This window comes from Lolium perenne, chromosome 2 (genome assembly GCF_019359855.2).
Source record: "Lolium perenne isolate Kyuss_39 chromosome 2, Kyuss_2.0, whole genome shotgun sequence".
Classification (NCBI taxonomy): Eukaryota; Viridiplantae; Streptophyta; class Magnoliopsida; order Poales; family Poaceae; genus Lolium; species Lolium perenne.
The window spans coordinates 321638181-321782049 of record NC_067245.2 but is presented as its reverse complement, the minus strand read 5'-3'; the positions used below and the strand labels follow the sequence as shown (position 1 = coordinate 321782049).

At 44.6% G+C, this 143869-nt stretch overlaps 8 protein-coding genes and 1 long non-coding RNA gene across 14 annotated transcripts; 3 read left to right on the top strand and 6 right to left on the bottom strand.

Moving 5' to 3' along the window:
* Window positions 1–10604: 10604 nt before the first annotated feature.
* On the bottom strand, window positions 10605–11742 carry LOC127330743 (uncharacterized). The gene has a single exon (XM_051356855.2). The coding sequence runs from the start codon at window positions 11636–11638 to the stop codon at window positions 10955–10957; it is 684 nt and encodes a 227-aa protein (XP_051212815.1). The 5' UTR covers window positions 11639–11742; the 3' UTR covers window positions 10605–10954.
* Window positions 11743–13531: 1789 nt separating this feature from the next.
* On the bottom strand, window positions 13532–14145 carry LOC139835367 (uncharacterized). The gene is made up of 2 exons (XR_011751170.1): window positions 13907–14145; window positions 13532–13815 (listed from the first exon to the last, which is right to left on the bottom strand). It is a non-coding gene; the product is annotated as an uncharacterized lncRNA (long non-coding RNA).
* Window positions 14146–34279: 20134 nt separating this feature from the next.
* LOC127336612 (protein trichome birefringence-like 13) lies at window positions 34280–40479 on the top strand. The gene is made up of 7 exons (XM_051363435.1): window positions 34280–34611; window positions 35730–36335; window positions 36545–36722; window positions 37770–37910; window positions 38477–38597; window positions 38977–39111; window positions 39740–40479. Exons 2-7 carry the CDS (start codon window positions 35954–35956, stop codon window positions 40004–40006), a joined length of 1224 nt encoding a protein of 407 aa, XP_051219395.1. The 5' UTR covers window positions 34280–34611; window positions 35730–35953; the 3' UTR covers window positions 40007–40479.
* A 16375-nt stretch (window positions 40480–56854) lies between these two features.
* Window positions 56855–58894, bottom strand: LOC139835366 (uncharacterized). The gene has a single exon (XM_071825216.1). The coding sequence runs from the start codon at window positions 58389–58391 to the stop codon at window positions 57069–57071; it is 1323 nt and encodes a 440-aa protein (XP_071681317.1). The 5' UTR covers window positions 58392–58894; the 3' UTR covers window positions 56855–57068.
* A 15730-nt stretch (window positions 58895–74624) lies between these two features.
* Window positions 74625–75994, bottom strand: LOC127336613 (probable CCR4-associated factor 1 homolog 11). Its single transcript, XM_051363437.2, has one exon. The coding sequence runs from the start codon at window positions 75865–75867 to the stop codon at window positions 74776–74778; it is 1092 nt and encodes a 363-aa protein (XP_051219397.1). The 5' UTR covers window positions 75868–75994; the 3' UTR covers window positions 74625–74775.
* A 9491-nt stretch (window positions 75995–85485) lies between these two features.
* Window positions 85486–93614, top strand: LOC127336614 (uncharacterized). Of its 2 annotated transcripts, none has more exons than XM_051363439.2 (12): window positions 85486–86355; window positions 87379–87506; window positions 87752–87892; window positions 88239–88325; window positions 88481–88634; window positions 88759–88818; window positions 89324–89752; window positions 89834–90129; window positions 90373–90502; window positions 90740–91316; window positions 91569–91773; window positions 92896–93614. In XM_051363439.2, exons 1-10 carry the CDS (start codon window positions 85573–85575, stop codon window positions 91235–91237), a joined length of 2706 nt encoding a protein of 901 aa, XP_051219399.1. In that variant the 5' UTR covers window positions 85486–85572; the 3' UTR covers window positions 91238–91316; window positions 91569–91773; window positions 92896–93614. The 2 variants fall into 2 exon arrangements, with proteins under 2 accessions (XP_051219399.1, XP_051219398.1); XM_051363438.2 differs by having other exon boundaries at window positions 91569–91788.
* A 2926-nt stretch (window positions 93615–96540) lies between these two features.
* Window positions 96541–115309, bottom strand: LOC139835904 (uncharacterized mitochondrial protein AtMg00810-like). The gene is made up of 3 exons (XM_071825801.1): window positions 115189–115309; window positions 96701–96975; window positions 96541–96549 (listed from the first exon to the last, which is right to left on the bottom strand). Exons 1-3 carry the CDS (start codon window positions 115307–115309, stop codon window positions 96541–96543), a joined length of 405 nt encoding a protein of 134 aa, XP_071681902.1.
* Window positions 115310–120640: 5331 nt separating this feature from the next.
* On the bottom strand, window positions 120641–129125 carry LOC127336615 (probable serine/threonine-protein kinase BSK3). Its single transcript, XM_051363441.1, has 12 exons — window positions 128917–129125; window positions 128696–128809; window positions 128118–128338; window positions 126688–126823; window positions 126078–126211; window positions 125881–125986; window positions 125125–125210; window positions 124486–124674; window positions 123891–124055; window positions 122647–122760; window positions 121547–121834; window positions 120641–121085 (listed from the first exon to the last, which is right to left on the bottom strand). Exons 2-11 carry the CDS (start codon window positions 128781–128783, stop codon window positions 121589–121591), a joined length of 1485 nt encoding a protein of 494 aa, XP_051219401.1. The 5' UTR covers window positions 128784–128809; window positions 128917–129125; the 3' UTR covers window positions 120641–121085; window positions 121547–121588.
* Window positions 129126–129309: 184 nt separating this feature from the next.
* LOC127336616 (protein ALP1-like) lies at window positions 129310–133184 on the top strand. Of its 5 annotated transcripts, none has more exons than XM_051363444.2 (5): window positions 129312–129608; window positions 129727–129838; window positions 130291–130809; window positions 130891–131116; window positions 131198–131792. In XM_051363444.2, the coding sequence occupies exons 3-5, from the start codon at window positions 130291–130293 to the stop codon at window positions 131644–131646; spliced, it is 1194 nt and encodes a 397-aa protein (XP_051219404.1). In that variant the 5' UTR covers window positions 129312–129608; window positions 129727–129838; the 3' UTR covers window positions 131647–131792. The 5 variants fall into 5 exon arrangements, with proteins under 5 accessions (XP_071682923.1, XP_051219410.1, XP_051219404.1 ...); XM_051363443.2 differs by having other exon boundaries at window positions 129312–129646; XM_051363442.2 differs by having other exon boundaries at window positions 129312–129838.
* The last annotated feature ends 10685 nt before the right edge of the window (window positions 133185–143869 follow it).

Below are 143869 nucleotides of genomic sequence, written 5' to 3'. Positions count from 1 at the left end.
AAATATTTATATAAAATAAAAATGTTTAGTACAAATATCACCCTTGTGTATAAAATTAAAATAAATAAATTGATACCACATGCTTTGCGGAGAACATTACAGATGATTTTTATTGTATGCAAAAAATTATTACTTATAAGCTACAAAATTGCGATTAGAATATGTAACAGTGATGGAAACATATCCATATTTGATTATAAATACTTGTAAGAGCAAGGAAGATAAACATTGATAATTACTTCTGACTAACACCGAAACTTGCATAACATTGACCATTACACCAAATTCCTATAAACTAAGACAATATTGTTTTTTCAATGTGGTTTTTTACCCAAATCTTTGTCATCATTTAGGTTATGAATGAAATTTCCCCCGTTGAAAATTGATTTAGATATGAAAGAACCATGGCAATGACTTTCCGCTTGAGTTTTTTTCTCAAGTCCTTCTTCTCCTCGACGCTGAGCTCCATTGTCTCTAACGCAATGTCTAAACGAAGGATGGCATCAAGTGCCATGTGAAGCGGAACTTCTGAGCCAGGAAAACATTTCTTGCTCCATTGCCGAAGTCTTTGACTAACACATTTCAACTTCTGCTACACTTGGCACTATTTGGTATGGTACTTGCACGTGATTGCAGGTTGGCGCGCCGAACTATATGCACTTTGTTCTATTTAGACGTCTAGAATCTGCTGATACCCCTTCGTGGGTTGACTTAACATGTGTGTTTGGTTCATGGACAAACATGTACGGGATGGGATGGGATAAAATATGTTTAATTAACGATTAATAGAAAAGGATAAATATACCATTAACACACCGGTTAATATGTAATTAACGGGTCCTTTTCCCTTTGTGGTGGAGGCCGGACCTAGCGGGCGGCCGCGTACCCGTGCCTAGCAAGGTCACTACCCGCACATATTTAGCGAGGCCGTTTCTGTCGACTGGGTGTGGCGCAGACGTAGCAAGCTCGTTGCTCGCCACGCCATGGAGGCCGCCGCCGCCGAGCTAGGGAGCCACGTTGAAAATCAAGCCCGCCGCTTACCGCGCCCTGGAGGCCGCCGATGTCGAGCTGGGGAGCCACGCGGAAAAGCAAGCCCACCGCTCGCCGTGACATGGTGGCCGCCGCTGAGCTGGGGAGCCACACATACGACGGTGGCAGGTGTCGGAGTCGCGTCGACGACCATGGATTCTCAGGCGGCTAGTGAGATTAGTCATGAAATTCACGGATCATATGGTCCAGCCTTTCTCAGAAATATTCAGCTTTTAGGATGGGATCATCCATATTTTCTGGTCACGAACCAAACGCACGTTTAGCACTGAACGTCGTTCGCCGGGGGGGGACACTGGAGCACAGCCCATATGCAGACCAACCGAGCATTAGAAAGGGAAAAAAGAATGAATTAGTGCGGAGGCCTAAATGTTCCGAACTATAAAGTGTTTCTAAAAAAAAAACACATAAACATCAAGGCTTTTCTGATTCAAGCAAGCCCAAGTATCAGCCTCGAGCCCAAGTTACTAAGCAGCAATGCTGGGTCAAATTGTAGCATTCACACCTCTTGCCGAAAAAAGGAGATGCTACCAAGCTGAACCCTATTCAGTCTACATACTTAATACTTTGATGGCCTCTGTGCTGTTTTTTTCTCACATCTCCCAGCCAGAAGCAGGACATGTCCAATACTCCAAATTACAAGATGTTATTAATTTGTTCACCATCACTAACGCCACTGTATACTGCTGCTGCATACTATGAAGGAGGAGCATATCAGCTAACTTTCCGTATAGAGGGAATTGGGTCGACTTGGTTTCGCGTCTCGCCGCGCACTGCTGAAACTACACTCGACAAGTCATGGGTGATGGGTCATAGATCTTGTTGCTGAAATTAATGCTTAGGTTGGTCCCTAACATGTGTCCGTTGCCTAGCCACTTTCAGAACATGCAGAGATGATACAAAGATACCCATCAGCGGGTGAAATTTAGAACAGCAACCACTGAACGCGTAACAATACATAAGATCTTGTTTGCAGCAGATTTGGCCAATCAAAATGTTTCGACATCAGCCCGCCGATATCGGTACTTCCGTGCTATGTATTTTGTTCCTTTCAAATCACAAACGAAAGTTTGTCACAGGTTTATCTGGTGTGTATAACTTACTAACTTAGGATTTTTGAAATGGTTCCTTCCCGCGGGATTATCAATCGCTGGAAGTTTGTGTGACCTGAAGAGTTAAGTACTGAAGTAGCTACAGGTCATAGTGTCATAGCTTTTCAGAGTAAACTTTTCTTGCCTCGGAGTTCTGACCTGCAGAGTGCACGACGGCTTGTAACTGAATCAAAAGCCTGCATGTCCCGGCTATTTCCATGTTAGCAAACACCTTCACCCTGTTAGACAAGCGAACTCTGCTCATCTTGTCAGATATAGTGGTGACACGTTTTTAGCTCGCATATCCATAAATAAACTTACTATTAAATATTGCCCTGAGCAGAGCAAATAGTGCTTGATGTATCATTAGCAACTCCTTTGTTTAGTCCCTAGATCAGACGCTTGTCGTTCACCAGTAATACACCAAGAAATAATGGCATAAAAACATCAAGAAGAGCAGCGTTGTTTCCCTCAAATCATGCACAACGCGCTTGCTGAAGATCACACAGCATTTGAGCACCGCATGGTGATGATGCACGATCGAGGTGGGGGACTTGGCACACAATACCAAATCTATATATTTGGAAAGAAAAATAGGAGTACAGTTTTTTCTCCCAGTCACTTTGTCCTAGTACCTAAACTTTAGAACATACGGATTTGAAATTTGACAGCCAGTGGGTCTCGTTTCTCTCATCTGCGTACGTCCAAGCGACGTGACGCAGCTTGGCCGCAAACGCAATCGCCATCGCTGCACCTTCAAGGAGAAGTCCATTCGGCTGCCTACTTGCACTGGTGCAGGCTGAAGCGAAAGGTCTCGCACGGCCAATCAATCCAGATCTTCATGCCACTGTTATTTGGATTAGGCGCAGAGCGACTGTATGTTGATACCGTGAGGATAGGACATGGAGTAGTTGGTAGCCGAAGGAAGCACTGTTGGGCTAGGCTGTGGACCGTGGATCCAGGTTCAGGCCAGCACCACCCAAATAGTACCATTGATTGCTGCAGATGCAAACAAACTTGTTGTGCCGTACTGATGGAATTGTGTCTACATGTTTTCGCGTCTTGTAGTGCACACTGATGGGCGAGATATCGTTTTGCATTCTAGACAAGTTATATATGGGTGATTGGTCGGAGATCTTGCGGAAATAAAATGTGCCACCCTGCTGCTGATTTTGGTTGGCGCCTACTCTAATTTGCATATGTAGTTACAAATCTCTGCACACATCGCCACGCCACGCACCTTGATTGTCGGACACCAACGGATTCAACTTTATTGCAGCGTTGTGACATGTTAGTATTGTTGTTCATTCATCATTTCAAGCATTTGCCAGAACCCATAAATTCATCGAGCGCTGTACTTGGACATTTTTTTCAAATGGTCTGCCTTTCCCGCGGTTTCTGGTTCAGTTAAGCTAGCTGCAGCGAAGTACAAATAGTCGGTTTCTCAAGTTCAACTTTGGTGCTCCGTCAGAGCTCTGATCAACCAGATAGAACTGTTAGCAGCTGCGCATCTTACATCACGAGAGCAGTGGTACGTAGGGCATTATGCTCTCGTGAATTACGTGACTGAAATACTGGAATCAAACATTGTACACAACACTGTATTACGCTAGTGGTGAACTGATGCAAGTACTCCAACAGTACTGTATTACAGTACGTTCAGGCTTTCAGCAGGTACTTTCACTCCCCACTGGACATACGGTGACAGTTGCAGAGATTAATCATCGAGCCCGACCTCATGAGTCCACGGAGCGCCCCGAAGGATTCGAGGCATGCCTCCACTGCACGTCCGCACAATCTTCTTGAACATCTTCATCACCCTGTCAGGTATAGCCTTTTGGGTCTCGGGCTATGCGTCGACACTGTCTATGATGGACAGGAGATTTTTGAACCGTCACAAATGCACCATCTTTTTTTTGTAGGGTGCTTTGGTTGTTCTTCAGCATGTGCCATGATCGTTTTGTTTTCCAATTTTCGTTGTCTTCTCCAATCTGTCAGTTCAAATCTGAGGTGCATGATTTTTGTTGTGGAAAATTTTGTCCGCGGGATATTCTGTTGATAAGAGGCGTCGTGCCCTTTTTTGGACCGGGAAGGATTCTTGTTCTGGTGCTCGTTGTCTAATCGCTTGGGATAAAATTTTGTTGTCTAAATAGGAGGGTGGCTTCGGCATCAAGGATCTGCACCGGCAGAACAGGTGCTTGCTCCTAAACTTTGTACACAAACTCCACCAATCTAACTCTCTGCCTTGGAAGACTTGGTATTTCTCTCACACAGGTCGCGATTTCGGGGACCCCTCCTCCTCCCCCTCCTTCCTGGAGAGGATTGTCGAGGAGTGCCTCCCACTCTACCGCTCTATCACCAGGGCAACGGTGGTGGACGGCCGCTCCACCTCCTTCTGGCTGGACAAGTGGCTTCCTGGGGAGCCACTCGTGGCGCGCTTCCCCGCCCTCTTCTGCCACATCACTCGTCGCCATGCCTCTGTGGCTTTGTGGTATCGCAGGGCCTGGACCTCCAGGACCGCCTTACCAGGGCTGCCGAGGCCGAGCTCCTTGCTGTCCGGCACTTCATCGACACCACTGCGCTCCAGGAGGGGGAGGACCGCCGCACTATCGATTCTCCCTCGACATCCCGCTTCTCCTCCTGTGAGGCCTACCGCGCCCTCACACCGGCGCGACCCGTCGACACGGCGGCCTGCTTGACCTGGTCCCTTCGAACCCCCACCAAGGTCAAGATTTTTGCGTACCTTCTCGACATCGACCGCCTGAGCACTCGGGCGGACCTCTTCCGTAAGGGGTGCACCCCCTCTTCTGCGTGTGCCGCATGCGGCACCCCCGAGACTGGGCGCCATCTGTTCTTCGACTGCCCCGGAGCTGCCGAGCTCTGGGCCAGGCTGGATGTCCCAATCCCAGTCGGTGTCTTCTCCATCTGGGATCTTCCGGGGCCAACCCAGGCTCCCCCGTGCATGTGGCAGTTCGGGCTTGCGACCATCATTTGGTCCATTTGGAAGTCCCAGAATGACCTCGTTTTTAACGGGGTGACCAACTCTACCGCCTCGACCCTCCGGAGAGCCTGCGATGACTTATCTCTCTGGAGAAGGAGGCTCCGCCCAGTCGACCGCGAGCCGCTTGACCGGCTCCGGTCCCACTTCTTGCGAGAGCTGTGACAGAATAAATCTCTCCCCCTGTTTCTCCCTCATGTGTACATGGACTGACTTCTTGGCCGCTTTCGAGAATGAATAACAACCGGTGGGGTTTTTCCCCGTCCACCTAAAAAAAAAATCTCAAAATACATGTTCCCTTCTTACATGTGTCCATGTTGGACCGAGGACCTTTCCCATGTTCATGTTTTTTTGTTTTTTTGCTCCTTCCGTTACTACAGATGTCTGATGTAACTGGTATCTTCTTAATAATTCTTTTGTCGACAAAAGGTAATTTTGGACATTGTGACTTGTGAAAAACAATGTGGCCCTAGCCCCTTCCACTTCTAAGAAAAATTAAAAATTCAACAGAAGGGTCGGCAATGGAACAACTAAATGCCTCGTCCAGCCATGGTTATTTGACGTGTTAACGTTTATTCGTTATATTATATTATAGTTATGAATAAAAAATCACTAATTAAACAATAATTTTCACGGTACACCGCTGATTAGACAATATACATGTTTTTGACAATAATCTCCACATAGTTAGGTAAAGCTACAAGCTAAACCCATTTGATGTAGAATCCTCTACACTAAGATAATTAAGGAACAATGTTTAAATAGACACATATGTCAACATGCTATAGTACATCTACCATGCAAAGTTATTCCATAGGAGATGTATTTTCTCTTTTCGGAAATACTTTTGTATCTACAGTCATCATCCGTTTTATTTTGAGATTCCGTCAAAAGGGAGGGGAGAGAGAGAGAGAGAGAGAGAGAGAGAGAGAGAGAGAGAGAGAGAGAGAGAGAGAGAGAGAGAGAGAGAGAGAGAGCTACATTTCCATCAACCACGGCGAGTGGGAATCTCAAGGAATAAATCGACGGTGACGAGAACACCCACACCTATGTGTGTTTGTACAAAATCCATTCTCTTCTCTTTTACTTTGCTTTTGTTTGGTAAAAATAAAATTTAACAAAACTTTGTATCACGTATATTTTAAGATAAACTAACAGTGTATAGACAATAAATGAGTTTCAGTATTTGTCATATGTACATGTATAATTGTACAATGAAGTAATGCGCATTGATATTTAACTACACCACAACACAATTAGTTTATTAAGTAAAATACAGTGGATACCAAATTAAACCTGTGTCGAATTCTATATCCATGAAAAGTGACGCACATTAGTTACAGATTATTTTAGAAACTAAAAAGAGTTTAGTATAAATATTTCTCCTGTCCATTTAACTAATATGGATATCATTTCATGGTCTGCTTGGTAAGGTAAGAGCAAAGTGGTGCTACTGTCTCAGTTTGCATATACATTATCTGCAACATCCTAACTATTTATTAAATTAGAAAGTTAACATGTATGTCATGTGTATTAGATGATTTGTGCATCATTGGAATTCTCATAAATTTAATTTAGCATTTCATAAGACCTAAACCTTACCTAAATATATATATATAATTTACATACGAAGTCCTATTGCATAAACTGGATTTTCCAAAAAAAATATTTGGAGATGGACATGGTTTTCCTATGTTCGACATTGTACATACTATATTTTGTGAATTTCTAATCATTTTGGAAATGACATGCTTTTCCTATGTTTTACATTGAACATACTATTTTTGTGAATTGTTCAATAAAGTCAGATCATTGCAGAAAATGGATCCATTGGGTGGTGTGGCCTGGTCTCTGGTGGCGCACCTTCCACGCCTTTGGAAGATCTACGAGGAAAAGCTCCATTCGGTTGAGGCTGACAATGGCAGTGCCCGCATGCATCGTTACCTTGTTGAAAACATCGTCGCTGCAAATCTCTAGCCCCACAAAAATGTTTCGAGGAACCATAGTTCTAGGTCTCCCGGTTCAAAAGACGATGACATTTTCAGTGTTATTCTCCCTACAGGGGAATCGTTTAAGAACTAGTTTTGGATGTAAGGGTTTAGTCATCAAGTGATGTTTCATCTATCACGTCTTCGTTTAAGAACTAGTTTTGGATGTAAGGGTTTAGTCATCAAGTGATGTTTCATCTATCACGTCGACGATGACAAGTCCTGGTAGCATGGTGTAGTGGGGTTTCGGTAACGAGCGTGCCAACATAGACTCACGTAGGGTAGAGGAGACGTCTGGTGCCGTATGGCATCGATGACAGACCTGGCAACGGTTGTGCAGATCTCTGCTCCGGAGTTGGCTCAACAGCTCGACGGAGGTGATGACTTTTAAAGAGAGGACACGAGGTGGGCATGCTTGTCTAAAGAAGCGTTCCTGTTTTTCCATAGGATGACTCTGCCCCCAGTACCCACCTGGTATGTGTTTTTTTATGTTTTTAGGGCATACGGCCTTGATGCCATTTTCTTCGGCTAATATCGAGTTTGTAGGCAGTGTGGTGGCTTCGGATCGTTCTGATGTAAGCTCAAGCTGTATGCATCTCGTCGACATAGAGACCGGGCTCTCTACCTTCTTTTCTGCAGGAAAAATAAGTGTAATAAGTAGGCTAATCAAATATTGCCCCGAGCGGAATAATAGCAATACTGACGAATCATTACCTACTCTTTTGTTTAGTCCCTACGATGAGTCAATTGTCGTCCACCACCAATTAATACACCAGGAAATGCCACAGAAGAAAGAGCACCACGAAAGAGCGGAGCGTTGTTTCCTTGAAATCCCAGGAATATGCTTGCGGAAGATCACACACCGTTTGAAAAATCTCCTTATGTGTATCACAGATTCGGAAGTGCATGATTGTGCCTGCATCCCATCGAATAGCGCCAACGCACGGTAGTTTCAGCTGTCAAGGATGATGCACGAGGTGGGGGACACCCTACGATGCAATGCTTGCTCAGTTCATTTGTAAACGTATCTCTGTACTTGCTCTTTCAGAAACTATTATATGGTGAGCTTGTTGGAAATAATTCCCTATATATACCTGCCATGTCTCAAGATAAACTGGTCAAGATGCTTTCTTCACCCTACCTCGCAGGGGAATTATTTTTGGAGACAATGTCTGACCAAGAGATCACCTCAAATGATACAATTAAGCATGCTTAATTCATCAATGCCCAACAATAACTATCTTTATCAGATATGGCGTCAGTACATACATGTCTAAATTCAGAGGCAAGGAGGTGTACCACGTGCATGACTCCATCTGAAAAGCGGCAACCTAGCTAGCTTTTTTTTAACGGTGCCTTGATGTATTGATTAAGAAGACTGTTTTGACAAGATTGTTTGAAATGTAAATGTAAACAAAATATTACTCTCGCGGCATCATATTATCCAAACGCTTAGCACCCGCAGCCACCCAGAACTTAGCTTTGGGAATCAGAACTCTGCAGGTGTGTTACACGCTCGTAGTCTGAGAAGGTGTAGGTTACGAGAAATGGCACGACCAAAAGGCTAAGGAAATAGAGATCTTTAGTAAATGTTGCTCTCCTATTCTTCCTTCTACTTCTACATCTATTGGGAGCGACTCAAAATTCCTTTTGCCGCCATCTTGCTGTTTTCTTCTCTGCATTTTCTGTCGACCAAGAAAAGTAAGAGCACCGTTCACTCGCATGGTTTCAGACCAATGTTTAAAATAACGTGCTAAATAAAATAGCGGCAGCTTCCTTCAAACGATATGGACGCTGTATCGTGCTATTAGCGTGTATATTTTAAATAGCGTACTCAGAGTAATACGAATTATAACCTAAAAATAAATAATTTTACTAGAACGAACGGATATATAGTACAAAAATGACTAAATCATACATACATAACCACATATAAAAATAGATCTCAAATATTTTAGAAGGCTAACATTAGCATTTCACAAGGCAACACCGTGGTATAAATTATTTATTAAAAATTATTAGCATTAACGATATTATCTTCTGATTTAGAAGTGGAACCAACAGCATTTCATCACCACGAAAAAGTGAAAGCAACTTGCTTGGAAAAAATAGCGCCCTAACACTGAAGTTTTAGCGCGATGTAGCATGCTATTTCGCAAATAGCGCCACAACGAGCAAAATTACTAAAATTTAACGTGTGCCCTCTAGATATGCTATAGCGCGCTATTAGCGGAGAAATAGCGTGCTATCTTAGACCTTGCCTCCAGACTACCCAGCTCTTTATTTGGTTCTCCCTCTATCGTTCATGGTACGACATGCAGGTAAAAATCCAAGCTCTGTTCATCACCTCTCTACGAGCAGCCGAGCATGTCCAACAGTCCAAGTGACACAATGTTGCTTGGCCGCCATCGCCATCGCTGCTCCATGAAGGAGAAGCACACCACGACACACCCTACACTAGTGCTGAAAAGAAAGGTCTCGCTCGCTCGGCTATTCGATCCAGATCTTCATGCCACTTCACCTATGGGGATTGCCATTCCACCAGGTTAGAGTTGGCAAGCATCACTAGTTGAAGCCATTGTATTGTATGGATGCGCCATGAAGCCAAGGAAGCACATCAACTAACACTAGTGATGGAAGTGAAGGTCTCGCTCACTCGGTTGGCTAATCGATCAAGATCTCCCTGCCGCTGTTGGCCTGTGGATTCAGGTTCAGGCCACCACCGCCCAAACAGTGCTCAGTACTGACACAGACAAACTCGCGGTGCCTTATTTCGCCGTACGATAAGCCTCTTGCCATGCACAGAGGCCGGCTACATTATATCTTTTGTATGATCGACAAGTCACGGGGTGATTGGTCATAGATCTTGCACAAATCAAACGTGCCACTTTGTTTCTCCAGATTTTATTTGGTAGCTTGGTACCCTCATTTTCATGTGCAGCTGTTACAAAACTCGAGTCAGGTGGCATCGCCATCGCCTCCTCCTTCTTGAGTGCCAACGTCGTGTCGTTGATACATAGCTTCGTCCCTTGGTGTTCAGTTTCTTCAGAATTACGTGCAGATAATTACCTGCAGTTCATGGCCATCTAAGGTAAACAAAACATTTCTGGTATATCTCGTCTGAAAGAAGAAATTGATACTACAACTAGTGACAGACCGTTCGGGCTTTCAGCTGGTACTGTCACTTGGTCAGTATAGTATTAATATGGTTCACACTTGCAGAGACAATGTTGCCTAGCCGACTACATATTCCTAAGGACTCGAAGCCTGCCTGCACGTCCAGGCGATCTCCATGTTCACGAACAGCTTCATCACCCTGTCAGGAAATGACTATGCTCACTTGGTCAGGTATAGTACCAGTGCCTTTTCTATCTGCCATCTTCAGGAAACTGAGTGATTGCAATTTCCAGTCTCGAACTTAGAAAACCCTGTCTTCTCACTGGATTATCACAAAGTAATAAAAATGCAATGTAGTTGACATATTTGGATCACTGCTTGACGGTGGAAAAACAATGGCCAACTAGTAGCCACATGTTCAGGATAGTACATGGTAGCAGTAGCACTAGCTAACTAGAAATGTACAATCATTGATTGATTTAACAGTCAACTTCTACATAACTTAATCGATCAATTAAGCTAGATCATGCTGTATCTACATATGGCTCAGTCACCAACTTTCTCTCACAAGTCTCAGCAAACACAGCACACCTCTCGATCATTCAGACTTGAATTCCTGGAAGATGCTGCGAATGAATGCCTTGGCACAAAGTTTTCATAAGAATTGCATGCACGCACACACGGTAGGATGTTGTAGATGAAGATGATTGGTGCTAGCACTTGTCATTCTGCTTGCCGGAGGTGAGAGCGACTAGCAGGTCGACGAAGGCGCCGACGATGAATCCGTGGGTCTTCTTGCCATTGGCGCGGAGGTACCACCCCAGCATCTCCTCCAACCACGCCCAGTCGTCCCCGCCTCCGCCGCCGTGGCTCAGCACCATCTCCTCCATCGACCGCCGGAAGTCGCCGTACGGGTCAGCCGAGTCGATGGCCACCGCTCTCGCCCCGCCGAACTCCACCTCCCCGCACCCCTCAGCGCTCGGCTTCGTAAGGATGGAGCTCGTCGCCTCAGGCTCGAAGAAGAGGCGGCTGGACGACCGTATCCCCCGGATGATCACCTCGTCCACCTCGCATGCCGGCTCCGGCGCCGTGGTGGAAGCAGAAGACACGGTGGCGGAGAGGAAGGAGTGCTCGACCGCAGCCGAGTCGTCGCGGTAGGCAGGGTTCATTATCACCCTCGTGTTGTAGTCCTGGCGCGTCGATGGTACCTCCGCGCTGTGGCTGCCCATGTCGTCCCTTCCGAACGACATGGTCCTGGCCTGCGTGCAGGAAGGCCATTGCCACGAAGTGGCCGTGCCGGACGATGCGCAGGACATGGAAGGTGGCGACGACAGGCCTGGGGCGGCGTCCACGTTGGCGGTGAAGAAGAGGGAGGCGACGGTGAGCCTCTTCATCATGGATACTGCTGCTAGTCACTTCTTGGGACGTGTCTGGATGTGTAGAAGATGATGGCCAACTGAAGCGGAGGGAGAGATGGCCGGATGGGTGGTGCGTTTTTAAAAGGAGAGGCGTGCGTGTGGGCGTGACGCGCGGTGGCTGTTGTTTTTTTTTTTTTGAAACCCGGTGGCTGTTGTTGTTGTTGTGTGCGTTGGGAGTCTCCTTCTGTCGAGCCATATATAGATGGCAACGTGGAATTATTCTTACCAAAGATAATCTTGTCAAGCGGAATTGGCATGGAAGTTCTAGGTATGTTTTTTGTCACCAAGATGAAACTATTAAACACCTTTTTTTCCAGTGCCATTTTGCGAGATCTATTTGGTCAGTCATCCAAGTCGCATCTACCCTGTATCCCCCGACTAGTGTAGCCAATGTCTTTGGCAACTGGCTTCACGGTATCGATTCAAGGTTTAAGTTGCTTCTTATGGTGGGGGCGCTAGCAGTTATCTGGGCACTCTGGCTAAGTAGAAATGACAAGATTTTTAACGATGAAAATTGTTCTTTGTTGCAGGTCATCTACAGATGTACAGGTATTCTCCGTTTGTGGTTACCTCTTCAGCGGATGGAGAACCGAGACCTATTTACGGAGGTCTGTACACGGTTGGAGGCTACGGCGAGGGATACTTTTTCCCTACATGGGTGGCAGCATAGTCTACGGATTGCAGCACCACCCACACCATAGGCGTTATATGATTCATCGTTCCGATATGTATTCCACCTAGTTTTATATATTTTGAATCCAGACATTTTGAACGGCTATGTGCATCCTGGTTATGCAGAGGCTGGATGTAATTGCTTTCCCAAAAGTAATAAAGCATCCTTTATCGAAAAAAAGATGGCAACGTGGACGGTGGACGATTATCCTATCCACAGGTTGGCTGAAATATTGTTGCATGGTTGCTGAGAAGCATGTGCTCCCTCTGTTTTTTAACCAGAAGATTGCATTTTCTTTAGTCTTGAATAAACATATGCAATTAACATCTTACCAATCAAAGTAATGCGAGCATTGTCACCTAGTAAAAATTGAATGCATAAAAGAAAAAAGTGAAATAAAAGAAGTTTTACCATCCTACTTAGATGAGCAGGGGAAACATCCATTGGTCAAATACATAAACTGGGATGAAGATGCCAAAATTAAAGGTCAACTTACACCTGGAAATAGGTGGGTATCACGTACATCGCAATAGCATCTTCCTAGTCATTTCTTTGTTGAAAGCATTGTTTGAGGATCGGATATTCTCTAGAGTGAAAATCCAGTCTCTGGCCATGCTGGTTAGGCCGGACGACAATGGTGTTTGTGCACTGTTATGTTTCTGGAGATGTCTTTTAGGATAATCTTTTATGAAGTCTACGTGTCGTCACCATTGGTGGTGCTCTTACTGCCGCGAGTCTCTGATTGCTTTGGGTGGAGTCTTTGTTTTATTTTTAGCTGTATGCATCTTTGATGTCTAGACCTGCTCTAGACATTATGTTATTGCAGAGGTTGGGTGTAGCTGGTATTATCTTGGTATTCACTAGTGGAAAACAGGCCTTTTGATCCGGGTGGTTAGGGCCTTTTGTCGCGGGCGGCCAGCCGCGACAAGCAAGGCGCGATAAAAGGGTGGCCTTTTATCCCGGGTCACTTACGACCCGCGACATAAGGTCCACCACGTGGCAGCCGCGGGGCGCGCAGGCACGAGCCCTTTTGTCGCGGCGGTATTACCACCCGCGACAAAAGGCCCTCTACGTGGCGCGCGCACAACGCTTCTGCTTTAGGGTTTGAGGGTGCAGCACCCCTCCCCCGCCACCGACCGACACTTTGTTATTTCATTTTTTTCGTCCGAAAATAAAAGTTGCATATATTTGTACGCTACTAGAAGTTGTACACATTCATTCATTATATATATATAGATCGATCAAACAAAGATTGGAAGCAGAAGTCGATTCCCCTTACACATATTCGTAGGTTCCCTACATATATACATGGAGCTCACGATCGACAAACGGTACTAACGACCGTCTATTTGGAGGTAGAACAACTATCTGGACTAAACAAGCCTTTGTTGTTTATTACTTCTCTAACCAAAAGTCCCGCCAGTTCCTCCGCGATTCCTAGTGCGTGTTCCTTTGGTTGGAGTCTGTCCCGCATGAAGTCGACCTATATACGAAAATGAGATGAGTATGACTATATCAGTCTTGATAACGAAATATTGATGATAATAAATAAAGTTGTGAATGTTATTGCTTACGTCGAATTTATTTCTGTTCTGCTTCTCAGTGGTTAACATGCGAATGGACTCGCAAACGTAGTATCCACATAGATTCGTCCCTTGTGGCTGCTGGGGGCACGGTACAGGATTAAATGTTAGCTTCTTTGCAAAGGTAATCTCCTTATGAACATTCTTCAAAGCTTGCCAAGCCCTGCCATGCAAAAGAATGATTGAATGAGTGGATAATTAATTGATATCTCACGAAAGATAAAGCGCGGCGATGAAGGAAATTACACTTGGAGCAACTTCTGCAAGTCCCTGGAACCCGTCCGTGCCTCTACTCAGTGGGTCTTTTACTTCAACTATTCCCTTATCGTGTTGAATGTCTAGTAGAATCCAAAGTGGAAGCTGCACATGTTATGCATATACGTCAGAATTACACTTAACATCGAGTAAGAAAAATTGAATGTGCATATATAAAAGATCATTAAGACTCTCACTCGTAGTTGTAAGGAAACAATATTGAATCACGTAAATATTGCTGCCCCAAAAACCTTAGTAGGTTTCCCCCGTTTCTTCGCGTTTATGCTTCACCGTTTCAACATGTATTTTATCTGGGTCAACAAACCCAACATTGATAATATTATTACTTTTGCACTCACTGATCTTGATCTGCAAAAGAGAACCCATAAGATATAATGAGTATATATATGCAATGAAAACGAACATGAACTGAATGAAAATGAACTTATATGTAGTTAACAACTTACAAGCAATAGCAACTCATGAGAGATTTGTCGAGGGCTTCTAGATTGAATAACTGCCGAGTTCATTCATCTCAATAAGGATCTCCTCCTTTCGGTAGTAATATTCCCATGGTATACTCGCCACGATGTACATTTTTCTCCTTGCATGCATCAAGGTACCACCGATGCAAATTCCGCATATGTGTTGGTAGTTTATGCAGCTGCTCTCTGCTGACCAAGTCGGCCCCGTAGACAAATTTAGGAGCTATATCAGCAGTGGGTAGTGCAGCATCTGCTGCAAGTAGCAATTCCTCCACGGAAACTTTACAGGCAGCCGCTAGGCTAGCAGCTTCTTCCATATCGAAACCACCATGTTCCTGGTATACCTTGGGAACATTAAACACTTTGAGTGCTGGGATCGATTGTTTGGGCTGAGCACCGAGGAGGGAACTTCCTTTCTCTTTTTGCCTTTTGTCGTTTGCTTGGCCTTGAGGGGTGCACTTGTTGAACTTGACCTTTTCTCATCTGCACTTCTAGCTGATGATTTGCTCGTGCCAGCAATGTCCTTCTCCTTAGCCTTTTCATCCTTCTTTTGGTCAATTACCTTCGCAAGAGTGCGTGTATAGTCATCCTTCTTCTCGTGTAACTCATACTGCGATGGTGTGTTCAGAAAACTAGTAGCATATTCTATTTGCTTCTCTGTGTATGGCTCTGGCGCTGGAGGTTTTGGCTTATGGAAATGATCATAGTTGTGTTTCGCAACAGCGGCCGCATTTTCCTCGACAGTAAGATCCCAAGGACGGGGGGGAGGAACCTTTGGTACTTTTGGGAGGGGCGACCTCTTGGGGACAGGACTCTTGAAACGCTTCCGGCTGGGTGCATTCCGAGTCTTAGTGGGCGGAGGCGGCGGCGCTGGAGATGGAGATGGACTACCGATGTCGTGGTCGACGTCGTACCCACGGGGTGATGGTGGCGACATGTGATCAGTAGGAGGAGGTGATGGTGGCCTGCGATCACCTGGAGGAGGTGATGGTGACCTCTTTGGGGACGACCGGTACTAGGTGCTACCCAGCCTGGCAGCCTGATGTTCTTCTTTTCCCAGAGAATGATTTCTCCCAGCACCTCTCTGAGTGTAAGCCCCCCATCACCTCCAGGGATATGGAGCTCCAATGTCTCCCACTGCGGGACAACTGAATCCACCCCGACACGAGCATAGCCAGCTGGAATCGGATTGCCATGCCATGTTGCCGGCTCACCTTCAGGTCCAAATGCCGGTAAGACATAGCCGACCGCCACCTTAACAGAAACCTTCCTGAACACCTCATGGAGATCACAAGGTGTTGTCTCCTTGATTCCATCCAAGGGGTCGCCAGGACCGGCATCTATCATCATCCGTGTAGGAGGGGCCTCCGAGTCGGCCACGCTGCTGTCTCGTCGCTGAGATATTTCAGCGGTATTATCTGGCGGGCGCTGTCCTTTTAGTTCATTTATCTCCCGCTGCTGCTGCTGAAGCTCCCGCTGCTGCTGGTCAAGTCGGCGTTGGAACTCGGCCATCCGGTCATTCTGCACCTCCGCCTCCCGGGGTGTTAGACATACGATGGAAGCCATGGGAGAGAGTGATGAGGTTTGCAGATATGAGAGTCCAAGCCTACATATATATAGTGGAAAAATGGCGGGAATGCGGGAAGAAAATAGGCGGGAACGAAGTGGCGCGCGAAACTTTCATCCCGGGTGGAGGCTCAAACCGCGACAAAAGACTGGGGGAGGCTTATCTAGGAGGGCCTTTTGTCACGGTTGGTGGCTGCAACCGCGACTAAAGATGTCGGCAGGATAATAAGGATGTGTCGGTAACCTTTTGTCACGGTTGGTGGCTGCAACCGCGACTAAAGCTGTCGGCAGGATAAGGATGTGTCGGTAACCTTTTGTCACGGTTGGTGGCTGCAACCGCGACTAAAGGTGTCGGCAGGATAAGGACGCGTGGGTGGACGCACTGCTCGATGAGATAAAGCATGTAGCGCACGACGGCCTGTCGAAGGAATAAGACAAAGTAGAAGCGGTGCCGTGCCTATAAAAGGAGCATCGATACGCCTTGCCAAGCAGATCAACAAGCCAAGCACAGTTTAATCTTCATTATTACATAAATGTAGAGATTGTCTTGGGAACTATATATGAAGAATACATTATTACATCGCCATCTAGTGTTGTGATCTTCTACGCCGTAGCCATGGAGAATCTTCATCATTTAGCAAGATGCTTGGGTCAATTTTCACCGTGAAGGGCGGAATTTCTTTAAACTTATTATAATCTTCTGACATGTCTGTCTTGTCATCCACTCCCACGATGTTTCTTTTCCCCGAAAGAACTATGTGGCGCTTTGGCTCCTCAATTGATGTATTCTTTTGTTGATTTCTTTTTCTTGATTTGCTAGACATGTCCTTCACGTAGAAAACTTGAGCCACCTCGCTGGCTAGGACAAAAGGCTCGTCCAGGTACGCAAGATTGTTGGGATCCACTGTTATCATACCGTACTTATCGTCAATATGTATAGCGCTGAGCTTCACCCATTTGCACCGAAACAAAGGGACCTTAAAAGTGGGACCATAGTCAAGTTCCCATATCTCCTCTATGTATCCATAATATGTGGTGGTCTGCCCATTCTCGTCTGTTGCATCGAAGCGGACACCGCTGTTTTGGTTGGTGCTCTTTTTATCTTGGTCGATCGTGTAAAATGTATTCCCATTTATCTCGTACCCTTGGAATGTACATATGTTTGAAGATGGTAACCTGGCCAACAAGTACAGCTGCTCCACCGCAGATGGGTCATTAATGAGATGTCTTTGCAACCAACTGCCGAAGGTATTCATGTGTTGACGTGTAATCAAGGACTCGGGCTGGCCGGGTTTATTTCTCGTAAAACATTCTTATGTTTCTCGATGTACGGAGCCACCAAGCTGGAATTGTATAGAACTGTGTAGTGCGCTTGATTGAAAGAAATCTTGTCCCTCCACACCGTTGCTTTCCTTCCTAGTGTGCCTTTTCCAAGTCAGCCTCCCCTCATACCGAGATTCAGGAACACCAATCGGCTTAAGGTCGGGAAGAAAGTCAACACAAAACTCAATGACCTCCTCAGTTCCGTAGCCCTTTGAGATACTTCCTTCCGGCCTAGCTCGGTTATGAACATATTTCTTTAAGACTCCCATGAACCTCTCGAAGGGGAACATATTGTGTAGAAATACAGGACCGAGAATTCTAATCTCTTCAACTAGGTGAACGAGGAGGTGCGTCATAATATTGAAGAAGGATGGTGGGAACAACAACTCGAAGCCGACAAGACATTGGACCACATCTTCCTGTAATTCGACAAAGTTTCTGGATCCATTACCTTCTCGAGAAATTGCGTTCAGAATGCACATATCTTCACAATGGCTAGTCGAACATTTTCTCGGTAGAAGTCCCCTCAATGCAATCGGAAGCAATTGTGTCATAAGCACGTGACAGTCATGGGACTTCGTGTTGGAATTTTTCTCCTTCATATTTACTATCCCCTTTATATTCGACGAGAAACCAGACGGAACCTTGATACTGAATAGGGCTTCAAAAAAGATCTCCTTCTCTTGTTTGGTAAGAGCATAGCTGGCAGGCCCTACAAACTGCCCTGGATGATTGCCGTTTCGTCCTTTATGAAGTTCCTGGTCCTCCCGTGCTTCTGTGGGATCTGTTGTCTTTCCATACACGCCCGTAAAACCTAGAATATTCACACAAAGATTCTTGGTCAGGTGCATCACGTCGATTGCAGAGCGGACTTCCAGGACTTTCCACTATTCTAGCTCACCGAACATCGAGTTCTTCTTCCACATGGGCGCGTGTCCGTCATCGTCTTTCGGAACAGGTCGACTGCCTGGACCCTTTCCAAAGATAACATTTAAATCCTTGACCATGTCAAATATATCAGCACCACTACGGGGGACAGGCTTCGGACGGCGGTCTGCCTCGCCATCGAAATGCTTGCCTTTTTCCTTAAGGGATGCTTGCGCGGAAGGAAACGACGATTGAACGGGTACACAACTTTTCTGCTTTTTCCCAAATATTTACTTTCAGTCTCATCTAAACAGTGTGTGCATGCATTGTATCCTTTGTTCGTCTGTCCTGAAATGTTACTGAGAGCAGGCCAATCATTGATGGTTACGAATAGCAACGCTCGTAGGTCAAATTCTTGCTCCGTGTGCTCATCCCACACACGTACACCTGGTTTGGCCCACAACTCCAAAAGTTCATCGACTAATGGCCTTAGGTACACATCAATGTCGTTGCCCGGTTGCTTTGGGCCTGGGATAAGCACCTTGGCATCATAATGAACTTTCGCTTCATGCACAACCAAGGAGGAAGGTTGTAGATACATAGAGTCACGGGCCAGGTCTTGTGATCGCAGCTCTGCTCCCCAAAAGGATTCATGCCATCTCGTACTTAGACCAAAGTATAAGTTCCTTGCCTCACCTGCAAAATCCGGAAACTCTCTCCCGATGTTTCTCCACTGCCGACCATCAGCGGGGTGCCTCAACATCGCGTCTTTCTTACGTTCTTCCATGTGCCATCGCAACAACTTGGCATGCTCTTTGTTTCTGAACAAGCGTTTCAACCGTGGTATTATTGGAGCATACCACATCACCTTCGCAGAACCCTCTTCCCTGGGTGGCTCGCCCTCAACATCACCAGGGTCATCTTTTCTGATCTTATACCGCAATGCACCACATATCGGGCATTTATTCAAATTCTCGTACTTCTCACCGCGGTAGAGGATACGATCATTAATGCATGCATGTATCTTCTCGCACATCTAATCCTAGAGGGCAGACAAGCTTCTTTGCTTCATATGTCTTGACGGGCAATTCATTATTTCTTGGAAACAGCTTCTTTAATATTATCATCAATTTCTCAAATCCCGAGTCAGTCACACCGACCTCTGCCTTCCATTTCAGCAATTCCAATATGCTACCCAGCTTTCTATGCCCATCTTCACAACCTGGGTACAACAATTTGTGGTGGTCCTCTAACATCTTGTCGAACTGCAACCTCTCCTTATCCGTGTCACGATCTCTTCTTGCATCGAAATGGCCCGACGAAGATCATCATCAACAGGATCATCTGATGCCTGTTCTTCACCTCCTTCTTCTTCATTGTCGTCCATTGCGGTATCAAAGCATTCAGAGAACATAGATCGATAGTACTTCTCATCATTATCTTCTTCCTCATCGCCGTCTTCCATCATAACCCCTTCTTCTCCGTGCTTGGTCCAAACATTATAACTGGACATGAACCCAAACCGAAGCAGGTGGCTCTTAATATCTCTTGAGCAAGAGTAATCCTTCTCGTTCTTACATTTTAGACATGGACAGCACATAAAACCTTGCTTCGACTTGTTGGCCTCGGCCACAAGCAGGAAAGAATTCACGCCCTCTCTGAAAACGGGAGCACATCGGTTACCGTACATCCATGGATGACTCATCTGCATCATAAGTACAATTATATATGTATCAGATGCAATCACCTTGCTAAAATTAATATTGTACGGACTATGCATATATATATAGTCGAGAAAATAGTTGCTAACCTTTTTGGATCAAAAAGAGGAGAAATCTTATCAAATAAAACCAAGTGGCATCCCTCTCACAAGCATTCCATCAAACACCTCTTGTGCACATGTAGAAAAAATGAGCTAGCATACACCTCCACCTTCACCACCAAGGAAAAAATGAGGTGGGGGGGTGGCTGGCTGCTTCTATATATATAGGGCGGGGACATTTTGTCGCGGGCCGTATTACGACCCGCGACAAAAGGGGTGGCCACGTCGCTCCTACCCCTTTTGTCGCGGGTCGTAATACGGCCCGCGACAAAAGGCCGCGACAAAAGCCTCCGCGCGCTCCACATGGTTTCGGGGCGACGTGGCCAGGCCATTTGTCGCGGGTGCAGGCGCGCCTGCGACAAAAGGCTCCCACGGAAGCCCTGTTTTCCACTAGTGATTAATAAATTTTCTTTATCGAAAAAAAGGTGGACATCATCTAAACTAGGACCGACGGACTCGTGTAAAACAATGTGGCCCATTACTCACTCATCGTTTCTAAGAACACTCAAACAGTGAAATTATGGGTCTCCGGTGGAATGACTGAATGCAACCATCTGGTGACTATGATATATTGACATGTTGCTGATTGTTCACTGTGTTATCTTTTTAACAATAATAAAAAAGACTTATTACTTCAACAATGTGTTCCACGCAACACCGTCAATAGATGGCATCCAGGTGTTTGACAATAGCACCGTGATGGTACTAATTAAACTTACATATGCCATAGAATCCTCTAATAAGATATTTAAGGACGCTAAAATATGGTCGCATAAGTAAATATGCTATAATACATCTACCTTGCAAAGTTTGTTCCTTAGAAGATCTATTTGTTTTTTCTACTTTGATGCAACTTACTAACAAAATCAATCATATTTAACAAGTTTTATTGTTTCTAAATTAAATTTTAAGATAAACTAACTCAAATCGGCCATAAATATGCTCTAGTGTTGTTGCTCTTATGTATATTCATAATGTTGTAACCAATCACTATTATTAATATTTAGTTGTACAATACATGATTAGTTTACTGAGTACAATATAAAACATTTGTGTAAAATCTTGTCAAAGTCCATGTCAATGGAAAACAAAAAAATACTGATTATAAATAGTGAAAAATAAAAATGTTTGGTATAAACACCTCTCATGTCTAAGGACTAATACTACAATGTATGACTTGATGAGTATCGAACGCAACGATGATACAAATACTTGTTTGTCACAAATAACAAACTTCGGGTTGACACTGTGGTTTTATTTTTGTTTTGGGTTGTTTGTTTTAGGTTGGTCAAAAAAACATTGACAAGTTTAATTCAGTCCAAGGTTTTTTAGTTTGAAGCAATTGCAAAACATAGATATTTTAGTTGATGCGTGACAAGATCATTCTTGCAAGTTTAGAACACATAAGAATTAGTCTAACAGATGCTTCACGGCACAAAAAGATAATAAGAAGTCGCTCGGAGACAAATTCATCTTACTTGATCTATACCCCAATAAGGTGAAGATGCCCAACTTCTGTTTGGTATCCTAATTATGCCACAAGGATGAATAGGATGCAGTATGTGGCTGTACCTCTATTCACATTTATGCTCGACTGCGACTATTTTTTTATATCTTGACAGCTTCCACCAATGTGGTCGGTCCTATTCACTATGCTTGCTTCAAAACCGACTCTTTTAGTAGCAACATGATCAAGTTATAGTACGTGACACTTTGAGTAAACCAACAATTTAGATTTATGTTATTTCTTTCAAGAAAATGGATGCTTTCTTGCGCTAGTCTCTTCATTGAGTAGATACATAAAACCAGATCTTATCACACATTATCTATCCAACAAAAACTAAGCCTAATAAAAAGTTGGTATGTTACAAGAAATGTCATAAACCAATATCAAGCTTGTGTGATGCACACAACTCAGGCACCAAAGAGACTATGTGATGCACGCAACCCAAATCGTGTCATAAATTTCTTGATAAGTCACCCTAGCTTGTTGCGGAAGTTCCATCAACTCATGTAGTTGTGTATGTTGTCAATTAGCTTATGGTAGTAGCTAGTTGACTTAGAAGAATAATTCACGTGAAAAGGATACAACTTTTGTCTTAATCATGAAAACTAGATCATTTCAAGAGATATGAATTGACCAAATAATAGTTCCACTCCTAAGGAGACTTTGCAAAACACATAATGTGATGGTATATGCTCCATGGTGGGTAACATTAAAAGCCTACCAAATAGCATGCCATGTTACATGAGCCATTGGGCAATAGAAAACAAAAGTTGCAACATGATTCACCGGATCGATTAGATTAAGACTTATTTTACTACACACTTGATATGACATGTATTGGCATTTGGCAACACAAGTGTACATTTTTTTGATCATGGGATTCTTCCCTTTCTCATTTGATAAGTGATAATTGAATTTGTTTCCTCTGATTCCAGCATCCAAGATGGTACACCTAAAATAATAGAAATATGGATTTTTTTTCGAGAGATACTAATATGGATTTGGGGCAGTGGCCATAGGTTGAATTAGCAAGACGAATTCAAAGAAACGCCTCGCCTCTAGGCGTTCAGATCCAGCAACTGGCTGTCGAATTTCGTTAGCGTGTCTAGACAACTCTGGTCTATATTTGCTCTCGCATACTTAAGGGGTTCACGATCATCCGTCGGTGGAATATCCTTTCCTTGTGTAAAGTTTGATAACCTCACATATTTATTATTGATTGTTGGGTACAATGTTTAAATATAGGTACACGCCTAGCTGGCTAAGGTATCTCAAACCAACTCAAAGACAAACCCTAATCGACTGAAACTTGTAGTGCAATATAAATCTTGCACCCCCCGCAGTATCAACGGTGGGTTCGACAACATTGAGACTGCAATGAATATCAGTAAATAGAGTTGTAGCGAGTCCCTTTGTGACGATGTCGGACGGCACACGAAGAATGCAAACCTGACCAAGAGCAGCCTTCTCAGGAACAAAAAAAATATCAATCTCAATGTGTTTAGTCCTCTGATGCTGACCTGGATTGCTGGACATGTAGACCGCTGAAATATTATCACAATAAACAAACAGTTTCCGCAACAGAATGTGCAACAGCACGATACTGAGCTTCAGCCCATGAAAGTGAGACTATAAGCTGTCGTTTCAAAGACCATGAAACCAAATTATTACCTAAGTAAACACAGTATCCTGATGTGGACCGACGGGTCTCAGGACAACCCGGCGAGTCTACATCGAAATATATTGTCAAAGATGTAGAAGAAAAGGAATTGATATGTAGACCTCAAGGGTGCCTTTTAGATAGCGAAGAATGGGTTTAACATGATTATAATGAGGGACACGAGGTTCATGCATTTATAAACAAGCATGTTGGATAACAGATCAAGTGTAAGATATTGAAGGGAACCAATAAGGTCACCATAGAGAGTAGGGTCGGAAAAAGATTCACCTGTTGAGAAAAGTTTGAAGTTGGTGTCAATAGGGGTGCCAGGTTAGCAATCAATCATACCGACACGAGATAGAAGATCAAGAATATATTGACGTTGAGAAAGAAAGAGACACGAGAGTCCCGAGTAACATCAATGTCAAAAAAGATCGCATATCCTAGGATCGTATATGTGATACCAATGTAAAGTTTGATAATATCACATATTGATTATTGATAAGGGGGTATATAGGTACAAGCCTAGCAGGCCAAGGTATCTCAAACTGACTCAAACATAAACCCAAACCGACTCAAACTTGTACTACAATATAAATTTAGCAGATTGTGATGGTGAGGCTGACCACTGCGATGAGCGTGGATAACAAACCATCCTTTGAGGGACCACCCTAGCCCTAATCATTCTTCCCCTTCTCGAGCACCGGGGAGAACCCATTGATCTGGATCACTAAATCGGACAACGGCAACACCACGGTGTCATCCCCTCCTTGGTGTTGACCGCTACTCAGAGCATGATGAGCCCCCAGGGTGTGATATACACCGCCCTATCTAGTCAACTCTTCCTCAGGTCCCGTCGGGTAGTAACGTTCACTCGCCGCTCCTCGAGGTGGTTATATGCAGGTTGTACGTTAATCCTGGCCATTCTCGAGTGATGCTGCCAAGGTGTCGATGAGACCAAATAGTACTTGATGTATATATCATTAGCAACTCTCTGCTCTTTTGTTTAGTCCCTATGACAGGGTGGTGCATGGACCACCCTAGATTTTCTATACATAGCCTATATATATCATAGAAAAAGTTAAAAAAGAATTATTAAATGAAAAATTATACTGTTGGACCACCCTAACATTTTGTGCTAAATCCGCTAATGCCTATGACAGCCTATTGTTATCTACTAACAATACACCAATAAATAGGAAAAATAATAAAACAAGAAAGTGCAGCGTTGTTTCCATCAAATTATGCACAACACGCTTGCGAAGAAGATCACACCTCATTAAAAAAATTCCCATTGTGGAGTAGTATCAGAGATTCGGAAGTCCATGATTGTTTCTGCACCGCATGGTGGTTTCGGCTGTCAACTATGATGCACGAGGTGGGGGACATGGCACAGAATGTGAGTTTCCTCAGCATTTTCCTATGTGTACCTCTGTACTTGTCCCTTCAGGTTGCAAAGAATAATGCTCTACATATCTGACATGTCTCAAGATAATCAGCTCTAGATGTTTTCTTATCTGTCAACTTGTTTCCTGTAGACAACGTCTGACCAAAAGGTCACCTCAACCGATACAATTAAGCATGATCAATGGACCAGTGTCCAATTATTGTGTTAATCAGGTAGCGCCTGGATGCATGAATACATCTTCAGATGTAAAAAAAAAAAAACCATGATATATATCTGAAAAAGACGACAGCTTAGATGAGGAAGTAGCACTCTCCAAGTGTACATCCTTTGAGTAGGTCTCGATCGCATATAAACGGCTAGACACAAAGCCAAAGCAACAGCGAGCACGAATAAATGATGCTCTCGATTTTTCGCTTCAACTTCTACATCTCTTGGTGGCGACCCCAAAAATTCCTTTTGCATCAACCTTTTTACTTAAACTCATGTGTCGTAGAATCCCCTAATAAGATATTTAAGGATGTTGGTCACATATGTAAATATGCTACAATACATCTACCTTGCAAAGTTTATTCCTTAATTAGAATATCTTTTGTTTTTTTACTTCGCTTAAAACTTGGTAAGAAACACAATTAACAAACGTTGTGTTACCTCTCAATTAATTTTTAAGATAAACTAAATCAAACTATCTATAAATATGTTAAAGTTTTGCTCAGTTGTATATTTATAGTGTTGTAACCGAGCATTGATATTTAATATTTAGTTTCTCAGTAGATAATTAGTTTATTAAGTAAAATATAAATCATATAAGTTAATAATTTCCAAAGTCCATGTAATTGTAAAACAACAAATATTGATTACATACACTGCAAAATAAAAAAAGTTTGGTATTAATATCTCCGGTCCAAGAAAAAATATTCTAGAAAAATATTGTCATTGCTTTTATGACTCGATGCGTCTCTAACACAAGTATGAGGTATATTTGTGAGGTATATTTGTTCGTCAAACATAACAAACATTGTAAGTTTACGTTGTGTTTTCGGGGTTTTTCTCTGTTGGTTTGTGTTAGGTTGGTCAAAAACAATTTTGACTAGTTTGATTCGGCCCAAAGCTTTTTATTATAAAATAATTGCAAAAAATCATCGATCCTTTGGAGGATGCAGGCGAGAGAAAATCATCATTGGTAGACCGAAAAACATAAGAATTAGTCTTCTTGTTACATTAGCCCTCGGAAATCAAATTATGTGTTAATGAAAAGTCTCCTTGTTTTCTTAACCTAGTGGGAATAGTAATACTAGTATTAGTTTGGTTATATCATCATGCTACATGAGCCATGGAACAATAAAATATCAAATGTATAGTCCGAATCACGCTTGTTTTTTCGTGTCTCGCCTCTCAGCGGTAGTGGGTCTAGATGGCTCTAGTCTACCTTTGCGCTAATGGAGTTTGGGGGTTCGTTGTCATCTGTCGGTGTGAAATACTCACGTTGCGGTGGCGAGAGTGACCTCCACGATGTCCACGGATGTCACCGCATCCTTGGAGGCACCACCATGGCCCTTAATTATGCTTCCCCTTCTCAAGCACCAAGGAGAAACTGTGGATCTGGCCCAGCAGGGGTCCACAAGGAGCATTGGACACCGCCCTTCCAGTCAACGCTTCCCTAGGTCCGGCCAGGTCCTAACGTCTACTTGACACCAGTCTAGGTCTTGGTGCTTATGTGCAAGTTTTACGTTGATCCGGGCCATCCCCGACTCGGAATCATTCAGCCAAGGTGTCAAACGAGACCAAATAGTACTTGATATATCATTACCAAGTTTATGCTCCTTTGTTTGGTCCATATGTCAGACTATTGTTACCAATAATATACCAATACACAGGAAAACAATAAACCAAGAAAGTATAGTGTTGTTCCATCAAATCCTGCACAAGACGCTTGCGAAGAAGGTCACACAATATTTGAAAATTCCCATCGTGTGAGTAGTATATATGATGCACGAGGTGGGGGGACATTCCTTGGTATTTTCTATGTGTACCTCTGTACTTGTCCCTTGAGAAATTAGATGACGAGGTTGCAAATAATTAATCTTTATATATCTTCCAAATCAGCTCTAGGTGCTTTCTTCTCCGTGGCAACTTGTTTTCTGGAGACAACGTGTGACCAAGAGATCACCTCAACGGCTCAACCGATACAATTAAGCATGATCTATTGACCAATGTCCAATTATATTATGTTAATCAGGTAGGGCCGGCCTGGATGCATGTATAGCTCTTCACATGTAAAAAAACAAACCATGATATATATCTGAAAAAGACACTTAAATGAGGAAGTAGCACTCTCTAAGTGTACATCCTTTGAGAGGGTCTCGATCGCATATAAACGGCCAGACATAAAGCCAAAGCAACGGCGATCACGAATAAATGTTGCTCTCGATTTTTCGCTTCTACTTCTGCATCTTTTGGAGGCGACCCCAAAATTCCTTTTGCATCAGCTTTTTTTGTCGACAAAAAGTAAAGTGCACTGTTCACATGGTTTCGGACTGCCCACCTCTCTAATTGATTGTTACCTCATTGATCACTCACTCATGTCTTCATGTCAGGTACGGCATGCAGCTGCAAGCAAGGAGGCAAAAGGATCAGCTCTGAACCGAGAAACCTGTGACACTTTTAATGGCACTCTATCTACACTGCACATCTGTCTGAGTTGGCGTGGCTCGCTGGTGGTATGAAGTATCCCTGAAGAAACTGGATCTTCTAGGATCACGTTCCACAGGAGAGGCTTCCCGAAATTCAGGTTCAGCATGGGCGCTCATTTTCTGTATGCATATCAGGCAGACACAGCACACACCGTTTCTTCAGAGTTCAGACTGTAGGAAGAGAGACTGAGATATGTACGTTGCTTCATGGCGTGAACAAGCAGCAAGATCTGAACCTCAGGATCTTCTTGTCACAACAAGAAAACAGATCTGCAAAATGATTGATCTAGCTTGCTGGTGGAGCTTCGTCCGTGCATGCACGATCACGAACTCTGTTTCAGTTTCAGTTAGCCTGATGCAATCTTCAGATATCAATAGCTGGCATGTTCAGACGTGCCGAGAATGCACTGGTTGTTGCTGAGCTCTGTGTGTGGCCGGACTAGCTTTGGTAGGCAGTGGCGAGGCCGATGCCATCGACTACTTGCAAAGCACGCTACTGTTGGGTTCTGCAGAGAAGATGACTGTGGCCGAAAGCCTGTGTCTATACTATACATATATGCGACTATTTGCAAATAGTATTACTGCCTGTTAGATCTTTCAATATAAAGCACTTCTGAGATATCATAGGGCATCTTTCCATTTCAGCATATATCAGCACATCTCAGGCACATGCCTCACGGTTTTCTTCACGAAAGTGGCCACCATTAGACTTAATACGGCTGCGGATCATGTCGTTCAACCATCACAGACCGCTTTTATGCAAGGAAGGAATATCCTTGATGGAGTGGCAGTGTTGCACGAGACGGTACATGAGATGCATTCTAAGAAATTAAATGGGATCATTTTAAAATTAGATTTCGAAAAGACATATGATAAGGTCAAGTGGTCTTTTCTGCAACAGACACTTAGGATAAAAGGTTTTTCTCCAGAGTGGCGCGCTCTAATTTATGATTTTGTGTATGGAGTTAGTGTGGCAATCCGGGTTAATGATAACACCGGCCACTATTTCCAAACACGAAAAGGGTTACGCCAAGGGGATCCGTTATCACCGATGTTGTTTAACATTATAGCGGATATGTTGGCGATACTCATAGAGCGGGCTAGTCTGATGGTCAGATTGAAGGTGTGATCCCACATTTGGTTGATGGGGGTTTATCTATCCTTCAATATACCGACGATACAATTCTTTTTATGGATCATGATCTCGAAAAAGCTCGCAATCTGAAATTAATTTTGGCGGCTTTTGAGCAGTTGTCGGGATTGAAAATCAATTTCCATAAAAGTGAATTGTTCTGCTTCGGTGATGCCCAAAACGATATGACTCTATATACAGAGTTGTTTGGTTGTGGGCAAGGCCAATTTCCTATTCGCTATTTGGGTATTCCGATTCATTATCGGAGACTTACAATTGCTGAAAGGAAAATTGTGGAAGAAAGATTACAAAAACGCCTTAGTAGTTGGAAGGGTAAATTATTGTCCCTCGGAGGAAGATTGGTTCTCATTAATTCAATACTGACAAATATGGTACTGTATATGCTATCATTCTTCCTGCTGCCAAAAGGAATTCTGCATAAACTCGATTATTATCGATCCAGATTCTTTTGGCAAGGGGACCGCGAGAAAAAGAAATATCGACTGGTTAAATGGAGTGTAGTTTGTAGTCCCAAAGATCAAGGCGGACTGGGAGTTCATGACCTGGAGTTCAAGAACTCAGCTCTGCTGGGTAAATGGCTTTTTAAGCTTCTTACTGAGGATGGGATTTGGCAAACTATTCTTCGTAGAAAGTATATTGGCTAGAAGGCGTTATCCCAAGTGGTTTGGAAACCTGGGGATTCTCACTTCTGGGCTGGTCTCATGGCAACAAAGAATGTATTCTTTCGCCATGGTACTTTCTCTATTAAGAATGGAGAATAGATACGATTCTGGGAAGATGTTTGGTTAGACAATGCTTCCTTGAGTGATCAATATCCTGCCTTGTATAGTATTGTTCGTCGCAAAGGTGATACCATTGCCACAGTAATGGCTACCTCACCTCCAAATGTGACGTTCATACGGGTTTTACTTGGACAAAGGCTTTTGGCATGGAATGCTTTAATTCAACGGTTGGGAGATATTCAACTATCACCTGAACCGGATGAATTTAGATGGAATCTTCATGTAGATGACACTTTCTCAGTCAAATCTTTATACAATGCGATTCTTCATTCTGATATACCGGTTTATAATAATAAGAAAATCTGGAAGATGAATATACCACTAAAAATAAAAAAAATTGGATGGTATCTTCGTCGCGGAGTTATTCTTACCAAAGATAATCTTGTCAAGCGGAATTGGCATGGAAGTGCTAGGTGTGTTTGTTGTCACCAAGACGAAACTATTAAACACCTTTTTTCAGTGCCATTTTGCAAGATCTATTTGGTCAGTCATCCAAGTCGCATCTACCCTATATCCCCCGACTAGTGTAGCCAATGTCTTTGGTAACTGGCTTCACGGTATCGATTCAAGGTTTAAGTTGCTTCTTAGGGTGGGGGCGCTAGCAGTTATCTGGGCATTCTGGCTAAGTAGAAATGACAAGATTTTTAACGATAAAAATTGTTCTTTGTTGCAGGTCATCTACAGATGTACAGATATTCTCCGTTCGTGGTTACCTCTTCAGCGGATGGAGAACCGAGACCTATTTACGGAGGTCTGTACACGGTTAGAGGCTACGGCGAGTGATACTTTTTCCCTACATGAGTGGCAGCATAGTCTACGGATTGCAGCACCACCCACACCATAGGCGTTATATGATTCATCGTTCCGATATGTACTCCGCCTAGTTTTATATTTTTTGTTTCCAGACATTTTGAACGGCTGTGTGCATCCTGGTTATGCAGAGGCTGGATGTAATTGCTTTCCCAAAAGTAATAAAGCATCCTTTATCGAAAAAAACATGCCTCACGTTTTCGTATATGAGCATCTATCGGTTTTTAATTTTGTACAAAGTATAGCATGTTTGTCGATCTGCTGAAGTTGGAGTAGCCGAGTAACTGATTGCTGCGTGGGAATCACAAAATCACAATACAATGCTGTACAATTTCAAAGTAACTTGATTGAAAGCAAGGGAGGACAGTGATGCATTTCAAACTTCAGAATCTGGCATTCAAAATTTCGAGGCAAAGGCAGGAAAAGGCAAGGCAGCCTTTGCAAGGGGCGATAGGTTGATGGGCCTCTCTGCTAACCGATCCACTGTTGACTATTGTGGAACAAGCAGTCCTTTGTTTCTCATCACTCGTCAGTGGCAATAGTAATAGGCCTACACACTGTAATCACCGGTCAGTTTGTATCTCCTGGTTGGCTGCAGGCTTTGTAGAGGCTAGAGGACCAGTAAGTACCACCACCACTATGCCGGTGGATCAAATGAAATCAGGGGACCTTTCCTGTTTGCTAACCAAATAAATTACAACTTTTTGAAAAAGGGGCAAGGCAAGCCAGATGATGAGACGCAATAATGCGGAGCATGTCCCTCCTCCCTCCACAGTGTGGTGCTGTTCCTTGTCGGCTCTCCACTGCCAGGACAGCTACAAAAACACCAATGATATATGAAGCCAGCCAGGGAGAAGAAGATGGCGAGAGAAAACAAATGAGGAGCAGCTAATCAAATCTTGCTTCTGGATATGTCAAATGGAGAGGAGGAACAGGGGCATCAAATCTTGCTTCTCAATTGAGAATGGGCATGCGCTGCTGACCACTGTTTTTTTAGGGAGAGACTGACCTCTACCTGTATGTTTGCTTTATTTATTTTTTGAGCAGAACCTGTATGTTTGCTGTATTGGTATTAGATGGATATGGGCTTGTGAACCTCATGGGCTTCATCCCACAGCCCAGAGTGGACTGGATTGGCTTTGTAGTGCTTAAAAACGCCGTGCCAGGTTTCCACGAAGGAAAAGAATGGGAAAACCTATTTATCGCTTATTAGGGATAGGTTATACCCGTCGCACGCAAGCAACAATGGTAGGCCGCGGCTCAGTAGCGAGCGGAAGGCAGTATAGGTCTATGCGTTTGTGGTTTTTTTTCGATTTTTCCAGTTCTTCGTGTTTTTTCTGTTTTTTCGTTTTTTGCTTTTCTAAATTTGAGAATTTCGAATTTGAGCAAGTTTCAGTTCGAGCAATTTTAGAATTCGAGAAATTTTTGAATTTGAGCAAATCTTGGTTTTGAGCAAATTTCGAATTCGAGAATTTCGAATTTGAGGCAAATTTCAAATTTGAGCTTTTCGTAGGATTTTCCAAAGCATGCTAATGGAAAAAACGACTAGAAAAAGTCAAACGACGGGACAATAGGATATCTGTACAACTGTACGATTACTAGCAATGCTTTGCATGGGCAAGGCCCAAATCGAGGGAACCTTTGTGCGGGGCTCCTAAAAGAATTAGAGCATCTCCACTCGTGCCCCCGTCGAGGCCCCCGGCGAGCGTTTTTTCCATCCGGACGGCGTAATTCGACCCAGTCGCGCCCCCGGTTCCTCGTTTTCGTCCGGATTTGGCCCTTCATCCATCCGGCGAGCCCACGCCACCCCCGGCCCCCCGGGGAGCGCTCGGGGACTCCGGACGAAACGAAAGCGTGCGAAACGTTCCCGCGCGTCTGGTGGCCCCAACTTATCGGCGAGAGACACCGATCGTCGTCCTCATCGCATCGTCTTCCGCGCGCTGTAAAAGCCTGCCGCCGGTCAGCATTCGCCGGACTCGTAGCTTCCACGCGGCGAGTTAATGCCGTCGCCTCCGGCCACCGTCAAGAAGGAGTGGCCGTCTCCGGCCACCGTGAAGAAGGAGCCGGCGTCCCCACCGCCGACCAGAGGGCGCAACAGCGGCGCGCTCGTCATCCGCGACCAGCCCTCCTCGCCGCAACGCGGGCGGAAGAGGAAGACGGCGAAGAATGAGGCCGCCGCGGCCGCCGCCAACCAGCTCGCCGAGGAGGAGGCGAAGCGCGCGGAGGACGCCGCGGTGGCGGAGGCGATCGCCAGGTCGCTGAAGGACCTGGTGCCCGCCGACAACAGCCTCCCCATCGACGCCGCGCTGGAGTGGTCCAGGCGCGATCGGGAGCGCCAGGAGGCGGAGCAAGCGGCGGATGTTGGATCTCGGCCGCCGCGCGACAACTCGCCGCCGCGCCGCCGCACCGCCGTCCTCGCGAACGCCGCGCCCGAGGAGGTGATCAAGCTCGAGGAGAGCAGCGACGACGATATCTACCGGCCGTCGCCTCCACGTGCCGGCGACGCTGGCCAGGGCACGAGCCGCTGGTACGAGGCGCCGCCGCCCCAGGACGACGCCGGCTCCAGCGACGACGACGACGGCGGCGACTACACGACCTTCTACCGCCATTTCGGCATGTAGGAGCCCGCTTTTAGTTTTAGTATTAGTTTGCCAATCGCCGAATTCAAATATATGTACGAATTCGGCCTATTTATGTACGAACTCGCCTCTATATGTTAAATATCATTAAATTTCGCTTATGTTTGAACGAATTCGCCTATTTTGTCTGAATTCGTCGTATTACGTTACATCCATCCTGGGCTCGCGGCTGGGAAAATGGGCCTCCCCACGCCAAATCTTCCTCCAATCCGAACGAAAATTTCGCCGGATTTGGGCGTGGGGAGCCCAAACGAGTGGGGATGCTCTTAGTATCAGCCGGAGGCACGCGCCGATAGCAACCTCCGAGTGCGTGGCCTTATGTATTAAAAGATTATAGGAACATATTTTCATGTAATAAGTTCAACTTTATGCAAAACTTTAGCGGTGCCTATGCTCAACTATAACTAGAAATTTGTGTAGTATTTTCTATGCGCTATGGTTTTAACATCTCGGTATAAGTCATTTAAGTCGGGGAAACATTTCAGTTAAATAATGAATACACGTTAACTTATTTATTTAACATGTATACTTTGTAAAATAGCTTTTAAACCAGGAATGTATACCTGGGCATTGTTCGGGCCGGGCTTCGAGCAGGGCCTAACAAAGCTCGACGCAAAAACCCCAGGCCCAGGCCCGGCCTTGATATTTCGGCCCAAGCCCGGCCCATCGCATCAACTACCCATCGGGTCTCGGGCCGGGCCTCTTCCTTATTTGACATATTACTCAAGCCCAAGTCCGGCCCGGCCCGACCATCGGGCCTAAATCTTTGGCCCAGGCCCGGCCCAAGCCCGGGAATTTCGGGCCGGGCTTCCCATGGCTAGGTATACATAAATGTTATTAAAAACATGTCGCGCTTACCGACGTGGGAGCAGCAGTGGAAGACTGGAAGGAGGTGTCATCGTCGGGATCAGAGGGACGACACACGACGAAGAAGGTAGGGGAGTGCGGCGATCGACTGGAGAGGGAGGAGCAGCGCGCCATGCGAGCAGCAGGAAGAGGCTCGGCGTCAAGGACCATGCGGGGGTTGAGGCTGGCGGCGAGTGGAACGTCGGTGACGGGGTTAGCAGTGCAGTCGACAGGAGAACCCATTTGCACTTTTTTTTATTTGGAGGTGGGGAGTTGATGAGGGAGCTCATGGTAGAGGAACTAGTTGTCTAGGGGGCTTTATAAAAAAAAAACTGAATGGCTGAATGCTGAAACCCTTTTAGTTCTGACACCAGTTCGTGCCACGTCGGCAAATACGCTGCTCTCCGGCCGCCAGACCCCAGCTTCCCGAACTCGCACCGAAACGGTACATTGATATGGCCCTATTCTTTGCTCTAATTACGGGCGACTGCCACCGAAGAGGGCAACGCGGAAGGAAACAATTTTTCCCCCATCCCCGGAGTCCCGCACAAGGCACAACCCCACCACCATTCTTTTCTCGTCTCGTCTGGCTCGCCCCACACCGCCGCCACCTACTGTGACTTCTCCGGCCGCCGCCTCCAAATCCCTCCCCGCGCCGCTTAAGTTCCGTTCCATGGAGGCGGGATAGGTCGCGACCAACCCTTTCTTGTCGGCCTGGATCGAGCCGCGTCGAGCTCGCTGACCGCGGCTTGGTCCGCTGCGGCCGTCCACCGGCGTTCCGTCGCCGGCCGACCTGCTTCTCCTGCCGCTGCCTACCTCAACCTCCGTATGCTCAAGGGCCATCCCCTCCTGCTGCTGCTAGGACTGCACGGACGGCAGCAAGGTGCGTTTCTCTCTCTGCCATTTTGCCTCTTCTCTCTCTGATTTGTTGATTAGTACCACTTGCTGCATGCAAACGTGATGAAAAATTAACTAGAGACTGCACCATGATTTTTGTAAGCATACACGTACTGCTAGTATCACTCTGTACATTTGACTCGTGTGTCCAACTTCAATCATATATGCCCAGCATGCAAACTCGTGTGTTAATATATGAATTGCATTGCTTTGTGTATATGCCTACCACCCCACATTGTTCAATCATATATACAATCGATAGATGGACACAGAGAAACCTGTCAAATCTCAAAAAATCTGGGAAAGCTGTTTGGATGCATTTGTGGCTCAAGTTTTTCTTGATATGTGTATTGAGGAAGTGCTAGCACGAAATCGTCATCAAGGTTACCTGAACCTTACTGGATATAAGAGTTTGATAATGAAGTTCAATGACCGCACTAATAGAAATTATGTGCGCAAGCAATTCACTTAAAATTGCTGATTTAATGCGGATCTGCCTTATGAATTGCGATGTTCACTTACCAATGTCCTGTGTTGAAAATAAGAACATCATGGAAGCTTGTTGCATCGGCCCATGTTTGATCGGGAATATCAACATCAGCCCTGTAGCCTTGCTTGTAGGCAAGAGATTCTAGAGGATCTCCGTTTGGACTAGCCGACTACCTGTGGAACCATCAATATGGCTTTGATGAATGATGACCTGCAGAATCATGCATGAATAAACGAACTACCAACCACCCTCTAAGGCACGACAAAAGGTCAGGGAAACAGTAGTGTCTGACAGAGTACACAAACAAAGGGAATTTGAAGAAAGACAATGAACCAACAAGAGAACAGTTTATATTTTCAGCTGCAACAACAAATCTTCGTTAGCCAGCACCCCTTAGTATTGCATATCTACATATAAGATCTGTTGATTTTTTTTGATTATAAGATCTGTTGGTTATCTGCTCAATTTACTCCTGGGATGCAGAGAATTAGAAATTCCTGAACTACAATGTCTATCACGAGATTTAGGCCATCTACCTTCCGAATTTTCTTTCAGCAGAAATATTTGTTGTCCTGGAGCATACAGTTTTAATACAAGGTGACAATCTTTTGCAGGATAACAGGTTGAGAGCAGAGTTTGCATTTGTCCGATGGAAGGAGTCCAGAAGAACTCTATGCTGAGTTAAGCAATCTCTGTATTGGGCCTTGCTGAGTGCTCAGGCCGAAGCAACATTAGGTGGCCTGACTCACTCCAAACTGTTCTAGGCCCCTCGGCTTATACTAATCTTTTTTTAAGCCCAAGCAAAACTCGATTCCGTTCGCCCTCGCCGGGTCTCCCCATGCCGCCGGCGAGGAGCCCGTCCGCTGGCCTGCGGCAGCGCAAAGCCTTCGTCCCTCTCCTTCTTCTCCTCCCTATGATTCTTATAATCCTATTCCTGATCTCCCCACTCCGCTCCATCCCCGCGGGCAGCAACGCTGCCCTTAGGCCCCAGCGGACCTGCGACTACGCCGCCGGCGGGTGGGTGCCCGACGCCTCCGCTGGCTCCCAGCTTAGGTACGACCACACGTGCAAGGAGATCTTCAAGGGTTGGAACTGTGTTGCCAACGGTAAGCGCAACGGCCGCGCCCTCCTCCGCTGGCGATGGAAGCCCGTGGGGTGCGAGTTACTCCCCAGGCTCGACCCGCAGCAGTTCCTGGAGCGCCACAGGAACACCAACATTGGTTTGTACTCGTTCCCATTTTGCTACATTCACTGCTAGTATTGAAAAGTATCATTATTTGCATGATTCTGCTGCATTCTTATGATCATAATGATATAATAGGAAAACTAGCTTGGTGGTTCAGATTGTTTATTTGGGCAAACGTATCGTATTCAGAGACCCCTTGAATTTGCCATCTTACAATGATGTATGTTCAGTATTTTCTTGTAGGATTTGTGGGTGATTCGTTGAATAGGAACATGTTTGCCTCATTGGTCTGCATGCTTAGAGGAGTGAGCGGAGAGGTTCGCAAGTGGCGTCCAGCAGGGGCAGACCGAGGTTTCACATTCCTACGCTATAATCTCACCCTCTCATACCACAGAACTAATCTTTTGGTACGCTATGGTAGGTGAGTAGTGTCATTTGCATCAGTACCAAAATATATAGTTCTGTAAAATTGCACCTAGCTTCTATTGTTATGGGTTATATGAATCAACTATGTGCAACATGGGTCTTTTACTGTACAATTTACTAGTTCTGCTGAGTAGCAGTATTAATATTTATCCTGTACAATTTACTAGTTCTGCTGAGTAGCAATATTAATATTTATCCACCGTTGATTGGAGAGATATTTTGGACAATGCACTGGGAAATAAATCATGATACGGATTTGATTTGATTTGGTTTATTATTACTTACATGCAATAATCTTGCCATACATTAAGATTTGGTATTCTAATGATATTTACCATGCATGTGATTCGATTGGAGCCTAGGACCAATTTTTTACTCCACTTTATCTCATCACCAACCGCACATTTCTTTTAACCAAGCTTTGGATCGACTGTGATATTTTTTTTGATAAAGTTTAGCTATGATTTGGACACTCCCTTTAAATTTTTCTTCATTCCAGTTCTTGAGAGAAATAACAAAATTAGATTTGTGCCCCACGTATTATTTTTATTTTCTCTGTAAACCCTAAAGAGTCAATCCAAATCTGCGGGCAACTTGCACAGATTATTTGTATAAAGAAATAAATTAAATAAATTATTATAATAAAGGTTAAGAAAAGAAACTAGTATATGGAAGTTTCCTATATTTGATGCACCTGTTTTTGCACCTGCCGAATTTGCTCTTAGGTGAAAAAAAATACTACTCTTCTAGTCAACAAGTACTGGCCAATCCAATATTTCCCTGTAAAAATCCTCGGATTCTAGGTTTAACTTGGGAGTATTGAAAGGCTTCCAGTAGATCTTTCTTGCTACGTGATTCCCAAAACAAACATTTCTCTTGTTGGTTCATTGTCTTTCTTTAAATTCCCTTTGTTTGTGTACTCTGTTAGACACTACTGTTTCCCTTACCTTTTGTTGTGCCTTAGAGGGTGATTGGTAGTTCATTTATTCATGCATGATTCTGCTGGTCATCATTCATCAAAGCCATAGTGCTGGTTGCATAGGTGGTCGGCTAGTCCAGACGGAGGTCCTCTAGAATCTCTTGGCTACAAGCAAGGCTACAGGGTTGATGTTGATATTCCCGATCAAACATGGGCAGATGCAACAAGCTTCCATGATGTTCTTATTTTCAACACAGGACATTGGTAAGTGAACATCGCAATTCATAAGGCAGATATGCATTAAATCAACAATTTTATGTAGTTTGCCTATCCGTCAATGCTGAGCCTGGATCCTATGAATTACACCCTCCGAGTAATAATAATGATCAATTAATATCTCAATTGTTATTTACTCTCCACATGCTGTTGTTTTGTTATGTGCCTTCTTCCTCAGCCTCAGCGCATGAAACTAAGTACCATTCAAAATTAGTGTGGCTTTACCTAGGCACTTATTACGTCAGACAAAATTGTTTGCTTTGATTGATTTCTTACGTGATCTGGCTGGTGCTATTAAAATACTTTGGTTAACCTTTAACAAGTAGCAATGGAAAAGTTCTGTGGTCTGCCTATTTTTTTCACTGTGCTAATATACATGTTATCTTCAGGCTGCCTTGCTAACTATCCCATGTGCCTAAGCTAGACGCACTTGTTGACCACTCTAGGTCATAATAAGGGCCACAGTTGTCCCCCTTTGTTTTTTCCTGAAACTAATTTTGTTTTGTGGGCATCATATTTCGTATTACTGAGCTATCCCCCTTTGCTTTATACAGGTGGTGGGCCCCTTCAAAGTTTGATCCAATACAATCACCGATGGTATTCTTCGAGAGAGGGATGCCGATTATACCTCCTTTATTGCCACCTGAAGGACTGGATTTGGCTCTCAAACACGTGGTATGATTGAAGTTCTGTTTCTAAGTTTTTCTGGAAAGTTCCAATTTACTATTCCTTGCTTGCTAATGCTGAACCAGTAAGATTTTAGCCATGCTTGAACCTTCAACCTTGTATTGTGTTTCACTGAATCCTAAAGTTTTTCTCTTACTCTGGAATGGTTCAGCATTTCTATCAAACAAGCATCTTAATAAGCGGGTTGATATATTTCAAACAGCTATTAGTTTCGGCTGCATTTGATTTTAAATTTTTTTAGCCTCTGATGGCTTTAATAAATGTGAAGTGTGAACTCTAGCAAAGAAGAAATAATCGCCTTACTATTTTCTATCATCTTGATATTCAACTTATTATTCTCATGCTATGAATAAACCATTTTCATCAGGTAACATTCGTGAACAAAGCAATAAGGCCCAATGGAATTAAATTCTTCCGCACTCAATCTCCTAGACATTTTGAAGGTGGTGACTGGAATGAAGGTGGATCTTGTCAGCGTGAACAACCGTTGTCCTCAGAAGAGGTAACTACAGTGCATTAGATACCTTTGTAGCTGTTTTTCAACATCTCTTGAATGCTTCATTTTTATTTCTCTTTTTATTTGAATCAGGCATACTATCATTACATGCACATCTACTGATTTAGTAATTTCAAGTTTTTGTAGGTAGTCTTACTCCTGTGAATCACAAAACTGTTAAATATGAACTCACAACTGTACTCCATCTGACCTAGTTTAGTAGGCGTCCATGTATTTCAAGGTTTAACTTTGACCATCGATTATGACATTGAATTACAGTTGAAATGGAATTTTTTGTGGCACATATCCCAGATTATAGGGATATGGAATGAAAGAAAGGCTCTAGCAATGGGATACTATGAATGCTCCAGCCTTCTTTGCCGAAAACATATGCATGTCTATACGTTAGGTTACTTTTAAGGCCAATAAGCTAATTAGCTATAATTTGAATGGCCTAGTTGGCTGTACAGACGTACCTCCTACATGTGTAGGGTAAACAAACATGTATGTATTTTAGTTTCTGTAGTATTATGTATTTCCTTCTGTCTGAATACTTAATTTGGGGCTTTAGAGGCTTGATGGTTCTTCCTGTATTGGAGTGTTGACATTGATAACTTTACCCTAACTTTTTCAGGTCAAAGAATTTTTTTCTGTGGACAACAATAGCACAAACACGGAAGTACGCTTGGTGAACCAGCACTTGATGAAGGCTCTTGAGCAATCTACCTTTAGAGTTTTGAATGTCACTCACATGAGTGAATTCAGGGCTGATGCTCATCCATCAACAACCGGAGGAAAGAAGCATGATGATTGCATGCATTGGTGCTTGCCAGGTCCAACTGATACATGGAACGATTTGCTAGCAGCAAATCTTGCAGCAACTGAGAGAGAGCTGGCATGAAAAAACTGAAGCTCTCGAGAGAATTTCCACGAAATATTTCCCCGCGGTATGAATATGATGGCACATTCTTTGAGATTACCCTGAACACTGAGCTTGTTCATATAGGCGAGCATTGTTTTTTTTTCTCCACTGTAACTTTGACCATGTAGATTTTTGACACATTTCATATAGGAGTACTTACTGATATGTACTTCTAAAGCCTAGAGTAGTTTAGCTGGACTTGTTTGTCTGAATATTCAGGTTTGCAGTTGCAAACCTAATCAAACAGAGTGAAGCTTTCTCCTGGACAGATTTCTCTTAGAAGAAGTCGTTTGGAAGCCAGACTTTCCTTTCATTTGTAGCATTTTGAAATGAATAAATGAATACATGTATTCATTTCATTTATATTATAATTCTAGAAATGGACACTTGTTTGGTTGCCATAGGAATTGTAAATGACAGTAGAATTCAATATTGAATTTGTAAATGGCTTCCATTGAGAAACGTGAATGATAGGTTTCAGCTCAGAATCGTGTTTACACATGGCGTCATTTTGCTGGATTTCCTAAATAAAATGATGGCTAATTCTGTGGCAACCAAACAACCCACCTATGAAATTCCAAAGTAAATTCCAGGATTTCAGGAATCTAGACCCAAATAATGGATCTCAAACGACCTCTTCCTTCTTTTCGCTTTCACGCTGACACCAAAACACATGTCTGCATTATTTTCTGCAACTGCATTTGTAGAATCAAATAGGAATCTGTTTTACGAAAACTGCAAACGGAGGCTGAGCTACATGTAGCTCTTTATTTTTCTTAATGAAAATTGTAGTTTTAAGTTTCAAAAAGATCTGAAAAAAATTCTAGATGTAGCTAACGTAACAACCAATTAGTGGCACTTTGAAAAATGCCCCTATATAACAACCAATTAGTGGCACTTTGAAAAAAAAATCCCTTATATACCAACAGATGAAATATACACAGGAGTATATGCACACAATCCAATTTACCATAAATGTTGGGAGGGATCATCAAGTTCTGTCACTATTCAACAATTTTGTTACAGCACAGCAAATTCTACAATTTATTACAGCACAGCAAGTTCTGTCACTGTGTAAGCAGCAAGGTCTGTCACTTCGTAAACACCAAGTCCGTTACAACACAGCTAGCTCTGTTACAGAACAAATGTTCTCTCAATTTCAGTTACAGTAAGTTCCGTGGACACCACTTACCTGTAACTGAACCACAACATTTTAACAGGGGAGCACTGGAATATATAGATTTTCAGCCTAATTGTTTCTCTGCAAAATAATCAATGAAATGCATCAATGATCTGACGCCATAATTTCAACATAAAAATGAAGCATCACATGCTAAAAGGGGAGAGCAATGACAAGCGTTCAGAATAAATACTCACAAGGATGGTAGATCAGCATCAACAATGGATTTGCTTAGAACCCTCTCATGTTCTTGGATATTCTGTGTCATTTCACTAGTCGGCGCTTCCTTTCCTTTCAGTTTCAGTTTGGCAGTGCTCGGGTAGTAAGACCAGTCTACAAAGAGCTGATATTTTAGTATTTTAACACTAGCACAATTTATGATGCACTAGGTAGAAGTTCAGTAAATATCCTTGGCACAACACCAGTAACAAGATACACACCATACTCTGGCAGAAGGCCTAAGATAGACTGGTGTTGTTATCCATGAGTTGCATGATTTCATCATATGAAACTATGTGTGAAAGTACTACTCCCTCCGTTCCCTATTAATACTGTTTGATTTGACAACTATTATATGTGTAGCAGAAGGTACATACTATATCAATGATCACCAGAAATTAGGTGAGTTTTTGTTAAATTAGTAAATTGCCATGACCATATCACCAGTAGCTTCAAGCAATCACTGAATAATTGGAACGGCAGCTAGGTTAACACAAACATGAAGCTCGGCACAGGCTAATGTGACTGGCCGTCTGCACAGGCTATCTTGGCCGTTCTCATTTTTTGAAATGTTTGATAGTTTAATATCTAAGCATGCTTAATATCTAGTTGAATTACTTATTAATAGTCAAACTTCTTCACTCGGTCACCCATCCTCAAACTGCTCACATTCCAGCACGCTTAATTTTTTCGTTCCATCCTGATGAGCTTCCTGCACAAAAGTTATACTTTGCTAACAATAGTACCCTATCAATCATATTAACCCTTGGGCCATAACATCACACTTCTTTAATATTTGAATTCCAAAAAAACTATTTGACTAAACAAAAATCAATAAGTAATTCACCGAAATAATAATAAACTAAATTTGATTTTTTTTCAAAAACAAATCACCAAAATCTAAACCTGAAAAAACTCTTATTTCCTTTTTTAATTTTGAGACATCTAAATGGCCGTAGGGTGTTGAAATCGGATGTAAAAAATTCCGTAGATACATTTTCTTAACCTTTTAAATGGTACCATGGTAAGCCAGGGGCGGATCAAAGATTTTAGCATAGAATGGGGGGGGGGGGGGGGGGGAGAGCTAGGACGGTAATGTGAAAAAGTATGTACTCCCTCCGATCCAAAATATATACTCCCTCCAAATTAGTTTACTCTATGTAGATACATCCATATATAAATAAAATAGAATTAATTAATTTGGATCGGAGCTAGTATTGTATTTGTACTTTTGGTTTTACCTTACTGTGGATTTAGTACTACCAATATTTTAGCCAGGAATATGCATATAGATGGAAATATAATGAAACCTAGCTCCTCTCTCAATTAGATTTACACTTACAACACAAATGTGGTACATACTTATTTTCTCTTTGTTCTTGAAGGCATAGCAAACTTTAAAAAAATACACCATCCTTTCAATCAATCTTGGGAAAATGTTGGACTTGTGCTAATGGCCGCGCACTAATTGCGATTAATGATGGAAGTTAGCCGCGGTACTACTAGTTCGACACGTTTCTGTTTGTTTCTTGATACATTTTGGAGTATAGATCTAATTTTTTTCTATTTTCCTATACCCCTGTTTTTGTCTGTTTCTTAATGCATTTCAATGTATAGTTCTAATTTTTTTGGAATGCTGCGGTCACACGCACGCGTGAGCAATGAGGCCGGCCATCAGGTAAAATTTCTTATGATTTCTATCGGTGCGTGCGGCGTCCTATGTGACACGGCCAACCGAGGCAAATGTTCACAGAGCAGACCCGGTCGTGCGGACGAAGGCAGCCCGTCAGCCAACTAAAATCAGGACCTAACCTACGGTTATGGGTTTGGCATCTAAACAGAATTGTCTCTTCCGTGTGCCTTAAACAGCCCACACGGCTCTGCATATACTACTAGTTTGACAATTCAGACGCCATCATTCACCGGTGATATGATATGCTATGCCATGCCATCACTGTCAGACACCATACTCTGATTAGTTTTGTGCTCCCCTCCAAGGAAGAAGAGTTCATGTGTACAGACATTTCAAGGATTCCAAGTCGGCACGTGTATTGTAATTTGCAAAGGAAAAATTGGGGTCAAATAAGATACCTTGAGCAGAAACAGCACAGAAAAATCATGTAGTAGTAGTAGTACCGTATCTCTTTTCACTCTCGTGCATGACACCCTTACAAGATGCAACTCACTCGTTCGCCACGTCTCCGTCAAGCACGGCCGCTCCACATGGAGTGTCAAATGTGATCCCACCTAAATTTCATTTATAGTATAGTTTGGCTTTCTAGTGTAAACTTTGAGATGGTAGCAGTAACTTTCAACTGTTCGAAACCCAGAGCCAATTTGTTCAGAACCTTTTTTTCTCATCTGGTTTATCGGTTTCAAAGAAGTAACACGCCGATAAACAAGATTTATCTGTTGCTCTAAAAAGGAAAATTGAAAAATCCTCAACAATCTATTAAATCTTCCTAATCACTTTTATGGATACTACTGTGATAGGGCAAACTTTTGTTTTTCAGGTTTCAGGCTTTCCAGGATGAACATGGAGACAACAGGACATACAAGACGACTGAAGACGACTGAGGGATCATCGCCACAGAATGACCAAATAGAACATTTGTGGCAACTTTCTAAATCGAATTCACAAACATCAAGTTCGTGACAAAAAAATCTCATTCTCGACAAGTTTGTGTATTAAACCGGGGTTTTTCTCATATAGCAAATAAAAAACAACAGATGGGTCTGCTATGGAACCACTTGATGCATTGGGAAGCACTGATTTCTTGATCCGTTCCCAATTATTTACAGTGGATTGATTTTTGTATAATTATAGACAACTAAGAGGGACAAGACATTTCTGAACCCAGGTGTAGATGCTCCTGGTTGCATAATTGTTTTTGAAAAAATAGCAAAGAAATAAAAAATCTGAATTTTTTGGCAAATGAACATGAAACTGCACACCTAAAATCTCCGGAAAAAAGAAATATAGTGGTCTGTGCAAAAAAGACAAAATATAGATGTTTGTCTTTTTTGCACAGACCACTACATATGTTTTTTCTCGGGAGGTTTTTGGTGTGCAGTTAGAGCACTTGTTCATGCTCATTGTCCAAAACTTTCAGATTTTATTAAACCAGGAGTATCTACACCTGAGTTCAGATCTGGTTTTTTGCAACTAAGAAGGGTACAAGTTAAAGTCTTATGTTGCAGAAACCTCTACTATGATATTTAAGAGTGTTAAAATGGACAATATATAAAGACACTATATATGATTCTACCCCAAAAAAAAATCATGTATCAACTTAAAAATAGATTTTCTTAAACCCAACTTTATTTTTGAAGACCATAAATAAATAGCTAAAATATTTAGTTTTTGCTCGAATGTATATTTCTAATTTTATAACCATTGTGGATAATATTTTGCTGCACCAATACAGATTATTAAGTACAATATAAAATACATGAGTTAAAACTTAAAAAAAACTATATCAACAAAAAGAGACAAAAATTTGGTAGAAAGAGTTATACAAAGTAAAAAATGTTTAGTATAAATAACTTCCATATCTAAGGAGTTACTTTTTCAGAAACATATTACCTCTATTTTTATGAGACTTCTAACTGCATCTTTTTCATTTTTGAAAATATTGGATACATGTAGCTCATGAACCATTAATGTTGTAATCTTTCAATACAGAAATATGCATAAAACAAGAATATGACAATTACATCTCTATATTATTCAATCGGATTTGTATTGTTGTATGAAAAATATGGGGACTACTACAAAGTAAACTAAAAATGTAAATGAGTCAAATCTTTTAAGTAATTGAACATCATCCTAGATTTTCTTTTCTATGTCAAATTTGCATTTAAAATTGTCATATGAAATTAATTGGAACACAATATGAAATTCACAGGATATTAAAAAAACAAAATGTAATCTGACACAATGAGTCGTAACAATGAAAGGACGAATAGAAGTGGTGGTTTCAAGCAATTGAAGTAGAGGATTTTATTCATGTCTCATTTTTTCGATAAAGAGAATATATTAAGGCATGTGTTTACATTGCCCCTACCCTCAAACTTAGAAGGGTAATGCGGTCTTTTGCCCATTAATTAGTTAGTTTATTTCATGTTTTAGTTAGTTTGATCCCACGAGAAATTTATCTCACCAGAATTGAAGAACGGTGAGAAAACCAAGCTAAAGATCTAAAGGATTGACAAGCACACGATGTCGTCAACTCCGAGATACCACCATGAATGTCAACATCAATGTGGGCAATAGTTGAGGCGTATTTATTCGTTCGGCCGCTACTCCCACCACCCAGCGGTGAACCACAACAGAAAAATCATAATCCTAAAAAACTAGACCGGAACAGAGGCCCCTCCCTTCTATCGTAGGAGCGGCAGGCGGAAGAGGAGACCGGCCCTCATGCCGACAACCTGGGGTGGGAGCAACGGTCGCCTTGAGTCTCGTGAGAGGAGCATAGGGAAAACCCCATTTTCGTATTTTTGACTTCGAGGAACCTTCGAAAACTCAAATCGACTTTTTTCTAAGCATTTTTTATGTACGGACACAGGACATGCCAGACGACTTGCTGCCTACCAGTTTGATGTTTTGCCGGAATTCGGTGACGTGTACCAAAGTACTAGGCAGCGGTAGTGGTGCTAGTGCTAGATTGTATAATCGGTTTCGCCAATCGATCAAATCATAGTGTGTTTCTTGTGTTCTGAATCATTTTGATGGCTTGCTGATGACCCACAAGTATAGGGGATCGCAACAGTCTTCGAGAGAAGTAAAACCCAATTTATTGATTCGACACAAGGGGAGACAAAGAATACTTGAAAGCCTTAACAGCGGAGTTGTCAATTCAGCTGCACCTGGAAACAGACTAGCTCGCAAGAGTTTATCAGTAGTAACAGTTTTATAGCAGTAGCAATAGTGAAGTAATAGCAGCAGAGTAACAAAGACAGCAGTAGTGATTTTAGTAAACAGCAGGATTAAACTACTGTAGGCACGGGGACGGATGAACGGGCGTTGCATGGATGAGAGAAACTCATGTAACAGTCAAGCAGGGCATTTGCAGATAATAATAAAACGGTATCCAAGTACTAATCAATCAATAGGCATGTGTTCCATATATAGTCGTACGTGCTCGCAATGAGAAACTTGCACAACATCTTTTGTCCTACCAGCCGGTGGCAGCCGGGCCTCTAGGGAAACTACTGGATATTAAGGTACTCCTTTTAATAGAGTACCGGAGCAAAGCATTAACACTCTGTGAACACATGTGATCCTCACATCACTACCATCACCTCCGGTTGTCCCGATTTCTGTCACTTCGGGGCCATTGGTTCCGGACAGCGACATGTGTATACAACTTGCAGGTAAGATCAAAAACAACGAATATCTTCATGAATCAATAACATGTTCAGATCTGAGATCATGGCACTCGGGCCCTAGTGACAAGCATTAAGCATAACAAGTTGCAACAATATCATAAAAGTAACATCTACGGATACTAGGCACTATGCCCTAACAATCTTATGACTATTACATGACCAATCTCATCCAATCCCTACCATCCCCTTCGGCCTACAGCGGGGGAATTACTCACACATGGATGGGGGAAACATGGCTGGTTGATGTAGAGGCGTTGGCGGTGATGATGGCGATGATCTCCTCCAATTCCCCGTCCCGGCGGAGTACCAGAACGGAGACTTCTGGCTCCCGCGACGGAGTTTCGCGATGTGGCGGCGTTCTAGAGGCTTTCTGGCAACTTCGACTTGTCTCCGTGCGTTTTTAGGTCGAGGCCGATAAGTAGTCCGAAGGAGGGCGTCGGAGGCCGGCCGAGGGGGCCACACCATAGGGCCGCGCGGCCCCCCCTAGGCCGCGCCGCCTTATGGTGTGGGGCCTTCGGGCCTCCACCTTACTTGTCCTTCTGGCTCCGTCAGTATTCTAGGAAAATAGGGCCTTCTGCATAAATTCCGAGGATTTTTCCGAAAGTTGGATTTCTGCACAAAAACCAGACACCAGAACAGTTCTGCTGAAAACAGCGTTAGTCCGTGTTAGTTGTATCCAAAATACACAAATTAGAGGCAAAACAATAGCAAAAGTGTTCGTGAAAGTAGATACGTTTTGGACGTATCAACTCCCCCCAAGCTTAGCTTATTGCTTGTCCTCAAGCAATTCAGTTAACAACTGAGCGATAAAAGAACTTTCACGAACACATTTGCTCATATGATGTATATATTCTCATGCTATGGCTAATACTTAAGCAGTTCATAATGAGATATATGCAAATAGGATCATCTAACAGCTATGTCAATCATGGAGAGGTACCAACAATTAATAATAAGCATCATGAATCATGTATATAAGCAGGATCGCAATGTTCATAAGAGAGTATGATAAAGTGGTATCTCGCTTGCCCGTATTTGATCGGCAAAACATAAATGCCCAGGCACCTCTGGAGTTCATAGAAAGACTAGAAGTAGTGATTGTCAAAAATAAAAGCATCAAAGTTATACCACAATCAATCATATTTTGAGACAAGCATATTATACTAAGAATGACAGTTGTGCTCTCAAGATAGTGCTCAAAGAAATAATGGAGACACAACATAGAAGTAAAAGATTGACCATTCGCAGAGGGAAGCAGGGATTAACATGCGCTAGAGCTTTTCATTTTTGAAATCAGGAGTAAAATCATTTTGAGAGGTGTTTGTCGTTGTCAACGAATGGTAATGGGTACACTAACTACCTCGCCAACCGGACTTCCAAGAGCGGCTCCCATGAATTATTTGCATGTTTATGTGGCACTCCTTCCAACCTTTCTTACACAAACCATGGCTAACCGAATCCTCGGGTGCCTGCCAACAATCTCATACCATGAAGGAGTGCCTTTTTATTTTAGTTTTATTATGATGATGACACTCCCCCCAACCTTTGCTTACACAAGCCATGGCTAACCGAATCCTTCGGGTGCCGTCCAACAATCACAAACCATGGAGGAGTGTCTATTTAGGTTAATTAATTTGGGACTGGGAATCCCGTTGCCAGCTCTTTTTGCAAAATTATTGGATAAGCGGATGTGCCACTAGTCCATATGAGAGTCCGTCAAAAGTAAATGACAAGGTTGAAAGCTAAACACCACATACTTCCTCATGAGCTATGAAACATAAACACAAATTGGGAAGCATTTTGAAGGTTTTAAAGGTAGCGCATGAGAATTTACTTGGAATGGTTTGAAATGCCATGCATAGGTATTTATGGTGGACACTCTGGAATAACTTGGTTTTCATGTGTTTGGAAGCACGAGCAGCGTTCCCGCTCAGTACAAGTGAAGGCTAGCAAAAGACTAGGGAGCGACAAATCAAGAGAGCGAATCGTCATAATCATGCTTGCGGCAAAATAAATTAATGGAGGCATAAAAGTGATACAAGAACTCTGAAGCAATATAAATCATCGAGGCTTAATTGACTTTGGTTCAGTCATATGCATGCGTGAGCATGTGCCAAGTCGATATAAATGAATTATTCAGAGGAGGATACCACAATGCCATACCTACTTATGAATAAAACAATGCAAGCAAACATCCATGACATGCTACTCATATTAATAGATTGGAGCTAAACATGAGAGATCATAAACTACTAGACTTTCTCAAATAACATATACCTCACATGAACCAACTAAGCATGCTCACATGGATGAGTATATGTACAAAAATGAAAACAAATAGAGTTCATACCAGCCTCTCACCACAATCAGATTGTCGTAGATCGTCATTATTGCCTTTCACTTGTGTAGCTTGGATAATATGAAATGAAAACCACGCTCCAGCCACCGAAGACCATTGAACTCAAGATGAACTTTACAAACCAAAGAAGAACAGCAAATATTTTTGGTGTTTTCGAATTGCAAACAAGAACAAAAGGAAACAAGCAAACAAAGCAAAATCTTTTTGGGTTTTCTTATAGCAAACTAGCAATAGCAAATAAAGCGAAACAAATGCAAGAAACCAAAGCAAACAAATGGTGAAGAGAAACAACAGAAATATTTTTGGTCTTTTTATGTTTTGGGAAAGAAACAAAACAAGAACAAGAAAATGAAAACTAAAAGAAACACAGCAAAGCGAGATGGCAGAAATCTGCCAAAACCTGACAGCAGTACAGAAATCGATTTTTACAAAAATCTTACGTTGCTCAGCTCGAAACGTGTTCAACTAATGAAAGTTAGATAACAACCTGGGGAACCTGCACAAAAATTGGCAGCTCAAAATAACGTTCTGGCTGTGCGCACGAATTTTTCTAGTAACAGTCCAGAATCTGTTTTCAGGCAGCACTTCCCCAAATATCATCTCCCTCTCATTAGAAAACCACTCAAAGAGACTAAACAAGTATGTGCAAGTATCCAGCAACCATAATATGCAAAGAATGAGTGATGCCGGTATACCTCCCCCCAAGCTTAGGCTTTTGGCCTAAGTGGAGTTCAATCCCATCGAGGATCGCTGTTCCTCGCCGGTGGATAATTCATGGCGTAGTCATAGTAAAGTTCCTGTGCAGAAGAAAAGCGTGGAGGCTCCACATGTCCAACATGTTGATGCAAGGAACTGGCTGCATCGGATGATGAGTCGAGGTGCTCCTCGACCTCCGTGTCGTCTCTTGCATGATGGCCTCCTCCCTCTATGTGTGCATCCAGTGCACCTTCTGTGACCGACCAATCTTCCCTGGAATCAAGGTTAGACAGAACAGGCGCAGGCAATCTTACTAGTTTCTCAGTTTTCTTAGTTATTCTCCAGACTTTCTTATAAAATGTCATCTTGTAAAACAGGTTACCCAAGTTGGAGGAATCAGAAACAAATTCATGTTTAATCATAGAGGCTATGTCAAGTTTTTCTATGGAGAATGGAATATCAAAATGATGAGGTTCTACATTATGAAAAGCTAGTAAACGAGAGGCGATGAGACCTCCACAAATTCCACCTTTCTCACGGTTAGTAGCGAGTCTATAAGCTATCAATGCCCCCAAATTATAAGTCCTACTACTTTGCAGTGCCGCAGCTAGAAAAGCTAAATCCGGGATAGAAAGTTTACCACCAATCTTTCTAGCAAGAACGCATTTAGTAATGAAATAGGCAAAGTAGCGGATAGCCGGGAGCTGAATGCTAGTGATTTTACCACTATCCTCTGAGAAACTCCTTCCATAGCAAATCATCTTGAAGAGGCTTAAGAGTTCTTGCGGCGATCCCCTTATCTTCTCGCATGATCCCCATTGCGGTACTCTAATTGCTGCACAAAAATCACTGAATGGCAAGTTGACAGCTTTATTGTAAATTTTATACTGAACCGTGGGGTTAGATCGCGACCAATTGAACTTAAAGTCCTGCACAAAAGACATAGTTAATTTTGCATATTGTCTTGGCTCTCCTTCAACAAAATCACTCAGCCCTGCTCGAGAAATTAGACTCCGAACATCTTCCAATATTCCCGCGCTTCTCATGAAATCCGCGCACGGGTAGTAAGAGGGGTATACTCCCTCTTCACGATTCACTCTCATAACTTGTTGGACCTCCAATTCTTGTTGGTTAAGTTGATATCTACTCCACTCCATTTTCTGAAATTTTCAACAAACAATATAAAATTTGATTTGGTGACATATAATCAAGGGGAACTACTATAGGAACTTGCTAGAGTACTAATCATGCATCAAAACTAGTTTCTACCACTTAGAACAAGCATGCAAGCTCACTAAACATGTTACCTACAGCAGCAAAATATTCAAGATATACTCCACCAAACAAAATTCTACTTGGATAATCGGAGGAGTCACATACCGAAGAGCACATGTGCCAAATCTCAGACAGAAATCTGGGCTGAGCAAAGAGATCGAAAAATCCTGAGCTCTTGAGCAAAAACGCGAGTGAGAGAAAGCTGGTTCGAGTTTTTTCGGGAGAGAGAAGATGCTGGGAGAAAGAGATGAAATAGTGGGGCAAGGAGGGGCCCACACCACAGGGTGGTGCGCCCACCTCCTTGGCCGCGCCGGCTGGTGGTGTGGCACCCTGTGGTGCCCCACAGGTCATCCTCTGGTGCTCCCAGGTGCCTCGTTGAAAAATAGGACCAACGGTATAATTTTTGTGAATTTTTGAAAACTTTGAAAAATGCACATTTCTGGGTATTAAGTTTATTATTACTGGCCAGGAAATTTTTTGAAATCTCCAATTAACTAAGGAACTTTGCAAATTAAAAGTGCTACAGCAACTAGAGCAAGTGGAGGAAGAAAGAGATGTTGTTTACCTCCTCTATGCATATAAAAAGTATTTGTTAACAAGGTTGATCAAGTCTTGCCACCAAATAAATTTTACATAGCATAAGAAGAAATAAACCTCAAATCAATCATGTTACCTTGAATTGTATTGATATGGATCCAATCACGAGAGTTTGATATTCTTCTTTAGGCTCATATATAGGACAATCAATAGTTCCCACTTTGATAGTTCTCACATTAGAAATAGTATTAACTCCACACGCTTTCTCAATCCTCTTGGGAAAATAAACGGTATGCTCCCTATCATCAACATTGAAAGTAACCTTTCCTTTATTGCAATCAATAACAGCCCCTGCGGTGTTAAGAAAAGGTCTCCCAAGAATAATAAACATATTATCATCTTCAGGCATTTCCAACACAACAAAATCAGTTAATATCAAGCAGTTATTAGTAACTTGAACAGGAACATCCTCACATATACCAACAGAAATAGCAGTAGATTTATCAGCCATTTGCAAAGATATATCAGTAGGTATCAACTTATCTAAGTAAAGTCTCTTATAAAGAGAAAAAGGCATAACACTAACACCGGCTCCCAAGTCACATAGAGCAGTTTTAACATAATTATTCTTAATAGAACAAGGAATAGTAGGTATACCTGGATCGCCCAACTTCTTTGGAACTTTGCCATTGAAAGAGTAATTAGCAAGCATAGTGGAAATTTCCTCATTGGGGATTTTCCTTTTGTTAGTAACAATATCTTTCATATACTTTGAATAAGGAGGCAATTTAATAGCATCAGTCAAAGGGATTTGTAAGAATAAAGGTTTCATCCAATCACAAAATTTATTATAGTGTTCTTCTTCCTTTGATTGTAGTTTCTTAGCAGGAAAGGGCGTTTGCTTTTGAACCCAAGGTTCTCTTTCATTACCATGTTTCTTAGCAATAAAATCTTCTTTAGTGTACTTTTTATTTTTAGCATGCTTTTCAGGTTCTTCTTCAACATCTTCTTTATCAGAAGCATCATTCTTATCATTATCTTTATCATGTTCATTACCACTTTCAGTTTCAGCATCAGAAATAGAAATACTATTAGGATCATTAACAGGTTCAGAGGATTCTACAACATTCTTATGTTTCTTTTTCTTTTTCTTAGATGGAGCACTAGTTTTAGTTCGTTGAGAATCTTGTTCAACTCTTTTGGGATGCCCCTCAGGATATAAAGGATTCTGGGTGGAAACACCACCTCTAGTTGTTACTTCATAAGCCTGTTTTTCTTTAGAATTATTTTCCAACAAGTCATTTTGCACTTTAGTGAGTTGATCAATTTGAGTTTGAACCATATGAAAATTTTTAACAAGCATCTTAACATCATTGGAGGTTCTCTCTACAATATCATGCAATTCACTAATAGCTCGAGAATTTTCCATTAAATGATTCTCTACTCTCATATTAAAATTTTCTTGCTTAACAATATAATTATCAAACTCATCTAAGCATTGTGCAGGAGGTTTCGAATACGGAATATCTTCCCTAGTAAAGCGTTGAAGGGAGTTTACCTCAATCATGGATGAAGGGGGAATTATCTCACATATATCTTCTATGGGAGGAAGATTCTTCACATCTTCAGATTTAATACCTTTCTCCTTGAGAGACTTCTTGGCTTCCCTCATATCTTCATCATTCAATTTAATTAAACCCCTCTTCTTTAATATTGGCGTTGGAGTTGGTTCAGGCGTAGTCCAATCATCATGATTCCGGCCTATTTTAGCCAATAATTCTTCAGCGTCGTCTGGAGTTCTTTTCCTGAAAACACAACCAGCTCAACTATCCAGGTATGCCCTAGACTCAATGGTTAGTCCACTATAAAATATATCAAGTAAATCATGCTTTTCCAAATCATGATCAGGCCGAGCTCTAATAAGAGAGCAAAATCTCGCCCAAGCCTCAGGCAATTTCTCTCCATCTCCCTGGTCAAAATTATAAATTCTCTGCAAAGCAATATGTTGAGCACTAGCAGGAAAGTATTTACGGAAGAAAACATCAAGCAATTCTTTTGGACTTTTAATAGAATCAGGTGGCAAACTATTATACCAAGTTTTAGCGTCATCCTTTAATGAGAATGGAAAGATTTTAGCAACAAAGTAAGTACGCTTCTTAACATCATCAGAAAACAAGCTACTTAGAGTAGATAACTCAATCATGTGTTCAACAACACTTTCTTTTTCAGTACCACAAAAGGGTGTTTTCTCAACAATAGCTATATGAGATAGATCAAGAGAAAAATCATAATCTTTATCCTTAATGTTTATAGGAGATGTGGCAAATTTAGGATCAGGAGACAGTTTATATCTAACAGCATGTTCTGCAAGCAATTTTTTAATTTTTCTTGCATCAGTAGTAGCATTGCATTTTTCAATAAAATCATCATTAAGCTCCACATAATCTTCATCAGGATCATCACAAGAATAATCAAGTTCAGGTGAATTAACAGGTGTAGTAGCATTAGGAGTTTCAGTATTTTCAATTTGTCTAGACCTAGCAATCGTAGCATCTAGAAAAGATCCCAATGAACCACTATCATCAAGCACAGCAGAAATATTATCAATATTATGAGAGTTTTCAGATTCAGCAGAAGTACCCGCATGTGAAGCATGTGGCGGTGAAACAAGTTTATCAATCACAGATGGTGAATCAAGAGCAGCAGAGGTACTCAGAGTTGTACCTTTTCTTGTAGTGGATGGTAATATGGCGACCTTAGTATCGCAAGGTTTACCCATGATGGAGAATTTGCAGCGAACAATATCAATCCAAGTGAACTTCCAAATAAAGCTATGCTCCCCGGCAACGGCGCCAGAAAATAGTCTTGATGACCCACAAGTATAGGGGATCGCAACAGTCTTCGAGAGAAGTAAAACCCAATTTATTGATTCGACACAAGGGGAGACAAAGAATACTTGAAAGCCTTAACAGCGGAGTTGTCAATTCAGCTGCACCTGGAAACAGACTAGCTCGCAAGAGTTTATCAGTAGTAACAGTTTTATATCAGTAGCAATAGTGAAGTAACAGCAGCAGAGTAACAAAGACAGCAGTAGTGATTTTAGTAAACAAGCGGGATTAAAATCGTAGGCACGGGGACGGATGAACGGGCGTTGCATGGATGAGAGAAACTCATGTAACAGTCAAGCAGGGCATTTGCAGATAATAATAAAACGGTATCCAAGTACTAATCAATCAATAGGCATGTGTTCCATATATAGTCGTACGTGCTCGCAATGAGAAACTTGCACAACATCTTTTGTCCTACCAGCCGGTGGCAGCCGGACCTCTAGGGAAACTACTGGATATTAAGGTACTCCTTTTAATAGAGTACCGGAGCAAAGCATTAACACTCCGTGAACACATGTGATCCTCACATCACTACCATCCCCTCCGGTTGTCCCGATTTCTGTCACTTCGGGGCCATTGGTTCCGGACAGTGACATGTGTATACAACTTGCAGGTAAGACAAAAAACAACGAATATCTTCATGAATCAATAACATGTTCAGATCTGAGATCATGGCACTCGGGCCCTAGTGACAAGCATTAAGCATAACAAGTTGCAACAATATCATAAAAGTAACATCTACGGATACTAGGCACTATGCCCTAACAATCTTATGACTATTACATGACAATCTCATCCAATCCCTACCATCCCCTTCGGCCTACAGCGGGGGAATTACTCACACATGGATGGGGGAAACATGGCTGGTTGATGTAGAGGCGTTGGCGGTGATGGCGGCGATGATCTCCTCCAATTCCCCGTCCCGGCGGAGTGCCAGAACGGAGACTTCTGGCTCCCGCGACGGAGTTTCGCGATGTGGCGGCGTTCTGGAGGGTTTCTGGCGACTTCGACTTCTCCCCCTGCGTTTTTAGGTCGAGGCCGATAAATAGTCCGAAGGAGGGCGTCGGAGGCCGGCCGAGGGGGCCACACCACAGGGCCGCGCGGGCCCCCCTGGGCCGCGCCGCCCTATGGTGTGGGGCCCTCGGGCCTCCACCTTAATTGTCCTTCTGGCTCCGTCAGTATTCTGGGAAAATAGGGCCTTCTGCATAAATTCCGAGGATTTTCCCGAAAGTTGGATTTCTGCACAAAAACGAGACACCAGAACAGTTCTGCTGAAAACAGCGTTAGTCCGTGTTAGTTGTATCCAAAATACACAAATTAGAGGCAAAACAATAGCAAAAGTGTTCGGGAAAGTAGATACGTTTTGGAGGTATCACTTGCGCTCAGCCTTCTTTTGTTTTTCAGAAATCAAATCAATCATCCTGTGGAGAAGAGTAGACACAACCTGAAAGAAAAGAAAACGAAACGAAACCCCATTGACACGATAAACTGCCTATCGGCTTGCGCCTAGGTTCCTTAGCTTCTTTGTGCCATTTGGTTCACTTGTGATCCTTCTATAAATAACACTCTATTCCTATCTAATTGATTGGCAGTTTAACTGCCCGTTCCTCAACAACAACAACAAAAAAACTGCCTCGACTTTTCTCAACCAACCTTGGACTAGTTGTATATACTTCGGTTCCGTTATCGGGATACTACTAAATTATTACCGCGTAAATTAGTATACTGCTAATGATGAGTGATTGCTTGTAGAAGTGGTTTCTGGGTTGCCATGACTGCTATGCTACTGCATTTCTTATTTTTTTGGGAAAAAAGATGCTACTTTCTCCGATCTATAAGAAATGTAAGAAATACATATTTTAATTAATAAAATAAACTGAAATGCACATACCTATTATAGATGAGAGGGTACTTCTTTACGGCTATACTAGTCCCCTTTGACTGCTACGAGCTCAGAACGTGAGCGTGTTGACCACACTGTGTGAGCCTCTGCGCTGCTCCTATACAGCTATACTCTGACGAGTCTGACTACTATGGGCTTAAATCCTGAGTCGGTTGACCAGCACAAGACCATGGTCAGTACTAGGCTAGCTAGTCTGATAATAAGCTCAGAGCACAAGTGTGTTGACCAAGACAGAATATTGCAGAGCCAGCCAGCCTGCCTGCCTCCTGGTGTGCTGCATCTCCAACCGGCTGACCCAAACGGACGCGCTGGGCCGTCCGTTCTGGGCCGTTTGGGTGGCCGAGCGGACGCGCGGACGGAGCCCCGCGTCCGCGCGTCCGTTTGGGTCGCGCCCTGCGCCCAACGCGGCACGTTTGGGTCGCGGCCCCGTACAGTACTTTTTATTGTAAATCCACTATAAAAACACAAAATAAATTGTAGAAAATTTATAAAATAGTTCAAATGCTCAAAATTTATTACACATTACATTGTCCACGTAATGAAGGATAAAGTATTATTCAAAAAAATAATGAAAAAACGATACAAATGATCTAGGCTTCCGGATTTCCTTCATCATCGTTGTTTGCAGCATTGTTGCCTACATGCTGCCAGACGTGCTCGATCAAATCTGCCTGCAGCTGGTTGTGTACAGCTAGATCTCGAATTTCATGGTGTGCATGAAGAACTTCCTGGAATGATGCCGGGCCACGTTGAGGAGTAACCAACTCTCCCTGGCCCTCCCAGTCACTATCATAGAGTGAATCATCCCGCTCTACCTCAACAATCATGTTATGCATGATTACACATGCGGTCATCACCTCCCACAGAGTTTGCACATCCCAGGCTCTGGCAGGGTGTCTGACGATAGCCCAACGAGCTTGGAGGATGCCAAACGCCCGCTCGACATCTTTCCGGGCTGCCTCCTGCTCTTTGGCAAACCTTGCCTCCTGCTCTGAGTTGGGTTTTCGGATTGTCTTCACAAGTGTAGCCCAAGGTGGATAGATACCATCAGCAAGGTAGTACCCCTTGGTGTAGTGGTGGCCATTGATCTCAAAATCCACATCAGGGGACTGACCGTACGCTAGCCTATCAAACACCGGAGAGCGCTGAAGCACATTGATGTCATTGTGCGAGCCAGCCATTCCGAAGAATGAGTGCCAAATCCATGTATCCTGTGAAGCAACAGCTTCAAGAATGACTGTGCACCCCTCAGAATGGCCACTGTATGCCCCCTGCCAACCAAAGGGGCAGTTCTTCCACTCCCAGTGCATGCAGTCTATGCTGCCAAGCATCCCAGGAAACCCCCTGGAAGCGTTGATTGACAACAGACGAGCTGTGTCCGCTGCATTAGGTTGCCGGAGGTACTCTTCTCCGAACGAACCGATCACAGCTCTGCAAAACCTGTACATCGCTTCCAAGCCGGTAGACTCACTCATGCGCGTGTACTCATCTACGAAATCACCGGCAACACCATATGCAAGCATCCTAATCGCTGCCGTGCATTTCTGGTACGAAGAGAGGCCTACCTTGCCAATTGCATCCACTTTCGCGTGGAAGTAGTCGTCGTAGAGCTTGACGCCATCCATTATCCGGCGGAACAATGGTCTGGACATCCGAAAACGACGGCGAAACAAGGCCGGCGTGTACAATGCCTTGGGTTGGAAGTAATCGGTGAAGAGCTGGTCGTGGCCGCGTTCTCTTTTGCGGTCCAAGGCGGCGGCGCGCCCCGGCAAGGACCCCCGGTGCACGGGGATCTGCGAGACAACGTGATCGTGGATGATCAGCGCAGCATCCGTGAAAAATTCGTCGTCCGAGTCCTCGTCGGACGACGTGTCGATGAAGTTCTTGAAGAAGTAGTCGTCGTCGCTGTCCATGATCTACAGATGAAGAGGGACAAATTTTAGTATGCCCATTTCATCGAACACCTCGCACGCGGAGGCCATCCAATGCGTCAGTAGGGACCTGCAGGCCATGGTCGTGTCGGCCGACTTGCGGTCTGCGAACACGGTGCACGAGAGCTCACCACCGGCGGCAACGGCGCAGCTGCGAACGGCGGGAGGTCTCGCGACAGTGGGAGGACAGCGGCGACGGCGACGGCGTCCTCCGACTCTGCTACGACGCGGCGAAAGCAGCGCGGGGCCGCGTCCTATGCTTCCGCCCCGCTTGCCGGCGTGTCGGCGACGGTGGCCGGCGTCGACGCCTCTCCCAAATCGCCGGTCCTTGGCTGGCGGCGGAGCGGCAGGAGATGTGTGCGAGGGGTTTGTGTTTTGGGAGACAGACAGGCGGGCCAGGGGCGGACAAGGGGAGGACGCGAGCGACCAGCATCCGGCGTCCGCGGCCACGCAAACTCGTCCCAGATTTGGGCCGGGTTTGGGTCGTCCCGGACGCCGCGGCCATCCGTTTTAGGGATAAGTCCGCGCGCTGGGCCGCGTTTTTGTCCGGCTGGACCCAAACGGACGCGCGGGCGCGGTTTGGATCGCGCGGTTGGAGATGCCCTAAGCTGGTCGTCCCACGTTCAGACACGTTTGTCGCCTAAAATATAGTATTCCACGATTCTCATGTTCCGTGTACCCTAAACAACCCGCACGCTTTCATATATACTCCGTAGTATATTTCACAATGCCACACCACAACAGAAGATCCATGTACTGATGTAGTACCACCATTATAGGATGTGATTCATTTTTCGTTGTTTGTTGGAGTTATCATCTGCTACATGCATCAACAATTCTACTTTCACAAGGTTGTTTAAACTTCGTGTAGATTTTGCGTAAGGGCATGAGCAATGGTTGCATACATAACTAGCTGCTTCATGTAAAAAAGTTGTCAGAAGCAACATGGTTAATTTTATGTCTCCAATGAAACCTACAATTTTAGTCGGAAAAAAGAGAGAAGGAACCCCACAAATAAGACACTATGCATCTCTTTCTCTCTCCAAAAAGCATACTTTTAAGGCTTAAGATCCCACTTCCTAAGAGGAGGCTGCCTCCTCATCCGAACCTACTTTGGACCACCCGAATCTAGTTAAATGTGTGAGGCAGTAGCTCTAGGATAGTGCATTGGGCATGCCCTAAGGGCATGAGAAATGGTGGCATACACAACTAGCTGCTCCATATAAAAAAGTTGTAAGAAGCAACATGGTGAATTTTATCTCTCCAATGAAAGCTACAACTTTAGTCAGAAAAAAGAGAGAAGGAACCCCACAAATATGACTCGATGTATCTCTTTCTCTCTCCAAAAAGCATGCTTTTAGGACTGAAAATCCCAATTCTTGAAGAGGAGGCTGCCTCCTCATCCGAACCTACTTTGGACCACCCGAACCTAACTAAAGGTGTGAAGCAACACCTCAAGAGCAGTGCATTGGGCATGCCCTAAGTTTCCTTGTTGTGATATAGTCCTAAAACTTCAGTGAAAATTTTCCAGCGCCTTCAGATTCAATAAATATTTAATCACTCCATGTATGTGTAATAAAGGCACCGGTGAAGTTGCTCTTACTACAATGAACTAACAAACTTGCCTCTTTCGTCCACCTTAATCAACCCACACACCTTTGCAGATACTCCCTCCGTCTCAGTTTACTAGTCTTTCCTGTATCTTAGGTCGCCAATTTGACCTACATAATTTAACTTATATAATACTAAAATTATATCATTAGAAAATAGAACATCTAAACTTTCTAATGATATAATTTTTATAATATATAACTAATGCTAACTTGATCAAATTTGCGACCTAGAGGTACGTGCACGCATAATAAACTATGAGAGAGGAAGTATTTGACAATGTGACGCCATAATAGGATGTATTTTTCTATTTACCTGTTGGAGTTATCATCTGGTTCATCTCCAATTCATTGTCCATAATTTTAGCTGGCATGTCCTCCCTCATGCTGTCTTTGTCAAGCACCAGACTTGTGCTCACCTCCAAGGAACACCGGTACAAGTATTTTTCAAAGATGTCATTTTCGTGTAAATTCTCTATAATTCTTTTTTGCGGCAAAGAAGATATACTCCAGAGTCCAGACAGTGAATATTCATGAAAACTTTAAAGGGGAAAATGAGTATGGCTTAAACAGAACCTCCACGAGAGATACTAGATCATAGACTGATACTACTACCACTCTCGTGGCTAAGGTCTTCGAGACCGTATCTTTTGATGGATCTTGTAGGGACCACACACAACAAGGAGGGCGCCACTCCATTGAGTTCTGCTACGCGCGCAACAACATCGAGTTTTAGGTCATACATGTCCCTCGAGCTCTTAGCGCCAGAAGAAGAGAGGGAAGAGGGGAGGGAGAAGGCCTTGTTGGGGGACGGTGGTGTATTCTCTAAGAGAGAGTTTGTGCGGCGGTAATTATAAGTACTGCCTCTCTCCGGCATGCTTTTTTTTTGCATGATCTTTGATGCATTACTTTAACTACTAATTTATATCAGAATTTTTTCATTTCATATATCTTTACACGGAGTACTAATTTTGTGGATATATTGGAACTACATTTCATAGTCAGACTGGTACGTTGTTAACCAACCGAAATAAAGTGTGCCTTACATTTTAGGACCGAAAGAGTATTACATATTATAAAAAGTACTATAGATTTCAAAAAGGTAATAAAAATTTAAGCATGATGCTAATAGTAGATTCCAATAAGTCATAAAACATATTCTAAAGAACAAAATCCATTTCCCCCTTTAAAATTTTCACTTAACTCATATTTTCTCCCCCAAAGACATTATTTGGCTCACTAAACCCTTCTAAATTATCTCTAGTGGTCCATTTAAGCCCCTTAAGCTGGGATTTTGACCCAACATTTTGAACCGGATCAGAGGGTTAAATGGGCCATTATTTATAGTTTATGGGAATTTTGTGAGCCAAATAAAATTTAGAGAGTATGAGCCAAAGTGAAAAGTTTGAGAGGGGAAACGAACTTTATTCTTTTAAGAAACACATTGTTGTATTGAGATTGTATCAATCTCAACCGTGTTGTACGAAACTCAAAGGGAAAAGGCATGATTCGAAAACAAAACTTCCTGCTTTCCTATGTTTTTTCTCCGTTTTACCAAGAAGATATGGTTGATTTGAAAGAAATAACATGTCCGGAGAAAAAAAGAGCTGAAGAGCCCTCGACCAGCTACCGAACCTTTTCTCATGGGTACTGCCTGCGACAGGACAAGCTTTTCTTTTTTCAGGTTTTGGGGACCGAGGAGAAACAGAGGGACAGACAGCAAGACGACTGCTCGCTGCTCACCTATCTTATGATATTCTGATGAAATTCGGTGACGTGCACACAAGTACTCCGCAACGATGGTGATGTTAAATTGTATACTCGGTTTAATCAATCATTCGGAATGTGTCTCATGTAGTATAATATGTTGAAGCAGACATGAGCGGCAGCAGACATGCTGACGAGAAGACTGCACGCACCCTGAAACGAAACGAAACCCCCTTGATTCGGTAGAGAACTCCAACGGCTTTTCCCAACCAACGGCGGCAAGGAAGAACGTTGTCCACGAAAATAATACTCCATGATTGTTTTATACTAGTACTACTAAATTAAGTTAACCATTGCTTTCAAAAAAAATTAAGTTAACCCTTTGTTTACTACTCCGATCTAGTAGGACTACTCCCAACGATGAGGCATTGAGGCGATTGCTTGCTTGCAGAACAGGCTTGTTGGTCGCGGAATGCTGCTACCACCATTTGAGTAGCATACTACACTATCCTCTTCAGACCATTCAGCTCAGGACGTAGTGGTGTCTGGTGTGTTGACCACGGCAGAACATTGTGGAGTCACCCTACCTGACACGCACTGGTCGTCCCGTGTTCGTACGCGTTTGTCGCGGTGGGATTCATCGATGATTCTTGCCCTTCTTCGTCGCCCTGTCGTTGGGAGCTTGCGATCTATTATCCGGGCAAACAAATCATCCTAGTTCAGGGAACGATTGCAAAACATCTACTGAAGAATAAGAAGAGTAGACATCATGACACGTTCCTGAAACTCAAACCCTTTGATTCCGTGAACTGCCTCTGCTTTTGTCAACCAACGGCCACGGGTCGTACGTGGTCGACCAAATAACAATACTCTCTCTTTTACAGTTTATTAGGCGTATGGGTGCCCCTAGGTCGCAAATTTGATCAAGTTAGCATTAGTTATATGTTATAAAAATTATATCATTAGAAAGTTTAGATGTTCTATTTTCCAATGATATAATTTTTGCATTATATAATTTAAATTATATAGATTAAATTGGCGACCTAGGGATACGGGAAAAACTAGTAAACTGAGACTGAAAGAGTAAATTAGTTGCACTTGCGATTCCATAATTTTTTTTGCGGGTAACGATTTCATAATTGTGGATACTAAATTAATAGTGCTGCTAATGATGAGGTGATTGCTTGTACGAGTACAACTGGTATGTTCGTTGCCGACTGCACAAAAAAAAATCAGATCAAGATATGCTACTCCTCTACAGCTATACTGCTAGTCTACTCTGACGACTGCACGTACAGCTATACATCGAGAGGGGGGTCGACGAAATCCTAACCGACATACTTCAGCAGGCGGCGAGCTTGGTGTGTGATTGGTGACCTACGTTGGAGTGGGAACTTCGTCCACCAAGCCCTGTTGGCTCGCTTGCAACCCTGCCAGCCGATGTTCAGTTTCGGCACTAGCTCAACACCGTTGGTTGATGGTCTCACATCCTCCGCCTGGCAAGTGGTCGACTGTTTGTCTACGTGAGTTTTTGTTTTGCTATTTATTCTTGTGTTTGGTTTTGTCAATCAAATTCAACATAGGCAATTGTGTAATGTAGATGAAGAGCTTGAGGGTGTTTATCTTCAATGACTCTTCGTCATTGTCGGAGGAGGAAGACGCGATGACATCGAGATGGCCGCCTCCGTGATCTTGAACGACGAGACTCACGATCATAGTCAAACTGTTTGTACATCAACCGAGATAGAGCGCAGGGCCACACCAAGCTTATGAGGGATTACTTCAACCCGGTGCAACCTATTCAAAGAAGTATTTTCAACGGCCACTTTGGATGCACAATAGTCTCTTCATCACGGTTGCAAAAGTCGAGGAGAAACATTATGATTGGCTGAAGTTGAGGAGGATTGCATCCGAGAGATCAGGGCGAGCACATTGTTCGTGGCCCCGTTGAGTATTGAAAAACAAAAGTTTTATGGAAATAATGACATCTTGTATCATCTTGCATAACATAATTATTGAAGATAAGTGTGACATGGCTGAAAAAACTTTCGGTAAACCTCCAATGTAGATTGAGCCAGAACATGATGCAAACCGGATACATGGAGATGCATAGTTAGATGAAGATGATCTTGTTGAGCATCACATTCATTCATGCTATTCACTTTATTTGAATCCTTTGCCATCTGTTTGGCGTTAAATGATTTGGTTTATAATCTTAGAAACTTTATTCTTTCCTAATCCTTCTATTTTACTTATTTGGTCGGTTTACGTAAATTTGGCTTCGAATAATTTTGTTTGGAAACAAATTAGGAAGTTAAGTCTAAAGATCAGTCTAAATTATAAAGAGAGCTCTCGAAGCGGTAGCAGTGTGTTGACCAAGATAGAACATTGTGGACAGAGTCAAGTCTGCTGCCGTGCTGCAGCTACGTTTGATGGACTGCTCCCTTCTTCTCTGTCCTTTATCCGAACCAGCTACAGGACATAATTTTTCAGGTTTTCGGGATCGAGGGTGAACAAAGAGGCATACAGCAAGACGATTGATCACCTATTTGATATATTCTGATGAAATTCGGTGACGTGCACACAAGCACTCCACAACGATGGTGATGCTAAATTGTCTACTGGGTTTAATCAATCATCTTTTCTTTCTCGAAAATCATGAGCGGCAGCAGACTTGTTGCGGAGAAGAGTACACGGCCCTAAAAACATGAAACCCTTTGATTTGGTAAACTGCCTCGACTTTTCTCAACCAACCATGACGGCGTGTGAGTTGTTGAAGAAATAACACTTTAATTGCACTTGCGATTCCTGGATACTGCTGCTAGATTAGCTTTTGGGGTTGCACCATTGTGGATACTAATAAATTAGTAGTGCTAATGAGGAGCGATTACTTGTAAAGTGCTCTCTTGTTTGCCGACTGCTACCACTGAACGGAAATCCGTTTCTTTATTATAGGTGTAGATCTCTTCTCTATTCAGCGAGCAATTCGATCGGGATGCCCCTGTTTAACAAGTTCCCGTTGATACTGTGTTGTTATTTACATATTAGATGTTTAATAATTCCAGTAACTTATCGGGTGTAAATTTTGTTGACACTGCATTTCGTACGCAAAGTTTTATGGAAAACAATTGATATCACATATAGAAAAGATAATTTTCGATGCTTCAAAATAGCTAGTCATGATATTTTTTGTTGGCTTTTTTACACACGCTACATAAAATGTCTTCTTCCGCTGAATATTTAATTGCAAACATAGAATATATTGTATACACACTGAATTTTTGAATAACTTTTTATCATTTAAAAAAGAATTTAAAATATAATTTTTACAATAGGTGCATCTAGACCTACAGTAGTCGCCTTTAACGACTACGAGCTCAAAGCGTTAGTGTTTTGGCCAGAGCACGACATTGTCATAGTTTGTCATACTCCTATGCTAGTTGACTGTATATGCTTAACAGTGGGCATAAACAAATTTCTAGTTGATTGTTTTTTTGCACATATAAACTACTTTTAAAGCCATCTCGCCCTAACTTATTAACGTCGTATTGTTTATATACTTATTTTAGTTCGCATTGGGACTACAAAAATAACCTTTACACTTTAGCTTGCCACACCGTCGTGTCCATATATTTCAGCATAGGCGTGGAATCAAACAATATCCGATTTTGTATCGAAATACTAAAGATATCAATATGTATCGAGATACGAGTAAGATATTGCCGGATTAAAATATCATAACGATACGCATCGATTGGCTATGGTAGTATCATATAACCGTAAAACAGAAAGATATGTATCATACAACCATGCTTCGTTATTTCAAAGCAGGGCTCATTTTGAACCTTCCGTCTAAAAAAAAGATACTGACAACCATGCTTCTGTGCATATACTCTATTCTGAGCCTGAGGATTGGAGCACAACACGTGGAGTCTCATGGCCCCTAGGCGAGGGTGTCCAAAAAACCACTACCTCCATTCATAAAAAATATCGTAAGTTTGTTCAATTTGTAATGAATTTAGATGTTTTTTAGGTATAGATACATCTAAATTTAAATAAATCTTAACCGACCTTTTATGAACAATATGATTAATTGTGTAGATCTAATTTATTTTGTGCTGGAGCCTTAAACAAAGACATTTGTTGTCCATTCTCCGAACTCATCGTACTAAATTGCTTCATAATTGTTATACTCCTTATTTAAGACTTGTATTTTAGTACTGTACTCCTTCCAATCTAAATTAATTAATTTCACTTTATCTAGATATAGATGTATCTACTGAATTACTTTAGTTAGCGTTAGGATTTGGGCGTACTCCTTGCACAAGTAGCCTGCTGGCCGCCGAGTGCTGCTGCTAGCAAAACTAGTCCAGTCTGAACAATGAGCTTAGAATTGTAGTACTAGTGTGTTGACCAAGACAGAATCTTTGTGGAGTCTTCCTGCTATCCTGCTGTCTAGCTGCTACGTACGCTGGTCGTCTCGTGTTCAGACGCGCTTCTCCGGGTGGGATTCCACGGCAGAACGTTGTGGAGTCATCCTACGTGACATCCGCTGGTCGTCCCGTGTTCGTACGCATTTTTCGCAGTGACATCCCTCGATGATTCTTTCCCATCTTCGTCACCGTATCGTTGGGACCTTCTTAGAGCATCTCCAGTCGCGTCCCCCAAACCGCGCCGGATCGAGCGTTTGGGGGACGTGTTTTGTTCGTGCCGTGTTTGGGGGACGTCGCTCCCCAGCCGCGTCCCCCAAACGCCGCCCCCAAACATTAAAAGTATTTTTTTTGGCTAGAAAGAAACTATTTAATAATATTCAAATCGGTTGAACATAAATAAATTATATATAAAACTTCGAAAAAATATAATTAAATACATATAAACTATCTACTTCTTCTTCTTCGCTGATGGCCCCGCCTCGTCGTCGTCATCGCGGTGGCGCTTCCTGCTCGTCACCTCTTCCGAAGAGGCGGTGTCGGCGCTCGACGCGTCGTCGTCGCCGGTGCTCGTCGGCTGCGCCTTGGCCTTGGCCTTGGCCTTGGCGGCCTTGGCCTTGGCGGCCTTGGCCTTGGCAGCCTTCGCCTTGGCCGCCTTCGCCTTCGCACGGGCCACCGCCGCCGCCGCGGCCTCGCTCTCTTCTTCCTCCTCCTCCCAGCCCAGCCATTCCTCCTCGCTGTCAACTGGCGGCGGGGAATCGTCGCCGCTGCTCGGCGTCCTGGCTTTGTCCCACCAATGGCGCCAGCCAGCAGGCTTTCCCTCGCTGGAGGTGTCGGACGGGAGCTGGGAGATGTAGCTCATCGTCGCTGGAGGTGTCGGATGGAGGCTTGGATGAATGACGGCGTACGTACGGGTCTTATTGAGCGCGGATGAACGGCGGCGCAGAAGTCGAAGAGAGCAGCGGTTGCTCTTCCGAGGAGTCGGCGCTCCATTCCGACGGGGTTGGCGCGTCGTCGACGCGGTTGCCAATGCGACGGTTCCGCTTCCTATCAACTGCACCATCGCTACGTATGTGGCGGTTGAGCGTCCGAGCCGCTGACGGGTCGGCCCCGCGCCTCCTCGCCTCTCATTTCGTTGTGTCCGGCGTCCCCGGAGCGTCCCCTGTGGGACGGGGACGGGCTCGGGACGCCGGACACCGTATCGGGCCGCGCCGGGCAAAAATGGGCTTTGGGGGACGCGGCTGGAACGCTTTTTTTGTCCGGCGCGCCCCAAATCCCTTTGGGGGACGCTTTGGGGGACGCGACTGGAGATGCTCTTAGAGCATCTCCAGTCGCGTCCCCCAAAGCGTCCCCCAAAGGGATTTGGGGCGCGCCGGACAGGAAATGTGTTCCAGCGAGCATCTCCAGTCGCGTCCCCCAAAGCGTCCCCCAAAGGGATTTGGGGCGCGCCGGACAGGAAATGCGTTCCAGCCGCGTCCCCCAAAGCCCTTTTTTGTCCGGCGTGCCCCCATTCGGTGTCCGGCGCCCCGAGCCCGTCCCCGTCCCACAGGGGACGCACCGGGGACGCCGGACACAACGAAAAGCGAGGCGGGGAGTGGCGGGGCCGACTCGTCAGCGGCACAATAAATTTTTAACCTAACCGTCGCCTACCTCGCGACGAAAGTTATTGGCGGTGCGGTTCCCGCAGCGACGCAGCGACGGTGCAGCTCCCGCAGCGACGCAGCGACGGTGCAGCTCCCGCAGCGACGCAGCGACGCGTCCCGTCGCGCCTAGCTCTGCGTGCCGGCGTTAATGAGCGCCACCGCTCCTCCGCCTCCCTCCGGCCTATAAAAAGGGGCGCCTCTCATCGTCCCTCTCACACACAAACCCTAGCGCCTCTCTCCCAAACCCTAGCCGCCACCATCTCTCAACAAGACTCGACGCTATGTCTGGTAGAGGCGGAGGCCGACCTCGCGGCCGCGGCCGTGGTCGTGGTCGTGGTCGTGGCCGCGGCATAGCTGAACGCTCGCCGTCGCCTTCCACGCCGCCGGCTTCATCATCGTCGGAGATGGACGTGGAGCCGGACGTCCTGTTCGAGTTCGTCCACGTCCTCAAGGGCGACCCGCGCGGCATCCAGAGGCTGCCGGACTCCTTCGCCGAGTACGTCGGCGGCGTACGCCCGCGCACGATGCATCTGTGGGAGCATTCGTGCGGCTACTGCCGGTGGATCGTCAAGGCGATCTACGACGCGCGCGGCAAGATGTACCTCAACATCGGCTGGGAGAAGTTCGCGCGCCACCACAGCCTCCAAGCCGGCTTCATCCTCGTGTTCTCCTACTTCGGCAACAGGGACATGAGCGTCAAGGTCTTCGACGAGAGGCGCTGCCTCCGGGACTACCACGCCGACAGGGACTCCCACGACGACAGCACCGACGAGGAGGACGACTGAATGAGTGTTGTTTCTTCGCAGCGAATACGTGCACGGAGGTTTCTGCCTGTTCGCTTCATCGGTAGAACCAACAAGGGCACCATCCTCCCGCTGGATTTTCCAGTTTAGGTGACTGGGTGTGCCCTCGAGTGTTCTTTCTTAGCAGCGAACACAGGAAACCTTCGATGCACGGCCTAGTTAGGTTTAGTTTCTTTGCAAAATTTTATATTTGTGTCCACGACGGTTCAAACTATGTATTAGTTTGTGGAAAACCACGTTCCCAATTATGTTTTCGTGTAAACCACGTTCCAAATTATGTATTAGTTTGTGGAAATTGAAATAAAAAAGCTAAAAAAAGTATTTTAAATGTTTGGGGGAGGCGTTTGGGGGACGCGGCTGGGGAGCGACGTCCCCCAAAGGCGGCACGAACAAAACACGTCCCCCAAACGCTCAATCCGGCGCGGTTTGGAGGACGCTTTGGGGGACGCGACTGGAGATGCTCTTAGGACATGAGCAATGGGGGCAGTCACATATACCTTCCCCATGAATCCACATAAACAAAATTGTTTAGAGCAGCTACGCATCCAACGCAAGCTGTAGTCTTTTCTCTAGCACGACCTTGCCATGGCGTCATCTCTCTTGTACTTGCCCCTCCTTTCCCTCTACAACAGAACCGCTTTCTCTCTTTGGACCACGCTCTCTCTCCCTTGAGCAGCGGGATCTTCTGCAAGCTACAACCTTTTTCTCCTCTCTCCTCCACGGCAGACCACCTCCGAGCTGGACCTGTGGAGCAGCGGTCCATGCTGGAGCGTTGGCCATGCCCTTAAAAAAAACCATCGTGGTTCAGGGTTACTTGGACGACAGTGAACATCTTATAAGGCTGGTGCCATTGGGGCGGTAGTGGGGGCGCTACCGCCCGGCGCGGGGCGAGAGGCAGGCGGGAGAGGGGCGGGACGGGAGTGGCAGGCGACGGCGGGGGCGCCCGGCGCTATCGCCCGCTCCCGCCCGGCTAACGCCCACGTTGGAGGCGGTAGCGAGGCAAGAGGGAGGCGGTAGCGAGGCGGCAGCGATGGCGGGGTGGGGCGAGAGCGGGGCGGGCGAGAGTGCGGGCGAGAGCGGGTGGTAGGCGGGCGGTAGGCGGGCTAGAGGCGGGCGAGAGAGGGCGAGAGAGGGGCGGTAGTGTGTAACGGCTAGCTGATGTGGCGCGCTCTGATTCGTCCACGTCAGCTAGCCGTTGCTAGTTCAAAAAACCCTAAAATTTCATCTCCACCCCCTATAAATATTTTTCTTGCATTATTTTGAATGTCTACAAAAAATCAAGTGAAATAACTTAATCTAAAAAAGAAATAGTGATGTGGAGGAGAGAGAAGTGAGAGGTGACACTATAGCCTGTGCACTGGCACCGTGGGGTGAGAGTGGGGTGAGAGTAAGGAAAAAAGCTGACGTGGCGGGTGAGAGTAGGGTGGTGCATTGGCACCAGCCTAAGAAGAGTACACGTCGTAACACGCACCTTTTTTTTCAATCAAAAAGAATCTAGGCATTTGGTTTTTGAAGGCTCCATTGCTAAGGTTATGTGGGGAAATCTAGAAAAATAATGGGAACTTTCTTCACGGGAAGTGCTTTTGATCCCAGCAGACAAATATGTGATTTAACATATATTTAAATGTTTGTGTTTTCTGCAAAAACAAATAATGGTTGTTGTTCCGTGCAAACGAAGTCCGAACATGTGGTGTTACTTGCAATTTCCTTAAAAAAAACTATGATTTCGAGAACTGTTGGGATCAAACTGGGCCAATACTTCAGTACCCAACATGAGTTTACACAGTGAAGATTTAATTTGGAGTTTGCGAGGGATCATTCCCGCAAATTCTCACAAAAAACACTAGTATCAAACAAGGTCTATATTAGCACTTACGATATCTTGACAGGCTCTCTGTTCAATGAGTAAGGCTTATATTTTTTTTAAAGTCAAGCTACGTAAAGATTGATCAATCGAATAGAGAAAACTGCCACGCATTGTGATATTATATAGATATCATATGAAAAATATTTCATGATGAATCAAACGTGTTGATTTCAGATTTTACATGCTAATTAGTTCTTCTAAATAGTCGGTTAATCTTTACCTAGTTTGAGTTCAGAAAAAAATATATAACGGAGGTAGCAATGGACAAAATTAGTAATAATAGGCAGATTGGTGGCGGGAATAGGTAGTGGCTCCTAGGTATTCATGAACACGAGTTATTGTACAATCCCTAAAAAAATTCATATTTTTAGCTCACCGAAAAGTCTGAATAAAAATCTACGGATAGAGAAGGGGTGTATGTATGTGTGTGCCAATTTTCATAGTCAAAGTTAAAACCATGTAGCTTAGCTAAAAATTGAATGAATAATCTCTTCCTCCTCCGAAATTTTTGTAAGTTAAAGATGGATACACTATGTAACAGCATCACTAGCAGCGCCCTCAAACATGTAACCCTCAAAAGCAGTTTGAGGGTCGAGAATTGGTGATTTTGAAGACCCCAAAACAGTCGGCGCAGACCAGTGTTCTGTTTTGAGGGTTGGTTTGAGGGCACTGCTCTGCGCCCCGGCCTTCAAACTCTCAAACATTCAAAATTTGAGAAACATTTGAACTTCAACAAACATGATAGTTCATTGGTAGATAATTCATTGGTAGGCACTAACACTGACATTAGGTAGATAGTTCATCGGTCGACACTGACACTAGGTAGATAATTCATCAGATCGTTGAAATCTAGGGTTTATCCCAGAAGTCCTCATCAAAATCGGAGTTGTCGCCATCCTCCGTGGCCTTCTTGGCGGCTTCCTCCGTGGCATCCTCCGCCTCCAGCTCCGTGACCATCTTGTCGCACCAATCGGGGTCCTCCGCGGCCTTCTTGGCGGCTTCCTCCGCCTCCAGCTCCGCGACCATCTTGTCGATCCAATCGGGATCATTGTCGTCAGAGCTATCATCAATTACGATAGTGGGAGGCGGCACCGAGGATGAAGAAGGACGAGCGGCGGCCGCCGCAGCTCGTTGTGCCGCTAGTTGCGCGTAGAACTCGAGCTCCTTTGCGACGTGTTGCGGATGTGCCGCACGGAAGGTGGCCATGTTTTCCTCATCGCGGATGCGCCGCACGGAAGGTGGCCATGTTCGCCTCATCGCGGTTGCGGATGGACATCCGCATGTATTCCAGGCGGACGGCGCGCTCCTCGGCGCGGGTAACGATGCTGAACATTGGCGCCACGAACTCGGCCGCCGCGAGGTTGTCGATGTTGAAGAAGTTCCGCGGCCCGGCGGCGCCGCGTAGCGCCACACCATGACGTCGTGCGCGCGGGCGGCGAGTTCGGCCGATTCGAAAGTCCCGAGCCAAAACCGCTCGCCGCTGCACGTGATCTCGGCGGCCCACCGGCCGGAGGGGCGGAGCCGCACGCCGTGGTAGCCGGTGGACGAGCGCAGCAGGGCGCGGTTGCATCTCGACCGTAGGCGGAGGCGGAGGTAGGGCAGGGCGAGGTGGCGGCCGTTTCGGCTCGGGCGCAGGCAAAGGCGGGCCGGCGGGGGTCGGCGGCGAGACGGGATTGGGCGGGGCGAGGCGGAATCGGGACGGCGGCGACGGCGCGAGGGGAGGGGGGAGGAGGAAGGAGGAGCGTTGGAGAATATTTCACTCCCGCGACGCGCGTTGATTAGATGAAGGGGCCTGGGCAACCTGGGTTTGTATAGGTTGAGATGAAAAAATGAGGGTCGGGCCTTCAAAAATTTTGTTTTAAGAACTTTATAGTTCGAAGGCTCTGTTCGGCGCCAACTTTCTATCTCAGCCTTCAAAAAACATTTATTTTGAGAATTTAACTAGTTTGAGGGTCCTGCTAGTAAGAGCATCTCCAGCCGCGGTCCCCAAAGCGTCCTCCAAACCACGACGGATTGAGCGTTTGGGGGACGTGTTTTGTTCGTGCCGCCTTTGGGGGACGTCGCTCCCCAGCCGCGTCCCCCAAACGCCTCCCCCAAACATTTAAAATACTTTTTTTGCATTTTTATTTCAATTTTCACAAACTAATACATAATTGGGGACGTGGTTTACAGGAAGACACAATTTGGAACATGAACTAATACATAGTTTGAAACATGGTGGACACAAATATAAAATTTTGCAAAAAAACTAAACCTAACTAAGCCGTGCATCGAAGGTTTCCTGTGTTCGCTGCTAAGAAAGAACACTCGAGGGCACACCCAGTCACCTAAACTGGAAAATCCAGCGGGAGGATGGTGCCCTTGTTGGTTCTACCGATGAGGCGAACATCCAGAAACTTCCGTGCATGTGTTCGCTGCAAAGAAACAACACTCTGCATCATCAGTCGTCCTCCTTGTCGGTGATGTCGCCGTGGTAGTCCCGGCGGCAGCGCGTCTCGTCGAAGACCTTGACGCTCATGTCCCTGTCACCGAAGTAGGAGAACAGGAGGATGAAGCCGGCTTCGAGGCTATGGTGCCGCGCGAACTTCTGCCAGCCGATGTTGAGGTACATCTTGCCGCGCGCGTCGTAGATCACGTCGACGATCCACCGGTAGTAGCCGCACGCAGCCTCCCATAGATGCATCGTGCGCGGGCGGTCGTCGCCGGCGACGTAGTCGGCGAAGGAGTCCGGCAGCCTCTGGATGCCGCGCGGGTCGCCCTTGAGGACGAGGACAAACTCGAACAGTACGTCCGGCTCCACGTCCATCTCCGACGGTGAAGCCGACGACGTGGGAGGCGACGGCGAGCGTTCAGCTTTGCCGCGGCCACGACCACGACCACGACCACGACCACGACCACGGCCGCGAGGTCGGCCTCCGCCTCTACCAGACATAGCGTCGAGTCTTGTTGAGATGCTGGCGGCTAGGGTATGGGAGAGAGGCGCTAGGGTTTGTGTGTGAGAGGGACGATGAGAGGCGGCACTTTTATAGGCCGGAGGGAGGCGGAGGAGCGGTGGCGCTCATTAACGCCGGCACGCAGAGCTAGGCACGACGGGACGCGTCGCCACGCCTCTGCGGGAACTGCACCGTCGCTGCAAAACCAATAACTTCCGTCGCGAGGTAGACGACGATTAGGTTAAAATTTATTGTGCCGCTGACGGGTCGGTCCCGCCACTCCCCGCCTCGCTTTTCGGTGTGTCCGACGTCCCCGGAGCGTCCCCCGTGGGACGGGGACGGGCTCGGGGCGCCTGACACCGTATCGGGGCACGGCGGAGAATTCGGATTTGGGGGACGCGGCTGAAACGTTTTTTTGGTCCGGCGCGCCCCAAATTGCTTTGGGGGGGGACGGGTGGAGATGCTGTAATGTTGTAACTAAGAAGTACCCATGTCCAAGATGTTCGCTTTAGATTGGTTGTACAAGCTGGTTGTTGGTTGCCGACTGAACAAGAAAATCAGTTAGATGGATGCTACTGCTCTACAGCTACTCTGACGACTAGTCCTACGTATAGAAGCAATCAGACTAGTAGGAGCTCAAAACGTGGGTGTGTTGACCGGAGCACAACTCTGCGCAGTGGAACTCTGCGCTTCTTCTCGCCCCTTCCTCGGCACGCGTTTCAACTAAATTGTTCCTTAATAACTTTTGAAACGGAAATGCTCCATTACTGTTCTTACTCCTAAATTAGTGTTTGCTCGTTTATTACAGAGTTATTAGGATTGATTTAGGAGCGGTAATGATGACGTGAATGCTTGCGAGGGCAAGCTGTTGGACACTCGGTCGCACTAGAGTAATGGCTAGTGCTCTAGTAGTCTGATTGTCTGAACACTGAGCTCATAGGGTAGCAGCAGTGTGTTGACCAAGACACAACGTTGTGGACAGAGTCAGGCTGCTGCCGTGCCGGTCGTCTCGTGTTCAGACGCGCTTGCAACAGTGGATTCCTCCCTTATTCTCTGCCCTTTCTCCCGCACGCGTTCAAACCCTCTCGTCAAGCGCCCAGTCCACGCACTCTCACTCACGCCCTATTTCAAAATTCGAATTCATGCACATGTTCAGACGATGCTCTGTCCTGCTTTGTCCTCAAAATTCGAAATTCGAAGCAGATTATTAAGGCATGATGAATTTATAACCAACCAAAGAACGATTGTTATTCATCCCAAATCAGGGAATCATCAAGGGGACGCTGTACAGATTACTAGAGACGCGAGGCGCTAGGAGCAGATTAACCCATGGTTAACGACACTACCAGCTACGCTACGGTCGGGTTCGTCATCTATCTCAGCGCCGCCACGGCCACCTGCACCTGGGGAGCGACCCTGCGGCTGTTCCTGCTGCGGTTGCGGCCGCCGCCGACAGCGCACCTGCCGCCGCCGTTGCTCGCGAACTTGTTGTTGCTGCTGCCGTTATTGACGACAAACTTGCTGTTGCCGACCTTGTTGTTGTTGTTGTTGTTGATGGCACCGGCACCGCCGTGCTTGTTTCCGTTGGCGGCGGCGGCGGCGAGGTCGAGCTCGAGCTCGAGGCCGAAGAGGACCCCCGCGAACCCGCGCACGCCCTCCTTGGCGAAGTACACCTGGCGGACGCGGCGGAAGGCCTCCCAGGTGAGCGCGCTGTCGGAGCCCGCCTGGTGCGCCCTCCCCGCCTCGCGCTGCGCCCCGAGGGCCGCCGCCACGGCGTCGAGCCCGCCGCGCAGCCCTGGGCATCTCCCCATGATGTGGCGCACGTCATACACCTGCTCGCCGAAGAAGACGCGCACGAGGCCGAGGAACTCGGGCAGGGTGCGCGGCAGCTTGCGGCCCATGAGCAGCTTCACGAGGTACCCGAAGTCGTAGGCCGAGTGGAACGTGGCCCACGTGACCGCGGGGGCGCTGGCGGCGCCGCCGGCGCAGACGAGGCCCGACGCCATGAGGTGGGCGGCGAGCACGCGCGCGTCCACGCCGTGCGCGCGGTGGGCCGCGAGGTCGAGGCCGTGGTCGGCGAGCAGCTGGACGGACTCGGGCGCGTGGCGGTGCACGCGCGGGTCGAACTCGCGCAGGTTGATCTCGAAGGCGATGGCGGGGGGCGCGTCCGGGGACGGGGCGAAGGCGAGGCCGACCTGGATGAGGTGGAGCGCGTCCACGTTGGCCTTGAGCGCCGCGTAGCGCTCCGACGGGGTGAGGAGGAAGTGGGGCTTGGTTGGGTGGTGCACCACGCCGGGGAACTCCGTGTCCATGGCCACGTACGGGTACTTCGCCGCCGCCTGACGGATCAGCCAGAACTCGTAGTCCACGTTGCCCGCCCACACCTGCCGGATCTCCAGCTTCCGACCCTTCGCCACCGGGCCGAACCCGCCGGCGGGGGCGGCGAGCTCCGGATGCACCGTCATCGCGGCGGCGGATTAATTCTCGTCGCGGCGGTGCGTGATGAGATTGGATCGCGGAGGGCAGAGAAGATTGAGGTGGACTCTGATTTGTGTGTTTCGATTTGGGGATGTTGAACTGTGGCGACGGCGGCCAGGGATTTATAGGGCTTGGGGTCGGCTGGTTCCAGCCGGGTGCGGGGGAAAGGAAGGGGAAGGCGGCAGGGCCGCTTTGAGATTCGTGTTCAGGGGAACTGACGGTCGATACGGTACGTGACAGCGCGTTTATGGCGTGCGCGATATATACCAATGATAAGCTGCTTCCGGGCGTGTCAAGTCTGACCGGACCGCCAAGGAAGGCCCATGTATCTGGGCGTGTCAAAGGTGGTCGACTCGGTCCACACTAAAATATACTACCACTCAATTTTGGTTTTTAGCAAGTTATAATGCCGGTTTCCGTTTTTGAAATCGTCAAGGTTTTACTCGCAACGTCTCCCCCGCTTTAATATGGAAAATATATGGCTGCGGCAACATGGCTAGCGCTTTTTTTTTGGTATTGTTAACCTTCTCAAAAGGTTTCTGAATTCTTTACTCGCAACACCTTCTCGCTTTGATGGGGAAAAGACCGTTGCCTTCCTAGGCTAGCGCCTATCTGTTTGTTGGTACCATTGATTATTTTAAAAGGTTTCTAAATTTGAGTTAGGGTATACTCGCAACACCTCCCCGTTTTGATGAGAAAAAGACCGTTGATGTCTCATGCCAACTCTCAACCGTTTGTTGGTACTGTTGACCTTCTTTTCAGGGTTTCCAAATTTGAGTTATGGTATACTCGCAACGCCTCCCCGCTTTGATGAGAAAAGACCGTTGCCGCCTCACGCCAACTCTCATCCGTTTGTTGGCACCGTTGACCTTCTTTTCAGGGTTTCCAAATTCGAGTTATGGTATACTCGCAACACCTCCCCGCTTTGATGAGAAAAGACCGTTGCCATCTCACACCAACTCTCATCCGTCTATTGGTACCGTTGAACTTCTTTTAAGGGTTTCCAAATTCGAGTTACGTTTTACTAGCAACGTATCCCTGCTTTAATAGGAAAAGATTATTACCAAGGCATGCAGGAAGCTCATATGTTTGTTGGTATCATTGACCTTCTTGAAGCATTTCTGAATTCGAGTTACATTTTACTGGCAACATCTTCCTGCTTTGATCGGAAAAGGCCTTTGACATATCATGCCAGGGCTTATCCGTTTGTTGGTACGATTTGACCTTCTTGATGGTTTTCGAATTCGAGTTATGTTTTACTCGCAACGCATCCCCGCTTTAATAAGGAAAAGATCGTTGCCATGGCACGCTGGTAACGCACCTGCTTATTGGTATCTTTGGCCTTCACATAGAGCCCTTTTATCCTCTTTATCTATTTCGATGGAATTCAAGGGTGGTGTACTTAGTCCAGTCTAATTGTGTCGCTTAGCTTTGTTGTTTAGCAACAAATAATGCGGGTTCACTGAATAGTGCGCCATTTTTTCGCACATCTCCTACCTTAATGGTTATCATGTCGGTACCTCTTAAATAATGCTGGTTTCGCGCGAGGTTTAATGGCAACACCTCCCGCTTCAATGAAAAAGTTGGTTGCCGTGTCACGCAAGCGCGTACCAATTTCTCTATGTTGTGGACCTGCTCGATTCCAAAATCATGGCGGTTTTTCTAGCAACTCCCTTGCTTTAATGTGAAAAGGCGTCACTCTAGTACTTTTTTTGTCTTCATTTTCATTGCCTTCTTCGATGATTCTCACATGCTCGTGTCTATCTGAGTTGCATCCCTCCCAAGTTATTGTGGGATTGTCACAGCATTAGCCATCGGAGGTGGCTTACAAAGAGGAGAGAATGGAAAGGGAACATTGGAGAATCAGGAAGCGAGATTGGCACAAGATGTACCCAGCTTAGGTGGAGGATCCCTGCTCCTACTATAAGTCAATATATGATCATAGATTTGTTACAAAGTCGCCAGGTTTAGGCGACTGTTGTCTTAGGCCTCGGTGGCCTATCTATGTCTGTCTCTTAGATGTCTAGAATTAGAACGACCGCTGGAATGGCCACCAGCACACAAGGTTAGGCTGGCCCAGTTCGGCACGTCGGTTTCCTTGCTGGTTTGAATACAACAAAACGGAACCATTTCGGTGGCCGTCACTCAGTATAGCTTTTCAGCACATACCGGAAATTCCGACAGCTGCCGGTTGGTTTCGCATAGCTCATTCAAAAATGCAGTTTTCTTAAAAAGAACTAAGCTCTCACGAAGCTTTCCGAACCCCGATTATAAAGCAATTTTATTGGAAAGATTACGACAAATAGAAACCTAACAGAAATCACACATAGGAACAATGTACCCTTACACTTTAAACCATTCACATTAGTGGTCCCACCTGTACGAGCAGTTCCCACACGGAGTGGTGGACCCACATGTCAGACAACCAATTCCGTGGACCAGATGAAACGCTCGGTTTTTTTGTTGTGTGGTTGGTTTTTAATGAAGAGGGTAGAAAAGTGGAAGACAATATTCCATTAACTCCGCGCTAAAAAATGAAGTTCTTTTTATTTTACCATTGTAATCTACCGTTCAAAACTCTGAAATGGTTTAGTAGGAACATCCATGTTTTAACCAAGGAAGTTTTCAACATTTAACACTAAACCCTAGACGAGTTTTAGAGGGCAACCGACGCAAGCAACAAAGAAACGAAGCAAAAGCCAGATTAATTTGACGCCACAGTCAGTAGTATTCCCTTGCAATGAGTACCCAGAGCAGAGCAAGAGTGTCCTGATTCGGCGTGCAACGCACCGAGGACGCCGGGAGGCCGGGCCAAGAACAGCAGCGCGTACACACACACGCACATGGACAAAGTTGAGTGTCAGTTGGTCGCAAGCTTAGCTTGTGCGCCGGATGTGGACAGGAAGTTCATACTCCGTTGATCATCCAGTTGCGAACCAACGGACCAAGTTATTTCTAGGTACGTAACCGACGAGAGGCCGATCGATCGAGTTGCAGACTTCATCACCGCCGATGCATGCGCGAGCAGAGCACACCATCGAGCTCATGCGCGACGGCGGCGCCGTCGACAGCCCGTGCCGGCGCCATTGCGTCTCGATCGGGGGCAATTGCGGACGGCTGAGAAGAACGTGGGTGGCCGATTACGCGAGCAGAGAGCTAGCAGACGATGGCGTCGTCGTCGACGGCCGACTGCCTCCATGCAGTGCCACCTGGAGAAACCGCAACTACTAACACGTACAGGTACTGCAGCAGCAGCAAGTCCTTTTCTTCAAGTCACACACGAAGGAGTCGGGTCAAGAGATCCATATCGCGCGTCGATCGGCGTCACTCTCGGCTCGCTCCTGAGCGCTTAACTATCTACTGTAGATCGAGGCCGGCGGTGCCGCAGTTGAAGCGCACCGCAGCTCAGGCCACCGTGATTGACCCGGTAAATTAATCCAAGTCGGTCGCGGACATGGATGGAACGACGGTCCGCGAGCGACTCACACGCACCGCTGCGTCTGCGCGCGTTCGGCGAGTCTCCGGTCTACTCTCACCGGCAACCACCACTGCACGGTTGGTGAGCACTGAGCAGATTGCGACGGCGCGAACGGTTAACAACTATATTATACGTGCACACGCGCACTCCACTCCACGGCTAGCTAGACCCTTTTTTTTTACATGCGGCTAGCTAGACCCTGAAATATTTGGGATACGAAGAGAGAAAGATAATCGCGCAACTGTGATCCAAATCTTGACTTCTTTTAGTCGCAGGACAGTCGCGCGCGCCGGCCGGCCAGATGCTAATTTCTCAGCAGCAGGCTGCTCTCACCTGTCCACGTGGGATCGAGGGTTTTAGAAAATCCATCTGCTCACAACGTGCAGTTTTCCAACTAAACCTGACGCAAGGACGCATGACCTGAATCCATCTGCAGGGCATAATTTGGGGTACGAACTGGCCCTATCAGCCATTTGCATCAAAATAAACATGACATAGTGAGAACTATATGACCATTCTCTCATGTGGTACCTAGATGAACAGTAGATCGATCAAGTTTTTCTACAGAAATGCTATTGGTACCTCGTCGGACGATGACTCTGAGGATGATACCGAACCGATGATGGCCGCGGCAACTCTCATCCATTAGCACAACGAGAGGCAGGCGCCGTATCGAACACAATCAAGAAACTAATCGTAAAACAATGCTGTCAACGTACCAATTCACTCTTCTCGAGAGCACATATTTTGGCCCGACTTTCGGATATCAAGAAAATTCTGCATGCGAATGGCCGCGTAGGTATTCACATGCGTGCATATGGAGTTGCTAGTGATATTTTTATGAGTACATGCGCATGAGCGAGATCACATGTCTTGATTCGATGCACAAATTATATGCGGAACATCGACACTTTTTATGAGGACATGCGCATGAGCGAGACCACATGTCCTGATTCGATGCACAAGTATTGCGGAATAGTGATTGCGGTGTTCGGTGATGTTTACCTGCGAGAGCCAAATGTTGTCAATATTGCTTGACTGTTGTCGATCAACGAGGCAAGGATCAACAAGGCAAGGACGTTTTCTGGGATGCTTGGAAGCATAGATTGCATTCACTGAAAGTGTAAGAACTTTCTTTTTTGCTTCGCGGGCCAATACATCGGGCATGTGGATTGGTGCATTGCCATTTTTTAGACTCTTGTGTTACGAGATCATTGGATTTGATACCCTTTCTTCAGCATAGCACGCTCTCACAATGATATCAATGTGATCCAGTTTTCTCATGTATTCTCCAGGCTTGCAAAAAAAATAATGCTATATTGGTTAACTATGATATCAATGGCCATGCATACAACAAGGGGTACTACCTAGCTGATGGTATCTAACCTGACTGGTCCATAATTGTGAAGGCAATCTGTAACCCTGGAGAAGAGTAATGTGACAATTTTTACCAAAAAAAAGAGGCTTGTAGGAAGGATGTAGAGCAGTTTTCTGGTGTGCTCCAATCTCAGTGGGCTCTACGTGTACCATGAGAATCATGATCGCCACACCCACGATCAACTTCAAACAGATTTGATTGAGTATATGTGGGCTCACATAGAAAATCAGTACCCTCCTCCCTAGCTCCACCTCCCCGTTAGATCCAGGGCCGCTCGCCCCTCCCCTCTCCTCTCCGGTGACGGCCACCGACGAGAACGCGAGGGTCCCACCTTCTGTACAGAAGTTAGTTAGAATTAGATTTAGGTTTGGCATTATGTCATTTATAAATTGTAAGACTATTTTTATATGTAACCACATATAAAAGTAGTCTTACAATTTTTTAGAACCATAACACTAGTATTTCACGAGCCAACAACATTGTATAAATTATTTATTAAAATGTAGACACCCAAATCTGAAAACAATGTAAACCACCGTAGAGGTATCTTTCTGAGTGAAACACAAGAATGGTTGAGATTAAACGATACATATTTGGGATTAGGGGTAGGATGGCTAAGATTAAATGATACCACGATCACTCTTCGGGGATTACACTGTATTGAGATTTGGGGATCTATGTAAGCACCTAAACATTTGCGTTAGTGATATTATCTTTCGATTCAGAAGAGGAACCAATAGTTCATCACGACGACAAACATGAGGCTTCTTTTTTTAAGGTGGAAAACTCGGGCCCATGCACAAATAAGCCGAAAGAAATAGCGTGCTAACTTTGTAACTTTTTAGTGCGATAAAGGATGCTATTTTAAAAATAGCGACATAGTGAACTTTAGCATGGGCCTTTCTAGATATACTAGGACCCAGTTTTTTAAAGCTTAGGCTGCGTTTGGTAGCAAAGTTTTTTTGAAGTATTTGTAAAATACCACAGTTTTTAAAATACTACGGTTTCAAGTACTTCAATGTGTTTGGCTACGACTTAAAACTGCAGTATTAATACTTTATTATCCCTAAAACTGTGGTATTTTTGAAGTATTGTAAAAACAACTTCAGACCTCTTTTTTCTAAAACAGAGAAAGAGATAAAAACATTGTTCTACTTTGAGCTGCTGCCGCCGCCTATATTCTTGACAATCAGATCTCTTCAGCCATGAGAAAAGGAGAAAGAGTGAAAGACCTTTATCTTTCATCCATTATCTATTTCCGTTGGTTTGGTCCGGCGGTCTGCGAGGGAGTATGTGTAGAAGAGCTTAATCTCCTTGCATCCTCTCTGTGCAGGTAGGACGGAGCAGCGGGACTTAGCCGTAACATTATCGGTCAAGTGTCCATATAGGCATACATCGATCAAGTAGGTGGGCACTCTGCAGTATCTCCATATGAACCGGTTCTTGTTGTCATAGTTTCGTGCATGAATCCAGTGCAATCCGTGCAGATTCCAACAACCATGCATGCAATAGCCATGCACACATCTATATATATATATATATGTCCACTGGTGGAAAAACAGGCTTCCGTCCAGCCCCATAAGTCGCGAAGGTGTAGGAACCGCGACTAATGGGACCTTTAGTCGCGGTTCGGGAGGCGAACCGCGACCAAAAGCCTGGGCCCAGGGCGCTCGGTGGCCAGCTGGTGCACGTGGGGGGCTTTAGTCGCGGTTGGCCAGGCCAACCGCGACTAAAGGCCTTTGGGCACCTTTAGTCACGGTTTGCCAGGCCAACCGCGACTAAATCCCCTCCCCTATATATACCCATCCAACAGCCAACACTTAGCCATTTGGAGCCATTCTCTTCACAAACTTCACAAGTGGGTGTTAGGTTTGCTTTTGGTTCCTCTTATGCACATAAGGTGTTTGATGAAATGCCCCAAGAGAATGAAACAAACATGATATGAAGTGTTGGAGCCACACTTGAGCTTTCTCATTTATTTCTTCCTCCTCGATCACGGTTAGCAACTTGAACCTTTGATGTGTCATTGATAAAATATGCATGTGTGTAGTTCATTGTTTAATTTATATTGTTTGTAGCTAGTTAGTTTAACAAATGCATGATGGTTAATTATATATTTTATATTATAATAATGCAGATGAATCGGCAATGGATGTACGGTAACCGACTCTCCGGCGAGTTCACTACGGGTTTGAAAGATTTCCTCGTAGTGGCTAATGCGAACAAGCGGGGGGGTTTTGTTATCTGTCCATATGTTAACTGTAAGAATCAGAAGGGTTACTCTTCCTCAAGAGATGTTCACATGCACCTGCTTCGGCACGGTTTCATGCCAAGCTATAATTGTTGGACCAAGCATGGAGAAAGAGGGGTCATAATGGAAGAAGATGAAGAAGGGGATGATTTCATCGATAAAAGCTATCTTGCTCATTTCGGTGATACTTTCATGGAGGATGCTGAAGGTGAAGGGGAAGGTGAAGAAGAGGCACGTGATGATCCCGTTGATGATCTTGGTCGGACCATTGCTGATGCACGGAGACGCTGCGAAACTGAAAAGGAGAGGGAGAATTTGGATCGCATGTTAGAGGATCACAGAAATGCGCTGTACCCCGGATGCGATGATGGTCTGAAAAAGCTGGGCTGCACACTGGATTTGCTGAAATGGAAGGCACAGGCAGGTGTAGCTGACTCGGCATTTGAAAACTTGTTGAAAATGTTGAAGAATATGTTTCCAAAGAATAACGAGTTGCCCGCCAGTACTTACGAAGCAAAGAAGGTTGTCTGCCCTCTAGGTTTAGAGGTTCTGAAGATACATGCATGCATCAACGACTGCATCCTCTACCGCGGTGAATACGAGAATTTGAATGAATGCCCGGTATGCACTGCATTGCGTTATAAGATCAGAGGCGATGACCCTGGTGACGATGTTGAGGGCCGAAACCCAGGAAGAGGGTTCCCGCCAAGGTGATGTGGTATGCTCCTATAATACCACGGTTGAAACGTCTGTTCAGGAACAAAGAGCATGCCAAGTTGTTGCGATGGCACAAAGAGGACCGTAAGTCGGACGGGGACTTGAGACACCCCGCAGATGGAACGCAATGGAGAAAGATCGATAGAGAGTTCAAAGATTTTGCAGCTGACGCAAGGAACATAAGATTTGGTCTAAGTACGGATGGCATGAATCCTTTTGGCGAGCAGAGCTCCAGCCATAGCACCTGGCCCGTGACTCTATGCATCTACAACCTTCCTCCTTGGTTGTGCATGAAGCGGAAGTTCATTATGATGCCAGTGCTCATCCAAGGTCCGAAGCAACCCGGCAACGACATCGATGTGTACCTAAGGCCATTAGTTGATGAACTTTTACAGTTGTGGGGCAGACCTGGTGTCCGTGTGTGGGATGAGCACAAAGAAGAGGAATTTGACCTACGAGCGTTGCTTTTCGTAACCATCAACGATTGGCCTGCTCTTAGTAACCTTTCGGGACTGTCAAATAAGGGATACAATGCATGCACGCACTGCTTACATGAGACTGAAAGTGTACATTTGCCAAATTGTAAGAAGAACGTGTAACTTGGGCATCGTCGATTTCTTCCGAAAATTCATCCAGTAAGAAAGAAAGGCAAGCATTACAACGGCAAGGCAGATCACCGGCCGAAGCCTGCGGAACGCACTGGTGCTGAGGTATTTGATATGGTCAAGGATTTGAAAGTCATCTTTGGAAAGGGTCCTGGCGGACAATCAGTTCCGAAGGGAGCTGACGGGCACGCAGCCATGTGGAAGAAGAAATCTATATTCTGGGAGCTAGAATATTGGAAAGTCCTAGATGTCCGCTCTGCAATCGACGTGATGCACGTTACGAAGAATATTTGCTTGAACCTCCTGAGCTTCTTGGGCGTGTATGGGAAGACAAATGATACAAAGGAAGCACGGCAGGACCAGCAACGTTTGAAAGACCCTGATGACCGGCATCCGGAATGGTTTCAAGGTCGTGCCAGCTACGCTCTGACCAAAGAAGAGAAGGTCATCTTTTTTGAATGCCTGAGCAGTATGAAGGTCCCGTCTGGATTCTCGTCCAATATAAAGGGAATAATAAACATGGCGGAGAAAAAGTTCCAAAACCTGAAGTCTCACGACTGCCACGTGATTATGACGCAATTGCTTCCGATTTCTTTGAGGGGGCTCCTGCCGGAAAATATTCGAGTAGCCATTGTGAAGCTATGTGCATTCCTCAATGCAATCTCTCAGAAGTTAATCAATCCAGAAGTTCTACCACGGTTACAGAACGATGTGGTCCAATGTCTTGTCAGTTTCGAGTTGGTGTTCCCGCCATCCTTCTTCAATATTATGACGCACCTCCTGGTTCACCTAGTCGAAGAGATTTCCATTCTCGGTCATGTATTTCTACACAATATGTTCCCCTTCGAGAGGTTCATGGGAGGTACATGTAGCTCGGTCTACAAAACGGCACACTCAGAACGTTGGGAGTACTCCATATGTAATGAACATCAAATTTTTTTGAGAGATATATTTGGTATTGATTGTTGAAAATATTTGGTATTGATTGTTGAAAAAGAATGCTTGAAGAGAGCGTGTTGTCGCATCAACCGACAAACTGGGCCTTACGCCCTTACTTCCCTACCTCGGGACAGTGGTTATCATTCCCAGGCCAGCCCAGGGCAGCCCAGCTCAGCAGGACCGAAATGAAAACGATCGCGTTGCGGTTGGAGAGCTCACTCCTCGCCGCCCCCGCCTTATCCTCCCTCCCTCCGTCGCCAGCGATTGAATTCACCATCGTCTTCCTCCTCCCCGGGCCGTTCCTACTCCGGTACTCCCACCGCAATGCCGATGCAGTTCCTCTCGCTCCCCACCGCCTCCTCCCCCACCGCCCACCTGCTCCCTCCCAAGCCCTTCTTCAAGCCGCTCTCCTCCGCCTCCGCCTCCTCCTTCCGCCGCCCCTCCCAGCCCCCGCCACCGCCGCCCAAGCCCTCGCCACCCCCTCCACCGCCCCCGCCTCCCCCGCCTCTCCCCAACCCCCTCGCCTCCAAGCTATGGCTCTCCAGCAAGCTCTCCCCACCACCACCCCCGCCTCCCCCACCCACCCAAGCACCACACCACACCCCACCCCCACCGCCGGACCCCGAGCCCGCGCCCGAGCCCGAGCCCGCGCCGTGCGACGAGGAGGATTTCCGGCAGAAGGGGAAGGTCTTCGTGGGCAACCTGCCGCTCCACGTCCGGAAGGCCGAGGTGGCCGCCTTCTTCCGCCAGTTCGGCCCGCTCGACAAGGTGGAGCTCGTGCGCGCCCGCGACGACCCCGAGCGCAACGCCGGCTTCTGCTTCCTCTACTACTCCGACTCCTCCGCGGAGGCCTCCGCGGAGGCCGCGGCGGAGGTCGACGGGGTGGACTTCCGGGGCAGGTCGCTCACCGTGCGGCTCGACGACGGGAGGCGGGGCAGGGCCCGGGCGGAGGACCGGGCGCGCTGGGTCGACCAGGGACGCGGGCGGGAGCCCGCCTCGCCGTGGCACCGGAGCAGGGACGAGGCGTGCCGGGAGTTTCGTGCGGTCGTGGAGTCCCGGCCCCAGGACTGGCAGGCCGTCGTCTCCGCCTTCGAGAGGATCCCCAAGGTCCGCTTCTCGTACCAGCACCACCTAGGCCTTGTTACGTAGCTGCAGTGCTCCTTCACTTACTATGCCAATTGCACCTGCGCATTATCGCCTTAACATTCCGAATCATCTTAACAGTGGGCGACAATGTATCGAATAGTTAAATCAGTGCATGCCAATTTACAATGATATAAGGATGGTCTAGTTGTCCCTCTAACAAGAGATGACTTGTAGTGTTGTTAAAAACAACCCAAATACATGACCTGTAGCTGCACACATGGAAAATCCACGTACAGTGTGTGTTGCTTATTAATATAAAATTTACACCGTAGGTTCCCCTGTAGATGCCATCTGCAATTTCAATCAGAATTCATGTTCCAAGTTATTTGCTAGTACATGTCCTGCAAGGCATTGTTCATTTACACAAACAACTGATGATACATCTGTCCCCATTAGTGGATATAGATGGACAGTATACATTAACCACATGTTTTTTTTTTTAGATTTTAACCTTGTGAAGAAATAGATCTGTTACGCAGTTGATTTAGTTACTATGCCAATTGCACAACAATACAAGGGCGTGTTTAGTTGTCTTTTTAACGGGAGATGATTCGTGGCTCCACATGCTGGAGAATTTTGCCTTCTGCAAATTCGTATTAGCCTGTTGCTGCACAGCTTGTCTCTGCTGTTTACTTTGATGCCATCTGCAATTTTAATCGAAATGCAAGTTCTGACACCTTTGCTAGTTCGCCGTTGGAAAATTATCTGCCCCACAAGGTATTGTTCATTTACACGAACAACTGATGTTAGATCGATCTGTCCCCACTATAGTGGTTATAGATTCTTGTAGTCAGGACAGTGTATTTTTTTTTTTTGCATATTTTGTATGTCATAACCTTTTGGTGGAATAGGTATTTTTATGGAGTTGATTTAGAGTTAGCGAGACTTTATTTTCGTGTTTGCAATTAACTCTGTTAAATTCATATCAATCCTAAATTCTCTCTCGATATGATTCATTTATAATCTTTATTTTCATTGTTTCAGCCATCAAGGAGAGAATTTGGTTTGATGATTGTGTATTATGCCAAGCGGGGTGATAAGCATCACGCTCGTGCAACATTTGAGAACATGAGGGCAAGAGGAATAGAACCCAATGCCTTTGTTTTCACAAGGTAGCATTTTAGGTGTTATTTACAGTTTTTTTGCCTTTTTTCTTTCCCATGGTAGACAGACTAATGTATGAAAAAAATAGAAACCATAGGACTTGTGCAATCAACTTTTTGAAATTGACAAACTACGAAACTTATTATGCATAGATTGACCATGGAAAATGTTTCTGCATGGTACAAGATAGTTTTCGTGATTGCTTCACATTGCTGGTTTGTCCCATGCATTAAATTTAATTCATTTCATGCAGCCTTGTTCACGCTTATGCAGTTGCTAGAGATATGCGTGGGGCACTGTCATGCGTTGAAGAAATGAAAGCTGAGGGCATTGAGTTGACAATTGTTACCTACAGTATCCTTATTGCAGGATTTGGCAAAATTAATGATTCTCAGTGAGTACGCCACCCTCCACTCTCTCAATTAACTGAAGTGCCAGGCCATTCTCAATGTCTTATCCTTATGTAGTACTTCATTCGGAGTTTCTGATCTAGTTGTAACATCCATTCTCGATGTGCTATCCTTACGTGCGTTATTCAATTTTTTATCTAGCTGTGACAGCCCATTTGTATTTGATGAATTCAGATATTTGCTTTATGCATCAGGTTGCTTGACCTTCAGTTCTTTTCATTTTCGAGAAAAGCTTTTGCATTTTCTCAGCAAAAAAAATCTACGTTTAGTATACCCCCCCCCCCCCGGTAGCCCTTAACTTCTTGTAATACCTTTTTCTTGCTTTGGAAGATCTGCAGACAAGTTGTTCAAGGAGGCTAAGACCAACCTGGGGGATCTCAACGGGATCATATATAGCAACATTATACATGCTCACTGGTTAGTATTATGATATTATCAGATTCATGAGCCTCTTTGAAATTGAGAAAAGTAACACCATCATGCGGAAATGCTTATGTCGTTATCTATTTGGCAATCTAGTCATGTCAGCTTTTTACTCGTATATGATTGATAAATGTATGTACGTTCTGTAGCCAGTCTGGCAATATGGATCGAGCTGAAGAGTTGGTCCGCGAAATGGAAGAGGATGGAATAGATGCTCCCATAGATGCATACCATAGTATGATGCATGGATACACTATCATTCAGGATGAGAAGAAATGTCTAATTGTGTTTGAAAGGCTGAAGGTATAGTGGGAATTGGGGTCTCATGGCTAGTTGAGCTGCTTGGCATTGTCATATTATTATTATACATTGGGATTTTGGGAAGCATTTCTCTTTCTTTATCTGTATTTATTTATTTATTTTGCAGGAATGTTGCTTTACACCATCAATTATTTCTTATGGATGTCTAATTAATTTGTATGTGAAGGTAAATTCTAACTTATATCATTCTAAATTTTTCTATTTTTGTTCGGGTCATTGCCTGACTGCCGAGTAAAACTAGCCGATTTGGGGTTTTCTCTTGTGCTTCTGTTGCTTTTTGTTATTTATAGTAGTATCTGGCAATTTTAACGGAAGAAAGATATAAGATATTTGAAGTGTAACTGTTGTTCAGATAATGTGCAAATGATGTTATCTGAGGTCCCACATATTGGAGCCATAACGTTGATAAAGCTATTATATGCTCGATAAATTGTTGATGAACTTATCTGCTTCATAATATGTCTCCTACATACAGTACTTCCTAGCATGCCCACAAATCACATTTGCAAGAAGGAATAAGAAACCAAAAGGATGGAGTATAAAAACGGAACAAAAATTTAGCCCTGCAGCTCAGACCAACAATATAGATTGTGTATTATGCATTGTTTTTCTTCATGTTAATGCTATGGATGAAAATTGCTAATGCCCCTTTGGTATATTTTTTTTTACAGATAGGCAAGGTCGCTAAAGCCATAGCTATTAGCAAAGAGATGGAATCATATGGCATCAAGCATAACAACAAAACTTACTCTATGCTGATCAGTGGATTTATCCATTTACATGATTACACAAATGCTTTCAGCATATTTGAGGAAATGATAAAATCTGGTCTTCAGCCTGATCGTGCCATATACAACTTACTGATAGAAGCATTTTGTAAGATGGGAAATATGGATCGAGCTATTCGCATTCTGGAAAAGATGCAGAAAGAACGAATGCAGGCGTCAAATAGAGCATTTAGGCCTATCATAGAGGGGTATGCGGTTGCTGGGGATATGAAAAGGGCCCTGGATATTTTTGATCTGATGCGACGAAGTGGTTGCGCTCCCACTGTAATGACTTACAATGCTCTTATCCATGGGCTAATTAGAAAGAACCAGGTAACTTTTCAAACATTTGCTAGCTCTTCAAACTTAAACCTTGCACTGTTGTCATTTTCCTTTATCTATGTCTTTTTGTAGGTTGAGAGGGCTGTTTCTGTGCTTAGCAAGATGTCCATTGCTGGCATTACACCGAACGAACATACATACACAATCATCATGAGAGGTTATGCTGCTAATGGTGATATTGGGAAGGCCTTTGAATATTTCACAAAAATTAAAGAAGGTGGTCTAAAACTTGATGTCTACATTTACGAGACGCTGCTAAGGGCATGTTGCAAATCAGGGAGAATGCAGAGTGCTTTAGCAGTCACCCGCGAAATGAGCTCTCAGAAGATTATGAGGAATACATTCGTATATAATATTTTGATTGATGGGTAGGTTTTCTAGAAAACAATTTAACCAGTGTATGTTAGCTTTAGTCTTCTGAAATTCTGCTAGGTCATATGTTATTTGGCTCAGTAACTTCAGATCTAGCGGAGTATACAATAATAGGTAGCCAACTGCAAACTCAGAGAGATGAAGTAATTATCATGATAGTTACTAGAAATATTATGGTTTATTTCATAAGTATACTAGAAATTTCCTTTTGCTTGTCTAATTGCTGATCTTTTGTCTAGGTGGGCTCGGAGGGGAGATGTTTGGGAGGCAGCAGACTTGATGAAGCAAATGAAAGAAGATGGAGTCCCTCCTAACATTCATACATATACCTCCTACATAAATGCGTGCTGTAAAGCTGGAGACATGCAGGTATAATTATTTTTGCTTTAGTTATTTAATCTGTAGCTTATTGTGACTGCATGCTGGAGCAGACTGACAAGGATAGTACAATTGCATCTGATATGAGTACACATTTTCGTGCGTAATGAACTTTATCCTACATGGCTTCATCTTATTCTATTTTAAAATTTACGAATGGAGAATTATTTCTCTTGGGTCTTTCTTTGTATTCTGTTGATTTATTTCTATTAAACGATTTGTTTGTAGAGAGCAGAAAAGGTGATAGAAGAAATGGCAGGTGTTGGACTGAAACCTAATCTCAAGACGTATACTACCTTGATTAAAGGCTGGGCAAGGGCATCACTTCCAGACAGAGCATTGAAATGTTTTGAAGAGATGAAACTGGTGGGGCTGAAGCCTGACGAGGCTGCTTACCATTGCTTGGTGACTTCACTTCTCTCAAGAGCAAGTGTAATGGAGGGAAGCACCTACACAGGAGTCTTGAGTGTTTGTAGAGAAATGTTTGAGAATGATTTGACTGTTGATATGCGCACTGCTGTTCACTGGTCGAGATGGCTTCATAAGATTGAGAGGACGGGAGGGGCACTAACAGAAGCACTTCAGAGAATATTTCCTCCTGATTGGAATTCATTAGAAGTTCTAGGAGAGGTTTCTGATTCTGTAAACACTGGGGATTCAGATTATTCTAGTGATTCTGACTTGAGCGATGATGGTGATGAGAATCAAGATGTTGATGACAACTGACAACCTGTAACTAACTTTCAATGTTAGTCACTCCCCCGCTGTTTTCGTGTGAGAGCTGTGCCCAAGTTGACCCAACAAGGTATGTTGTATGCTTGTGTGAAATGTATCACCACTATTTGCCGATGCTAATAATTACACAGGCAGCATGTTTATATTTCCATCAATAATGTTTGTCTGTAAATTATGAGGAATGATTTGATAAGAAAAAAAGTTTGCAACGGTCTATAGTCATTGCTTAATTGGTGTAGTTTCTGAAAGCAGTATTCCAGAGTATAACTGATACTCTTTTGTTTGAAATGACTGGCATTGAATAAACCCTGTTGTGTTACAGATCGGCAGTTTGTGGACGATCCGAAATTAGGCCTTGGAATCTTGCAGTGCAGCAAGTGTGAGCTGGCTTCTGCTGCATTTCTTAAAAAGCGTCAGCGAGTCAGTAACAGTTCTTCTGGGGCTGAGAGCTGAGGCTGTCGTCGCTAATTTGCAGCAGACGAAGCTTGCTCAGTTTGTGTTCCTGTACAGAACAATGACTGCCATAGGTAAATATTTTTGAGGTATGGGCAAGTTCATTTTTTATACTATCCGTTACTAGAGTCTGACTTGTTTATACCTGTATATCGATCAATAATTTTCATAAATGAAGATTGTTTTGTGCATTAGACACCCATCAATTTTTGGTTTGATTTTTACTAGCCATGATAATATCTGGCTGCTCACTTTACAGCATCCAAATGTTTGGAGCAAGACGTAAGGGTTTATAGCTCCATGTGTTTTTCTGACAGGATTTTTAGGCCTATATAGTTGAATACCATCGCTTTGATGGGCATTTAGTAAAGCATTTTAAAGCTGGCCTATGGTTGAATAATGGGCATTTAGTAAAACATTTCAAAGCACATGACTCATAGCTGGTGTAGGGCAGCAGTTTTGTAACCTTAGCCCCTGAGATGCGGCGGACAGCTTAGCTGATGACCACACCTAATAATCTGAACTTTGATAATATGTTGCGGAACGAAGCTTCTCTTTGTCTCCATAAGGAGATATTATTAAAATAAAAATGCAAATAGGAGCACAGATTGTTGCCTCGTTGGTGTCTTGTACATCATTGCGGTTTTTGAGGAGGAATTCGCTCTCCAAGTTGAAGTACAAAGCTCAATCAAGTGCTAGATGATGACTGTTTTCCCATTTAAGATTTGGCATCTTCCAGTACAGCAGCTTCAATCAAATTAGCACAACCTGACTCAATATCACTTGGAAATGCACGCCTCTGTCCATGTGGGAGCTTTTACTAGTCAGGATGAATGCCTGCACAAGGCGGCATTGATACGGTGCTTACGAGCCTAGTTTCCTGAGTATAACTGCAGACTCTTAGCTGGCCGGTATCTTTCATTGAATCAAAGAGTTGGCCTCCCTCCACCCCCCATTCAAGTCCTGCCCACAAGATAAAACAGTGCCTCATTTATGCCCGCTATTTAAGTTGGCTTAGCTGCATTGCCCCTTGTCCATTCATACTCACCATTAATTCTTGCTAGGAATTCTTGATTGTAGCTGCAGTATTTTGTTTCCAGTGTGTGACTTAATGTTCTTTGAATGCTAAGGATGTACTACTGTGCTACATAATTTCTTTCTCCTTACGCATTAAAAAAATGTTTTTGCCATTGCAGCCTCTGCTTTGTGACAGTCAAGGTGGCAAAGGCAGCTCTAGTTTCATGTTCTTAGATGATGTTGTATCCAGCTGAAGCCCTATGAGTGGAAGTGGGGAAGGGGCTGGAAACATCTTTTGTTCATACAGGAGTAGCTGAAAATGGCACCACAGGTGGGCAACAATCGTATCTTTTTCCCCCCTTTGAAAATAGATTTTTGGAGCCTCTTTGTAGTGGGATTGTATTTTCTCCAAAAGGTACCCACTGTGGCAGCTATCTTGATGATATACCTATTGTGCTTATTTAGCAGGTGCAAGCTGTAAAAAGACCTGCCTACTAAATTTAATACTCTCTCTGATCCATAATAAATGTTGGAGATTTAGTACTAAGTTAGTACTCCCTCCGTCTCAGTTTGAAAAATTGCTTTGACTTTTATTTTGGTCAATAAAATATAAAATATATGTCACAAAAATTATATCATTGGAAAGCTTTTTTTACATACGAATCTAATGATATATATTTTGTAGACATAAAATTTATATATTGTTGACCAAATCTATGGTCAAAGTTTGTCTTAAACTGCGTGCATGCGTATTAAACCGAAACGGAGGAAGTACAACTTTTCTACTATGTTCCCGACAGTTCATGGATCGGCGGGAGTAGATGAAATATCTTATATATATTTTTAACATTCTGAAGTTGAAATTCAGATCAAGAATGTGAAACATGAGTTACTTTTACTTCGGCATTACTTAGCTGTTCTAATTAGATCTGTGCACATTTATTTGAGAGATCAGGAAAGCACAAGCCGGCAAACAATATTAAATTCTCTGATTCAATTAAGCATTTCAGAGAAAGACCAACTCATGGCCATTTTGAACTCAATAACTTGAGTTAAAAAAGAATAAGCTAATGACCTATTTATTACTTCGGTTTTGTGATATTTGTTTTATTTTCTCGTGAAGTGTTGACTGTAGCTTTGCCGATATTTCCATGCCTCGCCCCTGTTTAATTGAAGGGAAAACATAGTGATATAAAGTTCTCCAGTTTTTTTTTGTATTTTTCAATCCCCTGTTTCATATTTTCACTTCATTTTTATTCATGTGTTTAATCATTTAGAAATAATAGCTAGGAAAAGTATTTAAACCACCAAGTCCAGCTAGACAAGCGATGAGGGTAAAACTGAAGTCCTTGCTGTTGATGCATTTAAGTGCCCTCTTCCTCCTCAGGGCACAGCACTATATATAGCAGGTTGCACCATTCTCCCGCAGCACAAACACATCCTGTGCCCACCATTTTAAGCCTTTAGGTGCACCAGTGCGGCACGTAGGTGTTGCACTAGGAACCCCATGGCGAGCATGGCTGAGTCGCCGGCGAGCTCGTGCGTGTCATCGGACGCCGAGGAGGAGACAGTGACGAAGGCGATGGTGGTGGTGGGGTGCCCGCGCTGCCTCATGTACGTGATGCTGTCGGAGGCGGAGGAGCAGCCCAGGTGCCCCCGGTGCAAGAGCCCCGTCCTGCTACACTTCCTCCACGGCGCCGCTGAGGACGCCAACTCCAGCAACACCAACAGGCAGGGCAGCAAGAGCTAGCCTGCAGTTCAGCTGCTTCTACTCCTCTATCTCCTTTGCCATGTTTTGACGCATGTATTCCGACTGCAGCGCCCTGTAGCTGTAGACCCTCTCTCCATATGAACTTGTATTCGCACGCATGATCCACGACAGGTCGATCAGAACTCTTGTTTCTCTGCCTATTCCAGAACCATGCTCTGAATTTAGGCTCATATACTTGCTTTAAGAAGGCCGTTTCTTTTTGCAATGCAGCGTGTGACTCAGGACTATTCACGTTCATCCCTTAATTGAGCAGCAATAGCATATCGTGTGGCCGAACAATTGGATTGCATATGACTGTTTCTGCTTTAATTTAATTCTATTGAAGATGGGTTCGTGACCAATCAACCTCCAGCTACATATAGCAGTGCGTAGTCTGCCCGGATGGTGACGGGAGAAGATCAAAAGTAAAGGAGGGCTTATTATGAGTGACCGGTGGATCGATCGTTGGCTCATGGAAAACCTGTGCCTGTTTTAATTGGAGATCACCAAATAGTGGTACAGCGGTAGCAGAAGGAATGAATAATCAGAGGGGCGAGGGGCAGCTGAGGGGAGGAATCAGCACGCGCGCGGCGGTTCGTCATCATGATCAAGCACACACGTTCGTGTCTAGTCTAGCGCATTCCCTTTCATTTCGTTGTGCGTCTCCCGTCTGATAGGTGGCTGAAGAAGAACTCAGCTAATGCTAGTTGAAATTTTGACTATGAGGGACTTGCAAAAGATGGATGAATATTTCCACGGCCTCAACCCGGAGGGAAAGGGACTGTTGCATTCTCACAAATCTTTTTGACCTTCCGTAGGAGTACTCCCCCCTCTCCCTGCTCGAGAGCAATCTCTGCTCCCTTCCTATGAATGCGCTTCATACCTCTATCCTGGAAGGCTCTCACTAATGGAAAACATGATCGAGAATTTGCTATGCTTTAGAAGGAGATAAAAATACCAAATTCTTCCATGCCTCAACCAAATGTCATATGTGCCCAAACACCATTCTTATTTTGGAGGTCGATGGCTCCTGACACTTGCCCCACCATGATAAAGTTTATATCCTCAAAAGTTTCTACCTTGCCCTTCTCGGTTCCACCGGACCTTGCATTTGGGACTTTGATCTGCATTATCTCTACCCACGTTGGTGAGATCGACCTAACGTGCATCAATAGGGCCCATCTCGTCCTCCTCCCCAAAGCTGATGATGATCGATGTCCTTCTAATTTTCTCCCTATCTCTCTCGAGAACTACATCATGAAGACTATCGGATTTCCCTCATCCACACCCTGATTGACCCCGACCAAACTAGTTTCCTCCATTGATGTCGGATTTCCGAAAACTTTGTATACATGGCCGATCACATTTGTAGATGTTGTGATTGTTCACGTAATGGGTTTAACGATGGTTGGCCTCCCATCGGTCCGCGTGTTAATATATAGGGACAAGGCCCGAGAGATTACATCGAGAGGTTGTTACAACGAGAGGGGAGAGAACGAAGGAGCCATCGTGATCCTCATCTGGGTCCGATGGTTTACAACGTGAAGCCCAAGTTGTATAGGGAACAAACTCCTAACAACTCTATCTCTAACTCAAACTATCTAAACCGTGTACACATGTCATGTTGTTTAACACCCCTCCTCAATCACAGCCTTCTTGAGGTTGAGATTGTTCTTGAATTCTTCAAACTCTCGAGCTGGTAATGCCTTTGTGAAGCCATCCGCCACTTGGTCTTTAGAGGAAATAAATCTGATCTCTAATTGCTTATTTGCTACTCTTTCTCTTACAAAATGGAAATATATTTCTATGTGCTTTGTTCTGGCATGAAAAATAGGATTAGCTGAAAGATATGTTGCTCCCATATTGTCACACCACAAGCAAGAAATTTGTTTCCTCTTGATGCCAAGTTCTCCTAAAAGAGACTCCATCCAAATGACTTCAGCTGTAGCATTAGCTAGAGATTTATATTCAGCCTCTGTGCTTGACCTGGACACTGTTGCTTGTTTCCTAGCACTCCAAGAAATTATATTAGGCCCAAAGAATACTGCAAAACCCCCTGTGGATCTTCTGTCATCTACACAACCTGCCCAATCAGCATGTGAGAAGGCACTTATAAGAGTAGAGGGTGATCTCCCAAAAGTTAATCCAGTACTTGTTGTACCACTGACATACCTCAAAATTCTTTTCACATCTGTCCAGTGTACAGTAGTAGGGGCATGAAGAAACTGGCATACCTTATTAACAGAAAAAGCAATATCTGGCCGTGTAAGAGTCAGGTACTGTAATGCTCCAATAATACTTCTGTACCTTGTACTATCTTCAGGTCCTAGAAGTTCTCCTCTTGTGACTGAGAGTTTTTCTGAAGCTGACAACGGTGTGGGAAACGTTTTACACTTTTTCAGCCCAACTCTGTCAAGCAAGTCTGAAGCATACTTCTCTTGAGTTAGAACAATACCATGATTAGACTGTTTAACTTCAATGCCCAAGAAGTAATGCAAGTCACCAAGATCTTTTAATGCGAAAGATGAATTAAGATCATGAAGGAGTGCTGTAATGGCTTTGTTGGAGGAGCTAGTGACAATGATATCATCAACATACACTAGCACATAAATGGTGATACCTAACTTGTTATATATGAATAGTGATGTGTTTGCCTTGGATGCCAGAAAACCGAGTTCTTGCAGCTTTGAACTTAGCATGGAGAACCATGCTCTTGGAGCTTGTTTAAGTCCATACAATGACTTGTCCAGTTTGCACACAAAAGAGGGTGCACGTGAATTCTCATAACCAGGTGGCCGCTTCATATAAACCTCTTCTTCCAAAACGCCATGAAGAAACGCATTCTTCACATCTAGCTGTCTTAGGGTCCATCCTTTTGAAGAAATGGCTAAAACAAGTCTGATAGTAGCAGCTTTTACAACAGGACTAAAAGTATCTTCATAGTCTATACCATATCTTTGCTTAAAACCTTTTGCTACTAACCTAGCCTTATATCTATCAATAGTTCCATCCGCCTTTCTTTTAATTCTATAGACCCATTTACAATCTATAAGATTGCTACCTTTTTTGTACGGTACTAGGTGCCATGTTTTATTTTCCATTAAGGCCCTATACTCATCATCCATAGCATTTTTCCAATTTGAATTTGCTAAAGCTTTTTCAAGATTTTCAGGTTCATCTACAGTACAAGATAAGCCATATCGAACTGTACCGTCCGTATAAGTTTTTGGTTTTGAGTTACCCGTTTTTGATCTTGCCTAGTGAACTGGTGCTGCAGGTTGCACTGCAGGAGGCCTTGATGCCGAAGATCTTGGAGCATGCACGTGTGTGCTGTCCTGGTGCGGCGCTGATCTCGCCGCGGAAGAGTCCAGTCGCGACGACGCAGTGTCCATTGCAGGGGACGCACGTTGTGGGTCCCACGGGTGGGCCGACGACAGCGACCGGCTCCGCGTGGCATGCGGTGACTCGGTGCCCGCTCGTCCATGTGAGGGAGCAGACCGCGCGCCTGTGCTGGATCGAGACGGATGATTCGGCGGCGATCCCGATGCCGATCCGCTGGTGTCGGAGGCGCGCCGCGTGATCCCAGGCGAATCTGCATCGGCTTCCGTGGCGCGTACTGATGACCCACAAGTATAGGGGATCGCAACAGTCTTCGAGGGAAGTAAAACCCAAATTTATTGATTCGACACAAGGGGAGGTAAAGAATACTTATAAGCCTTAACAACTGAGTTGTCAATTCAGCTGCACCTGGAAAAGCACTAGTAACAGGGGTGATGTGAAAGTAGCAGTAATATGAGAGCAATAGTAACAGTAACACAACAGCAGTAGCAGTAACACAGAGGCGATGGCACCAGAAAATAGTTGATACTACTTCCAATGACATATAGAACGAGTATATGATGATGAGAGATGGACGGGGTTCCCAGCTATCTTCACTAGCGGTAACTCTCCAATAACAAGCGTTGGGTGAACAAATTACAGTTGGACAATTGATAGGATTGAAATAGCATTAAGACAGAACATCAAAGATTATTAATTATGTAGGCATGTTTTCCATATATAGTTATACGTGCTCGTAATGAGAAACTTGCATAACATCTTTTGTCCTACCAGCCGGTGGCAGCCGGGCCTCAAGGGAATCTACTGGCAATTAAGGTACTCCTTTTAATAGAGCACCGGAGCAAAGCATTAACACTTGGTGAAAACATGTGATCCTCATACCTAAGCCTTCCCCTCCAGTTATCCCAGTTGCTGTCACTCTGGGGCCTCGGGTTCCGGACATAGACATGTGCAAACAACTTGTAGATACAATCTAAGCAATAAGTATAGAGTTTAAATCTAAGATCATGCCACTCGGGCCCTAGTGACAAGCATTAAACACAACAAGATTGCAGCAACAATAACTTCACAAACTTATATAGATAGACTAATCATAATGTAACAATCCATCGGATCCCAACAAACACAACACCGATTACATCAGATGAATCTCAATCATGTAAGGCAGCTCATGAGATCATTGTATTGAAGTACATGGGAGAGAGAGTACCAACTAGCTACAGCTAGAACCCGTAGTCCATGGCGGAACTACTCACGGAGCATGATGGAGGCGGTGGCGTCGATGGAGATGGCTTCCGGGGGCACTTCCCCGTCCCGGCAGGGTGCCGGAACAGAGACTTCTGTCCCCCGAATTGGAGTTTCGCGATGGCGGCGGTGCCCCTGGAGTCTTTTTGGAGTTTCGTCAATTCGTATCGCGTTTTTAGGTCGAAAGGGCTTAAATAGGCGAAGAGGCCGCACAGGAGGGTGCCTGGGCCCCCCTCACCATAGGCCGGCGCGGCCAGGCCTGGGGCCGCTGTAAGGGTACATTCCCCCTATGTGTGGTTTTAGTAATTAATGACAATCCCTATGGACTAATGTTTTCATTGAGTTTATATGAAGGAATATTCCATAGGTACTACTTGTACTCCATGTGTTGGATTCAAGTATGGATGCCGTGAAGATAAAGATATACCTTGTGTATTGGCATCAAGATCATCGATTTGAAGATACATATGTGATATGATCAAGAAGAAGAAACGAAGATGGGTTCTTATGTGGAACCCAATATTAGCCATGCTCTATCTTATGTGAGTATGAGAAGATACAAGGTTGAGTTGGGCAAGTTCAAGATGAGCATCTCAAGTGGATCACATGCTTGAAGCTTGCCGACCATTTGGTGATAATGGACATGTGAAGATGTGCATCAAGAGAGCTTTCCCATCATGGTGTATGGGGGAGCATTTGTGAGTCTTCACGAAGCGACGATGATCAAGTGAGGCATTCCGGCTTGAGTGGAGCTTGAAGAGCTATCATCAAGATCAAGCGGGATGCACAAGGCAAAGGTATGGCCTTGCTAGGTTTTCCTTTTACCGGTCTCAAGGTGGTTGTTGGGAGACCGGATTATAGCATAGATAGCCGCACTATCAAGAGGGGCTTTCGGTTGGGTAACTTGATCGCATCGTCTTAGGGAGCTCAACCCTTTGCATACTTTGCATATCCTTATTGTTTCTTGGTATTTCTCTGTGTGAGGTTCTTAAGCTTGTTGCTAACTTTACAACAAGCCCAAGTTCATCGAAAACGGAATCCGCATGCATCTTCTATTGCGTTTTCGACTTTGGACGTCTTCACCGTTTCTTGACGGTGGGAGACTCCCTCTCTAAAATCATCTAAAATGTTCTGTGAGGAGTCTCCATATTTCCAGTTTTTGTTGGAGTTCTATTCGTCGTTATCTTTCCAACAAAATTGGTTTCATGTCAATCGAGGTCCGGACACAAAAGTTATCACAGTTTTTGTATAACATGTTTTCCTGCTGGCCCGGTCATGGACCCGGTCGGACCGGCCCCTGCGCCGGTCGGTTCCGGTCTGCCGCCCGATCGACCGGACTGTGCGTCAACTGGTTCCGGCCTGCCGTCCGGTCAGCCGGCCTCTCAACCGGCCGGCCCGGCGTGCCGACCGGTCGGCCGGGCGCCAACCGGGTGTCCTACTGGAAGACGCAAAGTGACCCCCGGTCGGGGTCCGGTCTGCCGCCCGGTTTGGACCGGCTGGTCCGGTCTGTGGCCCGGTCTGACCAGGCCCTGGACCGGACGGCCCGGTCCCTGGCCCGGTTGACCGGCTTCCTCGACGGTTGACTCAGCCCAACTTTTCCCCAACGGTTATATTTGCTCTTGGGCTATAAATAGCCCTTCTTCCACCTTGGGCTGAGTTAGTTCTTCTATTATCTCACCTCCATTGTTGCCTTTGAAGAACTTGCTCTCTCTCTTTTGTTCCCCCCATGATTCTTGCTCATTCTTGAGGGATCTAAGAGAGGAGATCTAGATCTACACTTCCACCAATCCATTTCTCCTCTAAGTGAGGGGAACTCTTGGGATCTAGATCTTGGAGTATTTTGTTGACTTTCCCCATTGTTCTTCCTCTCCAATCTCATCCTAGCATTTGTTGCTTGGGTGGGATTTGAGAGTGAAGGATTTGAACACCTCTAGTGTTCTTGCTTTGCATCATTGCATAATATTGAGCTCTCCACCACGATTAGTTCGAGTGAGAGACCGTGAGCTTGTTACTTGATAACCCACAAGTATAGGGGATCACAGCAGTCTTCGAGGGAAGTAAAACCCAAATTTATTGATTCGACACAAGGGGAGGTAAAGAATACTTATAAGCCTTAACAACTGAGTTGTCAATTCAGCTGCACCTGGAAAAGCACTAGTAACAGGGGTGATGTGAAAGTAGCAGTAATATGAGAGCAGTAGTAACAGTAACACAACAGCAGTAATAGTAACACAGTGGCAATGGCACGAGAAGATAGTTGATACTACTTCCAATGACATAGAGAACAAGTATATAATAATGAGAGATGGACCGGGGTTCCCAGCTATCTACACTAGTGGCAACTCTCCAATAACAAGTGTTGGGTGAACAAATTACAGTTGGGCAATTGATAGGATTGATAAAGCATTAAGAAAAAACATCAATTCATTAATCATGTAGGCATGTTTTCCATATATAGTCGTACGTGCTCGCAATGAGAAACTTGCACAACATCTATTGTCCTACCAGCCGGTGGCAGCCGGGCCTCAAGGGAAACTACTGGATATTAAGGCACTCCTTTTAATAGAGCACCAGAGCAAAGCATTAACACTCCGTGAAAACATGTGTCCCTCACATCACCGCCATCCCCTCCGGTTGTCCCGATTTCTGTCACTTCGGGGCCATTGGTTCCGGACAGCGACATGTGCATACAACTTGTAGATACAATCTAAGCAATAAGTATAGAGCTTAAATCTAAGATCATGCCACTCGGGCCCTAGTGACAAGCATTAAGCATAACAAGATTGCAGCAACAATAACTTCACAACCTTTATAGATAGACTAATCATAATGTATCATCCATCGGATCCCAACAAACACAACACCAATTACATCAGATGAATCTCAATCATGTAAGGCAGCTCATGAGATCATTGTATTGAAGTACATGGAGGAGAGAATACCAACTAGCTACAGCTAGAACCCGTAGTCCATGGGGGAACTACTCACGGAGCGTGATGGAGGCGGTGGCGTTGATGGAGATGGCTTCCGGGGGCACTTCCCCGTCCCGGCAGGGTGCCGGGACAGAGACTTCTGTCCCCCGAATTGGAGTTTCGCGATGGCGGCGGCGCCTCAGTAACTTTTTTGGAGTTTCGTCAATTGGTACTGCGTTTTTAGGTCGAAAGGGATTTTATAGGCGAAGAGGCGGCGCAGGAGGGTCGACAGGGTGGCCTCCCCCTAGGCCGGCGCGGCCAGGGTCTGGCCCGCGCGGCCCTATGGTGTGGGGCCCCCTGGCTCTCCTCCGACTCCCCTTCGGTGTTCTGGAGCCTTCCGGGAAAATAAGATCTTTGGCGTTGATTTCGTCGAATTCCGAGAATATTGCCCGAACAGCCTTTCTGGAACCAAAAACAGCAGAAAATAGGAACTGGCACTGTGGCATCTTGTTAATAGGTTAGTTCCGGAAAACGCATAAAAACATTATAAAGTGCAAGCAAAATATGTAAGTATTGTCATAAAACAAGCATGGAACATCAGAAATTATGGATACGTTGGAGACGTATCAGCATCCCCAAGCTTAGTTCTGCTCGTCCCGAGCAGGTAAACGATAAAAAGAATAATTTCTGTAGTGATATGCTACTTACATAACCTTGATCATACTATTACAAAGCATATGAAATGAATGAAGTGACTCAAGGCAATAATCTATAGTTGCTAACAAATAGATAACATATAGCAAAACTTTTCATGAAGAGTACTTTCAAGACAAGCATCAAAAGTCTTGCACGAGAGTTAACTCATAAAGCAATAAATTCAGAGTAAAGGCATTGAAGCAACACAAAGGAAGATATAAGTTTCAGCAGTTGCTTTCAACTTTCAACATACATATCTCATGGATAATTGTCAACATAAAGTAATATGATGAATGCAAATAAGCAAGTATGTAAGAATCAATGCACAGTTGACACAAGTGTTTGCTTCTAAGATGGAAGGAAGTAGGTAAACTGACTCAACATAAAGTAAAAGAAAGACCCTTCGCAGAGGGAAGCAGGGATTAAATCATGTGCTAGAGCTTTTTAAGTTTTTGAAATCATATAGAGAGCATAAAAGTAAAGTTTTGAGAGGTGTATGTTGTTGTCAACGAATGGTAGTGGGCACTCTAACCCCCTTGCTAAACAGACTTTCAAAGAGCGGCTCCCATGAAGGACGTTATCTCTACCAGCAAGGTAGATCATCCCTCTTCTCTTTTGTTTACACATGTACTTTAGTTTTTATTTATGGGTGACACTCCTCCCAACCTTTGCTTACACAAGCCATGGCTAACCGAATCCTCGGGTGCCTTCCAACAATCTCATACCATGGAGGAGTGTCTATTTGCAAAATTAAGGTTCTTACTGATGAATCAGAGCAAAACATGTGAAGAGAATTATTAATGAAGTTAATTAATTGGGGGCTGGGAACCCCGCGCCAGCTCTTTTTGCAAAATTATTGGATAAGCGGATGAAGCCACTAGTCCATTGGTGAAAGCTGCCCAACAAGATTGAAAGATAAAACACCACATACTTCCTCATGAGCTATAAAACATTGACACAAATAAGAGATAGTAAATTTTGAATTGTTTAAAGGTAGCACATGAAGTATTTACTTGGAATGGCAGGAAATACCACATAGTAGGTAGGTATGGTGGACACAAATGGCATAGTGGTTGGCTCAAGGATTTTGGATGCATGAGAAGTATTCCCTCTCGATACAAGGATTAGGCTAGCAAGGCTATTTGAAGCAAACACAAGTATGAACCAGTACAGCAAAACTTACATAAGAACATATTGCAAGCATTATAATACTCTACAATGTCTTCCTTGTTGCTCAAACACTTTTACCAGAAAATATCTAGACCTTAAGAGAGACCAATCATGCAAACCAATTTTAACAAGCTCTACGGTGGTTCTCCACTAATAGGTTTAAACTACATGAAAAAACTTAATCATGATCTACTTGAGAGCTCAAAACAATTGCCAAGTGTCAAATTATCCAAGACATTATGAGGCATTTTCTGTTTCCAACCAAATAAAAATAATTATTGTAGCTTCCAACTTTTATCATTGAACATTAAAAGTAAAACGAAGAACAAGCGTTCATATGAAAAAGCGGAGCGTGTCTCTCTCCCACACAAGGATTGCTAGGATCCGAATTTATTCAAACACAAACAAAAATAAAATAAACACACAGACGCTCCAAGTAAAGCACATATGATGTGACCGAATAAAAATATAGTTTCAGGGGAGGAACCTGATAAGTTGATGAAGAAGGGGATGCCTTGGGCATCCCCAAGCTTAGACGCTTGAGTCTTCTTGAAATATGCAGGGATGAACCACGGGGGCATCCCCAAGCTTAGACTTTTCACTCTTCTTGATCATATATCATCCTCCTCTCTTGACCCTTGAAAACTTCCTTCACACCAAACTTCTCATAAACTTCATTAGAGGGGTTAGTACATAATCAAAAACTCACATGTTCAGAGGTGACACAATCATTCTTAACACTTCTGGACATTGCTCAAAGCTACTGGAAGGTAATGGAACAAAGAAATCCACCCAACACAACGAAAGAAGCAATGCGAAATAAAAGGCAGAATCTGTCAAAACAGAAAAGTCCGTATAGACGAATTTTTAATAAATACTTCCGTTGCTCAAATCAGAAAACTCAAAACTAATGAAAGTTGCGTACATATCTGAGGAACACGCACGTAAATTGGCATATTTTTCTGAGTTACCTACAGAGAAAACAGCCCAGATTCGTGACAGATAGAAATCTGTTTCTGCGCAGAAATCCAAATCTAGTATCAACCTTCGATTAGAGGCTTCACTTGGCACAACAAAACACAAAACTAAGATAAGGAGAGGTTGCTACAGTAGTAAACAACTTCCAAGACACAAATATAAAACAAAGTACTGTAGCAAAATAACACATGGGTTATCTCCCAAGAAGTTGCTTTCTTTATAGCCATTAAGATGGGCTCAGCAGTTTTAATGATGCACTCGCAAGAAACAAGAGTAGAGGTAAAAGAGAGCATCAAAAAGCAAATCTAAAACACATTTAAGCCTAACATGCTTCCTATGCAAAGGAATCTTGTACATAAACAAGTTCATGAAGAGCAAGGTAACAAGCATAAGAAGATAAAACAAGAGTAACTTCAAAATTTTAAGCATATAGAGAGGTGTATTAGTACCATGAAAATTTCTACTACCATATTTTCCTCTCTCATACTAATTTTCAGTAGCTTCATGAACAAACTCAACAATATAACTATCACATGCAGCATACTTTTCATGATTTCCAAACACATAATTTTTATCAAGTTCAAGAATAGTGGAATTAAAACTTTCAAACTTACTTTTATTAATAATATAACAAGGTGATCGATCAATCTCAAGAGATATGGGACACATAGATAATGTCAAGAACTCTCCAATCCCATTTTCATTAGTAGTACAATTAATATTATCAAGTAACATAGGACCATCATCTAGAGCTTTATCATAAACATTTGCCAAGCAAAATTCTTTAGTACCATGCATTTCGACATCAGGCACAAACAAAGCATTATCATAAGATTTATCAAAGTAGCATGGATTATCATAAATAACAGTAGCATAATTATTCTCACAAGTTTTACTTATAGGAAATATTTCAAGAGAATCCACAGGAACATAACATTCAACCTCTTTCGGTAAGCATGGAGGACAATCAAATAATGTAAGAGATAAAGAGTTACTCTCATTAGAAGGTTGGCATGGGTAGCTAATCCATTCTTCCTCCTTTTGTTCGTCGCTCTCCTCTTCTTTTTCATCCAATGAGCTTTTAGGTTCATCAATTTCCTCCTCTTTTTCATCCAATGAGCTTTCAGGTTCATCAATTTCTTCTTCCACAGGTTCCTGCAAATTGTGAGTGCATTCTTGTGCATTAATGTGTCTCTCTTTATAATCAAGGATATAAGGATTCCTACTGTACCATTCTATGCAAGAATTAAGGATAGTAGAGACATAATCTTTAAGGTCCTTACAAATAGCACAAGTTTCATAATTCTCAACCATGAAGGATTCTATCTCGGAGGCTCCCATAAATAAGACAAATTGTTCCACCTCTTCGAACCCATAATGAATATAGCAATTCCGATTATAGTTCTTAATTAAAAATTCCTCACTAAAGCCACATTGAAATTTAAGATGTTTAGTATCCTGTTGAGAGCAACAGTTTATATCATGGCGTCTAAGCAAGATTCTAGCCATTGTATTCAATTTTTCTATCATAGCACTCATTATTTTACTAGTTCTTGATTCTCTATAATTATTATAACATTCTATAAGCTCCAAGTAGGTTGTTGGTTCTCCCATAACAGCAGTTTTTAATTTTTCGGTTTTTCAAATTTTTATGGATTTTTGGGTATATGAGGAAAATAAAACAAAACTGAAATAAACTAGACAAAAGTAAACTAAGCAAAGTAATACTAAACAGAAATAAACTAAGCACAAGTAAACTAGGAAAAAGTAAACTAAGCAAAACAAAATAAAATAAAACAGAGAGAGAGGTAGAGTGTACTCCCCAGGTGAACTTATGAGTAGAGCTATGCCTCCCCGGCAACGGCGCCAGAAAACAGTCTTGATAACCCACAAGTATAGGGGATCACAGCAGTCTTCGAGGGAAGTAAAACCCAAATTTATTGATTCGACACAAGGGGAGGTAAAGAATACTTATAAGCCTTAACAACTGAGTTGTCAATTCAGCTGCACCTGGAAAAGCACTAGTAACAGGGGTGATGTGAAAGTAGCAGTAATATGAGAGCAGTAGTAACAGTAACACAGCAGCAGTAATAGTAACACAGTGGCAATGGCACGAGAAGATAGTTGATACTACTTCCAATGACATAGAGAACAAGTATATAATAATGAGAGATGGACCGGGGTTCCCAGCTATCTACACTAGTGGCAACTCTCCAATAACAAGTGTTGGGTGAACAAATTACAGTTGGGCAATTGATAGGATTGATAAAGCATTAAGAAAGAACATCAATTCATTAATCATGTAGGCATGTTTTCCATATATAGTCGTACGTGCTCGCAATGAGAAACTTGCACAACATCTATTGTCCTACCAGCCGGTGGCAGCCGGGCCTCAAGGGAAACTACTGGATATTAAGGCACTCCTTTTAATAGAGCACCAGAGCAAAGCATTAACACTCCGTGAAAACATGTGTCCCTCACATCACCGCCATCCCCTCCGGTTGTCCCGATTTCTGTCACTTCGGGGCCATTGGTTCCGGACAGCGACATGTGCATACAACTTGTAGATACAATCTAAGCAATAAGTATAGAGCTTAAATCTAAGATCATGCCACTCGGGCCCTAGTGACAAGCATTAAGCATAACAAGATTGCAGCAACAATAACTTCACAACCTTTATAGATAGACTAATCATAATGTATCATCCATCGGATCCCAACAAACACAACACCGATTACATCAGATGAATCTCAATCATGTAAGGCAGCTCATGAGATCATTGTATTGAAGTACATGGAGGAGAGAATACCAACTAGCTACAGCTAGAACCCGTAGTCCATGGGGGAACTACTCACGGAGCATGATGGAGGCGGTGGCGTTGATGGAGATGGCTTCCGGGGGCACTTCCCCGTCCCGGCAGGGTGCCGGGGCAGAGACTTCTGTCCCCCGAATTGGAGTTTCGCGATGGCGGCGGCGCCTCAGTAACTTTTCTGGAGTTTCGTCAATTGGTACTGCGTTTTTAGGTCGAAAGGGATTTTATAGGCGAAGAGGCGGCGCAGGAGGGTCGACAGGGTGGCCTCCCCCTAGGCCGGCGCGGCCAGGGTCTGGCCCGCGCGGCCCTATGGTGTGGGGGGCCCCTGGCTCTCCTCCGACTCCCCTTCGGTGTTCTGGAGCCTTCCGGGAAAAATAAGATCTTTGGCGTTGATTTCGTCGAATTCCGAGAATATTGCCTGAACAGCCTTTCTGGAACCAAAAACAGCAGAAAACAGGAACTGTCACTGTGGCATCTTGTTAATAGGTTAGTTCCAGAAAACGCATAAAAACATTATAAAGTGCAAGCAAAATATGTAAGTATTGTCATAAAACAAGCATGGAACATCAGAAATTATGGATACGTTGGAGACGTATCATTACTCTTGGAGGGAGACCTCCTAGTTGGCTTGGTTGGTGCCCCGGTGATCTCTTCGTGGAAGATTGTGAAGGGGCCCGGGCTTCTCCTTCGTGGAGCTTGTGAAGTGGTTGTGGAGCTTGCCATCTCCGGAGCGGAGGAAAAGCTAACCATAAGGAAAGGGCCATTATCCTTCGTGGGTGTGGTTCGGAGAATAGGGTGAGCCTTCGTGGCGCGGGGAATCCTTCGTGGGACCTCCACTCCTCCAAACGTGACGTACCTTCTTGCAAAGGAAGGGAACACGGGAATACATCCTCGTCTCCGCATGCCTCGGTTATTTCTATACCCGAGCTCTCTTTCCTTGTGATAGCCATCGTGCTTGAAGTACATATATCTTGCTATCACTTGTGCTACATATATCTTGTGCTTATCTTGCTTAGCTCTAGTTGCTATTGTTACACTTAGTTGAGCTTAGCATATTTATGGTTTGTGCTTGTAAACTAAACGATAGTTTAATTCCGCATTCTTACAAGACAAATCCGCAAGAGTTTTTAATTGCCTATTCACCCCCCCTCTAGGCGACATCTCGATCTTTCAGCCGTGCCGCCATATAGTGTGGTGGCCCCCTGGCCCTCCTCCGACTCTCCTTCGGTGTTCTGGATGCTTCCGGAAAAAATAAGATTGGGTCTTCGTTTCGTCGAATTCCGAGTATATTGCCCGAACAGCCTTTCTGGAACCAAAAACAGCAGAAAACAGGAACTGACACTTCGGCATCTTGTTAATAGGTTAGTTCCGGAAAATGCATGAAATCATTATAAAGTGTGAGCAAAACATGTAGGAATTGTCATAAAACAAGCATGGAACATCAGAAATTATAGATACGTTGGAGACGTATCAGCATCCCCAAAAGCTTAGTTCCTACTCGCCCTCGAGTAGGTAAATGATAAAAAGAATAATTTCTGTAGTGACATGCTACTTACATAACCTTGATCATACTATTGTAAAGCATATGAGATGAATGCAGTGACTCAAGGCAACGATCTATAATTTGCTAATCAAATAGAATACATATAGCAAAACTTTTCATGAATAGTACTTTCAAGACAAGCATCAAAAGTCTTGCATAAGAGTTAACTCATAAAGCAATAGATTCAAAGTAAAGGCATCAAAGCAACACAAAGGAAGATACAAGTTTCAGCAGTTGCTTTCAACTTTCAACATGTATATCTCATGGATAATTGTCAACACAAAGTAATAATATGATGAATGCAAATAAGCAAATATGTAAGAATCAATGCACAGTTGACACAAGTGTTTGCTTCTAAGATGGAAGGAAGTAGGTAAACTGACTCAACATAAAGTAGAAGAAAGGCCCTTCGCAGAGGGAAGCAGGGATTAAATCATGTGCTAGAGCTTTTTAAGTTTTGAAATCATATAGAGAGCATAAAAGTAAAGTTTTGTTTGTTGTTGTCAACGAATGGTAGTGGGCACTCTAACCCCCTTGCCAAACAGACTTTCAAAGAGCGGCTCCCATGAAGGACGTTATCTCTACCAGCAAGGTAGATCATCCCTCTTCTCTTTTGTTTACACATATACTTTAGTTTTTATTTATGGGTGACACTCCTCCCAACCTTTGCTTACACAAGCCATGGCTAACCGAATACTCGGGTGCCTTCCAACAATCTCATACCATGCAGGAGTGTCTATTTGCAAAATTAAGTTGCTTACTGATGAATCAGAGCAAAATTAAGTTAATTAATTGGGGGCTGGGAACCCCGCGCCAGCTCTTTTTGCAAAATTATTGGATAAGCGGATGAAGCCACTAATCCATTGGTGAAAATCTGCCCAACAAGATTGAAAGATAAAACACCACATACTTCCGCATGAGCTATAAAACATTGACACAAATAAGAGATAATAACTTTTGAATTGTTTAAAGGTAGCACATGAAGTATTTACTTGGAATGGCAGAAAATACCACATAGTAGGTAGTTATGGTGGACACACATGGCATAGGTTTTGGCTCAAGGTTTTGGATGCACGAGAAGCATTTCCTCTCAGTACAAGGCTTTGGCTAGCAAGGTTGTTTGAAGCAAACACAAGTATGAACCGGTACAGCAAAACTTACATAAGAACATATTGCAAGCATTATAAGACTCTAGATTGTCTTCCTTGTTGCTCAAACACTTTTACCAGAAAATATCTAGACCTTAGAGAGACCAATCATGCAAACCAATTTCAACAAGCTCTACGGTAGTTCTCCACTAATAGGCTTAAACTACATGATGCAAGAGCTTAATCATGATCTACTTGAGAGCTCAAAACAATTGCCAAATATCAAATTATTCAAGATAATATGAAGCATTTTCTGTTTCCAACCAAATAGCAATAAATGCAACAGCTTCCAACTTTTGTCATGAACATTAAAAGTAAACGAAGAACACTAGTGTTCATATGAAAAAGCGGAGCGTGTCTCTCTCCCACACAAGAATTGCTAGGTTCCGATCTTATTCAAACATAAACAAAACAAAAATAAACACACAGACGCTCCAAGTAAAGCACATAAGATGTGACCGAATAAAAATATAGTTTCACTAGAAGAAACCTGATAAATTGTTGATGAAGAAGGGGATGCCTTGGGCATCTCCAAACTTAGATGCTTGAGTCTTTTTGAAATATGCAGGGATGAACCACGGGGGCATCCCCAAGCTTAGAATTTTCACTCTTCTTGATCATATATCATCCTCCTCTCTTGACCCTTGAAAACTTCCTCCACACCAAACTCAAAACAAACTCATTAGAGGGTTAGTGCATAATCAAAAATTCACATGTTCAGAGGTAACACAATCATTCTTAACACTTCTCGACATTGCCCAAAGCTACTGAAAGTTAATGGAACAAAGAAATCCATCAAACATAGCAAAACAGGCAATGCGAAATAAAAGGCAGAATATGTCAAAACAGAACAGTACGTAAAGACGAACTTTTCTGGGGCACTTAACTTGCTCAGATGAAAATGCTCAAATTGAATGAAAGTTGCGTACATATCTGAGGATCACTCACGCAAATTGGCAGATTTTTCTGAGTTATCTACAGACGGGGCTGCTAAATTTCGTGACAGCAAGAAATATTAGAAGGTTGGCATGGGTAGCTAATCCATTCTTCCTCCTTTTGTTCATCACTCTCCTCTTCTTTTTCATCCAATGAGCTTTCAGGTTCATCAATTTCCTCCTCTTTTTCATCCAATGAGCTTTCAGGTTCATCAATTTCCTCCTCTTTTTCATCCAATGAGCTTTCAGGTTCATCAATTTCTTCTTCCACAGGTTTCTGCAAATTGTGGGTGCATTCTTGTGCATTAATGAGTCTCTCTTTATAATCAATGATATAAGGATTATCGCTGTAACTTTCTATGCAAAAATTAAGGATAGAAGAGACATAATATTTAAGGTCCTTACAAACAACACAAGTTTCATAATTTTTAGCCATGAATGATTCTATCTCAGAAGCTCCCATAAATAAAACAAATTGTTCTACCTCTTCGAACACAAGATGAATATAGTTATTCCAATTGTACTTCTTAATTAAAACTTCTTCACTAAAGTCACATTAGAATTTCAGATGTTTAGTATCCTGTTGAGAGCAACAGTTTATATCATGGCGTTTAAGCAAGATTTTAGCAATCGTATTCAATTTTTCTATCACAGCACTCATGACTTTACCCGCTCTTGATTCTCTATAATTATTATATATTTCAATAAGCTCCAAATAGGTTGTGGGTTCTCCCATAACAACAGTTTTTAATTTTTCGGTTTTTCAAATTTTTATGGATTTTTGGGTATATAAGAAAAGTAAAACAAGACAAAAAGAAACTAGATAAAAGTAAATTAAGCAAAATAATACTAGACATAAATAAAATAAGCACAAATAAACTAGACAAAACAAAACTAAGCAAAACAAAATAAAATAAAATAAAAACTGAGAGAGAGGTAGAGTGTACTCCCCAGGTGAACTTATGAGTAGAGCTATGCCTCCCCGGCAACGGCACCGGAAAATAGTCTTGATGACCCACAAGTATAGGGGATCGCAACAGTCTTCGAGGGAAGTAAAACCCAAATTTTTTGATTTGACACAAGGGGAGGTAAAGAATACTTATAAGCCTTAACAACTGAGTTGTCAATTCAGCTGCACCTGGAAAAGCACTAGTAACAGGGGTGATGTGAAAGTAGCAGTAATATGAGAGCAATAGTAATAGTAACACAGGAGCAGTAGCAGTAACACAGAGGCGATGGCACCAGAAAATAGTTGATACTACTTCCAATGACATATAGAACGAGTATATGATGATGAGAGATGGACCGGGGTTCCCAGCTATCTTCACTAGTGATAACTCTCCAATAACAAGCGTTGGGTGAACAAATTACAGTTGGGCAATTGATAGGATTGAAATAGCATTAAGACAGAACATCAAGATTATTAATTATGTAGGCATGTTTTCCATATATAGTTATACGTGCTCGCAATGAGAAATTTGCATAACATCTTTTGTCCTACCAGCCGGTGGCAGCCGGGACTCAAGTGAATCTACTGGCAATTAAGGTACTCCTTTTAATAGAGCACCGGAGCAAAGCATTAACACTTGGTGAAAACATGTGATCCTCATACCTAAGCCTTCCCCTCCAGTTATCCCAGTTGCTGTCACTCTGGGGCCTCGGGTTCCGGACATAGACATGTGCAAACAACTTGTAGATACAATCTAAGCAATAAGTATAGAGCTTAAATCTAAGATCATGCCACTCGGGCCCTAGTGACAAGCATTAAACACAACAAGATTGCAGCAACAATAACTTCACAAACTTATATAGATAGACTAATCATAATATAACAATCCATCGGATCCCAACAAACACAACACCGATTACATCAGATGAATCTCAATCATGTAAGGCAGCTCATGAGATCATTGTATTGAAGTACATGGGAGAGAGAGTACCAACTAGCTACAGCTAGAACCCGTAGTCCATGGGGGAATTACTCACGGAGCATGATGGAGGTGGTGGCGTCGATGGAGATGGCTTCCGGGGGCACTTCCCCGTCCCGGCAGGGTGCCGGAACAGAGACTTATGTCCCCTGAATTGGAGTTTCGCGATGGCGGCGGCGCCTCTGGAGTCTTTTTGGAGTTTCGTCAATTCGTATCGCGTTTTTAGGTCGAAAGGGCTTAAATAGGCGAAGAGGCCGCGCAGGAGGGTGCCTGGGCCCCCCTCACCATAGGCCGGCGCGGCCAGGCCTGGGGCCGCACCGCCATATAGTGTGGTGGCCCCCTGGCCCTCCTCCGACTCTCCTTCGGTGTTCTGGATGCTTCCGGGAAAAATAAGATGTTGGGTCTTCGTTTCGTCGAATTCCGAGAATATTGCCCGAACAGCCTTTGTGGAACCAAAAACAGCAGAAAACAGGAACTGGCACTTCGGCATCTTGTTAATAGGTTAGTTCCGGAAAATGCATGAAATCATTATAAAGTGTGAGCAAAACATGTAGGAATTGTCATAAAACAAGCATGAAACATTAGAAATTATAGATACGTTGGAGACGTATCACGTACACATGTGATGTAGCACATGTTTCTGCTTCGTTTGCGTCCGTTTCAACACCGTTTTGCTCCAAATTTTCTTCTGCTTCTTCCTGTACCCGAGAGGCACTAGAAATACCAGGATTTACAGAGACATTAGGTGTTAGATCAGTACAATTATTTCCCCCTCATGAGATGACACCGATGGATTTTGAAGTGACTCGGGAAGGAGTAGAATTTATTGCCGTAGCAATGAGCCTGCATTGGGATTAAGGGCAGCAAAGGGGAACACCGTTTCATCAAAAACAACATCACGAGAGATATAGACTCTACCAGATTTGACATCAAGACATTTAACACCTTTGTGCATATGACTATAGCCAAGAAAAACACACTGCTTGGATCGGAAAGCAAGCTTTCGTTTGTTGTATGGTCGAAGGTTGAGCCAGCAAGCACAACCAAAAACACGAAGAGATGCATAATCTGGAGATTTGTGGAAAAGGCGTTCCATAGGAGTTTCATTGGCAATGACCTTTGAAGGTAGAATATTGATGAGATATGTGGCGGTTAAGAAAGCTTCATCCCAAAATTTTAAAGGCATGGATGCATTGGCAAGGAGAGCAAGACCGACTTCTACAATGTGTCGGTGTTTGCATTCAGGTGATCCATTTTATTGGTGTGCATGAGAACAAGAGACATGGTGTTCTATGCCGATTTTTTGGAAGAAAGAATTTAGTTTCTCATATTCTCCACCCCAATCGGATTGGATGGCAAGGATCTTTGTATCAAATTGGCGTTCAACGAGATTTTGAAAATCATGAAAGATTTGATAGACATCAGACTTCTTCTTGAGAAGGTAAATCCACACAAACTTGCTATAGTCATCAATGAAACTTACATAGTAGGATTTTCTTCCTACAGAGGATGGCGCAGGGCCCCAAACATCACTGAATACAAGTTGCAAAGGAGCAGTGAATACACTAGTAGATCTTACATAAGGCAATTGATGACTTTTAGCTTTCTGATACGAATCATAAATAGACTCACTACTAGACTTATTTGAGCAAGGAAGCTGATGTTCACTAATAATTTGTTGAACAATACGAGACGAGGGATGTCCTAGGCGGCTATGCCATTTCGAAGCTGAAGGCTTGATGGCACTAAAAGCTCGCTTATTCTTGGATAGTGCTGAAGAAACATTGGGGTAGAGGCCCTTGATGCATCTACCTTTGAGAAGTACCTTCCTCGTGGCCAGATCCTTGACATAAAAATACCAAGGGTGAAATTCAATATAGACATTGTTGTCTTTGGTAAATCTATGAACAGAAATCAGACTTTTGGTGGCTTGTGGAATATGTAGAATATTTTTAAGGTGCAAATCTTTTGAGGGAGCATTGACAATTGTATGACTAACATGGCTAATGTTCATACCTTGGCCATTGGCCGTGTGGACTTGCTCGCGGCCTTGATACTTCTCCTTCATGGTGAGTTTATTGAGCTCGCCGGTGATGTGGTCGGTGGCACCAGTGTCGTAGCACCAGTTGGTGTCCATGCCATAGGACGCCGCGTGAGCGCCCTTCTCCTCCTCCTCTTCTTCGCCTTCGTCATCAGAGTAACGATGCCAGCAGCGTCATGCCTCATGGCCAGCCTTGCCACATATCTGGCAGACGATGTTGTCGCGGTTCTTGTTGCCGCGTCCGCCGCCACGGCGTCCACCGCCGTTGCCGCGTCCGCCGCGGCCATGGCCACGATTGTTGCCACGTCCGCCACCGCGTCGTCCACCACGGTTGCCGCGTCCACCACGGCCATTGCCGCATCCACAAGCGGCGATGTTGGCGGAGGAGCCTCCACCGAAGTCATCACCGAGAAGATTGAGGCGGTTGTCGTAGGCGCAGACTTGGGCGTATAACTCGCCCACGGTGAGATCTTCCGCACCGTTTATCCCGATGGCGGCGAAGAGGGGATTGTAGGTATCATCAAGACAGGCGAGGAGATACTCAACGAGCTCATCCTCGTCGATCGTTCGGCCCGCAGCTGCGAGCTCGTCGGTGAAGCCCTTCATCGTGGTGAAGTATTGCGTCGTCGTCATGTTGCCCTCCTTCTTTGTCCTGGCGAGGGCAACGCGCAGGTTTGACACCCGCGTCTTTGAGTGAGCAGCAAACATGGTTTTGATCGCTGCCCACACTTCAGCCGCCGTATCCATGCCAATAGTAGCAACAGCAACGTCAGGCGACAAAGTGCTCAAAATAAAAGACAGTACCTGTTGGTCCGCCTCTACCCACGTATAGTACGCGGGATTTTCCTCCTTGATGGTCTTGTCGTCCTTCTCGACGGTGATGGACTCTGGTGGTGGCTCGGCCTTTTCGTCGAGGAAATTCATCCTCCGGGCGCCACGGATGGGAGGCAGCACAAGGGACTGCCATAGGAGGTAGTTCTTCCTCGTCAGCTTTTCACTCACGCTGATGCCGGAGAAAGGATTCACCATGGCAGCGGTGGGAGGAGCGAGGCGCATGAATTTTGGCTAGATGTGTTTGGGAAGAAGTGGCTCTGATACCATGTGATTATTCACGTAATGGGTTTAACGATGGTTGGCCTCCCATCGGTCTGCGTGTTAATATATAGGGACAAGGCCCGAGAGATTACATCGAGAGGTTGTTACAACGAGAGGGGAGAGAACGAAGGAGCCATCGTGATCCTCATCTGGGTCCGATGGTTTACAACGTGAAGCCCAAGTTGTATAAAGTTGTATAGGGAACAAACTCCTAACAAATCTATCTCTAACTCAAACTATCTAAACCGTGTACACATGTCATGTTGTTTAACAGATGTCACAACCGGAATGCCCCCTCCATTGTCTTCAAAATCGATTTTCAGAAAACCTCTGACTCGGGATAGTATAATCTATCATCATCCGCCATGCAACCGCAGGTGGGCAGCCATGTGGAGAACAGATTCAGGAATGAGCGGATTGAACTTGATACCGGAAAGGATTGACGAGAGCTTTAAAAAATGCTTCATTTCTAAGCTAGTGTCTTTTCTTAGAAAAGTGCGAGTGGGTCTGACTCGGTTTTAAGTGAATTTAAAATGACATAATTTCTCAAAATTTATACCAATCATTTTAACTTTTTACAATCTGTATGACCGAACCTCATATTAACCATACATGTACCGTCATAGCTAGATAAAAAGATATAATGGTGTTCAAAATGTGTTTAAGCTAAATTCAAACCATATTTTTCCGTATTAGTTAGGTTTGTTTTTGTCCTAATTTTAGCGAGTGACATCTTAAAAAACATTGTATTTCTAATTAAGTGGTTTTCTTAAATAAAAAGTGTGAGTGCCTCCGACTCGTTTCTAAGTGAATTATAGAAAAAAATAATCATCACCTTCCTCCTTAAAACAATTGTGGCACTTATATATAATAATCTTAAATCTTGGTAGAGTGTTATATGTCCAAATAAATATCTTGATTTATATTTCTAGAGTGTATATATTAATTGTAAATAAATAATGCATACTGAGTGTACCCTTGGGTACGCACAATGTTCAATGCGACATAGTGATCGGGTCCTTGCCGCGTGCAAGGGTTAGAGCATCTCCAGTCGCGTCTCCCAAACCGTCCCCCAAAGGGATTTGGGGCGCGCCGGATAAAAAATCGTTCCAGCCGCGTCCTCCAAAGCCCATTTTTGTCCGGCGCGCCCCCATAGGTGTCCGGCGCCCCGAGCCCGTCCCCGTCCCACAGGGGACGCACCAGGGACGCCGGACACAACGAAAAGCGAGACGGGGAGTGGCGGGGCCGGCCCGTCAGCGGCACAGGGAAAATTCGTCTCACACTCCCGCCAAATCCCGCCGCTCCCGCCAAATCGCGCCTATACCGCCGCGCATTTCAGGCCTCCCAAAACATATCCCGCCGCCGATTCATTTCTCCTATCCCGCCGTCCACCCGCCGTCCACCCGCCGGCGCTACCCTCTCCACATGGCGCGCCGACAGCCCCCAAAAAGATGGCGAAGAAAGCGGCCAAGAAGCCGTCGGGCAATGGGGCGAAAGGGGCGATGAAAGGTCACAAGTCTTTCGTGCTCATGCATTGCTATGGCAAGCTCAAAATGAATGAGAAATGGCGGTTGACGCGCTTGTCGCTGTCCAAGGGGAAGGACGCCATTGATCTGGACGCGCCGCTGGCAACTTCGACAGGGCGTCCTACTGGCAACAAGGCTGCCAAGGCCGCCTTGGCCGACGCTGCGTCGTCTGAGAAGACGCAGGCGTCGATCACGAAATGCCTCGCCGACGTCTCCTCGACCTTTATCTCCCGCGACAAGAAGGCCGACCAAAGGTGGGCCGAGCTGCTCAAGAGGCAAGAGGAGAAGCTGGAGCTCAAGAAACGCAGGGACGACATGTCCCTGCTGAGAACGTCGACAGAGGGAATGTCTCCCCGGACGCGAGCGGCGCACAACTTCTTCAAAGGCCAGATCCTCGACGACATCGAAGCCAAAATGGCGGCGGCGGACGCGGCGGCCCTGGCAGCGGCATCGGCGGCAGCGACAGCGCAGCAAGAGCAGGCTGACGCGTCTTCTACTGCTACACCTGCGTCGGCCTCTGCGTCGGCGACGGAGCAGACGCACCATGCACAGCAACAGACAGATCGCGACGAGGTCATCGTGCTCGACGGGCCTGCGTCGACTCAGGATACGACGCCGTCGCCCAACCCCTTCCCCTTCTTCTAATTTGCATGCACCACCGGTATGTAATATGATCGCGCGCCCAGTACTTTGATCGATCGCCGCTACTCTGATCGCGACGAATCGGCGGGAACGATCTCTTTTGAATGCATCTATTTGAATTTCTGATTGAGGGCGGCGTTTGGGGGACGCGGCTGGGGAGCGACGTCCCCCAAAGGCGGCACGAACAAAACACGTCCCCCAAACGCTCGATCCGGCGCGGTTTGGGGGACAGTTTGGGGGACGCGACTAGAGATGCTCTTAGTTCACTTGGCATTTTAGCTTCCTACAATTAGTACGTAGGGGTTTATTCACCATTGATTTTTGGATCTTGGCTCTTGTGTCATTTTTTTTGTTTGAAATGGGGATACCCCAGCCTTTGCATCAATAGGGTTCTTGTGTCATGAACCTTTGTGTATGTGGCTCTCGTGATTACTTATTATGGAGGAGATTGCTGCGAAATACCGGGCTAACACAAAATCGACCCTCCTCTAGCCCATGAAGGGATAGTGGTAGTAGAAGATCGACAACCATAGTGCAAATATGTAGGCGGATAAGAGGAACTTTAGAAGATAAAAAAATTATGACGACGGTGACGCTTAAGTTACGGCATTTGGTGCCAAAAACTTATACTCAAACAATGGCAAAATCAAACTCTCGATATTGTACTACTGGTATTCCATAAAGTATTTGTACTAGATCCACAACTACCGTTATGTTCTAGAGAAATTGTCAACCAACCTATAATGAATAGTAACACAAACTAGGCTAAATAAAATAAGCAATGAAGTTGGGGTTGAAGTGGATTAAACACAAGAACAACAACCCATAAAAACAACGGTGACTGAATTGGACATCATAAGATTCAGATGCTTGCAAGTTGAGTGTTGTACTGCGAAATGGTTGAGCTCAGTTCAGTCGGGCCGTGGAACAGACCGATCTGTTACCATGCCAAATAATCAAATTAACTTCATCCTACATAAGTTGTTGCTCAGTTGCTGGGAATTAAGCGGAAACTCCTGTAAACAACTTAGTGTACAGTGAAACTAACTTCTGCATACCAAACATAGCTGAGATATTCTGGTACATGGTCAACAGACTCTTTCCCGAACTTCCTAGATCAACGGAAGTTTATAGCTGAGGTGACTGTGTACACCGAACAAAATTGCAAATAATGAAAAAAGAGAAGGCCCCATACCCGACCTGCACTTTAGGAACCTAGGTGGAAAAGATGCAATAGGAATTTGGTGCACATGAGCACCAGTGCTCCCGGTTTTGAAAATATTTAAAAGTTGTACTTTTGTGTTTCAACAAATTATCAAATTTACTTCAGGAATACATTCACATGTCATGAATACTCGTGTGAAATTTCGGTAGAAAATACGTTATATTTTGAGTTACAGGAAAAAACAAATTTGTGTATGTATATGGGCATATGTTTGTCATAGATTTATCTTTTTTTTGTGTAGCTCAAAATACAACATATTTTTCTCCAAAATTTATACTGTACCTTTGAAATGTTTATATGTATGTGCGTATTTAATTTCAATTTTTGTAGAATCAAAGAAACATGATTTTCAAAACTCAGGAGAACTGGTGCTCATGTGGCAAAGATACTTTCCAAAAAAATGTTATTTAAAAGTTGGTCGCTTTTCGCTGCCATTTGTTGGTCTCTTTGGAAGATCCAAAATTTACCATTGAGATAAAGTTTTGGTTATCTTTCGTATGTTACTTAACCTGCAACTCTGGCAAGCCCTCCAAAAAATCGGCAGCAGCCCTCCGCTACTTAATTATCAGACCTTCGTGTCTTTTGACCTTTATGTGTAAGTTTGTGTCTGGCCAATGAGGTCAAGTTTGTGTTGTAAGCTGTGTTTTCAGCAAAAACCTTGTTTCCGTTTTACCAATGGAGCTTTATTAATTTAAAACTTGGCACCGCACTTCCTTTAGTCTAAAAAAGCCGTAAAAGTATACAGCAGTGTACTACAATTGCTGCAAGTTAAGTACCGACAAGGAGTAAATTCCTGGGGCTGAATATTGCTACTCCCTCCGATTCATATTAATTGACTCTAGTATGGATGTATCTAGACATATTTTAGTTCTAGATACATCTATATTATAGTCAATTAATATGAATCGGAGGGAGTACTACAAATTGTTACTTCAACAGTTCAACTACTAGTAGTCTTGGTAGTATTTATCACCAAATGCAATATTTTTCCCACCTTTGGCATCAAAGAAAAAATGTACTGCAACTGTTGAAAACCATGGCAATAGAAATTGAGGATATTTAGCAGCCATTCGGCCAAAGACGTTGCTGCCCTAGAAAGGAAAAACTGTACAAGTTCATGCATCTAACAAGATGTACATCGACGATCTTTTTCCCTCCCTTTTTTCGATGGGAGAAACCGGATTTTCCCTTTTCCACAAAAAATTCCTGTCTACTGGACTTATTCATCCTTCAGTGTATTTGGCGCATCTCTTTCCTCATCTCTGTTGTCGCTTTGTTCCATATTTACATACGGACATCTCACACACGCTCAAAGAACACTTAGCCGAGTTGACAGATGAACAACAGCTGCTTCCGTACACAATGATTTTGTTCAATCGAGCACCTGAGGCACAAGAGAAAACTTGAGCAACTAAAATTCTAGTTAGTACAGTATCTATTGTTCGTAGAATATCTCATATTACTGTCTTTCTTCATAGTACGGTATCTGTTACTCATAGAATAACTTGATTCTTGAGCAACCAAAACTCAGACAACTTGGTTCCTGGTTGCATATGATGACCATCCAAGTGATAATAATGTTATACTTGAAACACTTTAGCAGCTAATGACATTTATAGTCAAAAGAAAATAGTGTACAGTTTAAGTTGTATTTTGTATTTGGCTTGCATGATCCACAATGCGACTGCATATCGCACAAACATGTTCAGAAATCCATGAGATAGCCCCAGCCTAGCAAAACTGACATATTGGTAATGACCCCCTGAGTACCTGGTTGATTCCCTAGACTCAAATTAAGCAAGGTGCTACAGATCTATAATATCAATATTTAGTAGAAGACAATACCTCAAATTATGTGCATTTTCTGGACAAGAAATCAGTTGGTATTCAGCGTCCACTGCTGCTGCTCGTCTCTTGGGCAGAACCATCTTTGAGCGCTTCTTGAGCTTCATTCTCCATGCCTAAAGATAGTAATGCAGCAGCCTGAAGGTAAAATGCAGTCGGCCACGTCGGAGATATTACCAGCGCCTGCATTGCATCACTGAGAGCTTGTTCTGCCATGTCATTCATCAGATATGACAGGCAGCGCCGAGCATAAATGGTTGGGGAAACCATCGTACCAACTTCAATGAACTGCATGTCACAAATCAACATGATGAAAAAAGTCAACATTGGTTTATAAGTGGCTATTCTAGCGCCCTAGTTAGAAAAGTCAATGGATTGACAACAATTTAGATTACTTCATGGCCCAGAAGATGTTGCTACTATTTATTTGTGTATTAAAACGTTAGGAGATCGAACAGGGATTGATTACACTAGACAGGACACAAGTGACATCTCAACATTTAGACTCGAAGAAAGTCCAATTCTCATCCTTAAACTCTTAGGAAAGTTCACTTTCAGTCCCAAAATTTATTTTTAGTCTAGAATGAACCTTGAACTCTCATAATAGTTCATTTTTCATCCCTTTGCACTTGAGTTGAGCAAATTACTGGAGTGGAAAGAAAAAAAATGGGAACCAACCAAATTGGTTTAGAACCAGATCAAGCCCAAACTAGCTGAGATGTTAAACCAAACGTCACAATGCAAAAAACAACAAAACCTTTGGGTCCCTGAACCATTCTCTCTCTTGATTTCCCTCCCTTCTAATTCACGTGAAGCGTTGCGCCACAAAGGTCTCCTTGTTTGCTTATCAACATCGTCCCGTCTCTCTATTCTTGCACCGTTACCTTGAGTTTTTGGGCACCTATGGTAGATATTTGCCTAGCTCAATCGGGGTAAGGACTAAAAGTGAATGATTCTGAGAGTACAAGGTTCATTTTAAACCAGACAGAAGTTCTAGGACCAAAAGTGAACTTTCACTAGAATTCAAGGACCAAAAGTGGACTTTCTTCGACTCGACTCCCATAACACTTGCATGAAAAAACAAAAGAGAAGAAGGCAACCTGGGAGTAACAATCAATAGCGGTAGTAAAATCCTTTTGCCGAAAAGCACTGTCACCCTTCTTCTTTGAGGTTAATGTGTCTTGCATTTGATTGGTCCACATCTGAAACGAGAGCTGCAGCAAAGAAGAGGACAAAAAGATCAGGTAACAACAAACAAAACAATTGTAGCAGTTTCAGTAAAACAAGTGGCAAAGAAATGTGCATTAGAAAATCCAAAGTTTCCCTTTCTTTTAAGAGAACAATTTTCCTGGAAGTAAAAGGGAATATATATACAAGTGTATGTAAAAAGGGCCTAGGATATTCGCAAAAAAAAGGCCTAGGGAAAGGAATGTACAGAGAAAGAAAAGGCCAAAGAAAATATTAAATTTACAACATTAGCCTACGGAAAGGAATGTAAAAGGAAAGAAAAGGCCCAAGAAAATAATAAATTTACAACATTAGGCTAGAGAAAGCTATCAAAGATTGGAGGGGAATCTTAGCTTTCCCAAATCTATGATTGTTCTTAAAACATGCCCTTGAAGAACATTAAGATATTGGCATTTCTCCGCTTCAGAATGTACAAATCCAAAGATTATTCAACATAATTTTACAGAATATAGTTTCAGCTCTGAAATAACTATTGATGGTATTAGTTTAAGTCTTATGTTTCAGCTCAGAAGAAAGTGAAAGCCTCCCTTCAGAGCATTAACCAGGCCTCTCCATAATAGCAACAGAATAGGACACAAAAACAACTTGGAGACAAAATCTTGATTGCCTAACTACTTGATAGACTATGATCACCAATGACACAACGCAATCAAAGAGTTCAAAGGGAAATCATTTTGGAACATCAAACTGATATTGTGTTACCGAAAAATCAAACTATTATTAACCTGAGTTGCTCTGGATAAAATATAGTCATGGAAAGAGGCCTTACACTAAAACTTTTCCCTGAAAGATATGTGATATCTGTATTGCAATCAACCAAAATGCATTTCGCATACCATGAAAAGATATGTGATGATATATGTTGGGTCAAAACATTTCTGGAATGTACTGATGATATATCACACTACATAAATGTACTGATGATTATATTAGTTGTTCAGCACAGCAATGTTTTGCTTGCTTGTTAGTTGCTGGCAATGTTGTACTAAGGTATAGCACATAGAAACAAATTTTCACATCAAACCATTTGTACAAATCACAAGGCAATGTCTTTAAACCTCCACTGAAAATAAACAAGAAACAGAACTTAACGCACCTCATTTGCTGTTCCCTCATCATCCTTGTACCCAGTCTTCTCTAGAAGTTCATGTATTGCTGTCAGATCCTTTCTGGAACAAGCTTCAGCAAGAGGAGAAAGAGGCAATGATTGGACAGATGATGCACCACCTTGGGGCATGTCCATCAGTTCATAAGATGGGGTCTGCAAAACATTTTGACACCACTGCAGTTATAACTTATATACTTCAATTCCAATCTTGACCAGAAGCCAAAGAATAGTTAAAGAGAGTTCAGCAAATAAAAAATTATACTGTCAGGAAAGACTAAAGTGGTATCTATATGGCTCCGAGATGGAAATGATTTATTTGAAGACAAGGAGTGAATGGTGCATTACACATATCAATTATACTGTCAGCCTACGATCCTTGCCAGGCTCAATTATACTGACAGGCTAAGAAAACTGTCAGGAAAGACTAAAGTGGTATGTATAAGGCTAGAGACAGAAATGATTTATTTGAAGACAAGGACTGAATGGCGCATTACACATATCAAAAACCCCTGTGCGATTTTCCAACCAAAATATAGAGGACATGAATTCAACTGTTCTAGACAGAGTAAAGAAAGGAATTCACCTCAATATCCTTCTGAAGAGGACTCAATGCTTGAACCATAGATCTTACATTAGGCCTTTCACGGGGTTCATAGTGCAGGCACCTAGAAGCTAATCGCACCAGTTCTGTTCCTTCCTCATTTGAAAATTGGCCCACTAAACAGGAGTCTGTAAGCATGTTAAAGTTCCTATCTCGAATCAAGTCAAGAGCCTGCAGATGTTACTAGTATCAGTTAGTATGGTAAAGATGAAGATATCAAATGATTATTTGGTTCAAAGTCAAGTGTTAGCTATTGTTCTACCAAATTATTTATCTGTTACCAAAAGTTTTGTTTTCCTAGCATGCAAGTCAATGGAGATAAGATAAGGACTTATATTTCTTTAACGAAAAAAGGACTTGTATTTACACTGAGGGTGAAGAACAATGTCACGTACTGGAAATAGTTTCACATTGCTCCACAGGCATGAATAACCGAAGGCATTTGGTAGAAAAACTAAGAGATCAATTACTTCCCTGGTTGTCCTACCTATCGGACAGCTAGGTCGACATAAAAGCATTTCTGACATACCATAGTACGTAACTTTACAATGATATCTAAGAAGCGAACAAAGTAAGATAAAAAAGAAATGATGTGGAAGAACTAAAGCTCAGAGTTGTTACATGGCTCGGAGGAATATGCTTCCCACTAAGAACGTCCAGTAGCAAGGTGCCAAAGCTGTATATGACACTTTCAGGTGTGATACGTCCTGAGAAATAAAAAAAGAGTAAATGGAAAGTGAGGATAAAGTTAGAGGTGAACTGTGATGTGAAAATGACAACACTACCTTTAGCAACAGTTAAGCGCTATAGCCCTATAGCCTATACATAGTCAAAAATTATGGATTTATCGCCTACACAGCCTAGTACAAGGAACATAAAATGAAACACTCTACAACCCTTCAATGAGTTCAAGCTACATGCATAATTAGCAAGCTCCCTTCGGTTTGGAAAATCCACTCTATCATGAACTTTATTGCAATATATACATAGTAAGCCATGACGTTGAAATTTACAAGTATTGGGTATATTTTACTTTTTTTTTTGCGGGTAGGGTATATTTTACTTGACAAACGATTAGGGTGCAAATAACATTCTGAGAACGTAATGTACGATATTATGAAAGTGGTGCTATATTATGACACAACATGATATGAAGAAAGCTGAAGCCACCCCACTTTACAAATGCTAAGGATGCTCCACAGGCCAAAAGAAACTCAAGGTATAATCTCAAGCTATACAACAACATCATTAAAATATAGCAGCTTTGCAAGAAAGCCCAGTAGCAATGTAGCCTGACAAGAAAGATTCTACCAACATCACCCATACTGCTACAAAAAAGCAAGTTATAGGATGCTAGCAATATAAGAAGGCACCAACCAGTCCTCATGTATTCAGGGGGAGTAAATGCCAAATTGGTACTATAACTTTTGCCATCCCGACTGTTCTTCATAAGGCCAAAGCATGAAAGTCTAGGGTTGCAATCCTGCAGCAAGTAAACAATGTACAGATGTTACAGAAAACACACACGCAAACAAAGTTGAACATGCTAGCAAGACAAATTGCATGATACTCACATTATCAAACAGAACTCTGTAGGCATTAAGATCATGGTAGAGAGCACGCCCCTTTGTTGTGCAATATTCTAAAGCCTCAGCAAGATAGAGAACAACCCTTAGTCTCATGGGCCATTTCATTGCTTGGGTTTCCCCTGTGAAATGCATACAATAATGGGAAAATATTACATCACTGGCACTAAGGATACAGTATTCCAAACGATTAGTCCCTACACATGATGCAGTGTAATACTGTAAGTGGGGCGAGGAGGGGGGAATTGTCCTTGTGCACTTAGAGGTCCATAGAGAAAATTTAACATAATACAAGTGCAGGAATCTTCTAATAAATATTGGAGTTCCATGACCTAATGTGTCTAGAGCAGGTTATCGAATAAATCTACTGCATTATGTAACAAATACCAACAGTCATTGCGAACAATGTTTTGAATAGGGTCAATCTGCACAATTTATTCTCTAAATCGAGCAGATTTTGGTCATATACAGAAATCTACCATTAAAGATGTGACACGATCAACCTTTAAGTACTTAGGCTTCGGTTCACAATAAGAATAAATAACAATAGCAGGCTGAGCTGAACATAGTTATAACTAGGAAATGCAGGGTAACTCACAGTGGAAAAGATGTTTTGCCAGTGTGTCGTTGGGCATGTACTCCGCAACAAGCAATCTCTCGTCACCTTCGCAGCAACAGCCAAGCAGATTTGCTAACCTTTTGCTCCGGAGCTGACCAACTGATTTAGCTTCATCCTGCAGCATAATTGTTTCCCCAACAGATATGGGCAAATCTTAGAAAAAATACTGGAACTGTATAACGGGTCAAGCAAAACAAAAATGTATCAACAAACAGCAAGTTGTTTTTAACACAGAAAAATGCCATCCACATAGAGGAGGCGCTTGCACAGACTGATCTAAATCATATACATATTACTTGGCATGTAAATAAAAATAACCTCGCTAAAATAAAAAATAATCGGTAAGGTAACATATAACAAAATGGTCATATAAAGCACCGAAGCAAGGAGTAGACCTAGTACAGTAAGAAAATACACATCCTTGAACCTTGGTTAATAGATCAATATGTGATGCTAGTTCTGATAAGAATGCAACAGAGGTGGTAAAAATGCTGAACCACTGCTTTGCTAAGAGCATTAGTAGAGCACAATGATGGGGGTATGGGACTAGCAGTGGCTGGTAATGATTACTGTCTCACACTGGTTTAGCATTGGAATCTAATAATCATATAAAAAGAAAAAGGAAAAAGAGAAATACTATGTTGGGCAAACAGTTGGCAGATGACACCCTTTCATCTGCTTGCCAGCATGACAATCCATCCAAAAGCAAAATAAGCAAGGAACTCAAACAAGCATAGACATCACCACGGGAACAGGTAGAAATCAACAACCTCCATGACAACAGACACCATTCTCCGTGAATCCAAAAAACTGCAAAGAATCTACCGGCAACACAGTAACTAGCCAAGTAAGTAAGGAACTACCATAAGGCAGCAACACCCACCAAACGCGCATTGTAAGTAGTATAGAAGGGGCAATATGTGATGCTAGTTATGATAGGAATGCAACAGAGGTGGTAGAAATGCTGAACTCCTGATTTGCTAAGAGCATCAGTAGAGCACAATGATGGGAGTACGGGGCTAGCAATGTCTGGTAATGATTGCTGACTCACACTGGCCTAGCATTGGAATCTAATAATAATCATACAAAAAGAAACAAGAAATAATACAGTTGGCAGATGACACCCTTTCAACTGCTTGCCAGCATAACGATCCAACCAAAAGCAGAAATAAGTAAGGAACTCAAACAAGCACACATATCACCACGGGAACAGGTAGAACTCAGCAACCTGCACGACAGCAGACACCATACTCTATGAAGCCAAAAATCGCTAAGAATCTACCGTCAACACAGCAAATAGGCAAGTTCCTGGTACTTCCTTACTTGCCTAGTTTCTGTGTTGGCGAGAATGCGCATTGTAAGCACTAGAAGGGGCGATGAGCGAGGGCGACAGGCAGAGTATGGCATACCAGGAACTGGCGCGGGTCGGGCCATGCGGAGCGGTTGAATCGCTTGACGGCGATGCGGCGCTGCGCGTCGAGCTTACCCTTGTAGACGACGTTGGGCGCCTTCTCGCCGTGCTCGGACACGATGTTCTCCACGGCGAAGCCCGCCGTGGCCAGCCGCAGCTGCTCGAAGGAGTACTCCTGGAAGGCCGGCAGCTCGTACGCCTCCGCCTGGTCCTCGTCCACTGCACGCGCGCGCGGCGAACACGCAGAGAAAAAAGTTGGTGAATCCGCGGACGAAACCAAACAAGCGAATGACCCTTGGACTCAATCAATCCCGAATGCGGAGGCGGTTGGCAGGCACGCGCGAGCAATCGGAAAACGAAACCGCCCCCAAATCGTCAGACGCAGCAAATTCAGGGGCGAATATGGGGAGAATCAGCAGCGGAAAAGGTCTGTCGGAAAGGGATATGCAGCCACCAGAAATAGCAAGCGGGAAACACTCCCGAGTCCCGTAGCGAGCTAGCAGCCGGGGCAAAGCGCAACGAAGCATACATAGCGAGCGAGCGTGAAGCATTAGTGGTAGGGAGTAGAGTACGCACCGGCATCGGCGCTGTCGAGGCGCGTGCTCCCGGGGAGCTGCCCGCGGATGCAGCAGCAGGAGGTGGCCTTGGACACCCGCGCGCCCATTCCGATCCCCTCCTTGGCCGCCAAACCTGCAAACGCGGCACCGCCATGAGAGCACGGCGGCAGGAATTCGAACGCGCGCGGATCTGAGCACGGAAAACCGAATCGACGGCGGCGAACGAGGCCCCAAACCTACCTCGCCTCGCCTCGCCGGAGCAAAGCAAGCGAATCGAGCGCGGCGGAGGCGGAGAGGAGGAAGAGGACGGGGCTGGATTGGATCTCTCGTTCTGCCTCTCGTCTCCTCTCTCACCTCGCCACCACCACCTTGGCCTTGGCGTTGTTGCTGTGTTGGAGTTGGAGTTGGGGAGGTGGGAGCCGGTGGCAGCTGCAGTATTATTCGCTAATGATTTTTCAAGGTTTTAATACCGACATGCCTGTACTGCGTCGTGGTGACGGCCGCGGGAGGTCATCTGACTGATCTCCCGGTCTAATCCCGCGGTAACTTACTTTTAGCACTGATGCAGTAAAGAAGGGACGGTCCATTTCGAAAAGGAAAAGTACTCCCTCCGGTTCTAATATGGATGTATCTAGGGGGCTGTTTGGTTGCCGGCCAGAGATTGCCAAGCCAAATTTTGGCTCGCCACAACATATTTGGCCGGGGTTTGGTTCACTAAAAAATATTGGCTCGCCACAACCTCAGTGCCCTCCCGCCACAGGATTTTGCCAGAAAACTTTGGCGGTCTTTTTCCCCGCCACGCTCACCTGTGGCCGCCAAAACCGCCAATCTGCCACAAAAAAGTCGCCCAGCGTACCTTTTTCTCTCCCGATAAAATTTTTTCCCCTCTCCAGCCAGACCTCACTCCACGGAGGCTCCCCTTCCCGACGTTGGTGAGCTCGCCGTCGCCACGTCTCCCATACCAGATCATGTCGCCGTCGCCGCCCCTTCTCCCATCTCATCCACTCACCTCCACCACTTCGTTGACCTCTCCTTCCCACTCATGTGCAGATCTGAAGCAGAGAAAAGTTCAAGGAGAGTAGGAGCGGATCGGAAGCAGGGCAGCTGAAGCAGCGCATTCAAGTAGAAGCAGATTCAGGACCAGTCCGTGCGGCCGGAGAAGGTATTCCTATTCTCATGCCTTGTAATCGATCCTTTTAGGTCTTGTCCGATTCAACAGATGCATGTCCTGCCTTGCGGTTTTTAATCTGCTACCAATGCTTGTGTGTACATGGATATATGCCTACGTGCAAAATCTGTACTAGATGATCTATCCATTTTGTGCACGTATATTCTTCCTTTTCATCAGATAAAGTTCAGTTATGATGTCTTGTGATTATTTTTCTGCTAGCATAATCTACTTCTGCAATTCATCTGAACTCAAAAGGATTCAGTGCGTAATTCCAAACTAAGCGTTGTAAGTAGTGTATCATATTATCCCCCTGGATTGTTTCATAGAACATTGGTATCTGAATCGGATTTAGACAGTACAAGTGCAGTATAGATAAAAATAATTTTTTGGTTGACAAATTTTCGTTTTACTGATTGAATCTTATTTCTGAAAATCTGTTTTAGATGTATTTAAAGTATTACCTGGACCATTGCCATTACATGTGGAAAAGAAGAATGCTTGCTGGTATTCTGGTGTGTCTAGCAGTCTATTGGTATAGGATCAATACAAGGAAAAGAAAAAGAATAACATATGCTCCCATGGTTGATAGGGATGTTGAGAGATTGAGACGTCTAAATCGCTTGTACAATGGAAATGATGCCCACTGCATAAGTGAGCTGCGTATGAGCAAAGTTGTCTTTCATAAGTTGTGTGCTGAACTTAGATCACGTGCCCTGCTAGAAGAGACATGCCATGTCACAATAGAGGAACAAGTCGCCATGTTTATGCATGCAGTGGGTTTAAACTGGACATTCAGATCAATTGCTTTTGAGTTCATGAGATCAAGTGAGACTGTTAGTAGGTATTTCCATCTTGTTTTAGACGCTCTCTGTATCCTTGCCGGTGACCTCATATGCATCAAATCAGTTGAGACACACTCGAAGATCACAACTTCCCCTGGCAGATTTCACCCGTATTTTGAGGTACACTGAAATTGCTAATAGATTTTTCAAGTATTGGTCATGTTCATTTAATTGAAAGCAATCAAATTTCCATTTTCTTAGGGATGCATAGGAGCCCTGGATGGTACACATATACCAGCGTGTGTACCTATCCACATGCAAGATCGATTTAGGGGTAGAAAGTCCTTTACCAGCCAAAATGTGCTAGCAGCAGTCGATTTTGACCTAAGATTCATCTATGTTCTTGCTGGATGGGAGGGCTCTGCCCATGATTCTTATGTGCTTCAAGATGCTCTATCACGCCCTAATGGGCTAAAGATACCTGAAGGTAGGATTCCAAATCCATAGCTTTATTCTGAAACCTCAGTTTAGTCCTTAGCTAATAAATTTGCACAAATAAATAATGTAGGTAAATATTTCCTAGCCGACGCTGGATATGCAGCAAGACCTGGTGTATTACCCCCATTCCGTTCTACTCGCTATCACCTTAAAGAGTACAGGGGCACTAGGGAACCAGAGAACCCAAAGGAATTATTCAACCTTCGCCATTCACAACTCAGAACAACTGTTGAACGTGCATTTGGTACCTTGAAGAACCGTTTCAAAATATTTGCAAGCCAGCCATTCTTCCCTTTGAAAACACAAGTGAAAATTGTGATGGCATGTTGTGCGCTGCACAACTGGATTTTAGAAGATGGACCTGATGAGTACGTGTATGATGACCTTGCGTGGTATGCAGCCCTGCCAAGGAGTATAAGAAACCGTAGTGACCAGTACCAGGAGAATGTGGCATGGGCAAACAAAAGAGAAGAAATGGCAAGAACGATGTGGGAAGATAAAGTAGGACCACCTCTGTGATGATTTCTTGTTTGTATGCAACACATGCATGCGATGCTTTTATAATTTCTTTTGTATGAAACACATGAGTGTGATGCTTTAATTATTATGATAATGTACTTGAAGTTTATAATCTATTTTTTTATGAAATATATGAGTTTTTATCCCGTCGAACAAATCAAAATAATTACTTTATGATCATCTACTTTCATGAGAAGCAACAATGACCAAGAAAAAGCTAAAGGTTGATGCTGCTGTGTCCTCTCGCGAGAGGACCGTGACTTGGGCTGATGATCAGAAGAAATACATGCTTGATTGGTACATCGACTACTTGAAAGACCAGCATGTAGGATTTAAGTTCAAGAAGCAACATCATTTGTTGTGTGCTGATGCATTAAATAAGAAGTTCGCAATGGGAGTGACCGTGGATCAAGTGGACCGTCAGTACAGGCACTATAAAGAGAATTGGAAAATTATTGCAGCAGCATTGAGCAAAAGTGGAAATTCATTTGACCACACTAGATGCATTGTGACTATTTCAGAGTCTGAAAAGGCAACCCTATGTGTATGTTGTCTCAACCACATCCAAGTTAATTACCATTTCTTATGTTACTGGTTCTGACCATATACCCCTTTGTTCTTTGAACTTAATGCAGGACAGAGCAAGACGCCTACTCACTAAACCCATCAAATTCTATGAAGAGATGCAGGAGTTGTTCACTGGATCTAGTGCTGATGGTTCATTAGCTATGGATCAGAATACATGCATGGATGTTAGTGATGATTCCGATAGTGATTCAAGGGAGATGCATGACCTCAATGGCTATACACCACCTGAAGATCCACTTGGTGATGATTCAGACACAATACCAACTCCTATCACAAATGCAACCGGTGAGAACAACTACCCTTCCAACTATACTCGATCTGGTATAAAACGTTCACGAGGCAACCCTATGTGTACTCTATCAACTAAGAAGGCAGCAAAGTACAAGAGTCGTCTTGTAGAGTCCAATGATGAAATCACAGCTACGATGAAATCACTTCGGGACACACTTGTTGCCACTGCTCCTCCTCACATATCACAGCTTGTCGATCCACATGCAACTTTGTGGCAGAGACTAGAGACTATCCCATTGACACCTGATCAGAGAATTATAGTTGGTGAGCATTTGTCTTCTAAAGAGAATGAAGTTAAGCGTAGCTGGTTGTGCAATGCAAGTGATGGTACTTTGCATGCATGGGTCTTCAAGTTCTTATGCGATAAGGAAGGCTTAAATTTGTGACTCTACAAGTTGGTGGCAAGCTCATTTTGTCTATGTGTGCTACTCACATCTCGACTAGAACATGTTTAGTGGGAATATTACTTTTGTTGCTTGCTAGCTGAACATAGCCTGATAAGTTGTTAGTAATCTAGTCGAATTTGGCTGTTGTCATGAATGTTATGCACTACTTAAGTGAATGGTCTAATGTCTGTAATGAAATTTGAACTACTGATAATCTGTAATTTTTGGTTCAGCTATTATCTGTAATGGCCATGTCCTCTTTTCTTTGTCAAACTTTTGGCTGCAATCCAAACAGTTGCCACGAGTTTTTGCCAAACATTTATGGCAGCAAACCAAACAGCTGCCACTGTTTTTTTGCCAAATTTTTGTCACCAACCAAATGGAGTACTTTTGCCACAAAATATGGCTTGCCATAATTGTGGCTACTACCAAACTTTGGCTTGGCAATCTCTGGCCGGCAACCAAACAGCCCCTAGAACTAAAATGTGTCTAGATACATCCATATTGAAGTCAATTAATATGAATCGGAGGGAGTAGTAATAATTTGCAGGGAGAGAGGATGACGAGTGGAAGTAAATAATTGCCGGTTTCAAAAGAAAGAAGCGCCGCCCGGAACGGCACGGCATGGCTGTTCGTCATCACCACCTTTTCTTCTACTCGTCAAAAAAAGGTCTTAGGAATATAGACGATTTTAATTTCTATCTGTATTTCTTCCTAATTTCACGAATAGACACGCATGGTTTTCACGCTAGTGTGTCTACTAACTGAGATTGTAAGCGTGGGCGTGGCCATGATAAGCGGTAGCGTGTAGGGCCCACTTTCTCCCTTATCTTCTTCCTTCGGGCTTTATATATATAAAGCCGGGTTGATGGTCTTATGTTTAAAAACTTTTTCCCTTATCTCCTTCCTTCTCCTACCCAATTCTCAATTCTCCCAGAACTTTCTCTACTCTCCACCGATTTCTCACCTTAGCCTACCATATTCGGGTTGGAGCCACCTGTGACGAGGCTGGTAGCGGTATAGGCGAACACTAAACTTAGGTTCGGGAAGGGGGAGGGGAGGGGCCACAGGGATACACCAACTTAGGGGGGTGGTGGTGCGGCATCATATAGGGAGTGTCCGGGGATGATGATGATAGACCGGCGCAAGTGAAGCTCGGGTGGAGCGCGGCGGAAGCGCGTTGGCCATAGGCATGGAAGGCGGTAGTTCAGTCGATGATGGTTTGCTACTTCGGCTGATGATGGTTGCGGGGGGTGGGGCGGTGGACGCAAAGAGGGTGGGGCGCCACAGAGGAAAGGATAATGAGGGGTTGGTGACATGTTTGTCCTTTATTATCGGAAAATGGCGGCATCAGGCTTCCTTGGGAGTGACTACGGACAAATTCACTGGATCGTTTATTTAACCAAGTTATTTCCCTTCCATTATTTTCTCAATAAAAATAGACTTGGAGAGTAGCAACCTTTACAAGGGATTAAGGAAAAGCAAGTTAGCAATAACACGGAACACAATTCCTAAAGTCAGCCCAGAATCCATGTATCTTATCAGCCAATGCACAACGTGCAAATTGTGAATTTATGTAAATGTAATTACCGGGTTCTGAATCCTAATTGGGTAGACTTAGAGCATCTCCAGCCGCGTCCCCCAAAGCGTCCCCCAAACCGCGCCGGATTGAGTGTTTGGGGGACGTGTTTCGTTCGTGCCGCCTTTAGGGGACGTCGCTCCCCAGTCGCGTCCCCCAAACAAAAATTCGGAAATTTTAAACTTAACGAGATTCGACTAAGATTCGTCCAAACTTACAAGATTCGAACGAAATTTGACTAAATTTAAACTAAACCTAATCTAGAACCACTTGCGGCGGCCGGAGGCGTCGTAGTACTACCGGAAGTTGTACATGTCGTCGGTGACGACCTCCTGCTTGACGCGCTCGCCAACAGGCTCGTCGACGGGCTCGTCCTTCACCGCGCCGCTTGGTCCTGCCTCGTCGTCGTCGGTGAGGTCCACCAGCGGCTTGCCGGAGTCGCGGATGGACAAGGCGATCGCCGCGTCGAGGTCGCCCCTCCAGGCGTCCTTGTCGTTCATGGACGCCAAGAACGCCGCCCGCAGACCTGGGCAGTCCTCGGGGTCGTCGCTGCTGGCGCTGAGCCGCTGCTTCCGCTCATACTCCGCCAGCAGCGCCGCCTGCGACGCTTCCTCCGGCTCCTCCTTCATCTCCGGCTTCGGGATGAGGAGGGCGCCGCCGCGCCTCCCTTGCTGCCGCCGGCTGCCGCTACCGCTGCCGCCACGCCTCGTGTTGACGGGCGTCGCCGGCTCCTCCTTCACCTCCCGTTTGGGAACGGTGTACGGCGCCGACCGGTAAGACGAGGACGGCGTCGATCGCGCCGGTCCTGAGGAAGAAGAGTGCGAGGAGGATGAGTACATCGTCCTCCTCGGCTGCCATTGAGGAGACGGCGGCGGCGACGACGGCATCTCCAGCCTTGGAGCGCCGTTGCGGATGCCGCGGATGACGTTGTCGAGGGTGCGCCCCGGAACGCCCCAGAACAGGGCGCGGCCGTCCTTGTTCCAGCTGTTGGGGCCGCCGACGAGGTTCTCGGTGCTGTGCATCTCGACGTCGTACTTGGCCTTGAAGTACGTGGCCCACCAGGCGTCGTTGCCCTTGGCCACCCATGTCGGATCTGCCCGCTCCTCGGCGGTGAGTTGAGCCCGCCGGGCCTTGATGGCGTCCCTCCATTGATCTGTGTCCGGCTTCGGCGGCGACGGGATGCCAATGCCGTTCACGGCCATCTTCCAGCCGCTGCTGCTAGGCAGCCGCATGTCCGGCGGGACTGGATACCGGGCGTGGTACAGCGCCCACGCCTGCGCCACGGTGAGGCTGCCGCGGCCGAAGCCGTTCGCCGCGGCGATCTTGCGGGAGGACGAGGTCGACATTTTTTGGAGCGGCGAGGAGAAGATCTGGGAGGGGGGAGGCGGCGGCGATTGTGATGAGCGGCGAGAACTGCAGGGCGTCTTAAAACAGCGGCGGCAGCGGGTGGTTGCACGCAATAACTCCGGCGCGGACGGCCACGCGGCCATGCACGACGAGACGCGTCCCTGCGTCGCCTGGGAAAACAGGGACGCCATTAACGTCGCTTGACCAAAGGTAGGCGACGGGGTTTTAGCCTTCCGTGCCGCTGATGGGTCGGCGCCGCCACTCCCCGCCTCGCTTTTCGTTGTGTCCGGCGTGCCCGGTGCGTCCCCTGTGGGACGGGGACAGGCTCGGGGCGCCGGACACCGTATGGGGGCGCGCCGGATAAAAATGGGCTTTGGGGGACGCGACTGGAACGTTTTTTTTGTCCGGCGCACCCCAAATCCCTTTGGGGGACGCTTTGGGGGACGCGACTGGAGATGCTCTTATACTATCATCCCATCATATGGTGGCTCTCTTTTGGGATGTTTGATTTGCATGATTCTAAAAACGTGAGAATAAGGAATATCTAGGATTGCAATGCCATATCCAATCCAACCAATCCAATCCTGCAAGCTTTCATGTGCACCAATTTGTTTTTTTGAATTTTTTACATGAAAACAAAGTATTCTAAGAAAAGAGCTTTGAGTGGATGCTAGATATTCTATAAATCTACTCCAAAGATCCAGCCACCATAGAAAAAAAATAGTGAGAATTGGGTCCTCAAACTTTCAATGTGAATCCTAGGAGTTTTGTTATCTCGGCCTTGTAAGTCGACGCTTTTTATATATAAACATATGTTAGAGTAACTTCCATGCACTATATTTCGTCCAAAAATCTAGAATTGGCCAATTCATATCTTGCCGTGCTGGTGCAGCAGAAACCATAGCTGAGGTGTGAGCGAAGAAAGTGGAACTTATTGTGATGAAGCTATCACTTCCTTTTTGTTGCAGAGATGAAATTGTGTTCTTATCTTACGTGATGGCCAACATGGTCCTTGGCTGCCTGTTATGCGGGAATTTGGAATAGTTTGTAGCTAAGTTTTTTTATTTTGTAAAAATATAAGAATATAAAGTTATACTTTCTCGAATTCATAATTAGTGTCATGATTTTAGTTCAAATTTAAGCGCCGAACTTAAACTGAAACCTGATTCGGAAAAATAAAACTTAAACTGAAACCATGATACTTATTATCGGAGGGATTTGTGCATTTGAATAGCAATAAGCACGAGACACTCCTCCATCACGGTCCTCTTTTTGGCCCATGTTTGGCAGAACGGCGCCTAATTCGAGCCCCACACGTACGATTGGTCTAACCGCACGGTGCACATTTCGTGTTTAGGTGCCGCCGTGCTTGATTCTTATGTAAAACGGGCAGGGTAAAGATGGAAAACGAGAGCTTTTGCTTACTCAGTTTTCTTAAAAAAAAAGTTAAAACGAGAGCGAAAAGCGGGATTCAAACTCGCGCGTGCGACGTTTGGCTCTCACTTTTTGGCTTGGGATTGCAGCCGACGAGATCGTGCGTGATTGAGATTGACGTGGTCAGTGTTGACGTTTTTCTTCTTCTCTACCTGTCGGTTTGAATTTACGGTTTCTCCGGGCGGGGCACAGCTCCAAGTCCATTCAAGCGGGGAACGAGCGTGTAGCTCGGTGGCTGTGGTTGGCGGTGGCCACACAGCCCGCCCGGGATCGACTCCCAGAGGGAGCGATTTTCCGGGTGTCTCACCGGGGGCTCTGCCCCAGAATAAAAAATGTTAGTTTCCTCCCGCGGTTCGGTTAGAGGTATTGCAGTGCTTCCCACTGCTACAGGGTTTAACCCTGGAGTTGACTAGGCTCGCGGTTTAGTACGTGTGCTATCTAGCTTGTGCACTAGTGGGGTGTGTGTGCGTGTGGTGTGCGTGTGGAGTGTGTTAGTGCATAAGTTCAGATACTACAGCTGTACTAAGTTGAGGAAATCTCAAAAAAAAAAAAAAAAAAAAAGTCCATTCAAGCGACGTGCGCGGCCCGGACCGTACTGTCAATCATCAAATAAGAAGAGAAACTCAGTGGAGGAAAGCATCAGCCTTTCCCGGTACGCTGTCTCGCTGCAACTTGAGAATTTGAAATGCAGCTCGGTAAGCAGCGTTTTTCAGACACGTTCAGAGATTGACCCTGGTCAGACAGAAACACGCCCACAACAGCTTCATACTATTCCTATAGACCTGTAGTCAAACTCAAAACCGTGCGTGCTCTTCAGATACAGATTCAGTGCTGCTGCAAAAAGTGGCTTTGCACGAGGAGATCGATCGCTGCACATTGCAAAAAGGCTCACCATTTTTTTTACCCTTTTGAGAAGCGAAAAAGATCAGCGCGCGCCGACGCCGCGCACGCGCGCACGAACGCGCGCATGATTGAACCGGTTGCACGTACAGGCTGCCCTGCCTGCCTGCACGATACAGCATGGCAGGATGCGTGAGACAACGGGATACGGAAAACGATGTGGAGATGAGGGCATCTCCAACCGCGCGATCCAAACCGCGCACGCGCGTCCGTTTGGGTCGAGCCGGACAAAACGCTGACCCGACAGGATGCACGCATAAAGCGGACGGCGCGCGTCGAACGCCGCAAACCCGGCCCAAATCTGAGCTAGGTTTGCGTGGTCGCGGATGGCACGCGCCGTCGCTCGCGTCCGCTGGCTGATCGCCTCGTCTCCCTTGGGCCCCGTCGGTGACCGGGAGACTAATAAATGGGAAGCTGGAGGGGATACGGCCCTCCACTCCGGTCCCCACTCCACTCCCCGAGCAAAACCGCCGCCATGGCCCCGAAGCGACGGTTCGCTCCGGAGCCAATGACGACGAGGCCGGCGATCGGCGTCGGCCGCCGGCGGCTGCGGGCCGGAGGGAACCGCGGCGGCATCCACATCGGAGGCCGCCCGCGGCGGTGCGGCATTGCCGCAACCGCCGCCTCTCCTCATCGAGCCCAAGCGGAGTCCTCGGAGGAGGACCGGACCTTCGCGCCGCCACGATCATCTCGGCGGCGGAGGAGGCGAAATGGCCGCACCTCCATGCGGCCATTCGCACCTCCGAAATGGAGGAGGCGGCGCGGCGGGAGGTGGAGGAGGCGGAGGGCTGGGAGCTCTACGCCCGGGCCCTCCGGGCGCGACGGGAGGAGGAGGAGGAGGAGGCGGCGCGACGGGAGGAGGCGGCGCGGCGGGAGGAGGCCGAGCGCCGCGCCGGCGAGCGCGGCGCCGCCGGGGAGGACGACGCCGCGCCGACCGGCGGCGGCGCCGGGGAGGTCGGCGCCGCCGTGGCGGGAAGGCGCGGCGCCTCGAGGAGGAGGCGGCGCTCGTGCGCCGCCGCAGCCACGGGTGGCTCCGGACCCCCACTCGCCGTGGGAGGAGGCCCTGTGGTCTCCGTGGCGGAGTCCCCGGCGCGGTCGAGCCACAACGATGCCTCGCCGCCGGGGACGTCGGCAACGTCGCCGACGACGCCCACACAGGGGCTAGGCGGCGCACCGCGCCACCACGCGCCGCCGACCAAACCCTAGAGGGTTTTTTTATTTTAGTTTAAATTTTAGTTTAAATTTAAAAGCCCATATAGGGGCTTCTTTTGTTAGTTCTATTTGCCCAAAATAGGGCTATGTACAAATTTGCCCAAAATAGGGCATATGTTTAATATAATTTCGTTTAAATTCGTATTTTTTTTTGTTTTCCTGTTTCTACGTTTTTTGCGATGCGTCCGCGCGTTGGGCGCAGCGCGCGACCCAAACGGACACGCGGACGCAGGCCGCTGTCCGGGTGTCCGCTTGGCCACCCAAACGGCCCAAAACGGACGGCCCAGCGCGTCCGTTTGGGTCGCGCGGTTGGATGCCCTGAGTACCTTCGCAAGCTCTGTCTGTCTGATTGGCTCCGTCGCCTAGCTCATCATCGTCCGTCCTGGCTGATCTGGCGGCCGTGCCAAGTGGCCGTCCACTGGGCCCACTGCCAAATGGCAGGAACGCACTTTCTTGCTACTCCTCTTTTTTTTTTTGCGAAATTTCTTGCTACTCCTCAAACATCATAGTACAGCTAGATAAACTTCTCTTGCGTGAGTGTACCGTGTACGTATGTGTTTCCCGGTGGCCGCATGTACGTACGAGCGCTTGATTTTATTTAGAAACAATAGCAGCTGGCAAGAGGCGGGTTGCTCCAGTCATGCGTGCCACACCTCTTCATATGTTTTTTTAGACAAACCTCTTCATATGTATGTACACGAAGGATTAATTTGTGGCCTAGCAGCCCGTGACCTGTCTAACTAATGATGTTCGTCGGCCCTCTGGTCTAGGAATCTCGGCAAGCGAGAGGCGAGATGTGGGACGAATGTTATTGTTAATTCTGACCTAATTTATAGCTTCTTTTGCTCTAATTCTTGTATTGCGATGCGGGCACCATCTCATACTAGCATTAGATGCATACTCCGCCGTCTAAAAATAAGTGTCTTAACAACAAAAATATATCTAAACATATCTGTATCTAGATAAAAGTAAGACACTTACTTATTTTTGAACGGAGGTAGTACTTTACTTTGAAATCTCTATGTATGAACGTTAGTATTTGTCCAGTAAAATTGTTTTGTAATCGTGCTAATGATAGCATGGTCTTCTGAAAACAAAGATTGTCATCTGCCTGGCTGAATATATTTCCCGTTGATGGAGCTGGAATAATGGGCTACAGATATAACTGGAGGGATATCCAACAACCTAACCTGTCAAATCAAATCAACAATTATAACTAACTACTCCATTTAGTCCTGACGGGGAAAGCAAAGCCACGTGGGGTCTGCCATCTCAGCACACCCTCCCGAACTTGATTAATTAATTAGCAAATAGTGCTATTACTCCTACTACCAGTTCTACTTATGGATTAGCTCCGAGAATTAATCACTTGATCTTATTACACTACTTCATGTGATGTGTGTTCCTTGACCCTCCCATCCCTCATCGCCGAACTGTTGTGCATGCGTAATGCGTTTTCACATGCACCTCTCGTTTTTCACTTTGCGGCTGCTAGGTTTCAACTTTGATAGAGCATCGCTGACTTCCTTGGCTCCACAAACTTCCTTTCTAGTCACAAGAGTCTCCTTTCTATTCAACGGATATTTAATAAAAAAAATGAGTTATATAAGCTTTTGCGAGTCTTTCAACGGATATTTAATAAAATTTTGAGAGTTATATAAGTTTTTGCGGGTCTTTCTCAATTACATGCATCATTGTACTTAAAATGTACATGCAGTTGCAAACATGCTATTACTCTACTAACACTATGGTACTACTCCTGTGTTTATCTCGGAGAATTAGTCCGTTGACCTTCTTGCACTACTTGTGTGGCCATCAGGTTTCAACTATGACAAACACCACCGACTTCCTTCCATCCATAGATTTTCTTTATAGTCAGAAGGGTCTCTTTTCCATTCAGCTGATATATAATGGTGATGCCAATTTATTATCATAAATGTTACTATCTTAGCATATACCTAGCTAGCTACGATTACATCTTTGAGCAAAAGATAGCTAGCTAAACTACCCACAAGAATGAAAGATGGAGACATTCATGTTCGGATCCAAATACCTCTTATTTGTGAGGCTTCTTATGCTCACAGCCATGTCACAATTCAATTATCTTAGTACCTTTTTAGTTGCTTCCTTCCCCGGCCAGGGTAAGCATAACCATACAAACTTTTTATATTAAAATTTATACTTCTCATAGTTATTATCAATAAACATAATTCTACCTAGCATATTTTATATCACTCAGCTAACACAATTAAGCACGTAATAAACCTCGAAATATTGATTATTTTTCTACATCCTAACATACACTTTTACTTTATATTATCGGATAGGTATAAATTGTATTTGGTAACAATGGTTGGATGTTGTTTTAGTTTTAAATAATTTGCGCCTAAAAAATTTAAACGAAACCTTATAACGGAGAGGAAAGTAAAAGGGTACAAAAGTACACGACCCTGGATTTAACTTTTGCTGGTGTCTTGCATATAATTTAATCTATATTTATCTAGTTAGAGATCTATATATAAAGCGTTGAACTAAAAGATACAACGCCAGTGGTTTCTAGAGTTAATTTTGTTACCACGCGCTACTAGCTGTATTTCTCTTTTGCGTGCGTGGATTTGTGTCACAGCAAGTACGAACACCTGGTTAGAAAATGGCAACCTCGTGCAATGCAGAGCCGGTCACTTCAATCGTGCGTGCCACCTTCAATAGTGCTCTGTCCAACGATGCTATTTGGTTCGGTTCCCCTGCCTAGGATTCTCGTACGAGTTTATCTTTACTATTAAAGTGAAACATGTAATGTTATATTTCCCCTTGATGTCACACTACACAATATTTACCCACCAAATGCCACCACAAACCAACGAACTATCCCTAGAAATAGCCAACGTGTTACTCTCTTTCCTAAAAATATGCACACAAACAACCTATCCCTAAATAGCCACGGCAGACTAACAAGCTGCCCTTTAAAATAGCCAACGTGTGACTGTTGCCTAAAAGAAAGGAATCAGATTATCAGCGCACATCACATTTCCTAACAAATCTTATCTTATATCAACAACTATTCAAAAAACCTGAACATACGCGCCCGGCTGCTGACCATCGAGCATTGTTCTTCGACGCACCTGATACTTGTCTCAACTCTTCCTTGACATTGTGCCTCAACTCTTCCTGCACATACTCCGACGTCTTCTCGATCGCCGGACGCAGCAAGATGCTGCTAGCTACTTGGATCAACACTCTTCCAACACAGGTCCCCGAATTGCTTCAATCTTCCAAAACAGGTCTTTGACGCCTCGCCAACACTGTCCTATAGCACACACACTACATGATCACCGTTGGAACGTATATATGGCCAACATCTCGTCAATCAGCAAAACATCTCTGCCACCCGCCACCTGCTGCCAGTTCGACGTCGCCCCACCCTGCGCCAAGGCCGCCGCCCTGGATCCCCAGCCCCCGCCCGGTTGTCGGACGTCACCCAGCCACCGGCCACCACTCCCAAGCACTGGCGAGGCCGCGCCGGATAGAGGGACGGAGGGCCGTCAACTCCCAGCAGCGGAGGCCAACCCCCCCCCCCCCCCCCACACACACACGGCTGTGTTCCTCCCTACAGCTGCACACGGGGGCCCGAGAAAAGTTCCCCTCCATCCCTTTCACCGACGCCACACAGCCTTGCCGGCGGCCACCTCCGGGGGCGACGAGAGGGGGAGGAGAGGGAGGGGAGGTGGCGGCGGCGGGATCTAGGGTCCTCCTGGTTGCCTGGAGGGGTGACGCAAGGGATAGCGAGGCCTGTCAAAATAAGTCAAAGAAATTAATTGGAATGGGTCTAAATGGAATGGCCTTGAGCTTAGCGAGCGATTAGATGTCGATGTCTGGCCAAGGGAAGGAAGGCACAAGAAGAGAATTAAGAGGAGGGTGATGATAGGAGGACAAACATTGTGGCTAACTGATGTGATGTGCTGACGCCAGGGCAGTGGCACACGGTGGGTTTTGTGTGTCCATTATTAAATTTGGCTTGTACTTTCCAATATATTTGCTGCGGACTTTCCCAATCGTAATCCATCGTACTCTCATCGTAAATAGTGTGCATCCGCGGCAGCATTGGCCATCATATGTTAGACTGTTGGACTACAACAGTGCTCCTTTTTGATAATTTCGTTTATAAGTGGTATTTTTTGATAATTTGTTAGGGCAGGTCGTCTTTTCTGTCAAAATTCTAAGACGATTGTCTGTGCTACAGAAAGTCAACGTATCAGGTCTTTGTTTTTGGTGTCCTTGGTAAGTTATTTTTAGATATGTAACTGAATGACCCCATCCAATATATTTTCTAGATCAGATATTGAAAATTCCGCGGAGCGTGCATAAAAGATATGTTTTCTATGTGGAGATAGCGAAGGAGAGGGTGCAAATGGTGGCCGAGTGGGGAAGGAGCAAACGAAACATTTTTTTTGTAAAGAAACGCTTGTATCACTTGATGCATTTTCTC

Bases quoted from the DNA above. Each gene is read 5' to 3' on its own strand.
- LOC127336616 (XM_051363444.2), top strand. From the start codon at position 130,291: ATGTATTTAAAGTATTACCTGGACCATTGCCATTACATGTGGAAAAGA. The intron at 130,810-130,890 runs GTACACTGAAAT...CCATTTTCTTAG, and splicing joins GATTTCACCCGTATTTTGAG to GGATGCATAGGAGCCCTGGA. The intron at 131,117-131,197 runs GTAGGATTCCAA...TAAATAATGTAG, and splicing joins TGGGCTAAAGATACCTGAAG to GTAAATATTTCCTAGCCGAC.
- LOC127330743 (XM_051356855.2), bottom strand. From the start codon at position 11,638: ATGATGAAGAGGCTCACCGTCGCCTCCCTCTTCTTCACCGCCAACGTG.
- LOC127336615 (XM_051363441.1), bottom strand. From the start codon at position 128,783: ATGGGCGCGCGGGTGTCCAAGGCCACCTCCTGCTGCTGCATCCGCGGG. The intron at 126,824-128,117 runs GTATGCCATACT...ATTATGCTGCAG, and splicing joins CCGACCCGCGCCAGTTCCTG to GATGAAGCTAAATCAGTTGG. The intron at 122,761-123,890 runs GTGCGTTAAGTT...TCTTTGCTGCAG, and splicing joins ATGAGGGAACAGCAAATGAG to CTCTCGTTTCAGATGTGGAC.
- LOC127336613 (XM_051363437.2), bottom strand. From the start codon at position 75,867: ATGACGGTGCATCCGGAGCTCGCCGCCCCCGCCGGCGGGTTCGGCCCG.
- LOC127336614 (XM_051363439.2), top strand. From the start codon at position 85,573: ATGCCGATGCAGTTCCTCTCGCTCCCCACCGCCTCCTCCCCCACCGCC. The intron at 88,635-88,758 runs GTATAGTGGGAA...TTTATTTTGCAG, and splicing joins TTGTGTTTGAAAGGCTGAAG to GAATGTTGCTTTACACCATC. The intron at 90,130-90,372 runs GTAGGTTTTCTA...TCTTTTGTCTAG, and splicing joins TATAATATTTTGATTGATGG to GTGGGCTCGGAGGGGAGATG.
- LOC139835366 (XM_071825216.1), bottom strand. From the start codon at position 58,391: ATGGACAGCGACGACGACTACTTCTTCAAGAACTTCATCGACACGTCG.
- LOC139835904 (XM_071825801.1), bottom strand. From the start codon at position 115,309: ATGGACACCAACTGGTGCTACGACACTGGTGCCACCGACCACATCACC. The intron at 96,976-115,188 runs GTATGAACATTA...TCGCATTAAAAG, and splicing joins CCACACGGCCAATGGCCAAG to ATCTTGGTGACTTGCATTAC.
- LOC127336612 (XM_051363435.1), top strand. From the start codon at position 35,954: ATGCCGCCGGCGAGGAGCCCGTCCGCTGGCCTGCGGCAGCGCAAAGCC. The intron at 37,911-38,476 runs GTAAGTGAACAT...TGCTTTATACAG, and splicing joins ATTTTCAACACAGGACATTG to GTGGTGGGCCCCTTCAAAGT. The intron at 39,112-39,739 runs GTAACTACAGTG...TAACTTTTTCAG, and splicing joins AACCGTTGTCCTCAGAAGAG to GTCAAAGAATTTTTTTCTGT.